This window comes from Megalopta genalis, chromosome 6 (genome assembly GCF_051020955.1).
Source record: "Megalopta genalis isolate 19385.01 chromosome 6, iyMegGena1_principal, whole genome shotgun sequence".
Lineage (NCBI taxonomy): Eukaryota > Metazoa > Arthropoda > Insecta > Hymenoptera > Halictidae > Megalopta > Megalopta genalis.
The window spans coordinates 16,563,580-16,700,438 of record NC_135018.1 but is presented as its reverse complement, the minus strand read 5'-3'; the positions used below and the strand labels follow the sequence as shown (position 1 = coordinate 16,700,438).

The following is a 136,859-nucleotide window of genomic DNA, read 5'->3' as shown; positions in this document are numbered from 1 at the left end:
TCTCTGACAACTTGAAAATTCCACGCTCGTAGAAAGTCTGATCCTTTTCGGCCAAAAACGCTCAGATTGTGCAGAAAAATGGACAATTTGGGAACAGGAGATACGATTATTCCGACTTTGCACCATGTTTTTATAATCGTTGACAATCGGTAACTATTGGGTTGGCAACTAAGTAATTGCCGATTTGTTCAATGAAATAAAAAATTCTTTTTACTTGGAATGAAGTTTAATCTGTGATGTATTTTCCATTTTGTTCGATGACCTTTTGCCATCTCTCTGGCAACTTGAAAATTCCACGCTCGTAGAAAGTCTGATCCTTTTCGGCCAAAAACGCTCAGATTGTGCAGAAAAATGGACAATTTGGGAACAGGAGATACGATTATTCCGACTTTGCACTATGTTTTTATAATCGTTGACAATCGGTAACTATTGGGTTGGCAACTAAGTAATTGCCGATTTGTTCAATGAAATAAAAAATTCTTTTTACTTGGAATGAAGTTTAATCTGTAATGTATTTTCCATTTTGTTCGATGACCTTTTGCCATCTCTCTGGCAACTTGAAAATTCCACGCTCGTAGAAAGTCTGACCCTTTTCGGCCAAAAACGCTCAGATTGTGCAGAAAAATGGACAATTTGGGAACAGGAGATACGATTATTCCGACTTTGCACCATGTTTTTATAATCGTTGACAATCGGTAACTATTGGGTTGGCAACTAAGTAATTGCCGATTTGTTCAATGAATTAAAAAATTGTTTTTTACTTGGAATAAAGTTTAATCTGTAATGTAGTTTCCATTTTGTTCGATGACCTTTTGCCATCTCTCTGGCAACTTGAAAATTCCACGCTCGTAGAAAGTCTGATCCTTTTCGGCCAAAAACTGAGTTAAGTGAGATTTTACAGCGTCATCATCGTTAAAAGTTTTACCACGAAGGGAGTTGTCCAGGGATCGAAATAAGTGGTGATCCGATGGCGCGAGATCAGGACTATATGGTGGGTGTAACATCAATTCACAACCGATATCCATCAATTTTTGCCGAGTGGACAAATACGTGTGCGGCCTAGCATTGTCCTGCTGGAAAATGACACTTTTACGATTGATCAATTCTGGTCGCTTTTCCTTGACCGCTGCATTCAATTTGTCCAGTTGCTAATATTCACGGATAATAAAAAATAACATAATAATAATAATAATAATAATTTTATAATATAACATTTACGGATATCGTAAAAATGGGAGTGAGAGACATCTATAACTGAAATCGGCAATTACTTAGTTGCCAACCCAATATTTACTCAGATTTGAAAATTGATTTTTCCTCGAATTTGTTACCAGACCGTGCATCTTTGCGCGAAATAAAATGTTTCATCATTTTTTACATCGAACAGTTTATCGCATTAGAGAAAAATGTGTTTCTTCTTTTGTCAACGATGTTAACGCAGCGAAAGTGATGCAGTATTTTTGTGTTCTCCTTTTGTCGTCACTGTTCTCTGTTTCGTTTATTCCATTTTTGCTATAAATGTACAACATTCGCAGTCTGTTCATTGTAATTTCGCAATTTCATTCGGAATTTTATGGAAAACGTAAGAATTTTGAGAAAGGAATCGATGTCACGTATCTTTCTTTACTTTGTAATTTTAATTGAATCGAGCAAATTTGTATTTTAATCTGTTGATGATTTTGAGCGCCGGCCGAAGTGTTAATCGTTTGCACTCTAATGGCGATTCTCAGACACCAATTTAATGAATTACCAAATTTGTTTCTATTCGATATTCAATTAAAACTTGAACTGTGACAAGTGTGCGACATTCTTTCTCGATTCTTTCCATTCTTTTTCGACGTTGACTTCTTCGATGATGATTTTAATAAATATTAACATATAAATTACATATAAATTACATATAAATTATCAGAAGCCAGGATGTTTGGTTTTCGTTTGTTTTCAGTTGTATTGTACATAGTAATCATATTGTTTTTATTTCCATTTCTATTATTGTTTTATTATCGTTATTACCATTATAATAATTATTATATAGGACTCCTAAAGAAAATTAAGAAGGCGTTTGGCTCGCTGATGCTAAATAAATAAACAAATAAATAAATTTTATTATCATCGAAAAATGTAAACGAAAGCATATATACGTGGATGACCATTCGCGAGCATAGTCTGTGGAATCTCCAAGCGGAGTGTAACGAAATTGATAATGCGAATAGAAGGCATACTTAGCATACCGAGGTTGACTATATTTTAAGCGATCATTATTTTAGATCGTCGTTTAATATGCAAAAGCGTCTCTCGAAGCGGGCAATTGATAGCCGTCAACTTTTGTTTCGTGTTCGTGCAGCGAGCCCGATAGATCAGGCCACTCATTAAACTTTATTAAGTGTTTTTCCGGGACAATTTTATTCAATTATGTGGGGGAACACACGATACGGTAATTAACTTATCTCATTTCTAGAACCGGTGCACCTGGGGTTTTCACAAATTGTCGTAAATCACGGACTTCCTTTCAATCCTGTTCTCCCTTCGAAAAGGATCGGCCGGCGAATACAAGATTTCTCGTTGCTCACGGTGTTTTTTCGTTGCGAGTAGACGTTCCGGGATCGCCCCGAGGGATCGACCATAAACCCCGCCATAAAATCCCGAAGGAATTTTATGAAAGCGTTCTCGTTAGACCGCGGCTGTGTTCTGGGCGTTTTCCGAATAGCGGTGATGACTGCTGTTGAAATCGTTCCCGGCTTCCTGTCGCAGAAACTGACTTCTTTGTAACTCTCTCTCTCTTCCTCTCTCGATTCTCCGCGCGGCAATATTTATAACTTTATTCGGTGGCAGCCAGTTTACAGCGCAACAGGTTTGCCAACGGCGCGCCGAAAGGAAATCGCGATTTTTGTTCTGTCAGAATCGCTGATCGTCTCGTGATCCTGTAAATTGCAGCGATCTCTCTAATAATCTTTCCGAGCGGAGGAAGTAATCGTTGCTAGATTAACTCGATATTACCCTGAATCGTCTGTTAAAATTTCAAACGCTGCGATATTCCCTTTCCAATTATTTTAAATCGCATCGGCGGATTTTATGCATTTGCGACGAACAAACCAAATGCGAAACTGTAAGAACGTTAGAAGAATTTTTAAAGACATTGTTACGTTATCTTCATCTCACTATCATTGTTAAAAGAAGAAGGAGATTCTTAGACAATTTCTATTTTGCTTAAAGATTAGCAATCGTCGGCAACCATTTAACAGTCGTTAAACTCACGAAGGACTAGGAATATTTAATTCAAACGTTGGAATCTGGAAAGTACAATTGGTTTCATATATTTTTGGAATCATTATTTTCAATGCTATTTCTGCGATCATCGTGTGAAACGACTCGAATCTTTAGCAAGAAAAGAAGAAACTAAATTAAAAGATCTTAAATTTTTAATTTAAGAAGATTTTTACATTTTCCTTTTTGTTCCTCGTTTTATGTCTTTTTAAGTCTAATTCTTAGAACGTAACTGCATAAAAAATCAAACTAGCCCGCGACTTTGTAACGAAGAATAAAAAAGTCGCAGGCTGTCAGAGAACTTTGGAGTTACAGCTTGCTGTTTAATAAGTCGGAAGTAATTGAAGAATAAATGGGAATGCTACGGTGTTCTCTTTTACGTTCGAAGACGTTTCTTGACGGCTCGCCTTTCGGGTAATTTATATACTTACGACTTTATGATGCCTCATAAATCCCGAATCGTCGAAGCTTAGCTTTATGTGGCTTCACGAGCCTACCAAGGTAACAAACTCCTATAATGTAGTTCCAATTAAAAGATTGTAAAACGTGCGCCGAGGAACGACGCTCGAAAAGTTTTGGATCATCTTCGACCGTGTGTGCTGGCACCGCGCAGCTGTTTAATCGTTCGAAAGCTGGATACGATTCCAGTTCGTCGCCATTCTTTAATAGCTAACAGCCCGTTGAAATAGCAACTTTGAACCAGTTTATAATCTCGTGAATTTCGACCCCCGGATTACTGTGATCTCGTGTCATTTCTAACACGCATCGATATTTTAACCCTTTGTGCTCGAGTGGTGACTCCGAGGCACCACTAAAAAATTGGTTATATCACGTTTCAAGATAATTTTTATATTAACAAAATTTCGATTTAAAAGATTGCTAAGATTTTTTTAATTTTGTCACGTATAATCGAAATACTATAAGTTAGAAAGATGATTTTATATTTACAGTTAAAATAGCTTCGAGTGCAAAGGGCTAATCTCTTGCGTTGTAACGAGTTGGACTCGTGATGAAGATTTCATTTTGTTCTTATTCGTTTCTTCGAAATCGAAATAAAATTTTATTTCTGCGTTATTGAAGTTTAGAGAAATTGTATCATCACGTTGTGTTAGAGAAATTGTTATGGGCAAAGAAGTGGTAATCAATGTAATTGTAAAAAAAATCGTAGTTTATTATATTATAATAATTTATTATTATTATATTATTAATTATTCATTTTATTATAAATTAGTCTATAAATTGCAGGGATGATTACAGATATTTATTTGTTATTATTATCATTTATTTTATCAAATATGTTTAATAAATTTGAAGTCGTAGAATATGCGGGATTTCTGTTTAGTTATTTATTATCGGGATGAAAATATTATAAATGCAGGTAGTTTAACAATTTTAAGTAATCGTGTTGGGGGTGTGGGTATTTTTTTATATTGATCGGGATTATATTCGATTAATGGTTCTCGGCATTTACTATTCCATAATGTAAGCTTAATGTTTATAATTATATTAATTTCAGGCTATAGTTACAAAAATAACTCTTAATTACCTTTCTCTTCGTGGTTATCCGCTGCAATAACTGCTCCAACCTTTTTAAAACGGTTATTTCTTCGGTCCCGAAAGGACGAATCACCGGTGACTACGTAGGGTTCATTAATTTTCCTGGCTCGACGAAGGTCTAAAAATGAAACTGATTAATAATAGCAAAAATAACCAACAAGACATTCGCCCGAGTGAATTAATTGCGTATAAAAGATGAAGACCCCTTTAGGGAATGAATGCACATAAACGAATTTATTGTGAATCCGAAACCGATCCACTCCCAAATCGACTCATCACGGGGAATTAAAAAGAGGAACGGGTTAATGCTAATTCATGGTCGGTGTTCGTGGATTAAGAAATAATTATGAAGAATTGAACGTTAACGAGGGGTGCCGCGCACAAAATGAGTATGCGGACGATTGTAATGATCCGAACGTATGTTTAACATCGATTATCGCGATTACTATCACACGGTAAGCCAATCGAATGTTATGCGAGAATTTCAAACTTGAGCAGTCTTAATCCCAAAATTCTATAATTAAAATCTCTCTTAACTGGACAGAAGCATTTTTATAAACAGGATCGTTTCGACCGCGTAATCCTCTTTTCTCCAAGGTTATTTTTGCGGCTGTAAGGAAAAACGCCGCGGGTCGCAATTTCGAAAAGTTTAAATTGACGGGTTAATTAAACCGTAGCTATAAAATATCTATTTCATTTAGAAAAATAATTGGGTGAAACGTTTATAGTTGAAACAATTTAAATGCCTCCTCGAATTAGATAGAATTGAATATATGTGCTTAATGAACACGGATTAATTTAATAAAGTCTATTATAAAATTCTACAGGCTGTTCACTTTTTCTTTACTTCCAATTCAGATTATTTTCTTAATATCTAAACGGTTCGGTTTAGTTCTTTCATTAGTCGTACGCATATAACACGTAGCACTATTTATTCATAGATTTATCGCATCCTCTATGTTTATTAGATTCGCCGTCCTTTGCAAACGTTTACGGAACGACGTCCACATTTTCATTAATTAGTCGATTCGCATAAAATGTAGGCGCGGGTTAGGATCACAGTCGACTTTCATTCGACCGAACAGTGATCCGCGGACGGAAGGAGATGCACGCAAAGAACAGTTACGCTCTTCGCCGATCAAAGGCGTGTTCGCGAAAAGTCACGAATCACTGTGAAAAATCACCGTGGTCGGCAACGAACGTGATCGAATCGCCAGTGATTCGAAGGTAACGGTTCTAGCCATCGCTACTATCGACACATACCCCGAATTTGCTAGTAAGAATAAACGGACTAGATAATAGGAGACGGCCAAAGATATGTTTAGATTAATATTTAATTTAGATTAATAAATAATTAATGGCACTCGACAACTCGCCTGACGATGATGTTAGAAGCAACTGTGGTTTACTTGCCTGAGAAGAACTCTGTCTGCGAGCTGGATTTCTGGGAGATAACGGAGACTTCTCCAATTCAGAACATAATCCGCAAGAAAGAAGAAATACTAAAGGCGGCTGTAAAACTCCAGTTTCGTCGGGACAGAAAGAAAGCGAGCGATAGGGGAAGGGAGGGAGGGAGAGCGAGAGGGAGAGAGAATGAGAGACAGAGACAGAGAATGTGAGAGAGATAATGAGAGAGAGAATGAGAGACAGAGACAGATAATGTGAGAGAGAGAATGAGAGAGAAAATGAGAAAGAGGGGGGAGAGAGAAGAGAGAGAAAGAATAAGAGAGAGGATGAGAGAGAGGGAGAAAAGAGATAAAGAATAAAAGAGGCAATGAGAGAGAGGAGAGAGAGAGAGAATGAGAAAGAAGGGGGAGAGAGAAGAGAGAGAAAGAATAAGAGAGAGGATGAGAGAGAGGGAGAAAAGAGAGAAAGAATAAAAGAGGCAATGAGAGAGAGGAGAGAGAGAGAGAGAGAATGAGAAAGAGGGAGAAGAGAGAGGAAGAATGAGAGAGTCCTAAATTTCATGTATAGCGATACAAATTTCTAAAAGATAACGACAACAACAAATGTGAGGAATGCCCCAAATTTTCTCGTCCATTAGCGATTATTAGCGAAGAAAATAATTCTATGTCGAGAGCATTTTATCGGTGCCCGTCCTATTTACGAGAGCGACAGAAAAGAGTTCATTCTAAATACAGTAATGTCTCCCTTACTGACGCTCGGATTGTCCACAAAAATGGATAATTTGGGAAGAGGAGATACGGTTATTCGAGCCTTGCGGCTCGTTTTTGTAATTGTGGACAATTTATAACTATAAAAATAAACCGTGAGGCTCGAATAATCGTACCTCCTCTTCCAAAATTGTTCATTTTTCTGGTCAACCTGGGCGTCAATTAGAGAGACATTACCGTAATTCGATTCAATTTGTATTATCTTACTACACACGATACAGACCATATTAAAAGAATCTTTTATTTTGTTGTAAACAGCCATAAGACGCGGTCCTTTATACTTACAGAACAAAGTTTTACAGAAAACTAAGCGTTAGTTACAAACTTAGGTTAAGACGTAAACATAAGAATACACTCTGACACCAGTAATACACCCTAACCCACTCCTATACTTTTAAGCGGTCGATCAATTATAAACTAGCTGTATCTACTATTATAACAGCCATGAATATCTTGGCAAATTGTTACAGGCCGATGCCTGGTGAACAATTAAATAAATAATAACAACGATAATAATGCTATCGACACATCCGGCGCGCTGTCCCGGCAATTCGTCGTGCGGTTCAGCGGGGGCGTAGCCCATTTCATAGTAAATTTGTCAGCGGGTCGATCATTAAAACGAATTCGCCGGGTCGTCCCATTAGCGGCAGCAGAATCGGGGCGCTGACATTGACTTCGTTCGTCCCTGGGCCGACTGTCTACCGTGCTAGTGGTGGCTCACGCACCGTGCACACCGGGTCCAACACAACCGTTCAGTTGGTTCGTTGGTTCGTTCGGGTTGCACCCTGAAATAAGGTAGCCCCGGCGACGACGAACGGAGGAGCCGACGTGGGTGGTCCGAGAGAGATTTGCCTTCCGCTAAATATCGCCTTTGCGCCCTCGACGTGGGTGGCCTCCTCTCTGGCTGCTCTGCCGAGGGGAATCGTCCATCCTCCTTGGTGTGGCTGGCTCGCCTTCCATCGTCCTCCGACCAGGAGCTGTTGTCTCCTGTCCTCCTTCTCCTGGCTCCGATTCCTCTATGCGCGGGAAAACCGCTAAACACGAGCCGCATAATCACCAATCGATTTCACGTTATTCATTGCACACGGGACCTCTGGCCCGACCAAACTGTGGAAGTCGCGTTTCGGCCGAACTAGCCTTGACACGGGTTAAATACAGGGCCCTAGTAAATTAAATTCGAGTAATTTATTAAGCAAGCCGAAATCCTGAAGGTAATACTCTAATGATAATAATAATATTAATAATAATAATAATAATAATAATAATAATAATAATAATAATAATAATAATAATACTTTATTCGTGTATACGAATTTATTATATTAAGCAAACCGAAATCCTAAAGGTAATACTCTAATGATAATAATAATATTAATAATAATAATAATAATAATAATAATAATAATAATAATACTTTATTCGTGTATACGAATTTATTATATTAAGCAAACCGAAATCCTGAAAGTAATAATCTAATGATAAAAATAATATTAATAATAATAATAATAATAATAATATAATAATAATAATAATAATACTTTATTCGTGTATACGAATTTATTATATTAAGCAAAGCGAAATCCTGAAGGTAATACTCTAATGATAATAATAATATTAATAATAATAATAATAATAATAATAATAATAATAATAATAATAATAATTTATTCGTGTATACAGAAGAAGAAATATAAAGAAAGAGATTTTGTATAGCCGTCGCACCAGTAGAATAAAGATCTGAGAAAAAGAGAAAATAAATAAAAATATATACAGGGTGTCCCATTTAAGGTGAGATTGTAAAAGATCTCGTGGACACGTGATTTAAACAAGAAGACTGACATATGTCCTTTAGTATTTCGAGCGGAGAATCCAATGGCACTACTAGTTTTTTTTTTAAATGCGTAGACGTTTTCAAGGTTATTTCAAGATTATCTTGTTTTTTTTCTCATCATAAACCTATATTTTTTTTCACTTTCGGAATCGTAACATTTTTTTAAATGGAATCATATATTTTTTTGTTATACTAGTCGATTTCGCTTTGTTATACTAGTCGACCAAGGCATTTATTGCGAAAAAACATAGCTTCAGAAGATATTTTAATCTTAATAACGTTGACCTTCAAAAATACGATCTTCAACCTGAACGCAAAGATTTACTCTTGTCTCTAAAATTCTCGATAATTCGATAAAAAAATGTCTCGAAAATTCGAATATCGTCCAAACCAATGATTTTTCGTAATAAATGCTTTGGTATTTTTAATGAAGAGACTGTCGAGCCGAGTTGACCAGTTGACAATATAAAATATATGATGCCATTAAAAAAACGAAAATACAGTTGTCCTTCGTACATCCTCGACGTTCGTTCACCTAGAAAAATCTAATTAATATCAGATCACGTGTCCCCTTAAAACCATTCAAATTTCGTTCGAAACATATGTTTCAGTATCCTCGACGGTTTCGAAGATATTCGACTGGATCGATTTAAATGGGTCACCCTCTAAATAATAAGCGTTCTAAACAGAGCGTTCTGCTTAAATAGAGCACTTCCATGGAACCTCCAGCACGAAATTTTTCCGGGAACCGAAAATTTCGTGAGTGATTACGATACCTGTTACTTTCCCCTATGTCCGAGGGGAGGGTCCTCCTTTGGGATCTCTTTCTCTCTTACTCTTTTTCTCTCGCTTGCCTCTCTCTCTCTCTCTCTCTCTCCGGTGTTCCGAGGCCCTGCTTCAGGATGAATGGGTGTTATTATAGGTAAAGGTAATGAAAGATATGGTTACGCTGTAATAAATAGTATGCGGAATCCGAGGCCCGGCCACGGGTTGCTTTGAAACGTTACCGCGTTGCGAGCACTAACCGTGGACCGAGACGGTAATGATCGGTGTTTCGAGCCATTCCTTTCGCTTTATTGGCCCGGCGAGGTGAACCGTTCCAGGGCAGACTTAGCGTTTCACGGGAAAATTAAGGGCAACGGGGTGGGACAGGTTTAGAGACGTTTACGGGGACGCTGCAATTATTACGGGGTGGTTAATTGCCGCGCGGCCGCTGTTGAATCTATTTTCGTACTTTCCCGGTAATGTCGATCGTCTCCCTCGGATTGACTCGTCGAGCGTTTTAAGCAACGTGCAATTTTTCATCTCGAGAGGCTTGATCGGATTTAACGGGTGTACTTTTCGGATGACTTGTTTATTAACGGCGAATTTATGCTGCTGGGGAGTTGATTGGGCCACGTGGCCGGTATATGCGGAACATTTGATGTCAGAGTTGCTAATTGGGGCCGAGGCCGAGGCTTCTCGCCTGACTTTTCTTCAACGACATTTAATCATTTATTTCTTAGCATATTTCGTGAATTTTTTGGCGTCGACTTCTCGCGTCAGAGATTTTATTATTCGATTCGGAGAAGAAACGAATAGACGATGATAGATCTAGAAGAATGAATATTTACACGAATGCGAGAGAGAGGTATATACAGGGTGTCCCACAATTATTTTAACAGCCGAAAATGAGGGGTAGCTGAGGTCATTTGAAGTAACTTTTTCCTTTGCGAAAATGCAATCCGCGGCTTTGTTTACGAGTTATTAACGAAAAACACTGGCCAATGAGAGGTGACGGTGCGAGAGAGAGGGTCCGCGAGAGAGTCCGCAGCACAAGGCTTTGACAGAAGGTCGGGACGGACTCGAGCCGCGATCGAAGTATTGAACAAGTCATAAGGCGAGAACTTTACGGATTTTTTTTACTACATAACAGTGATATTTTTAAGAAAAACGCTGTTCACCTTTACTTTAGAACGTCTGAAGAATATTTACTAATTTTTCGGACCCGAAATAATATGAAGTTTAACCGTGACAGCTGTTTTAATTTTCTGGTGTGCATGACACCTCGTGTGTACCATATGAAATTTTTATGCAAGGTGTACAGTGAAGATTAACGAATGATTTGCAAAGCTGATTTAATAATAAATAAGGGACGTAAAGGATTTGTTTATTAGAGAGATATGAAAAATATTATCAGTAAGAAACTCACCCATTTAGTTGAGGATGCATTTGCTGGCTGAAATTCATGATGTCGAAGGGCACTGACCTTGTACAACGTACAGCTGATCTTTCACTGCACTGTCACTAAACACTGATCACTTAATTAATCACTGATAATCCGAATCACTTGTGGATATTTAAGAAAGATCACTGAGACTCGTTCGCGGATAATCGTTTATTCGACGCGTTCGTTCGGAAGTCGACGTTTCACTGCCAAAAAATCGAGGCCTCGACCGTGGGCCCTTGTCGTTCGTCTTTCGGCCGTCCGAGGAAATAACACCCGATACTATTTTCTTCGAAGCGCAGGGTACCGCCAAATGAAATAAACAAGATATGCCGAGACGTAAACTGTGTCCGACCCGCTGTCACCCTGCGCTCTTAGAACGTAATTAATGGCCGTGCGAAGAAAATGGTATCGAGTGTCATTTCCTCGGACGGCCGAACGAAGAACAACAAGGACCCACAGTCAAGGCCTGAATTTTTCGGCAGTGAAACGTCGACTTCCGAACGAACGCGTCGAATAAACGATTATCCGCGAACGACTCTCAGTGATCTTTCTTAAATATCCACAAGTGATTCGGATTATCAGTGATTAAATAACTGATCAGTGTTTGGTGACAGTGCAGTGTAAGTGAACTTCGCAAATAACCATACCAGAGGTTCCACCGACAGTATCCCTCGAATGTTGCGGTCATCGACCTGGGATCAGCTGTTCGTTGTACGAGGTCAGTACGTACGAGTCAGCAAATGCATCCTCAACTAAATGGGTAAGTTTCTTATCGATAATATTTTTCATATTTCTCTAAAAAACAAATCCTTTACGTACCTTAACGCGATTATTTATTATTAAATCAGCTTTGCGAATCATTCGTTGAATTCTGTTCGTACACGGAATTATTTAAATTAAAATATCGTTTACGAACTTTGTTAATCTTCACTGTACACCTCGCATAAAAATTTCATATGGTACACACGAGGTGTCATGCACACCAGAAAATTAAAACGACTGTCACGGTTAAACTACATATTATTTCGAGTCCGAAAAATTAGTGAATATTCTTCAGACGTTCTAAAGTAAAGGTGAACAGCGTTTTTCTTAAAAATATCACTGTTATGTAGTAAAAAGAATCCGTAAAGTTCTCGCCTTGTGACTTGTTCAATACTTCGATCGCGGCTCGAGTCCGTCCCGACCTTCTGTCAAAGCCTCGTGCTGCGGACTCTCTCGCGGACCCTCTCTCTCGCACCGTCACCTCTCATTGGCCAGTGTTTTTCGTTAATAACTCGTAAACAAAGCCGTGGATTGCATTTTCGCAAAGGAAAAAGTTACTTCAAATGACCTCAGCTACCCCTCATTTTCGGCTGTTAAAATAATTGTGGGACACCCTGTATATAGCGCATCCCGAAAAATAGAATTCCATCGAATCCGATCGTCGATTTAGATTGTCCTCCGAATCCATACAGCGGGCCCGGAGCTATCGGCGGGTCGCATAACGCAAAGAAGGGAAGAGCATTTTCGTGCACGCGAGACGGTCCTCGTTGCCTACGATAGGAGTTAGACAGCGGCAGCAACGGTCTCGGGTCCCTGCCGCCGCCTGCAGGGTGAAAAATACTTGTGCGCCCGAGCGTGCCACGTACTCGATTGGTCTCGACCGAGAAGGCATCGATCTCGCCATTGATCGATCGATCCGGAGGTCTCGGATAAGATGCTGTCGTCGTCCTGGTCTCGTCCTGCTCGTCGTCCAGCACGGGGTAGACCACACGCGTTGTGTCGCCTCTCTTTCCTCCTCCCTCTGCCTCTCTTCGCTCCTTTCTATCCGCTCCCTCTCTCTCTCTCTCTCGCTCTCTCTCGCTCTCACTCTTTCTCTGTCTCTTTGTCCCTCCTTCCCCCTGATCCTCTTCCTCCCACCTGTCCCTCGGCCTCTTTGGCCCTCTCGTTTGCTCGCTAGCCCACTCTCACTCGGCTGCTCTCATCCTTTTTGCTTTCTTTCCTCCCTTTCTCTCGGTCCAGCTACCACGACCTATCATGAATCCTTTTCCCTTGCTTCAACGACCCTGTCGCTGGCGAACCAGGCGAACGTGGAAAGTAAAAGGGTGAACGAAACCAGTCGCCAAGGGGAGGCTAAATAAAATCCCAGATATTATTGCCCCTCTTCTTCTTCTTCTTCTTCTTCTTCTTCTCTTCTTCTACCTCTTCGATTCACTTTAGTCTCGTTCCCGTCTTCTTTTTCCGTTCGCCTCGCCTCAGGAACGAACGTCGCGTCGCCTCGTTCGTGAGTTATGCGTTTGCGTTCACCGATTTTCTCTGGCCACGCGTAAAATTGGTCCGCGTTCCTACGCGCCGCGTTATTTATACCAGCCGCGCTTTCGCTTGTTTGTTCTTCCGCACGCTCCACCCCCGCTCCTGGCCGCCGTGTGCTTCCCCGTCTCGTTTTTACCGGGATTCACGAGCCAGAAGTGGCAAGTGTTTCGACCAACATTCCTCCGCGTAGAGCCCTTCCATGGTGCTAATTGATTCCGCAAACCGCACGCTTCGGCGTTCTCCAACCCCCTTTTTCCACCGACACCGTCGACGCGCCTCAAAGGGTTATGTTATATACAGTGTTCTTCGATCGTCGATGTCGATACACGCTTCGAAATAACGCGGTAGTGAAATCATATACGAATCGATGCAGATTTTGTCAGAGCAACCTGAAAATTTCGGTACGTCGTTTCCAAGAACGTCGATTTGCTTGCATTCGTCGTTGTCGTCTCGCCGATTATCAGCGACTTCAATATTCCACGCAACTCTCCCCTGACTGTGATTTAGTTGGAAGAATTTTTGGTTCTTCTTCGCACGTAAACACGCGGTTCACGAACAATATTCTGGGTTTTCGAGAACGGCGCGTGGAAATGAAATCGATCCTGCGCGTTTGCTTTAACCCTTTGCACTCGAGTGGTGACTCTGAGACACCGCTAAAATTTGTTATATCACGTTCGAAGGTAATTTTTATATTAACAAAGTTTAGATTTTAAAAAATCGTTAAAAGTGTAACTGTTGTGCGATTCACAAGACTCAATTTCATATGCATAAAATGCACCTTGTCATATAAAATGAAAATACTATAAGTCAGAAAAATTAGTTTAGATTTACTGTTAAAATAGCTTCGAGTGCAAAGGGTTAACCTGTAGAGTATATAGAGTATATATATATATATATATATATATATATATAGAGAGAGAGAGAGAGAGAGAGAGAGAGTATAGTATATATATAGTAGTATAGTACCGAGGTAGTGTGGTAGTAGTATAGTATATATATAGTATTTATATATATAGAGTATATAATCAGTAGATAATAGTATATAATAGATATAATATAATAGATAGTATATAATAGAGTATATAATCAGTACATTTATTCTAAAATTTATTACGTGCATACGAACTGCATCGATTTCTTTCACGGTCTTACCGTCGTAAATCGAGCCAATATATTGGCTTTCCGGTCCTCTGAAGGTTAAACATTTTTTGATTTCTAGTAGCGAATGTTTGTGGTCGTTAGGTATGTGTGAAACAATTAGGAAGTCGTACTGCAACATGATTCTCAATTTATTGAGATCGGTGGGTCGATTACAAAGTTTTGTCGTTCCCCTTTTCCGTACAGATGATTCAATTGTGGATCTTTATGCGCAATAGTATCAGCAACTTTCGGTGCTCGACACGTTTACTGCTAAGATTGCGAGAGAGATAATTAATGATTCGGATAATTAATGGAACTTTCACCTTACGTTTATGTATTTCCCGTTGCGAAACGAATAAGTACATGAAACACGAAACAACAAAAACATCGGAAGAGTATTAGAACATCGTCGTGTCGTTCTTGAAGATATGAAATTATTAATTTTATATATAGAAATAGAAAAAATAGTTAATTCTATCTATAAAAACGAATGAAATAATTAATTTTATCTATAAGAACGAATTAAACAATTTTATCTATATAAATGGATGAAATAATTAATTTCATCTATATAGATGAATGAAACAATTAATTTTATCTATAAAAACGAATGAAACAATTTTATCTATATAAATGGATGAAATAATTAATTGTATCTATATAAGTAAATAAAATAATCAATTGTATCTATATAAATAGAAGAAATAATTAATTTTATCTATATAAATGAATGAAATTATTAATTTTATCTATATAAATGAATGAAACAATTAATTTTATCTATAAAAACGAATGAAACAATTTTATCTATATAAATGGATGAAATAATTAATTGTATCTATATAAATGAATAGAATAATCAATTGTATCTATATAAATAGAAGAAATAATTAATTTTATCTGTATAAATGAATGAAATTATTAATTTTATCTATATAAATGAATGAAACAATTAATTTTATCTATAAAAACGAATGAAATAATTTTATCTATATAAATGGATGAAATAATTAATTGTATCTATATAAGTAAATAAAATAATCAATTGTATCTATATAAATAGAAGAAATAATTAATTTTATCCATATATAAATGAATGAAAAATTATTAATTCTACGTATTATTATTTCGTACGAAGATCTCCAGTCATTTGTCATGGACACGTTTGACACAGGTACTTGAGAATGCGCACCGAAAACTTCACAGATCTTTATCGAATTTGAGGATTTTAGTCCGCGTTTAGACGACAGGGGCCCGCCATAGGACGCTTCTCTATCGAAATCGCTGTCAAGTTAGCCGGAGTTTACCCATCCTAATCCTACGCGCGTACACGCCTCTAGAGCCGCCCGTCCGGTTTCAAGCGGGACCTATCGGGGCCGAATAATCGCGATCGGTGTTTGATCGAATCAACCGTACTCGGCCGCGTGTAGAACGGTAAGTACGCGACCGGCTCGTACACGCTTACGCTTATAGGTATTACGCACGATTCGCCTGGTGCTCCTTCCCCCTAACGGGGAGCACAGGCTATCGTGGTTATTAAGGAAACAGACGAAGGAACGAAACGAAGGAACAAGCGCGTTGGGTGGTCCCGCCCCGCTGTTTATGGGGCACTGCATCTGCTGGCCCCGTATAACCCTCCGCGTTCGACCTGTGTGGTCCCACCTTACGTCCGACTTTACATTCGATTCACTACTTGCTAATGGTAGTTGCATTAGCATTAGGTGGCCGACCGGCTGTCTCCCGCGGTATTATGCGCCGTGGAGGCTGCCTCCGCTGTTACGCGATTTTTCGACGCCGATATTAATCCGACCGTGGCGCGCCGCTTTTTCTGAGTTTTTCAGACCGATCGGCATTTTTCGGACCGATCGGTTGTCCATCGACGCGCGACGCGACGCCACGGCGACTCGATTCATGCAATTATACCGGCGGACAAGATTTTAAGACAATTACGATAGATCGAAAAGCAGTCTCTAGGGGACAGTCGAGACCGTCGTCCTTTGCGATCGACATGTTATCGACCACGTCGGAATATCGTCGATCGCGTTCATCTCGAATAATATCGTATGCGAGCCGACCGGGCTCGTAAAGTGACGCCATGCGCCGCTTTATGGGGTTCGCGTGTTACCACGCGGTTTCATTGAATTGGAGCACCGATACCCAGCCTCTCCTTGCCGCAGTCTCGAGCAGGGCTCGTCCCTGCACGCTTCTAACTAATAAGTAGACTGCGCGTCCTCGTAAATTCAGACATCTCTTCATTAACTCACAGAAATTTCAATTAACGAGTGAGTTATCTCGCGCGTCGAGAATTCCAACAAGTGGAAAGTAAAATCGCGAACCTTATTATACCTTACGTTCAGAGGTACTTTGAGCAAAGGTACAGTAATGTCTTCCTAATTGGCGCTCAAAATGGACAATTCGGGAAGAGGAGATACGATTAATTTGAGTCTTGCGCCTCGTTTTCATAATTATCGATTCTAAGCAACTATAAAAACGAGCTGCAAGGCTCGAATAATCGTATCTCCTCCTCCCGAATTGTCCATTTTTCTGGACAACGTGAGCGTCAATTAGGGAGACATTACTGTACCTTTGCTTAACGCACATCTAAATGCAAGGAAATGAAGGAAATTATTAGTCAATGTTACTAGAGACGACTTACTGGAATAGCGTTGATAAACAATTTATTGAGCAGTTTCTAACTGTAAATTATAGACCATCGGGAATTATAAAATGATAGTATTGGATTATTTTCTCTCTTTTGAATACTCAGAAGTTTTTCCTTCTAGCATATAAGTTACAAAAACGAATCGACGCCGATAGTCTCGCCAGAGTACCATTAGATAAACAATGATTTCATATGTATATAGAACAGAGTGCTCTTTGTCTTTAGGTGACGTTTTTGGTTTCGTCTTTGTGAATAGTCTTCAGTCTCCTGGAGCAATCAGGAGAGTAAAGACGGTCCTTCCTCGTACATCAAATTAATAAAATAAAAGGGATAAGTTTAATTCACTGCGTTTTACTTTTATTTATCTACCCATTTCCAATAGATAGTAACAAGTTCCAATCGCAATAACAAGTCGATCTCTAAATCAAATAATCTAAAATACATGCTCGGCCCTAGTTTATTATGTAAGATTCGTTGAAATAAAACAATTTAGAACAAACCGAAACGTGGGGAGAATTTATTCTTTACGATATCTACATCAAATTGTTTGTATAATTTTGTGCAAAATGGAAATTGATTGACGGTGTACAGTAAATTCTTTCTAATTGACCCTCAGCTTGAAAACGAAAATGGACAATTTGGGAAAAGGAGATACGATTAATTTGAGTCTTGCGCCTCGTTTTTATAATTATCGATTCTAAGCAACTATAAAAACGAGCTGCAAGGCTCGAATAATCGTATCTCCTCCTCCCGAATTGTCCATTTTTCTGGACAACGTGAGCGTCAATTAGGGAGACATTACTATACCTTTGCTTAACGCACATCTAAATGCAAGGAAATGAAGGAAATTATTAGTCAATGTTACTAGAGACGACTTACTGGAATAGCGTTGATAAACAATTTATTGAGCAGTTTCTAACTGTAAATTATAGACCATCGGGAATTATAAAATGATAGTAACAAATTCTAATCGCAATAACAAGTCGATCTCTAAATCAAATAATCTAAAATACATGCTCGGCCCTAGTTTATTATGTAAGATTCTTTGAAATAAAATAATTTAGAACAAACCGAAACGTGGGGAGAATTTATTCTTTACGATATCTACATCAAATTGTTTGTATAATTTTGTGCAAAATGAAAATTGATTGACGGTGTACAGTAAATTCTTTCTAATTGACCCTCAGCTTGAAAACGAAAATGGACAATTTGGGAAAAAGGAGATACGATTAATTTGAGTCTTGCGCCTCGTTTTTATAATTATCGATTCTAAGCAACTATAAAAACGAGCTGCAAGGCTCGAATAATCGTATCTCCTCTTCCCGAGTTGTCCATTTTTGTGGACAATCTGAGCGTCAATTAGAGAGACATTACTGTATTTCTTCTCTGTTTTATAACAATTGATACGGGCGAGAAACTTCTTTGCGTTCGAATCTCCGAAAAGCGAGAATCAAAATATAAATATTGAATTTCCAACAAGCTAGTCTTTCATTCTACGTTTCCCACCCTTTTTTCCTTGCCTTCCTTCTCTATGCTTCCTAATTATCAATATTCATTATTAAAGATTTTTGCAAATTTTCTTTGATTATGTCACAACATTCACCTTGATTGCCCGGTAAGCCGGTAACTTCTGGCAGGCACGGGCCTCCCCTCCTCAATACGCATAAAAAAAGCTAGTCTTTCATTGTACGTCAGGGGTGTCAAACTCAAAAGCTAACTTGGGCCAAATAAACAATGCTTAACTTTAGGTGGGCCGCAAAAAAAAAAATCAATGTTCATAGAAACAAATATTTTTATTTTGACTAGTACATTGTAATAAACATATATAAAGTTAAATTATTGTTTACGTTCTGATACTTGACATCAAAAATGTTCATCTCGGGCCGCGAGTTTGACACCCCTGTTGTACGTATTCTGTATACTCGGGGAAACACGGTAAAACCTGAAAACTGAAACTTAACGAAGCTGTCGAGTGTTTGCAAGAAATGGAACAAACCTTCGTCGAAAAAAAAACTCGGTCAGAAAAATATTCATTCCGTAGGATTCCCATTGGACGAGCGCGTAGGCCGGAAGCAACGAACGAAATATTTTTCGTAGGGCGCTGAGATAAGACGATCGTTTAGCGTTATGCTGGTCGTGCGGAGCGAGACGTATTAATCACGGACAGGGGCCAGCCCGTGTGTGGGAAAATTCGAAACGGACTACCTGTGTTCAGCCGGGCCACGTGTGCGCACTTTCACGCAGGCCAGCACCGCTTCGTCTAATGCCGCGTCAGATCGACTTTCGAGAAGAGATACGTAACGACAGTCGGAGCTACTTTAATAGAGTAACGATGCCTGTCCTTCGGCTATCGGATTCAGCGACGGCCAGGTTCTACGTTCGAAGCTACCGGGTCTCGGCTTTATCATCGTAAAATGGGACCGGGGCCCCATCAAACGGATAACGCCGATCAAACCGACGGCATTTTTGCATATTAATACCATTAATAGATTATCCTTTACCGGGCGAACGGTAGCCCGATCGTAGATACAAATTAGCTGCCACGTTGGATATCGTTGACCGGGAGCACGGTTTTTCGTTCGTCGTTTCTATGCTGACGGCTTCTTCAAGCTTTCGTACGAAAATTTTCAATGAAAGAGAAACCGGACTCGAATGAAGATTGATCGTATTTTTATTTGATTTTCTCCATGAAACATTTTCTAGTCAAATCTTATCATTTTGTGATTTTCAGATTTTGTAATGTAATGTAATGTAATGTAATGTAATGTAATGTAATGTAATGTAATGTAATGTAATGTAATGTAATGTAATGTAATGTAATGTAATGTAATGTAATGTAATGTAATGTAATGTAATGTAATGTAATGTAATGTAATGTAATGTAATGTAATGTAATGTAATGTAATGTAATGTAATGTAATGTAATGTAATGTAATGTAATGTAATGTAATGTAATGTAATGTAATGTAATGTAATGTAATGTAATGTAATGTAATGTAATGTAATGTAATGTAATGTAATGTAATGTAATGTAATGTAATGTAATGTAATGTAATGTAATGTAATGTAATGTAATGTAATGTAATGTAATGTAATGTAATGTAATGTAATGTAATGTAATGTAATGTAATGTAATGTAATGTAATGTAATGTAATGTAATGTAATGTAATGTAATGTAATGTAATGTAATGTAATGTAATGTAATGTAATGTAATGTAATGTAATGTAATGTAATGTAATGTAATGTAATGTAATGTAATGTAATGTAATGTAATGTAATGTAATGTAATGTAATGTAATGTAATGTAATGTAATGTAATGTAATGTAATGTAATGTAATGTAATGTAATGTAATGTAATGTAATGTAATGTAATGTAATGTAATGTAATGTAATGTAATGTAATGTAATGTAATGTAATGTAATGTAATGTAATGTAATGTAATGTAATGTAATGTAATGTAATGTAATGTAATGTAATGTAATGTAATGTAATGTAATGTAATGTAATGTAATGTAATGTAATGTAATGTAATGTAATGTAATGTAATGTAATGTAATGTAATGTAATGTAATGTAATGTAATGTAATGTAATGTAATGTAATGTAATGTAATGTAATGTAATGTAATGTAATGTAATGTAATGTAATGTAATGTAATGTAATGTAATGTAATGTAATGTAATGTAATGTAATGTAATGTAATGTAATGTAATGTAATGTAATGTAATGTAATGTAATGTAATGTAATGTAATGTAATGTAATGTAATGTAATGTAATGTAATGTAATGTAATGTAATGTAATGTAATGTAATGTAATGTAATGTAATGTAATGTAATGTAATGTAATGTAATGTAATGTAATGTAATGTAATGTAATGTAATGTAATGTAATGTAATGTAATGTAATGTAATGTAATGTAATGTAATGTAATGTAATGTAATGTAATGTAATGTAATGTAATGTAATGTAATGTAATGTAATGTAATGTAATGTAATGTAATGTAATGTAATGTAATGTAATGTAATGTAATGTAATGTAATGTAATGTAATGTAATGTAATGTAATGTAATGTAATGTAATGTAATGTAATGTAATGTAATGTAATGTAATGTAATGTAATGTAATGTAATGTAATGTAATGTAATGTAATGTAATGTAATGTAATGTAATGTTATTATAACAAATTCGTCGATGACCAAACTGTAAATCTTTATACGCGAATATAGATTTCCGTGAACAAATTCGTGGAAATGGCAATCAAAAACAAAATATTTCCGCGTTGCTGAAAGTTGCATCAGAACCTAACGAGAATAAAAATCTCGCTGATCTCGTTTTTCGAAGATCTTCTTGTGCTCCCTACGATTTGTAATTTATCGTATCGATTTCTTTTGAATTTTAACTAACCAAATTCGTCAAATTCGCTGGTTGTTCGTTTTTTAATCGATCATTCTTTTCTTTGAAATATTGAATTACTTTGTCTAGTGAATATTTCTTTTTTTTAATAGCTTTAAGTACAACATTAAGTATAACTTTAAGTATATCTTTAAGTATATCTTTAAGTACATCTAATTATGCTTTAAGTCGGTAAGAACGTTCGAAACATTTCGAACGCGCTAATTGAGATTAATTAGACTACCGCGAGCTAAGAGAGTCGTGACTGTGGACCAAGAGAGTCGACTGTAATTAAAAGGCTTTTGTTCTTCTTCCCTTATTTAGTTTCCGACTTTCGCCCATTCATCTCGCGAGAGGATATTGAAAGCATCTTTGACCGAGAATATTAGTTGTCCCGAAATCTTCGTTAATATATTCCCGCGAGATGCTTGTTCGTTTTATTTCAGTTCCTTTGCCTGATATATGGTCCTTTTCTCGGAACGCTGACGTGAAAATTACTTTTTTTCTCGTACGAGTTTCGGAGCATCTCTGGTCCGATTCTTTTTTTTTTTCCTTTTCGAATAACAGGCAAGCCTTTCCGACGTGCTGGTCCTTTCGACCGCCTCTGCAGAATTCTTACATAATTTACGGCCCGATACGAAAACTAGCTGTCGATTAACAAAATTTTCTTTATAACAAAAATAACATTTACGAGCAACCGAGAGGAAAGGTATATGTATATTTTATTTTTTGCATCTCGTAATAACAACAATAATTTTTTACAGAATAATATGGTCACTAATTTTTTCAATTTTTATCAAGCAGAATTAGCTACGTTTCCGTTGATAATTTAATAATAATTTTTATAATAACAAAAATAACATTTACGAGCAACCGAGAGGAAAAGTATATGTATATTTTATTTTTTGCATCTCGTAATAAAAACAATAATTTTTTACAGAATAATATAGTCACTAATTTTTTCAATTTTTATCAAGCAGAATTAGCTACGTTTCCGTTGATAATTTAATAATAATTTTTATAATAACAAAAATAACATTTACGAGAGCAACCGAGAGGAAAAGTATATGTATATTTTATTTTTTGCATCTCGTAATAACAACAATAATTTTTTACAGAATAATATGGTCACTTATTTTTTCAATTTTTATCAAGCAGAATTAGTTACGTTTCCGTTGATAATTTAATAATAATTTAATAATAACGAAAATAACATTTACGAGCAACCGAGAGGAAAGGTATATGTATATTTTATTTTTTGCATCTCGTAATAACAATAATTTTTTACAGAATAATATGGTCACTAATTTTTTCAATTTTTATCAAGCAGAATTAGCAACGTTTCCGTTGGTAATTTTTATTACAGTGACACTCCAGCAGCTTCCGCGACGATATCGAAATATTATTACGAAGCGTAATCTATTGACAAGAAAAGGTAGCTGCATCGGGGTTATCGGTAAGGAAGAATATGCAACGAGAAATCGACTGCTGGAATCGACTGCATAATGCGCACGATCGATCGGAAACAAATTTGACGTTACTTAAAACATCTTCGACATAAGTATGCAATTTTCTTAAAATTTCGAGACATCGAAAATTTTAGATTTTAACGTTCAATAAAACATGCGTATAAGTAGTATTTCGATTTTGTTAGGTTTTATTCGTAAAGAAGAGATTCCGGCGTATCTATTTAACACTAAACCAACCGACCTGTAACGATGATTAGCGTGCATTGACTCATAAGAAAAGATAGAATTCACTTGGTTTTTGTAAAGTTTTAATTATGAGACTTGTTTCAATAATATAATTTATTCAATCATTCTCCACGAAGAAGTCTCCAAAGTTTGTGGTATCGTAAAATAAAAAATCGTGGAAATAAAAAATTTTGACCGCGGTAGGTTTAGTGTTAAACAATTGTATGGTAATCCAGTATGTCGTAAAACGCGTTGCAACGGACTTCGACGGCGAACTAATCTATCGCTTTTTCCTTGGCTTGAGAGTCGAGATAACGTTGCCTGTAAGCCCCGGTCGGATCGAACTTTGCTTCGAGGAGACTCCAGTCTTCGGATCTGTGATCGATTAAATAATGAGAAACCTTATCAGCAACTTCCTTCTGTTTCTCGCTGCAAGACGAGCAATCGTGTTCCAAAGCGTCCGGCAAATTCTCTGCAATGTATAATTTGAATATTAGCTCGCGTTCGATGACACAAAATAAATGTACTTAACGTTTTATTATCGTTCTACAGGGTATCCCATAATTACGTTGACGCTCGAAATAACTTTTTAACATTTGAAGTAACTGTTTCCTTAGCGAAAATGCAATCCGCGGCTTTGTTTACGAGTTATTAACAAAAAAACACCGACCACCTAGCGCTAGGCGGCCGAGCTTAGTTTTTTTTTTCATTAATAAAAAGATAAAGTTACTTCGAATGACTTCAGGAATCACTCCTTTCCGAGTGTTAACATAATTATGGGACACCCTGTGTACTAAGAGGAATTTAAAGAATCTGTTTTGACGTGATAATCCCAAAGGAAATTATTAGTCAATGTTACTAGAGACGACTTACTTGAATAGCGTTGATGAACAATTTATTGGGCAGTTTCTAACTGTAAATTATAGACCATCGTGAATTACAAAATGATAGTAACAAGCTCAAATCGCAATAACAAGTCGATCTCTAAATCAAATAATCTAAAATACATGCTCGGCCCTAGTTTATTATGTAAGATTCTTTGAAATAAAACAATTTAGAACAAACCGAAACGTGGGGAGAATTTATTCTTTACAATATCTACATCAAATTGTTTGTATAATTTTGTGCAAAATGGAAATTGATTGACAGAGTACAGTAAATTCTTCCTAATTGACCTTCAGCTTGAAAACGAAAATGGACAATTTGGGAAAAGGAGATACGATTAATTTGAGTCTTGCGCCTCGTTTTTATAATTACCGATTCTAAGCAACTATAAAAACGAGCTGCAAGGCTCGAATAATCGTATCTCCTCCTCCCGAATTGTCCATTTTTCTGGACAACGTAAGCGTCAATTAGGGAGACATTACTGTACCTTTGCTTAACGCACATCTAAATGTAAGGAAATGAAGGAAATTATTAGTCAATGTTACTAGAGACGACTTACTGGAATAGCGTTGATAAACAATTTATTGAGCAGTTTCTAACTGTAAATTATAGACCATCGGGAATTACAAAATGATAGTAACAAGTTCCAATCGCAATAACAAGTCGATCTCTAAATCACATAATCTAAAATACATGCTCGGCCCTAGTTTATTATGTAAGATTCTTTGAAATAAAACAATTTAGAACAAACCGAAACGTGGGGAGAATTTATTCTTTACAATATCTACATCAAATTGTTTGTATAATTTTGTGCAAAATGGAAATTGATTGACAGAGTACAGTAAATTCTTTCTAATTGACCCTCAGCTTGAAAACGAAAATGGACATTTTGGGAATAGAAGGCTCGAATAATCGCATCTCCTCTTCCAAAATTGTCCACTTTTACGTGCAAGCTGAGAGTCAATTAGGGAGAATTTACTCTACCACGTATATCCGTCATGGCATGTAAATCATGCATTGAAATCACTGAAATAATTTCAGATGCCGCAGAATCTTGTACCGTAAAAAATGAACATCAACATTTTTCCACGCAAATGAATCCTTAATGCTCCGTTTTACACGATAATCGGCGGAGTATCGAAAAATTCTCAATAAATACTGTAATTTGCGCGATCATTAAATCGAAAGGCATCGAAGTCTCCCGGTACTTCCTTTTTCTGGATGAACGAATATCTGCGGGCCGAGTATATGTATAATTTCGCGAGAAAGGTATTGATATCTACATCGGCGATTACGTCGGGTAATTCGTGGGATCATTACGGGGATGAAAAGGTTAGATTGAAAAAAAGTCCCATAACTCGTAACTGCTCGTAACAAGTACGCGCTGGCATTAAAGACAAAATGCGGACAGTGTAGGTTCGCGGGCGCAATAACCACGGTTTCCGAACAAAATATCCTTCGAGCCCAGCACGTACTAAAGAAAGACATTCTCCGGTCGGGTAATTATATCACGCGGTATTTTTTTTGCCAGATGGCAAAGGACGCGTAACTGATTTAATGCGCGACCTTGTCCCCCGGGAATAGTAACGACGCTCATAAAATTGCGGTCGACCGTAAAACGACGACGTCCCGCGTAAGAACAGCTGTGCTATATGCATACGAGCGCATACAAGTGCACGCGGGGTGCCCACGTGTGCGTTTTATACCGGGTCATTATAACGAGCGGCTCGAGTTTTCCGAGCACCGCCAAATGAAGCTGCACACCGTGTCACGTTATTATTTTCATCCGCCTTATAAATCGACGCAGAAGTTGACAGCTTCATTCGGTTGAAACGTTTCGTATGTTTATCAAATTTAACCGGAGTGTACGCGATCTTGTTTGACGAACTTCGGTAACTTCTGAATTAGTGTTTTTATCGTAAATAAGATTTACGTTGGCCGCGCGGAATCGCGCAAAGAGTGAAATGATATTTGAATAACGATCGCCGGCTTTTTAAACTTACAAACTGACTATGGAGTTTTTACATTTGTATTAGGTGTACCGGAAAGTTCTGTCCGATAGTGTCACTTCAAGTTTCAATCCATGTGCACATGTTGATTTGAGACATATATGACTACCTCTCTTTATCATTGCATTTACACACATGTACTCTCCTAAATAAACTGAAACAGATGGTAGAGAAAATATTTCGGAAGCAATTTTTCGAAAAATACGAACCAGTTCTTGTTATCCCGAAATAACTAAAATATTCATCGGTGCGAAGAGAAATTGCATTTCTAAACTAACTTTTGGGTTATTCGTTTGTTGAGGACAACGTTTCATTCTCGCAAATATTTTATTTTATTCTTTTTTATAAAATAAATTGCTTTTACATATTTTTTGACTCTAGCATCGATATTGCAGAGAATCGAATTCTTTACGTATGTTTATTCTACCGGTCAAATATCGCCAACAAAGGGCTAGCTTTTCGTTTCTATTTCAAAGAAATAAATCGCTTTTGTATTTAGTAAATTCTATATAAAATCGCGATAACGAAATTCACACGATTTTATGGCGTAAGATGTTCATGAAACCGGGCAATAATCGAAGAATTCGAGTCACTTAAAAAACGTGTACGTTACACTTGTATTCTTCTGCTCGTCTTGTATAGTTGGTTCGATAAATTTGAAAATTGTTCGCTCGGCATTTGTATATGTATATTAGGTCTACCGGAAAGTTCTGTCCGATAGTGTCACTTCAAGTTCCAATCTATATGCACATGTTGATTTGAGACATATATGACTATCTCTCTCTATCATTGCATTTACGCACACGTATTCTCCTAAATAAACTGAAACAAAGATGTCTCATGTCATTATTAAGTGAGACGCGATCGTGAAAACATGGCTACCGATGATAATGCCAGACCACATGCTGCTTTGGCGACTCGTCAGAAAATCGCAGAGCTAGGCTGGGAAATTCTGTCGCATCCACCATACTCCCCAGACCTAGCATCCTTCGATTATCACTTGTTTCTCTCTTTGCAAAACTTTTTACAGGAAAAAAATTCAAAACTAAAGCTGATGTCAACCAAGCACTAGTCGAGTTCTTCGCCTCTAAAAATAAATCATTTTTCAAAAATGGCATTTACAAGTTGCCATCACGCTGGCAAGAAGTCATAAGTAACGATGGAAAGTATATTCTACAATAAATATTATTAAATGTATGAAAATTGTGTTATATTTCAATTCAAAAACGGACAGAACCTAATAATTACCTAATAATTTAGTAGACCTAATAATTTCAATGTCCTGCGAAATGTATGCTAAATAATTTACGAACGGTTAATTTTCTTGCGAAAAGATCTTTTATTCCTATTCAATATTGTCTCTCACAGTTGATTATAGATTCTGTGCACGGTCTAGACAATTATAGAATAGATGATATAATTCCTGGATCGTTAATTGTCTCGTAGAAGAAATTAGGCAGACGAAAAGTAAAGCAACGTTTAGCTTCTCCGTATCGATTGTGAATTTCGTGCACCAATATAAATTTAATATAAAAGAAAATAATATAAAATAATATAAAAAAATTCAATATAATATAAAAGATCATTAATACAGATTGAATATTGATGAAAGTCTCTAAATTTAGATTCTCGATGAGTTAATATAAATTCTAGTTGCTTTTTGTTTCGTAACTGTCGCTCGCGTGTCGATTTTATAATCACCAAAGTACATACATATAAATTTGCAAATTTTACACTCGAACGAAGAGATTTGCAGCGACGCTCGAGCACTCACTTTTAAGTTCAGTTGCGTCAGGAGTGCAAGGACCGCGATCCAGAAGACAATTCACGTATCCATTCAGAAGTCTCTCGCTTTTCAGCACCGAATCGATATCGACGTCGTCGTATTTGGTAGTGTACTTGTCTTCGGCAGCTGCCGACAGCAGAAGACAGCCCGAAAATGCGAGAACAACGATGACGTTCTTCATTTTTGAGTGGTAGCTCGTAGGATCTCGAAGCTGGTTTCTTCTCTCACTGATCATCAAACTCGTTAGTAGACGCGTTTTATATACTTCGTGCGAGGCTCGTTTGTTGCACGAGATCGCGCGGCAAATTGCTCGTAGTACGCGGAGAAAATTGTGGCTCGTGCATGATTTCGTTGGAAAAAAAAAATGAGTGCAACTCATTTTCTTGTATGATAACATGTCGTTAGGCGGACGGAGAATCTCTTTAGAGGTGGACGCGGTTCCCAGAACAGGAAAGTAGTATACGACGTGCGGTTGCACAAACATTATTTAGTTTGTAACAAACGCAAGTTTAATTCCATAATATGATGTTTCTGTCTCTTGGAAGGAATTGGTTTGTTTCCGTATTCATTTCTTTATTTATTGATATACATATAAACGGAAAAGCCTCTTTGTTATAAAAAAGTTAAAGAAGATTTATATATATATATATATATATATATATATATATATATACATATATATATAAGATTTATATATATATATAGATTGAATAATACATAATAAAGAAATGAATACGGAAACAAACCAATTCCTTCCAAGAGACAGAAACATCATATTATGGAATTAAACTTGCGTTTGCTATAAACTAAATATATATATTATATAATATATTATATATTATTATATATTATATTATATATGTGTATAATGTAAAGAGAAATAAAAAAGAAATATTTTAGTTACTAAAGGGTGCTAAGTCTAACAACGTTATTTTTACGTCTGTTTTCTAAGATATAATAAATAAATAGATAAATAAATTTAAACTATTTTAAATGAAAAATGCTTAATGCAATAATTACTACTCTGCCGATTTGAAAGATTAACGAAATGTGAAACAAGAAGAACGTGAGAAAACATTGAGAATACTATTTTATTTTCCTCTTTTGCAAATTGTTTGGCTTCTGTTTCTTGCAGTCGTTTCGCAGAATGTTGATTTTGCACGAAGACCAAGTCTAAAAATGGCTATACAAAATATTTCTAGTCGGTAAGGATATAGATAACGATACGATCGTAGTCGACAGAGCGCTTAGAAAAGTTTGCTCGTGTAAAGCAAGCATAGGATCGCGGTTTCTCATCGGCAGGAAAATATTCGCAACAAAATTGGCCGGCAATTGCGAAGATCCTTGCCGCTGTCAACCGTTCCCGGTAATGGCCGATGACATAAACGGCGATCCGAGCGAATCCAATTGTCCGATACTACCTCGACACAGTGTCATCTTCGCATCTTCGAAGACGTTGCGCGGCCGCGATGGGACGCGACGCGTCGACTCGCGGGGGATCCGTAGAGTCGATAAGACATTGTAATGCCATAAATGATCCTACCTCCGCATTATTTCGTATTCCGTTCAGGCGTTCCCAGTCTTCGTAAATTCAACGTGGCAAGTACGCGTTTTAAGTTCTCGTTCCTTCCTCGTGAAATCTGAGACTTCTTGTCGACTTTACTACGTGAGATTTATACGTAGAGGTGGTCTCGCCGTCTCCGATTATATCGTTCCATCCCGAAAAATCCTCCTAGACTCCAGTTTCCTCCACGACCGGTGTCATCAAACCGTCAAAACCCAACACCGGTGCTGCGATAATTATATTCCGTACCTATAAAGCTTCGAATGACACCGGTGAAACCGTAGGAACATCTCCTCGACCATAAACGACGCGGATTTCAACTTCCACGGAATCAAATTTCCTGCGCTTCGAGATTACTTTTCCTGTCGCGTTTGCGCGTCGAACCGCGTTGTTTATTCGGCTAAGAACGCGGACTGGCAGTGATTCATTGTGCTCTTCGGTTTTGTTATTTATCCTCGGCTTTTTGAGTCTCGAGATAAGATTCAGGAATGCTGCGTTGGATCCACGATGGAGGACAAAAGCGTTCGAACAGTTCTTGTAAAAAAAAAGCTTTTACAACACTTTTCAAACTAGAGTAAACGACTTTCGAGGGGCTAGTTTATTGTACGATGACTTAAATACCTTTTTAAAATTTGCTATTACTTGACATGACAAAAAGATATATGTTTCTAAACTTTTTATCCGAGCTTATTACGACACTGTGACATTGTTATGAATCGTTAACAATTAATCCCTGATCTTTGACAGAATTCTCGAGATTTTGACGTCTTGCAATGCCTGTAGCTTGATCACGCGTCATTTGATTTGGATGACATGTTACAGAAAATTTCATTGTTTTTTTTAACGAATGAGATCAGAGACCAATCGACGCAAGTCTCTGCCAAAGAAATTAGAAGAACGTATTTATACCAGATAACATCACCGTTTGAATATTTCGACAACTTTTGGCTTATGCTAATTGGTTTCCGAGTGCTGCATACCTGTGTCCCAAAAATGTCTCGCAATCCGGAAATGACGGGTTCCTCAGATCATTTGAAGCAGCTTCTTTCTTTACAAAAACGTTCTCCGAGGCACCGTTAACGAGTTATTAACGAAAAACAGTGACCAATAAGAATCGAGTACGGCTGACGCGAGGCGGCCCAGTCAACCAGCGCGCAAAGCCCAATTCCGCTCATTGGCTCGGTCGCCTCGCGCCAGCCGAGCTCGCCTCTCATTAGTCACTGTTTTTCGTTAATAACTCGTTAACGGTGCCTCGGAGAAAATTTTTGTAAAGGAAAAAGTTGCTTCAAATGACCCGAGGAAACCGCCACTTTCGGATTGCGAGACATTTTTGGGACAGCCTGTATAAAACGCGTGTGAAACTATTTAAATATCCTTGAAAAGCCAGAAATCATTTCGTCACGGACATGCACAGTTTGCAAGTATGTGTTTTCTTTATTATAAATGCTATAATTATACAATAATATTCTACAGACGGAGAACATTTTACGAGTCTTGCAAATCTGACGGATGAATTGACCAGTTGCATGAACCTCGATATGTTGCATGCACATCGTTAGTCTCATCCTGGCGCAACTATGAAAATAGTACGTACTATAACTACACGGAAAATCCAGTTCGAAGAAGCAACGCGATAAAGAACGAGAACGTTATTCCTTCCACAAGAAGTTCCTTCGATTTCAACACCTTCGAGGTTCGTTGTTAAATGCACTTTGTGTGCACTACGCCGACCGTTTTTACCATTAAATCTAAAAATACTGTGTATCGTATTCGTCGGAGTCGGAATCCGGCAACTCGGCGCAAGCATAGCAAATCTTCCCGACATCCCTCCAGCATTCAGGGCAATGTACAAAGGGACAGCCGGGCGTCGTGCACTTTCTATGCTCCGGCCCTTTTCTGGGCTCCACCTCGTCGCAAATTAAGCACCTCTCCCTGGCGCAGGCAAAAAACCGGAGCCAGCCGAACTGAGCCGGCCATTTCTGTCTCATGGTCATCCAGAAATCGACTTCGTACTCCAAACGACGCGTCCTGACCAGCCTCTTCACCCTCGCCTTCATGAATCTCGCGAAACCGATCCGCCTTCGCAGGCTCTCGTTGTACAGATACAGCGTCCTCCTCTTTTCCCGTTTCCGGTAAAAGAACGAGCAGATACCACGACGCGTCCTCTGCGTGTAAATCGATCCAACGTTCAGCAGACAAATAGCGAAGAACGTCCCGTAGATCTTGAAGAGCACGTGGCCATCCAGTTTCGTTGGTTTCGGCAGACAGGCGCTGTTCGTGGTCACGGTTTTTATGTGCTTCTTCACATTGAAGCCGCGGACGGCGCTTCTGATCAGGGTTGCTATCACTCCCGTGCCTCTGATCTCCAGGGACAAGTCGTGGTGACCTGCCTGATACGAAGATTGTCTCTAATTACGAGTACAGTAATTTCTTTCTAACTGACGCTCAGATTGTGCACAAAAATGGACAATTTGAGAAAAGGAGATTATTCGAGATTATTCGAGTCTTGCAGCACGTTTTTATAGTTGTTGACAATCGATAACTATAAAAAAAATCGTACCCCCTCTTTCCAAATTGTCTATTTTTATGCACAATATGAGCGTCAATTAGGCAGAATTTACTGTTTACAGAGTATCCTAAAATTATGGTATTTCTGGAAAATCAGGGGTTCCTCATGTCATTTGAAGCAACTTTCTCCTTTGCGAAAATTTTCTCCGAGGCTTCGTTTACGCGAGTTATTAACGAAAAACACTGACCAATAAGAGGCGAGCTCGGCTGGCGTGCGGCGGCCCAGCCAACGAGTGCGCGGAGCACAGTTCCGCTCATTGGCTCGGCCGTCTCGCGCCAAATGATCTCGCCTCTGATTGGTCATTGTTTTTCGTTAATAACTTGTAATTGAAGCCGCGGATTGCATTTTCGCTGAGGAAAAAGTTGCTTCGAATGTCGTTAAGAATCCCTTATTTCCCGATTGCGAGTGACTTTTGGGACCTCTGTATAATTTTTTAAGTTTTCTATAGAAAATCCCTGACACACTTTACCTGTGTGTACTCTATAAGAGCGTGTCTCCTAATCATATCCAGCACTTCATAGAACAAGCTATCGAGGACGATAAAAATACTAGCAGTAATTATCTCGAGCAACAGCTTCACCATCTGGCCAGTCAAATTAAATCCCTCCGCTTTGCCGGGTTTCCAGCTATAAGGATCGATGAATTTCTTCCTCTCGATCTTCTTCAGTGGCAGAAGCGCGAGGCTTCCGCGAGCTTTCCTTCTCGCGTCGATTCGCCGAAAATATGGCGTCACGTAAACGTTGTCGTACTCGATGTCGTCCATGTATTTGTCGTGGTAACGCTGAGAACTGAGAATAATTTTCAGGAATACAAAGGACAAGCATCTTTTCACGATGACCATCACGGATTCGAAGAGCTTGGCTCTCGTTGCGAATTGGTGGGCGACTGCTTTAGCCGCGTAGACGGAGTCCTGGAGATCTAGGATCACAGGAGGTTTCTTTATTTTGTACTGCAGCTTGGCGTCCTTCAGGCTTCTGGTGAACTCGTTCCTCGCACCTGTCGACAGAGATCGAAGTGAACTTTAGCACACGAGGAACTTTAGCACGCTGCGTTTCGTAAGCGGTAATTAACCAAGCGATACGTTGTTGTTGTCATTGTAACTGCGTGGGTGTAATTGTTATACGATTTGTCGACAAACACTTTAACGTGACTCGAAAGACTTGGAATGTTTGTATTTCGCAGGTGATAAATTCAACGACGTCGATAAACTATTTATCTATTTATCATTTATCGCTCAATTGAACAAATGATTTTCGTTCTTTCTCTTCCGAAGCAAGCGGGAAGGTACAAAATGGACGAAAACTTTCCATAATTTGCCACAAATTGTTAACTAGAATTGTGTCGAAATTCAGTTAAGATAGAAAACAATTTTACGAATTTTAAGTTATTAGCTTCCGAAGTAGTACAGAAATACATGAAATGTACCTCTGGGTTTATAATTGATTGGTTACATAGAAAGAGTGACACGAACTCATTTATTTGACGGTCATCGATTCTATTAAACGTTCCAAATATGTAATTTTTAAAAACCATAGAAATTATTCGAAAATTTTCAAATGGAACGATCTTGCGCACGACACACGATGAATTGAGCGTTACTTGAAATGTAATTAGTTTATGGTTCTACATATATGTACAATTAATACGCGATACGTACTTTTCAAGGCAGCATAGCCTTCGCCAATGCCACTGTCGACCTTGCCCTCGGGGTCGCAGATGCTGGAACCACCCAGAGCCTGGACCAGGTTGCAAACGAAAGTGAGCTTCATTGGCCAGCAGAGAAGCCAAGCAACGAACATGGTTACTTTGTCGTAACACTTGTCATAAGCGTCGCTGAACATATCCCTGAAATGAATCGAACGAACAATGAACTGGCATACAGTAGTGTAGTTCTAAGTATATACTAGTATACTTCAAATAATTATGGCCTCAAAGTGACTTTTAATTTTTATCGTGAGATTTCAACAAAAGCTTCAACATATTTGTACATTTCTATATCAGAAATAATAGAAAAGAGAAATGCACAAATACGATGTTTCGTTAAGTTTTCGTTTAGGTACCAGTAACAATGTGCACACCACTGTATACAGGGTGTCCCAAAAATGCCTCGTAATCCGGAAATGGCGGGTTCCTCGGATCATTTGAAGCAACTTCTTCCTTTACAAAAATGTTCTCCGAGGCACCGTTAACGAGTTATTAACGAGAAACAGTGACCAATGAGAGGCGAGCTCGGCCGAGCCAACGGCGTCAGCGGTCGAGGCGGTCGAATCCCAGCTCAGCTGGCGCGAGGCGACCGAGCCAATGAGCAGAACTAGGCTTCGTGCGCTGGTTGACTGGGCCGTCTCGCGTCAGGCGTGCTCGATTCTTATTGGTCACTGTTTTTCGTCAATAACGGCGCCTCGGAGAACATTTTTGTAAAGGAAGAAGTTGCTTCAAATGACCCGAGGAACCCGCCACTTTCGGGTTGCGAGACTTTTTTGGGACACCCTGTAGTCCTCGCGCAACAAGAAGGCACCTTTGTGTTTACATTCCCCCCTCTCACTAGCTGCCCCGTTGCCGCAGCTAGTAAGGGGTGGGGGAATGCAAACACAAAGCTGCCTTCTTGTCGCGTGAAGACTGTACATTGAACCACAGCAAAGTAAATGCACGAACAAATATATTCAGCTCTACGAAGCGTACCTACATCTGTCCGAGCCCCGGCTGAGCTGTTCCTCGCACCTAGCTTCGATCTTCTTCTTATACTTCGCTTCGTACACGTCGGCAGCCGATTTGGCTTCATCGATTTTCTTCTCGTAGTTCTCTTCAATGTCCTTGCTCCTCTTCGTATCACCTTGCAATTCGTCCAGGTAATCGTTTTCCTCGTTTAATCGCCGCATTTCCTCCTCACCCTCGATCTCCTCGACGATGGGACTCATTAGATCCCTCACAGATGATAGAGTATCCTTTATCTCCTCCCCGTCGGATTTCATTGCGAGAACGGCCTGATTGCGTACGAATCTTAATCAGTTTCTTGCAATTTGTCTGTTCTAGGAGAGACTCGCGCGGTTAACATTTTAGATCCCGTATATAAATGTTGTTATTGGACTATTTAGTTTCTGACAATTAATTAAATAATTAATTAATTTAATTTATTTTGTGAACAGAAAAAGACTTACGCTCAACGAATATGTCGAGAAAGATTACCAAATAAAATTATAAATAACTCTAAGCATCTCTGTTATATGTATATTGTGAAAAAGATTCGCCGTTCGGGTCTTCAAATAATTTTTAAGCATAATTATTGCGCCGTGCATCTGCAATAACGTCGGGCAAAAAAGGGTGGACGTATTATCGACAATTTTCTTGCATTTTTAGAAAATATAAAATTGTTTAGAGTTGTAAATGCGAACTTTTAAATATTACGAACGTAATTAAACGCGATTCAGTTAACACGTTCCGTGCCGAGCTTTTTTTACTCGAATCTTCACACTTTGATATTTTACTAAAACTTGATGTATTACGTGCAATTATTAATTCTCGTACACATAACAACGTAACAAAAACTTATCAACGCCCATTCTTGCGGTGGAAATTGATTCTTCGGTTCTAAATTTCTTGTAAACAATTTGTTCAGTTCACTAAGTAAACATGCAAGCGTGTACCATCGATGGTACACGTGGCACGGAACGTGTTAATGAAACTGAAAGGGAACAATTATGTGCATAAATTTGTTGTATCGTAATAAAGACTCGTTTCTATTGAAATAAATATATGATATATGCAAACTCGGCAAAGTAAAATCTCGTCGATCGTAGGCATCACCTGTTGAAATGGCTTGAACATCAAGTCGAACCTGGTTTTCGTGAGATTGTACGTCAACTGGGATGTGCAGGCGAACGATCTCACCACCTCTTTTGCATTATATACCATGTTAAAGAGCGGTCCGGCTATTATGTAACCGAAAACCAATGCTCTTAGCACACTGCGGCCCGATCGTCCGAAGAAACCAGGTATCGTCAGAACGCAAATACATCTCACCTGTTGCATTAAAAATAATAAGATCTAGTTGCCATTAATCTTCTCGCACGTAGCAGAAATCGTTTCTCGAAGCAGTCTCTAATTTAGAATATCAAAATGCAGACAATTGTGCAGTTACGCGAACTTATAAAATGCAACGGATCTACTTTAGTTGCACAATTGTGGAATCGTCCGACCAGCGAAATATTTTGATATTGTTCCCGAAAAAATTACACGAGCTGAAAATTTGCATGAAAATGTACAATTGTGACGTTAATAATCTAAAGATAAAAGAGTAATGAATAGTAACGAAGAGAAACAGTAGTAAAAGTGAGGAAAGTTTACGTTACAAAGAAAATTTGATCTCTTCATTTTTTTAATTTGTAAACGTTGCTTGTTCGGGGAAATATCAGGTACCTGAATGGACGCGGCGCAGCCAATAGACATCATCGTGACGAGGGCGACGGCAAGACCGAAACTGGTATATTTGTCGAAACGTAAATCAACGATAATGAATCTGTACAAAACGATAGCCATTGTGAAACCGAAAAGGAGCCCCGCGAAGGCGCGTGCTTTTCGATGCGTGCCGATCGGATCGTAGCAAACGTGGAACAGGGTTGGAAAGTGGCGGAGATAATATTTGAAGAAGGTCTTTTTAAATATCTCCACTCGACGACCAATGTTAGTTTGGCTCTCCATCGTTTTTCTCTCGAGCAACGTTCGCCGTAATTACCGAGTCACGCTGTGATCGTGTACATTCGGTTTCGTGGTTAGAAAGAAACGATCGATGTTTGTGCTCGATCCTGCGATCTGCTCCTTGTTATCCAATATCGCACTAAATTGTAACATCGTTTATAGAACGTTCTCTGGCCACGATGTATTGCAAGTTCTCGGTGACAACTATTTTATAATACGAAGAATTCGACGTCGACGACATTCGACGCAGCAATTTTCTCAATATTTGACACCACCTCGACCGTCTAACGAATGACGTCTCTTCGAATCATTGTGGTTACGTTTAACTTTTTAGGCACGACGCGCCACTATAGTGGCTTTCGCGGATGTCATCTTTCAGAACGACGCGCCACTATAGTAGCTTTCGCGGATGTCATCTCTCTGGACGACGCGCCACTATAGTGGCTTGCTCTAGTAGTAATCGTCTTCATATGCATTGTTTCACACTTCTTTTGTCCTCACATCGATTTACAAGAACTACAGAGTGTCCCAATAATATCCAGCTGAGCTCGCCTCTCATTGGTCACTGTTTTTCGTTAATAACTCGTTAACGGTGCCTCGGAGAAAGTTTTTGTAAAGGAAAAAGTTGCTTCAAATGGCCTAAGGAACCCGCCACTTTCGGATTGCGAGACATTTTTGGGACACCCTGTATATACAGTATCAGACTCTGCAGTCCAGAGAAATAGCCTCGCGCAGAATTCAGCCGTACCTAAAAGGTTAAACAAGCAAGCCAAGCGGCGTTTTCCAATACTGTAATCACGATATAAAATATATTTCCAATAAAAAAATATATTTCCAATACTCCAAGCACGATATAAACAATGCTTAATTTAGAATTGTTCTAAAAGCTTCGGATATTCTTCCTGATCGCTTGTTTATACCGGAATCGAGGTAATATTTTTGCAGGTGCTTTCGACGAACAACTACAACGGGAAAATTGTTTGTTAATTAGCGGATGTCACCGGGTAACCATCGGTGAATGTGTTAAAAGAACACGTGGACCGCTTTCGTCGGCGGTGTTACGTCACTGTTCCGCCGAAAATGACACGGTGACCTCTTGAAGCACGTCCAACGAATACCAAACGCTCGTGTCTCCGACGATTCGTGTGCTAGGCCACGTGTCCATTTGCAATGCAGAAACGAAAGTAAAAGGATAAGTACGAATGCGGAATATTACGAAGACAATGTGTTTAGCGATACTTTATTTGATAGACACGCGATGTCGAGTTGATTCTTCGAAGGACATTGTCCACTGTTCGCAGACGTAATACTATTCTGTTCGCCTTATGCGCGCTCGTACGCGTGTGCGTCACGACCGATCATTAATTGTCAAGCGACTTCGACTTTAACTATGCGTTGATTACAGGCGATAATTTACACCGGGAAATTATTTGTATTCGAGGCCGCGCCAAGGACCGAAGATCCCCAAGCATTCTTGTCGCGTTTCCGGTGATCATCAGACTTTGATGCCGTGCTTGCCAGCTTCCTTCTCGTACTTGTTCTTGTACACACCGTCGGGATCGTATTTCTTCGACAGTTTCTTCCACATCTCCGGCTTGTTATCCACCAGGAACTTCACGACCTTCTCGGTCACTTCTCTTTGCTTCTCTGTGCACTTGCTGCACTCGGTGGCCAAAGCGTCGGGCAGAACTCCTGAGGAACGAAAACAAAACGATTGAGCGAGGGATTGTGTGCACGTTCTACTTGACGCGAAGGAAATGATAGAAATCTGCAGGTCGCAGATTCTGATGTTATAAAAGTAGAATCGGGAATAATTGAAGAAGAAGAGACAATAATTGCATCGAGAAGATCGATACGAACTAAATGTTGCTAACTCGCTCGTCTTGATTCCAAAAATTTAAGAGAATGTATTCGAGAACGAGAGATACGCAGTAATTGTATAAACTGTTTTGGAATTGTTCTATTTAATCTCTTCGAGACAAGAATTGTTTTTCCGAATTAAATAGCGATGAATTTTAAGAAAATAATAATTATTATCGATATATAAGAAGTGCAGTAAATTCTTTCTAATCGACGCTCAGATTGTAAATGGACAATTTGGGAAGAACAGGTACGATTATTCGAGCGTTGCGGCTCGTTTTTATAGTTACCGATTGTCAACAACTATAAAAACGAGCAGCAAGGCTCGATTAATCGTACCAACTCTTCCCAAATTCTTCATTTTTGTTTTCAAGCTCAGCGTCAATTAGGGAGAATTTACTGTATAGTTCTCACGCGACAGGAAGGCATCTTTGCGTTTACATTCCCCCTCTTACTAACCGCCCCACTCCCGCAGCTAGTAAGAGGGGGCATGTAAACACAAAGGTGCTTGTCGCGTGAGAACTATACATTAAATACTATATATAGCGAAGGACGTTTTACTTCTATACAACAAAATAATATGTATATTTATATATTTATAATACTAACAAAATATTAATAATAGCCTGTATCGTTTAAACTGGGTCGAGTAACTCGAAATAGTAAGCAGAGAGCATCGATAACAATAGTCTCTTAATTAAATAAAAAGTAATAAATTGAACATTAGCTAGTCTTTAAAATGAATGAAAGATCAACATTGAAATATAAAAATAAAAGAAAATAGATGCGCCGTGCTGGAGACGATCTAATTGAACAGTGAGATCGTGCGAAATCATCTTTGCTCTGGTGATTTCAATGCTTGGTCGGACAAGCGCGAACGCGTCGCGTGCATTCAAATCCCATTTGTAACAACGATAAACGTACGATTATTCTACGATCATTGAGATTACAAAGATGTTTTTACTGAAAATTCTCGTACAAGCTTATTTAATCGAGCACGCGTTATCATGCAAATTGCGAATAGTCTCGATAAATTGAATCTTGTAGTTTTGATGATGCAATACGTATTTGGTGGCCGAGACGTTCAGCGTGGAACGATTTTCAAGCGACACCGGAGTACGAGGAAAACGAATTAAACAATTTTTCAGGGAGGTGACGCCGTTTTACTCACGTTTCAGTTCGGTGCCCTCGGGAGTGCACCTTCCCTCGTCCATCAAACATTTGTAATAGTTGCTCAGCAGACGATCACTTTTCAGAATTTGATCGATATCGATGTTGTCGAATTTGTTCGTGTATTTAGTTGCTGGTTTGTCTTCTTCAGGCCGCGCGGACACGCAGGTGACCGCCACCAGGGCGAGCAAACAGAGCACTCCGTATTTCATGGCTGTGGTAATAAAAAGAGCGGAATTAAGACTTCAATTTCAGCGTCTGTTTAAATTCTGTATGAAATCTATAATTTTCTGCTGTTAGGTATTTATCAATTTTAGGATGACTGGTACTTTTGAATATTATAATTTTAGGATGACTGGGAATGACTGTGAATTTTTACGAAAAAAGGAATTCTAAATTTTGCAAATTCCGATTCCAAGGTTAATTCTGTGCGTCACGCACAATCATTTATTGCCTTCGCAACAAATGCGTACATTACTTCTAATCATTAGCTTGTCAATGCCAAAGTTTCCACTTTACGCTGTAACCTACTGAATGGCAATATGAGAAGCGTTTGTTCGCACTGATCTTGTCGCGAATACTTTCAAGTAGTAGTTAAAACGTTACAAATATTTACACGTTCCTATCACTGATTTCGATCGAACGTTGCGCAATTGAGTTCGATAAAAGGATCAATACATCTGGCTAAAGCAGCATTAAAAGCACGTTTAAAGAATTGAGCAACAGTTATCTAAATGTTATCCAAATATTAAAGCCTGATCGCTCGCTGAATAATTCAACAATCAAAAATCGTCAAACTTGCGATTCTCCGTGACTTCTGATCGATAACGATTTCCGGGATATTTTCAGCGTGGGTATAATTTATCGCGAGTCGACTCTTATAAAAAAAGAGCTAAATAACATAGTATAGAAACTTTTTGTTGTCGTGCCAAGCAATTGCAAATGTTGCAAAAAATTGTTTAGTGAACTAGTCCCTCTAACATCTCAAGAAAATTCAACTAGTTCGGTGCCATTTTAAAACAGTTATTACGCTTTAAAAAGCGTCCGAATATTTTAACGAGTGACTATATGAGCCGTTTATTTTGAAAGTGGCATAAGTCACTTTACCGTAATGAAAAGTGGTGATGTTTTAATGTTTAAACGAAATTATTTATACCGAGAAAAATATCAGTATCCCGAGATAACAAATACAAGTAAATCTTCTCGAAAGTTAGCATCCATATTTTGAAACGTGTTAAAACGCAAACCCTTAAATGTATCGACTTATATGCAACCATCGGAACTTTATCCCTTCCGAATATTAAATACGAAAGCAATACCGAAAGAAAGAAGAACTGGATCGCGTCAATCACGATATACAGCCAAATTATAATAAATTTAGATCGGAAATATATTAAAGTCACTGTTCGAACGAGATTATTGCGTCTTTTCCGACAATGCAACGTTCACCGACACCCAGTAATTCACACAGGCGCGAGCCAGATACTTCAGGATGCGTGACACTCACTCACCTGAACGTTATTAGCTGCGATCAGATGCAATTGTAAAGTTGTCCTGGCCCGTGACACTTATATATGTCCAATCGGTGGTGAGGCCCAAGGCGGACGAAGGTGGAAAGGTGGGACTCCTACGGCTGTACCCCACCTGAACGCCGTCCCCGTCTCTGTGTTTAACTCGGGCTTCTTGAAAAATATTCCTGTTTGTATGATCCAGCTATTGACGTGCATTTTAATGGATTTTTTATCGTTTATCTGCGGCACGAACGCACGATGCATCAGCTTCCGCGATGATCCGCACGATACAAATCCGATAAAGAATCGGAATTGATGCCAGTGACCGTGTTTCGATGTCGTAATGGAATTTCTTTCACATTCGGTGGCAATGTATACACCAGGTATCAATGAAATCTCATATTGATTTCGCTTATGTACAAACTTTTGCGTAGGTTTAGCAATTATTCCATGCCGGTTTCTAACAATCTTCGCGGTTTTAGAGAACGAAGTGATCTGGCAATACTGTTGTTAATCTATCTAAATAATTCGGGAAATATTTATCGATATAGCTCCGGTTATGTCAAGGTTATTTTTTATCGTCAGGTATCAATGAAATTTCATATTGATTTTGCTTATGTACAAACTTTCGCGTAGGTTTAACAATTATTCCATGTCGATTTCTAACAATCTTCGCCATTTTGGAAAACGAAGTGATCTGGCAAAGCTATTATTAATTTATCTAAATAATTCGGGAAATATTTATTGATCGCATTGAGCTGAAATTGTATAGTCAATCTGTTTAACAAATTAATGGAATTTTCAACGATCGTGCTACGCAATCTTTTACCACGATGATAATCTTAAACGATATCATCAGATAATATTACAAATTTGTTAAGACATTTTTAACTGTAAATTATAGACTAGGAAAATAGAGTTTTATAGGATATAGCAACGAAGAAGAAGGCCGATCCGTCTTGAATCTCAACTGTAACACAATTTAAAGGTATATATATATATATATATATATATATATATATATATATATAAATCTTCTTTAACTTTTTTAAACTTTAGATGAAAGCAGATCGAAGTATTTGAGACCGATGGAGATTTCGATTTCCCACTGCTGCTGTCCTTTCTTCTGTCATCTTCTTTGTGCGTGTGTGTCGGATCATATGCAGCAGGAACAGGTTATTGCCTAAAAACATTGCCTAATACCGTTGGAAAGTTCTGTCCTTTTAGTGTATACCCCATTCGTTTCGAACAATATCTGTCCCGCAACTTGAACAGAGCGTCATTCGACGATAAATATTTATTACACAGACAAGCACGTTTGAAGAAAAGACGTCTGGCATCTTGCTGTATAATTTTCAATCAGAACCGGATAATTAGACACGAAGTGTGCGAACTATGACATCAGAAACCTCTTTCTCGTGAAAAACATACAAGAAAAAATAAATGCTTCTCTTTCCCTCTCTCTCTACATGCGTCTAGTTTAAGCATTCGTTATTCATAGTTATTTTTTAGCACTCAGGTTTCACTGGAATCGGCGTACATCAATGTCGCGTTAACGTTTCGTATAGCTTCAATTTCCATTTAATTACGTGCTTAAACATGTTTTTGTAGCAGTTCAACTGTAATACGTATTAGTCATGTGATTTCATTTAAATGTTCGTGAATTAATCTTGTTCTTCGTAATGACTTTTACGTTGTTCTTTAAATGCGATCCTGCCATTCGATCGACGGTGTTTAGTAAAAATACATTTTTTTTTTTTTCGTTAAGACACGCGTTCATTTCATACTTTCTTCTCGTGCAGGGAGTTATGTCACATTTCGGTTACATCATAGCACCAATTTGGGAGAGGAGACAACATTAGCAGAATAAACACGTTAAAGGCGAGTGAATTTTCGCCGGTGGGTGTAAAAAAATTTGTGGATTCGCAGGAACCGAGAAGGATTGGAATAATTTGTGTCAATACGGTCGTCCCCTGTCGCCTCGAGGTTTATTGAAATGCACCGATCCCTGACATTAATAAGTTACTCAAGTTTTTAAATCGGCGGATCTTGCATGTCCTTGCGCAACCGAACTGTTTGCACTTCCAGAGAAAACAATTTAACACATGTATTAGCCATACTCGTTATTCATCGAATTCCGTTTCTTATCACGGCTTAGTCAAACGAACGAACTGTATTCTCTATTCGAAAAGAAACATCATAACATTCAACAAAAAACGACGGCGAAGTCGTGTAAATACACATTTTCATCTATTGAATGCAATCTTTGTGCAATTACGTTCGCGGAGACGTGATTACAAATTGTATAATCAACAAAATGGGTATACATACCGGGAATAACGTTTGAAAAACAATAATGACACTATACGTAGTTGCGTGTCTGTAAAAGTAAAACTCTATTTTGATTCCATCTCAACACAAGATGTAATTTTTTTTAAATATTTCATACAAGCTTCTAGGCAGTATAAAAAAGGCGAGTAACGTAAATTGGATTTCCACCGCGAGTTATCGAAAAATAGTTTGAGAAATGTACGAAGAGAACTTTCATTAGTATTTTCATCCTCAAGAATCAAATCATGATAAAGAAGATCGCAAGGTAACTTGCATACAGTATATAAATATGTACATTGAAATTATGATAGATGTTTTATTTATTTATTTATGTACTTTATTTATTTATTTCAATTATATATGTTATCTTTCCAAGAAAAGATCGAATAAATTTTCGAATTCAAGCGGACGTTCTAATAAAGATAGCAAGATGCCTAGATCAATTCAGACTTGTAACTTTTACAAAGCGGCACTCATGTCGTACATCTTTAACGTTCGTTAGGTTAAGTGTTAACAATTAAAAACTGGACGACCAGCTTTTTTTACAACTGTAACAAAAATATTCTTGCCGCACAAAAAGCTACGAAAAATTGCTCGAAGGACTTGATCCCGTTTATCTTCCCCCAAGGATCGTCGGTGACGTGCGAATAACGTTGAATAAAAAGTCACGAAAAGATCGTTCAAGGATCCAAGAGTACCCGAGTTACGGAAGGACGTTCGGTCAATGGGGGGACAATATCGCAAATATTTTTCCGCGACAGGGACGACGGGAGTTTTGCGGGCGCGTGCGTGGCAATCAAAGTGGCGTATTTTTGCGGAATTGTGTTTCTAATAAGAAGATTGAAAAATGGTACGCGACGTGCACTCTCGAGTACACGGCGAAGGACGTCGTGTCTGGATGAGGAAAAGAGTGAAATCGCGGAGACGTCGCGGGAGGCCTCGGATCCGAGAAACGTCGTGTCGTCGGTCCACGATACGTGACGCATCGCTCTCGATCATGCGGCATTGTCGCAATCGCGGGCACCGTATACGCGGGTAATTTCGCAGGTAAACTGTACCGATCATCCTGTCAAGGTCCCGGCCGTCGTCGTCACGCCTTGAAAATTGATTACGACGACGAAGATTTGTCTTCGCGGCACCAAGATGGCGGCCGGCCGCTGAATCACGGCTGCGATCGAGTTCCCGATAAGATTGCGCCGCGGACAAATGAAACGATTGTTATCGACGCGAACGAACAAGCCGGTTAACGTTAAAGCCTTTTAACGTAACGTTTTCACTCGTAATGGGATACACGCGTCGAGGTTGCGCATCGCGGATTAGAGAACACGATGACCATGCGCCGCAAAGAGATTGCGAGAATTTTATTCGAACGGGTAATTATTGACGGGAGGATGCGGCGCGATGAATTTATCGATAAAGAACGAGGGAACGGTTCGCTTTCGCAGCCAGTACGCGCATACATTGATTTAATGGGAACGGTGCGCGCGGTGCTGCTAATTGCGGCGCGAACGATCGGTTTAAATGCCCTATTACATTAATCGTTACCTGCCGCGTTCATTATTAAATCGCGGCGGCGGGACGGTAATTAGGGGGCAATCGTGGAAACGAATAATTAATTAATTTCACGGCGGTGCGAGCGTCGGGACGGGAAAAATAGTTTCGGAGTTAGGCTTGGGGAAAGACTATCAACGGAAGAAAGAAACTGCGCTTCGGTTGGTATCTTTTAACGGAAAATTATTCGATCGCGGTTGATTGAACGGATTAGAATCATAGTGGCGCGAGTCACATTTTTGAAAATTTTTTACTTGCGTCTTGAAGCGTCGTGAATGAATGAAATTCAAGGATACATGTATATTTAGAAACGTTAACTACAATTTCGTTGTATTTCCAGCGGAAGCGCTTTTAGTTTGCAAAGTAAATTTCTGTTTGTCTTCTGCTCGTGTACACGGCACGATCTATACATACGTAGCAGAATCTACAGATGTTGGATACGGAAATATTAAACATTGTATAAGAACCGGTAATGCAATATTTCGCGAGTTTTTAAAGGGATTGGAGATCGCGTCTTATTCGCATGGTATTATGGATCGCCGGAAGTATTGAAATCAGTAGAACATAATACTTCCGTCTTCTTTTATAAATGGTATCATATATCTCATTCACATTGTTTCCCTTTATTTTGATTTACTTTTGTCTACTAACTTCTTATTCGGGGACATATTTTGTCATTTTTGTTAATTAACAGAAGGTATAAACAACATTGAAATAAATGCAAGTACTGGTCTTAAGGAAAGATATCTGTCGCGCGATTTGACCTAATTCTCAATTATTGAGTTACTCAAAGGTAGTTTATCACTTTTACCAATTCGTAGAAGTTTGGAGGTATGAACAACGACGAAATAAATACAAACACTGTTTTTTTTTTAAGGGAAAATACCTATTGTACAGTTTATTTTATACATCAACGACTGTTTAAATCGCGTGTATAACGTTGAAAGCCTTTTCTTGTCATCGAAACAGTTTCGTATCGTTCCGAGAGCAACGAGGAGTAATCAACGCGTCGCGTATTACACAGATTCTTCGGTTTAACATCAAATCGATCTCAGACGACTGCGCGCATTTATTTTCTCTTTCTTCGCTAACTGAAACTCGTAACTTTCGAGCAGAACAAAAAAAAAATATTATTGCGAATGATTTACGAGGATCTATAAAATATTACACCGTAGTGTTCATTCGTGTATACTCACGGCTACGAATTTAAATCTTGTTTCCTGAATTCAATAAATTATTTAAATAATTCGAAGAAGAAGCGCGACGACGAATCCGTTCAGAATGGCGTCGTGCTTACGCACGGGTGTTCTGTAATATCGCCAGGTGATTACATACAATGCTAAACCGCATTCAAATTTGTATCTTAACGTAACCGTATGCGACGATAAAATTTTTTGGCATCGATCTGACTGAAAGCTTTTAATCAACTAGTTGCGAATTACAAGACACCCTGTACACATTCGATGAAACAGTCTATTCGTAACGGACCACCTCGTATAAATATTACAGTTAAACGACGGGTTAGTCGATCGGCGCGAGTTTCTTCAAAATAAAATAAAATAAAATAAAATGAAAAAAAAAAAGATAAAAATTGTTCATTTTCTTTATCACAATACGCAGACGACAAAACTAGCATCAGAAAACGGTGCAACCAACATCGTAAAACGATGAAAATATGTAATGTTAAAATCGAACTCGCATCGATCGACTACCGGTTAATAGAGGCAGCGGAAACAAAACAAAATAACGTGTATTAAAAGGCGTGGGTGAGCGTACACCCGCCGAAAGATCATTCACTGTCGTTGACAAAACGGTTCGCTCTGTTCGCAGGCAGATAGCATTACACCGAATAAAAGGGAATAGTCTTCTACTCTCCGTAAAAAATATGAGCAGCTATTTCCCCTATATATCTCATCACTTAGCCGTGTGTATCTCAAGCAAGTACGCTATAATAAGTATATTTTTTTTTTTTGTTCAACGGAAGATATTTCTGAATTTTTTTGTCTGTTTTATACATTAAGGTTTCACAACTACGAAACCGTAGTCTCCCAGTTTTCTTTCTCCTTTCGTTTAAGTATTTACATAGATATAATAGCTTTTTAAATCTTTTTTTTTTACATCCACACGACGATGCAAGCTAAACGATGACGATTCGTCGCTTGACCGCGCGTTTCGAAGCGTCTGTAATAACGAAGAGAATTCTGAGAGAGACACGAAATTACAATAAAAGCAAACGGTCAATCATTTTTTTTTCTTAGTTTTTTTTCTTCTTCTTCTTCTTTTGGTTAAGTTTGTTAAACGTACGAGAGAAATGGAGGATAGAGAAAAGTCGGCGACCAATTTACGCTAAATGAACGCTAGAAATGCTTCCGTACAATAGAAGCCGTAGAGAAGCGTACAACAATCTTTTCGCGAACGGCATAATTATATCTTTTCTTTCGTTCTGTCTGCGAGGAAATATCGTCGTGACACCGATCGATTCGCGAAAAATGAGAGGCAACGAGTGAGCGATGAAAGCCTTGCGAATTCGTAGGGTTCGCGGCGAGAAATCGTTTGTTCTACTACTATGAACTTGTGCGCGCGATTCGAGAATATTCGATGATTGGCATCTGAATGCAATTACCATATGAGTGTGCTAAAAACTGGAATGTTCGATGCGTGCCGATGTGTGCGAGTTTTGGTTCCTTAAGAGACAGATTGCGAAAATTAAACAGTGACAAATAGCTTAGCGAATACTGACAAGAAGTCCTACAATTTATAAGTAGATCCTACATTTCTTTCGTTTTTTTTCTTTTCCTACTCATTTTACTTTTAATTAGAAGCTGTAGTAGTTAATCGCTAACGTATCGCAAACAACGGACAAATAATCGCTTTATCTCAAGACAACGCGTCCCGAGCTCGTTATGTCTTTTTCTGCAGTTATCTGTTTGGCTCAGAACACCATCAGTATATCACACTATATGCTTCTCGCCTTCCAACACTTTTTCCTCTTCACATTACCACCATAATTTGTGCTTTTAGAAGTAGTATCACTAGAAAGGTACTAGTTTTCTCCGTTCTGTATGTACAAATATTACACAGGCAACAAATAAATTACCTAATAGTATATATATATAAACATATATATACATATACATCATGGTGATAACAAGTATCCCCCCCCCCGATCTGTTCTTTGTACCATTCCTTATCAATAAGGAACCTTTGCGGTGTTTAAAGAAACAGAGAAAAATGTTATAATATGTAGAAGTATGTCCGATTTAAAATCGAGGGTGTTGGATTCGAGGACTCCCTTTTAGAGCTTCATCACGTTCTTGATACTGTTAGGCCAATTTCCGTAAGTCGAACGCTTTTTCAGCTCGGTTTAAACTTAATATCGTAGTTTGAATTTTAATCACTAAAACCTCGTCGATGTCCCGGGTCTATCTTGACTCAGTTCTTCAAGGTTTTTGTCAAATTCTTCTCATATAAATTATCAATTACTTCTACTAGGTTCGATGAGAGGAGTTCCACTCACCTTCGAATGTTTGAAAATATATCTAGAAAAATTATTTTTTAGTCAGAATTCAATTATCACCCTAACCGGGAGTCAATGTCGACCGGAGCGATATCACTGCGCTCGTCCTTATTGTCAAGCATGGTAACAAATCACAATGAAAACAGATAGAAAGAAGTATGTGCAACTAGTAGCATGTACAAGAAAACGTTACAGTGGAAGAATTAATTGAGCAATACGTTCAATGGCTCTATGAAGGCAGTGTAAGAGATTTTCTTATACAGTGTTAAAACAAGTCTACTGTCCGGCTAAATGATAGAACGAAACCTAACACAACGATGCACATTTGAGTCAAACGCGACAAGTTCCTGGAATCGTTTTAACGGTGAATATTCGATACCTGAATTTTATTTTTCAAAAGCGATGGAAGAATAACGATAACTGGATAAATTGTTGCAGCCCGAATGGACTATAATTTTAGAATCTTGAATGCATCATTTTATTATTTCAAGCACTGAAATAATACATATGATGTAAAACTGAAGATCCAGTCCTTTGGTTGTAGCAATTTATCCGATCGCTGAAATTTTGTCTCTTCAAGAGTTCCATTAATAAATTATAGTAATGAACCAATCGTTTCTACGTATGTATACGTATACATATACACACATTCTTTCTCTATCTGCCCTATATACAATAATTAAATCAGACTCGGTTTTCAGTTATATCTAGGACTTAGTTTGCAAAATAGAGGGTGACTTAGAGTTGAAATGGTCATTAATCTTTTTTACACATGGTTAATTGGCCGCAATCCAGCCATTCGCAACCAGATAATGTAAAATCTTACTTTCTGGTTCCGATTGAGGAACAACGCCAGATCTCCTATTACCATTTAGATACTCCTGCAATCATATAGTTACCACGTAAAGGTGACCTATGTAAAATTATAAAAATACAGGGTGGTTTAGAACTAGCTAGACAGCTTTAAGAAATCGAAGAAAACATGTTAAGCAAAATATGATTTTAACCTCAAGATTTAAGGTGAAACTTCTTGTGGAAAAGGTCGTAATAATGTAATTGTTTACCTCATTAATAAATAAAATTTATATGCTAAAACAGATATTCTTTATAATTCTACCTAATAGTTTGTTACCAATAGTTGCTTGATATATTATAGGCTTAGCTTCTATGTAGCCAATACTTTCAAACCACCCTGCACAAACAAAACAAAGAAACTTACTTGCAACAACAACGTTTTTTGTGTTAAATACTGCGTTGGCTTCAGATCAAGCTGTAGACACAAAGATTTTTCTTGTTTCGTTAACAAATGCGCGGCAGCTTCCATTTCAATATCTCGCTCTTCTAAATCACCTATTGCTGAACACGATTTTCCGGAAGTTGTCGCAGTGTAGATTTTCTCTGTAGCAGAACTGGAGCTGGTAGAATGCTGGCTGGAAGAATTCAGATAGTTATCCGGCTCCGCCCACTGATTGGCTGGAGTCGTCGTCCGATTGGGATTGGTTTGACTGAGCGAGGAGCTGCTGCTGGGCAAGTCTTTTGCAGTGTACTTTCGGTCGATGGAAGAGTAACCTTTTTCTTCTTCTCTAGAAAAAAAAAAACAAGAAACCATAACACTTTTATGAGTACCGATGAGACGGTGCTGTTTCTCTACGAATTGAAATTTACAGACACAGTTTCAGAATACTTTTGTACCTTTTTTTTGAGGTGTGGCGGTGTATTGGTGTGGACGGCCCACTGCTGCCCTAAGTGAAATGCAAACTGATACAATCTGTTCAGAAATGCCTGGCAACACGCACCACAAATAATGGAATTAGTTTAAAAGGAAGCAAAAGCTAGCGCATAAAGTGTAATTGAAGCTGTCTTTAAGGAACCAGATTGTCCTTGGTTTCACTAACATTACTACTATCAATTTATTCCACGCCTGCTATACTCAAAACAAAAAGGTATCAAAATGTATATCGTTCATTGTATATTAAAATAAAATTACTACCTGCACCTGAATACTCAAAAACTTCATTAGGTATTATTTCTAATTTCAAAATGCAACATTTCGATTTTACCAAAAATGTTGCAAGACTCGGGAGCTCTACTAGCTTTTACGATTGCCTAATGATCTTTTTCCATTTGTGCAGATATACTCGTTACGGAGTACAATGAAAAACAAAGTATATCTTTCGAAAATAATTCCAACTGCACTCACAATGTGAGAAATGTTAATTCAACAAGAGGAAATGAATACTTACAGATTTTTTTTCGTTCCAGTGATCCGCGGCATCGTTTTGACCTTGAGTCTGCGCAATCACTTGCTCGAAATGAGCACACTCTTCGTGTCTCGTGATTCCGCTGTCCCGATAACGACACAACTCAGATAGACGCAAACGCAGCTCTCGTTCTCTCTCAAGATTGTTCAAGAATTGCTCGTACTCCTGCGCCGTGTAGAACTGAGCAAACGCTCGCATTCTGTCTCTGAATTCTCTGTAAATAGAGCAAGATCAGAATAGAATTATGTGAAGGTAGTAAATTATTTTTTTCCAAATAGTACCGATGCCGTACTTTTCTTCCTTAGATTGCTTCTTTCTCAGCGTTTTATCCTTCCTAGATGAAGCAAAGAAAGCGGATACAAGCTGATAATCGCGTACTACTCTTTTTCGTCTTGCTCTTTCTCTTAAATTGTTGGTGTACATGTCAACTTGGGCTAGTTTCAAAGCGATATCCAAGTCGTCATCTTCAGCTGGATTTAAGAATAACGAAGAAACAAGAGACTCTGCTTCGTGATTGTAATCCTAAAAAAATTTGATATTGTAGTGTGTATACATTTACGATAATACGTATAGGTTGTCTCAGTTAAATGAACTACACTTTGTTGTCCTAAGGCACTTTTACATACAACAATAAATGAGAGAAGTATTTGACTGAGATGCTCTGTGTTATGTTCTATACGAATTGTTTTTTGACTAACCCTTTCAAAATCATCTCTCTGTGGCATATAACCCAATTGTGCAGCCTCCTCTGGAGTAATGTCCAATGGTGGTAACCGAGATGTGAGATCAGGGGACAGAGGTCCATGATCCGACTTTGTTTGATCTGTGAGATTTGGTTTGTAGCTTTCTGTCGGTGGCCATGTGTGCTTGCCAATATTACCATCCAGGTACCTCGCAATATATTCTTCTTTTGCTTCTACAAGAGCAAAAGGAATACTGTGTATTATTAACATAAAAATCATCCTCATAAATTATTCCAAATGTAATTCTGAATATAGTAACGTTCATAATGTGAACACTGTACCTTCTGGTGTACGTGTTTCAATGTGTTTGCTGATATCTTCCCAGTTACCGAAACCAAATTGTTCAATAGCATCCAAAAGTCTAAGTTGTTCCCTGGCTGTCCAGTTCCCTCTACCATTAAATATACTAATGGTACCAGAATCCTATAAACGAAAATCTTGATCACGTGTGTCGTAAAATTTAAAAAAATATTGATTTCTATTCTTTTTCGTTGTCTGTACTCACCATAAATTGGTAAGAGTGATCATTTTTGTGAGGACCAATCTCAGCTCCGGCGGAAAAACACTGTCAATGTATAAAAACATTATTTTTCCTCTATCAAAACAATTGATTGCATCGGGTGAGCACACGTGCTCTTCGATCGACAGCAGTTTCATTCACCTCTCGCGAAGGCAAGTAGAACACATAATTACGGACTAACTTGTGAACAAATAAAAAAGCGCAAGAGTGGGGAACAAAAAAGGAATCGCAATACGCAAAATCCGACAAAGCCAGAAGGATAGACGAGGACACAAAGAAAATGGAAGAAGATCGTACGGGAGGGTGGGGAGGCAAGCATGAACACGTGACCGAGAAACAGGCGTTCACTCGACTCACCTGCAAGCAGAGGTCGAAATCTGGGCATTCTACACAACGAACGCGCAAACCTGTGATGTCCTCTTGACAATAGGTGCAGTTGTATTTTGCATACAAATCTGGAAGGAAATGATCTCAGCTGCATTACTATTCAGACGAATATAGGCCGCGACCGAGATCTATAATCTTGCCGACGACATAAATACATACCCGCCATTATTGTCCTGCAGGGTTCTTCCAGAATGATCCGGATGACGTCACCGCATGCCAGAAACCCATAAGTCCACGTATCACGTACACCGGGCCTGCGAATACGACCCCATTTTTCCGCGAAATCATATGAAAACGCGGAAAAACTGCAGTGCGCCTACCAGGACGCTCTATTTACCGTGCAAGCGTAAACTCGCGAGGAATCTAATTGGAAAAAATGTTGTTTACGACTGTTGCGTCGAGGAACGAGTACGCATGCGCACAGAGTATTCTTACAGATGCGAAACTCCGGCGTTTTTCGAGAACCTATTTTCGGCACGCATGCGTCCATAAGTGGTGGAAAGAAAGTTGCACCCACGGCGCATGTGTGCAATATTTGAATTTAACAATCACCAGTCTTATCTTACGGGAATGTTCGCATAAAATTCCATATGTTTGTATGTATGTGCGTAAAATAGTTATAAAATTCGTTTTCGGTATGTATAAAGATAGTAAAAGTATATTTTTTAATAGCATTTTATTCATGTAATTGTGTACATCTCTTAAAAGATTTTCTACTGTTTGGTATTTCGGATATTTCCACGTTTCGAATTTTCCGTATGAATTCTTTTCTTCCTTCTTCGTATAGTAAGGCAGAGAAATATTTTTAATGGAAATATAAATTAAAAGAAAACGGCAACGCTGTATGTATGTACATAGGCTATTAAAGACCAACCAATTACCGAATCTGGAGATCAAAGGTTCTGATTCGAGTTTCACTTCTAGTGTAGTAGCCTGCGCATGCGTCTCGTCGAATTATGGCTGTGCGCATGACAAAATTGTGTACATTCAAAAGAAGTTACATTTTAGCGGTATTCAATTTCTCTGTGCAAAAGTTGTTAATTTGTGAGTAAACCGAGATTTTTTGGGCAACATTACACGGCTGTTGCATCATGTTGGCTGTAAGTAAATGTTGATAATGTTATTTGTTAAAAATGATGCATGATAAAGTATAAATGAAAGGAAATCATATATACGTGTTATGCACGTAAATTATGTGTATGAGTTTTCGTTATTCATTTATTATGTTCTACGGGAGATTATGATTTTAATTGGGTTTTATGTGATGTAGATATACCTCGTAACTTTTCGAAATTAATAGGTTCACCAGTCAAGACTTTTTTATCAGAACACTGTTTTATTACGACAAACATTTTACACAGGATATGCGAAATTCATTTCGGATAAAGCATTTCAAAAGTTTAAACTACAACAAGCACAGATGCAGGTATACAAGACTCTGATGTTTAATTTCGTTGAAATGAATATCATCATGTAGTTTGTACTTAATTACTGTTTATTTGTATGATCAGTGTGATGATGGACGTCCATCATTTTTAAAACTTGGTTTACGCGATAAAATCTTATATTGGACAACTCTGGGATTAACAACATATGGTACGGTCAAAGGACTCCTAATACTTCGAGAGATTCACAAGGATTAGCATGTTTCTTTCATGTTACAGCAAAAGATACATCACAATTAGAAAGAGTTTGAACTACAGAAAACTGTATGTATTTCAATAAAATTTTCAGTTGCAATTTGGCACTTTTGATTATCTATTGCTTCAGCAATAATGTAAGAAGTAATATTTAGGTTTCAATATTTAAACATCTTATCGCAAAATATTATTACACAATATGTTACACGTATACATATATTCTTTGAATATGATTTATAATATATATGTACATAGAACATTGGAAGAAATTTCAAGGCACTTGAATGCTCTGCAAATACCAATATGGAATTCAATGCACTTCCTCTTTGTGATGAAGCATATCCTTCTTTTCCTAATGAAAATAGAAATGATGGAATAATCTTGAGCAATATGAGAAATATGAAAAACATGAAAAGCAAAATTTAAATGCAAAGTATTGAATAGGAAAAGATAAAACTATTACTAAATGTCTTATACATTTTTTTAGCAGTCGAGGGGAAATATTAAAATTGCATAGATTTTTTTTAAACATGCATTGATAAACATTACTTTTATATCAAACAATATATTGTTAAATATTTCAACATTTAAGTATATAAAAAAACAATTAGATCATTTTGAAGTACGAAAAATAATTGTTTACAAATTAATATTACATATAGCATACATACAGAATCATTTCTGGCACTTTTTCAGTACAATATGTTAGACAAATGCTTTACTATTTTATTTTAACATTCATTGGTATTTCAAGCAAGAAAACAAGGAGAGTAATCTTGTTTTTTCCGCGTTGGTAATGCATGAGCATCAATTATGAAATAGAATAGTTTCGTTATCACAGAATAACGTATTTACATTTCGCTATATCTACACAATTGCCCCATCAAAAAGCATAAAAACAGTCACTTAATTTTAACATTTAATCATTCGTGTTATTCTCAACATTCTGTTGTTTCAACTTTTCATCCTCTTCTTTGGAAGCATAATCCTGTCCTATATCATTCGACACGTTATCAACAAATCTTTGAGCATTTAAAGGGACGTTTCTGTTATTCGTATACATAGTAAAAGATTTTTCTTGAAAAAGTTTATCCGTTTCTGTACTTGAGCTGTCTTTTGTGTCAGTATTTTGAACGACAGTCCCTAATTTCTCCACATTTTGCAATTTTAAATTCTTTGTAGTTTCCGTTAGAACTTGAGTATCTTTTACTGCTACTTTTGGCAGAGATTGTGATCTCGGCACATCCTTTTTAATATCTAAATTCTCGGCAACAAATTGTTTCTCTTGTTTTCTTCGATGTATTAAATTCTTTAAGGACTCACTAAATTTCATCAATGTTTCAGAAATTGATCTGTCCATATAAGTTGCTTCAATTTCTTCAAACTCGCTGTTATCTTCAGAAACTAATTCACTCTTTATTTGTTTGAACTGATTTATGATATCCTTCAAACTTTCTTTGGCATCCTTGACTGTTTTATTGTCTTCCTCTTTTGTCGTGTCTGAAACATTTATAGATTCTTGAGACAGATTTGTGTCTGTCCCCTTCAATTCTTTAGCAACTTCTGTTTCTTTCTTCACATCTAAATCTTCATGTCCAAAGTCTTTTTCGAACTCTCTAAATTGATTTATTATATTCCTAATGCTTTCCTTAACATTAACTACTCGATGCAACTTAGTCTTCTCTTGTATAGTTGCAGGCATTTCTTTTGATTCCTGTTTTACTGTAACTTTCGATTTTTGTTGTAACTCTATTTTTGTTGGCATTATTTTTCTCGCAGTGATTTTTTCTGAACTTTCTGAAGGCTTCTTCTGATCTTCTATCTCTTTTTTGAGCTTAACTGCTTCTAATTTTCCTTGAATTAGCTTTCTAACAGTTTCTTTTAAAGTACTACCCTCTTGTTGAATTTTAGGTTTCTCTGTGATTATTTCTTTTTTAATTTCTTCACTTTTGGTGTCCGATTGTTTTTCATCACTAGTGGAAATATTTACAACAGCATGTTGTACACTTATGTTATTTTCAATATTGAGACTATTCTCTGTTTTTGAAATACTTGTTACTTTTTCTTTTTGAATTGGTATTGTTGCAGATAGTAAATTGCCTTCGGATAAGTTTGCAGCTTCTTGTGGCACATGTAATGGTTCAATATGTTCATCAGAAATATTTTGAGTTGTATTCAATATAGGTTTAATTTTCTGTGAAGTTATACCTAAATCACTTTCGCTGCTAATATTTAATGGTTTCTCAAATTCTTCTAATGACTCCATAATCTCGCCCAATATTGGTTCCATGTTCTTAGCAGTCTTATTTATTACATTTTCAATTTGCGTACGTTTTTCAGTATCGCTCTCGGCTGATCGCTTTGTAAGAGCATGTGCTTTTGCTTTCTTTGGATCGTATTTTATATTGGCTTTTCTTTTCATAATAAATATAATAGGCCTAGTTTTAATCCTTATAGGCGGTAGCATGTTATAGTTAAGTGCTATATGAGAGAAACCATCCACAGAATCCAGAATATCGTGAGTTTTAAGATAGGGTTTTATGTTTGGAGAGTATTTACTCTTAGCTTCCATTAGAAGGTGTGTAAACTGAAGGATTTCAGGATTATCAATGGTTAAATTTTCTTGTTTCGAATAACTGAAAAATTATTGAACTAGATTACTTGGATTCATATAATAAAATTAAGTATGTAACTTACATCCAAGAATCGTTTGTCTGTGTAAATCTCGAAACTCCTGTCTGAGCAGTGAGATCATCGATGTGCACATGCACTGGACCAATAGAGTCTTTTTCAAGTCTGTGTAATTTAGCAATAGCTAAACCACCAGGATAGTTAGTACCAGCAACGCATAAAAGAAACATGGAGAATAGAGCATTTAAAACTAGATGGCCTGAAATGATCATTGCCATGAATCCATGCCATGTACCTTTTGCTCTGTTCTCCCATCTATTTATGAAAAGATAATTGCGAATTTAATAAGATAAGAAATTCAAAAGAACCTACAGAACTGAATTAAGAAATAAAATACTTACATTCTATGGCAAACAGCTGCGGCACTAACATTCAGCAATGGAAATACATATATGATAAACCTCAATTCTTTATGTGGTAGAAATGAGAATAAAATAATAAATACAATACCAGGAACAGTTAATGTTCGAACTCGAGCATCCCAAAGCATACCCAAAGGTATTAGAAAATATGACAAAGCCAGCCCTCTTGGGAGTGCCGAATAAAAATACCATAAAAATGGTGATGTCTGTGTTTGTGTTAAGATTAGAAAAAAGTAGATAAAATTAAAAGTATATGAAAAATTCATTTTCAAGATATTTTATACTTAAAAAGCAGAACATATTAATTATACTTTAAGAAAGGATACACCCCAATCACTGCTTTTATTAAGAATAGTGTTGAAGTAAAAGACTTCTCCCTCAGGCCATAAAATACGTCTCCAAAATATGGAATCTATTGTAACCGTTAGTGTTAGAAAAAATATACCAGCTGGAACCGCAATTTTAAGTAGTCTAAAAATTATTACTATTATGAAATGATTATTCGCTAAAAAGACAAATGAATTTTAATGGATGAAACATTTCCCGTAATAAAATTCTTTCTTAATGATTTTTTCGTTTTAGTTTAAATAGTAAAGTCAAAATTTATTGCAGTGTATTAAATGAGGGATTTATGTTTGATTTGGTTATTGTTCTTTTTTTTTTTTTGAGAGAGAAGGGTTTCATTTGTGTTAATAAGTTTTATAAGCAAACGAAGCTTACAAATCAGTGCAGTTTTGCAGAATGTCCCTTGATGATTCTAATCACTTCTGTTTGCAATGTTACAGCCATACTAGGAATCAATGGTCCGCAATATAATGTGTAAATACCTTGGTATGGTCAGTTTCTTGTTGGCTATATCGTATAAAAGGAATAACCCCAGTAGCATAGCTAGTTCTGCTCTGAATATTATTATTGCTGCTGCAGACGACCAAATAAATATGATGTGACTTTGCTTTAACCACCCAAATAAAGCCAGTAGTACTAAAATAAATTAATAATGCAAATCCTATTTGTTTCATAGACGTAGAAACCTCAAATCAAAGAGAATATATGAATTACCTAGTGGCATTGCCATTATATTTGGCAAAGGACGGCTTAAATAATACATGAAATGATACTGTGTCACAGTTATCGCGACAAACCATTTTGTAAATTGTAAACCAAAGATACTTTGCAAAGCATCTCTATACAGCTTCAACATACTTATTACCAGCAAACCCAATATTGCTCTTACTGGAAAATAATACAGATTACTTCTTTATTCTTATTTGCTACTCAGAAAACTTTGCTGCATTCATTCATTCATATTAATGACAGACCAGGCAAGGATAAAAAATACTCCTTTTGTTTTATATTATGTTCTCTTTACATTTATCATAAATTTCATAGTCAATTTTTTGATAGCCGCAGAAATTTTAATTTTAAACAAACAAATTATTTTATAATAATGTCCAACCATTTAGAAGCTTACTAATAGATTTTTCTTACCAAAAGAATCACAGCCCTTTTAAGTGGAAAAAGTTCCTCAGTAATGTATACCATAATATAGGACAGAGGGAGCAATATAAATGCAGTTCGTTCAAAAGACAACTTACCAACATATTGAGCAAAGAATTTATTAAGTTGCAAATAATTAATGGTTGCTATTAGCGGCGTTGCCAAACCTGATATTATAATTGGTCCTACGAATGATCGTGGCACAACTCCAGGAAAATCATGATGATCATACTATCACAGAATAAGAATATGTAGCAAACAATTGACATGAAACTTCAATATATTTTACAAATACACAAACATAGCAAAAGCATATAACTGGAATGTGTGATTCGGGTGCTGCATTAAATAATTAATAGAAAAAATTTGAAAAAATATCCCACTACATGTTGTGCAAAATTCCGTTCCATAGACTGCATCGAAAATTGGGATTAACGTGTTATTAGAGAGTTAAGCGAACCGAAGCTGTATCAGCTGATCGTGAGTTTATAAATACATGCATCTGCTTCTAAATATAATATTTCAGTTTTTGCGTAATATCTGTTCGATTGCGTATCAGCTATTTATCAAAAAAGTCGCAGTTTTTTCGCGTTGTCTACCTACGTTGGTTTAATTCATAAAAGCTCAAATTTAGGCGACAGTTTTCCAAGAAATTCTATAATAATTACCTCGGTCAGGTTAAAGCCATGGTATAAGATGTCGTGCATAGCCTGCAGATTGAAACTTTCCTCCACTTTTGTGAATGGACAGTAGAGTAAATGTATCATGGAAACCAAGATTATCAAATGATCCATGTTTTCCCTCTATACATAGATTTGACTCAAAATCATCGTACTATTTTATCGTTCAAATAATGACAAGCTGACGAATAGAGACGACTTTTTAAATACTCCTCACACCGGGAATACCACGTCGTCTGCTGTGTTGGATCACGACCAAATCAGTGATATCAATAATGTTCGTAGCTCGAAAGTCCCTAGTACCGTTAATGTTTTGCACTGCGATATTTGATCACCAAACTAATACATTTATTGGTTTAGATTCATCAATTATCATTACTGTTTCTCTTAAATAGTTACGGATGTTAAAAAATTAATTAGTTATTGCTCTTTTTTAATAATAGATATTTAAAAATCAGATATCTAAAAGAAAAAGCTTTAAAGTAAAAGGCGAAAGATTTATGAAATCAATATGGGAAAACATAAGTTTTGGGAATTTTATTTTGATAATTCAGAATTATACGATATCTTTGTTTCTGGTTTTTTTTTACAAAACGATGGAGATTACAAAAGGTTTTACAGAAGGAATTAACAAAAGCTGGATTTCATTTAAATGATTTTTAGAAGTTCGTCGTTTAGTGAGACGGTTGTTGTTTTTAAACAAAAAGTTAGTTTATTAGCTCCCAATATTTAATCATAACAATAACTTTACCACACTTTCTCTCGTTAAGGGTACTAAGCGCTATAAAAATGTATACATACGTATGTGACGGATAATCTCGATGAAAACTTAGAGAATAAATCACGATACTCGTGATTCTGATCAAGCACCGTGTTATCAACGTTGATCCTTCGGGTCTAAGCAATTTTCACTACTCAAATACGATTGTAATGCGAAGGCAATACGTGTTTTTGGACGAATGATTGCAAAGTTCACTCTCGTGTAATAGTTCACTAACGCTACAGTATAAAAAGATATAAATACGTATACAAAGTAAGCGATACGAACTGTCTCTTACAGGTCATTACAAAATACAGTATCACAAAAATTTTGAGGCTCGTATACCCTTTTGATTCGTTTATTGTTGCTCAATTTATAAACATTAGTTTCGATATTAGATCAATGCGTATGAAAAATCTTATCGAAGCACATTATACATAGTGCTTCTAGAAAAACTCAACGTTTCATATGCGCCCATATAATAGATTAATTTATAACATTCGATAGACAAAGCATAACGTTCTTTTCTTTTTCACCGCCATTGTTCTGAAAAAGCATCGTATCAATTTATTAAATTTCTTTCACGGTACATATGTACAATACACAGACAAGGTTCCGTTCAAACTGCAACATGCTGTTCTGTTTAAACTGCAACATGCATCTCTGTTCGAATTAGAACTACAATTCCAGGTATCACTTTCGTTTCGCACACTTCTCACTGCGTTCAATGGGGATGTTGACGATGTTTCGGCATAGTAAATCGCGTATAAAATTGTATAAGTTTTTCGCAACCGGCAAATTATCTTCGTACAAAAATGGCGTCGATCGTGAACAAAAGAGGCACACACTCGTGCCGCAGAAAATCTCTTAACAATTAATTTACCACCAACTGTCTGGGATGCGAAAGATCCAACATTTTGTCCGTATGCTTTACAAACACAGATTTCTCTTTATCAATCTTTTTGTTCACACTTTTATTAATGTACGCAGTCTTTCACCAATATTAAAATCGTGTTTGAACGCATAAACTGAAATGGAATACCACAAATTTTAAAGAACCTTGAAGACAATGCTTATTTTCATTTTCATCGATACTTTCGATTCAAACTTTACCAGAAACCTGTTAACAGTAATTTTCGCGAGCGTGCTACACAATGAGACAGCATAAAAATCTTCTTTCAGATAATAGTACCCCAACAAAATAATTACTCTACGTACAAACGAATCGCTCGTTCGCCAGTGATATTGCAACTGGCAATGAATAATTTATTAAGAACTCTTTAAGTTAAGAATTATAAACTTTGCGAACCGCTGAGTAAAATTTCCATTTACGCGTGCGTTACTTCATAAAAATTTAAGAGTACAATAAGAATTTCTTTCGCAAAGTTGTAAATGCCTTCGAATATTATATTCACGTTCCTCGCACATATTTCTCGACTTTTCGTTCCCGAAAGAATATGGATTGCGCCAATTTTGTTTCCGATCGGCGAGCATAGAAAAGTAGTTAGGATCGTTCGCTGTCGCGTTAATTAGCGTCTCGGTTTCGGTGCCCGGGAGTGCACCGGTTTGTTGTGCAGCATGTGCTCGCATTTGGGAATGTGACGATCGGCGGCGGATTTGTTGAATTTCCTACCGCAATGGGGGCACTGGATGTAATCGCTGGTGTCGCTGGGCGGCGGCGGCGGCAGGTCGCTCAGCTTGCCCCCTGCGGCCAGGTGCGCCTGGACCTGTTTCGCCGAGCGTATGGCGTTAATGAAGTCCTCGTGTTTGCGCCGCCAGTTGCTCTTCGTCTCCGGAGGTTTCTGAAACAGTCGAGAGAAGACAATCGCCTCGTCCCTCCGGAGCGTTTCGCGCGTTCTGCCCGGGAGGATTGTGATCCGCAACGGGAGTTATTGCGCGATCAAGGTGCACGGGAAACCGCCGAGGAAAAGTCTCACGGCGCGGGAAAATCTCGCCGAGCAGCGCGAGATGCTCCCGTGACCTTGGACGCGAAGCGGGGAAGTTCTGCGCAGGGGGTACATATTTGGTGCACGAGGTGCGTAGAACGTTGTGCTTGACGGGGTCGTGGCGAGTTCGGGACTGAAGCAAGCGAGACAGCCGGCGAAGAGAGTGCGAACGACGAATTCAAGAAGCGGAATAAGGGGATACTGACCTCGGGTTGCTGCTTTTTGGCGCATCCTTTTTTCACGAATTTCTCTAGCTCGGTACCTTTTACTCGAAACATTACCGAATCGAATAGCTTTCTCTTCTTTTGACCCGTTTTTGTGCAGATTTGTTCGTGCAGGCCAACGCGTTCTTGGGCGAAAGAACGTCCGCATATTTTACAGGGAACCAGGAGGTCGCTGCGAGAATGTTCAGTTCGAGTTATGGCTTGCAATTACAACTTGGCGCAATCTAAACAAGCTGACTTTACGTTATCTATTGCAAATTTTAGCGTATTTCAACAAGCTTCCCGATACCGCGGGCAGATCTTTTTTCGAAAGGATTTGCTATATAGCTTCAAATTATTTCGAGATCATTTTTTTTCGATGCTCGTGGCTATACGATAAGGTGCAGGCTAGCTGTAACTATGTAAGTACGATAGAAGCGTTTGGTAAATCAGTGGCTCCAGATTCTTACGGGGTACAATTCGATCCGCTTTTCGAGGAAGCCGATGACCTGGACGAGGATGAGGCGACATTGGACGTCTTCGGCTTCAAAGTCATTTTAGACTTTGGGGTGGAACTGCTGGCCTGCATAAGGACGGAGGGTGTCTGTTTCTGGACAAAATATTCATCAACATTAGTCGCGTTTCAATTTTGAAATTTCATTCCGATTAACGGCCGACACCGGCGCTACTCCAGAGAACTGGAAACGTACCGTGCGCCTGTAAATACCTTTTTTTTTTTTAATTGGACAGCGGGAAACTCGGAATTTTTGCTCGCACGAAGATCGATTGTTTAAAGAGTGAACGAGGGATAATCCATGTGCAAATTACACTTGGAATATCTTGGTTAATCAATGCACGGAAACAGGAGACATTTTACTGCGAAAACACCCGTCGACTCGAGACGGTTCTCTACTTACTTCTCGCACTCTTAACTTCAAGTAGCTGTGAAACATTTACCTCGCGATTCTCGGCTGGTACAATTACGAAACATTAATTTGATCTACACCTAAGCGGTGGTAAATCTGAAACTGCGGAAGAGGCACATCGTAATCCTATTTTATTGCTGCGAGGTTAAATAACGATGACGATCAACCCTTTGCACTCGAAGCTACTTTAACTGTAAATATAAAGTCATTTTTTCTAACTTATAGTATTTCTATTTTATACGACAAAATGCATTTTACGCGTATGAAATTGACTCTTGGGACCCACGCAACAGTTACACTATTCACAATTTTTTTAATCCAAGCTTTGTTAACATAAAAATGATCTTGAAACGTGATGTAACAAATTTTAGTGGTGCCTCGGAGTCAAACCACTCGAGTGCAAAGGGTTAAAATTACAAACGCGCGACAAACCTGTGGCAATTAAACACGTTAAAAGCGATATGTTATTGTTAAATCGATTGATTCGTCCAATCACGTTCCTCCCTTAAAGATCTATCATTACTCACTTCGATGGACGGTCTTTTTAACAGCGGCTTCCTTGGAAATAGTCCGTTATTTTCCTTCGGCGGTTGCTCGTCGTCGTCGATAACAAATGTCTTCTTCGCTGTATGCAGGTCGTTATCGTACTTCGTTTCGACCGTTTGGTCCTGTAAATGCAGACCATTCTCGAGTACGGTATCACCGTCGACGACATCCGTCGATTTCCTCGTGGTCGTCGTAGTTGCGGTTGTCTTTCTATTTCCAATTGGCTCAGCATCTTTGGTAGGCGTTGTCCGTTTGGTCGGTTTCGCGTCCGAACCTTTCAATTCTGTGGAAGGGCGCTGGAACAAAGCGATCTGCCTTCAAAGTCGTCGAAAAATTATTATCACAGTCCACCGATCGTACGAGGCATAAACACGCGAACATCTGAAAATGATCACTGAAATATCTCGCACCGAAACGTTCGAAAACTTCTCGCAAGCTTCGAAAATGTAGTTTTCCGCGGATCGGTTTTTTTTTCTTTTCGTTATTTCACCGAAGTTATTTCGCCAAAGTTTAAAGAGTTCGCGAAAATACAGGTTCTGGCCGAATACTCGGCGAAATTTCCAATTCGATAATTGGATCGGTCTCTTAATTAATCGTTTGAGTGCCGTTGGTCGTTGCAAAAACCTGGTCGAAACGCGCGGACGGATGCGACGGCGATTCCGACGGTTTGCATCGGAATTTGCCAACGCTGCAGAATTGTAACCTTTCAATGATTTGTAAGTGCAGGTTTTGTAACATATGACTACATTGAATTGCAGTCATTCTGAATTTAAGAATTTAAGAATTTGAGAATTTAATAGCCGACTTTTTGGGGATCAGTACGGCGATGTTTGAATTTCTGGGACCGACATGGTGACAATTTGAGGCTCGCAGGTCAATATGGCGGCGGTTTAAACCCCGCAGATAAGTATGTTCGATAATTTGAACTTTAGAGACCAATATGGCGGCAATTTGCACTTCACGCTCCAGTATGGTGATCGTTTGGATCTCAAAGACCAATATGACGGTAGTTTGAGCCTCGCGGATCAGTATAATACAAGTTCAAGTATCGTAGCTTAATATGATGGCGGTTTAAACCTTACGGATCGATATGACAGCGGTTTAAACATTATACATCAACAGGGCGTCAATTTGCACTTCGCGGATTAATCTGGTGATAACCTCCTCATGAAATATGGACATTGTTTCTCTACCCTAGACCAATACGGCGCCAGTTTCGACCTCGCAGACTACAATGGCGTGACCTTGAACCGTGTTGATCAACGTGGTGATAATTTAGAACTTCGCGGATCGATACGATAGCACAGATTATACTTCATATACTAATAAAACAGTAATTTCAACTTCACCGAGCAAGAATGATTAAAACTGAAACCTAATGGAACAATATAGCGGCAGTTTAAACATGGACTGACACGACTTCGAACTTCGCGGACCAACATAGTAGCAGTTTAAACTTCATGGACGAACTTAGTGTTTATTTAAGCCTCATAGACCAATACCGGGACAGGTTGAATTTCGTTGATGAATATAATAGTAATTCAATTTACACGGACCAATCTCAGTACAGTTTCAACTTTGTGGACAGATATGGCGGTGCTTTGAACCTCACGGACAAATGTGCAAATAGTTTACAGTTTGAACCTCGTACATGGCAGCAATTCGAACTTCACGGACGAATAGTGGTTATCGAGCTTTCCAGGCCGATGCGATGATAGATTCCAGTTCCTGGACCAGTATGACGGTAATTCGGGATCCGAAGAGTTATATGGTAGGAATTTGAAGCTCATGGAGTACCATGAACTCTCATCGGTTACGAAGAGTTACCGCGGCGCGAGGTTCGAACGATTAACCGCTAGAAATCTTGTACCGATCAACTGCTTAAGAAGCGAACGCGGTTTGCGAACGTTTGCTAAAATTATGCTCACCCTCGTCGCCATGTCGGGACTCTTCGACGGCGGCGAAAGCACGCTCCTCCTCGCTCGGATGTTCGTCTCGGCCGGCTTCGTCGGCTCTAGACTGGGACTCTTCGCCACCCTGGAGAAACCGGTCGCGGACTTAACAAATCGTTCCGAATCTCGCGAAGCGCCAAGTCTCTCCGATCGTTTCGCCTGGGACACCTGTTTCCCGACTCTATCGCATGCAACGCTACTCGACACACGCGGCTTCCCCTCGCCTCTCGAAGCATTACTCGCGACCGCTGATCTCGACGCCCTCGCCTCCTCGCGATAGGAGGAGCTCGTGTCCTCGATGGATCGCCGAATGTCCTCGATCGATCTCAGGTGTTTCACCGACAGAGAACCATCCCCGTCCGACATACCTGTTGCCGATCCCGCTTTGTTTGCCCTTCTCGAGCCGGTCGACTCGCTCTTGCTCGACTTGCCGACCTTATCTCTGCGCGATCTCGCTCTCTCCACGGCCGAATCGACGTCTCGGAAGAGTTTGCGCCTGCATGCCAGGGCTCTGGTTCTCCCAGCGGTTTCGGCGGAGTCTCCACCCTTCGCGATTCTTTTCCGACGTCGATCCGACTCCTCCTCCCGCTTAGCGGCCTTGGCTCGGCAGGAAGGCTCGCTCGTCGAGGTCCTCTTCAAACGCGTTCCCGAAGGTTTGCTCCCGGTGCTCCGCGGGGAATGCGCGCTCCGCTCGAGCGCCTTTAGCGAAATCGTTCTCGAATCGTCCTCGAAGCTCTCGGCCCTCGATTCCTCCGTTTGTCTTTTCTCTGCTACCGATTCCCCGCTCCGCCGCCAAGTATCTGGAACCGGCTCGGCGCCGTTCTCTGCGTCAATAGAGTCGAACCGCCTGAGTGCCGACTCGACCGAGTCCGTCCGCTCATAATTCTTGCTCGATGATCCTCCGTCGTTCACCTCGGCCGTCCCAGATACGCTGGAATTACTTTGCCTTTGTATTCCGCCAGCCGCGGCCGGCTCGCCCTCGAGCTCCTGTGTTTTTAAAGTCTTAACGACGGCTCTTGGCCCGCCCCTCATGACCTTCCGCACGAGTTCTATGGAGCCCAAAGTTGGAGCCTGCCTCGACAGGCTGACTGTTTGCCTCCCGGATCCCGAACTTTCGCCGGGATCCTCTGGGCCGGGCATATCTTCCGTCGTACGGCGCTTCGTGCCGCGGAAAACCGATCCTCCCGGAGAAGGACTTCCGCGGAGGGTGTCCGCCTCTCCTCTATCCTTCCGCGATAAACAGAACATGTCGGAGTCTAACGAAGTTCTTTTGCTCTTGGTCGGCTCGCAATTAGTCGGCGACGTTCTCGATGACTTCGAGTAAGTGCCCCGCTTCGCGTATCCATCGGTCACGGCGATCTCCTCAGAGGTCCTCTCCACGGATGCGAAGCTTCTTGTCTCGGACTGCAAGGTAACAAGCTCGCGTTCTCGCGAGCAAACGTTTCCGGTCGGTCCGTCCTTCGATCCCTGTTTCAATCCCGATGCTCTCTCCACCCTCCCGGACAGAGTCGAGGCAGCGCAATCGCTCTCACGATTTCTTTGATGCTTTATGATATCGCGAATCAATCCCGTCGATCGCAGAACATTGCCGGACCCTCTGCGAATGGCTAGCCTGGCCTCTTTAGCCAACTGCTCGGGGCTTTTAGGCGATCTGCTTTTGGTCCGCAGCTCTGCGAACTTGGAGCTCTTCGAGTTACTCGGCCTAGGTCGCAAGCCGACCGTCGTGGCTGACTTTTCGCTCTCGTAGCAGAAGAAGTCTGGGCTCCTGCTTGCGACAGGTTTCGTATCTTTTGGCAATTCGAGGACGTTGGGATTTCTAGGCGATTTACCTTTAGAGTAGGTACCTGTGGATGGAGGAGTTTTGGTATGCCGGCGCAGTTGGTCCTTTGGGGATTTCGGTTTGGTGGACGATAGCGAGCTACGCAGCGGCTCTGTTGTGTATCGTGATAACAAAGGGCTACTGCTTCTGCTATCATCGATGTCCCTGGTGTCAGGACCGATCGACGATCCGCGCTTAGACCCGACAGGACTCTTAGGATAGACCTCTCCTGTGTCATTAGAGGGTCTGGGTTTCAAGCTGACGGTTGTAGCCATCTTTTCTGTTTCATAGCAGAAGAACTCTGGACTTCCGGATGACTTATCGTTGGAAAAGGTGTTTGCTGGTGGAGGGCTCTTCGAATGTTTGCGTGCAAGATCCTTCGAGGACAAGAGTCCCGGGGACGATCTTCTACTGTCTATTATATATTGTGCTAACACAGGACTGCTGCTCCTGCTAGTTTCGTTAACATTCTTGCCGGAAGTAGAGATATCCGGTCTGTTCGACAATCTGCTCTCAGACCTCGCAGGTTCGGGGCTCATAGAATAATCCCTCGAGGGTCTGGGCTTCAGGCTCACGGTTGTAGCCATTTTGTCTGTTTCGTAGCAAAAGAATTCCGGACTTGTTGATGGCGTATTTCTTCTGCTACCTGATTTTGTATCTCTATTTATGTTGTAGGCGTCAGAAGTTTTCGGTGATTTAGTTTTAGAGAAAGTCGTTGGTAGGGGACTCTTGGAATGTTTACGTGGAAGGCCCTTCGAGGGCTTGGAATGGCCATGCTTGGAAGGGAAAAGTGTTAAAATTCTTTTATCCCTGTCCGTCATGTACATAGGACTGCTGCTTCTGCTGTCGTTAACATTCTTAATCGAAGTTATGACATCGGGGCTCTTCGATAGCCTGCTCTCAGGCCGCGCAGGACTTATCGAGTCTTTAGAGGGCCTAGGCTTCAGGCTCACCGTTGTAGCCATCTTATCCGTTTCGTAACAAAAAAATTCCGGTGTTCCGCTTCTACTTCGATCCACGTTCGCCGCAACGAACCTCCCAGGCTCTTCCCGATGAAGTTGCGGACTCTTACTCATTGGACCGACCGCCTCCATGTGTTTCAACGAGACCGGAGGCGAGACTCGATACGAATCAGCATTTCTAGCAACTCTGTGCTTTTGGACGGTGTTTCTTGCACCAGCTTCTGCGTTTCTCGAAGCTCTCTCGCATTGCTCGAGAAAGTATCGCGACACCGAGCTTCGTATTCTCCGTTTGGATTTTTCGGCAACGTCTTCGGGGGAGTCTCTTCTGCTCGAGTCCACGAATCTGTTCGCGATATTACTGTTCATCTTGCCGATCGAGAAAGCGGGGCTCCGCGCTTTCTGTCCTGTCCTTGCGTAGCCTGTTCTCGTTTTCGTTATCGTTTCCGGGGTCACGAACATGATCGTGGCAGATCGCTCGGAGACAAATTGCGGACTCGCGTTTGACTTTCTTAAGCCCGTCCTTCGAAACTCCGGCGATTTTGTAGACGTGGTTCGAGCACTGGAAAATTCATATTTGTCGGACGAAACTTTTCTATGGTCGCGATGCTTTAAAAGGTTTCGAATCGTGTTTGGGGATTTCGATACGATCTCGCGTCCCTTGGCAGTCATTCCTGCCGTTGGAGAGAATTTTCTGGACTCGCGATGTAAAAATTGAGGACTGGCGCTTCGATCTATTGCAAGTCTCTCGAAAATATTTGGCGAACCAGCTCGACTTGGTTTCAGATCGACTTCAGCATCGATTTTCGTGTAACTTTTTACGCTTCCTGTCGGCGAAGGAGTTCTGATCTTATCAAGTTCGTGAGTCTTGATGAATCTGTCCACGGTGTCGTCCACCGTCACGGGTGATTTTGTAGAGATTCTTGTTACAAACTCGCTGTCGGGTTCTATCTTTACGACAGAACGATTCTTTGAAAGGTCCGAAGCCAATTTCTTCTTGCTTTTCGAATCGATCGCATAAGTTGTTGCCGATTTTTCCGATTCCTTGCAAAAGAACTTGGCGCTCCCGCTTCTGGATCTCCTGTCTTTTAAATAATCAGGCGATGATCTTGCAACAGCTTTGGAATCAATCGCATAAGTCGTCGCCGATTTTTCCGATTCCTTGCAAAAGAATTTCGGGCTTCCGCTACGAGATCTTCTGTCTTTTGAAAAATCAGGCGACGATATTCCAATGGTATTTGAATCTACACTTGTTTTTCTATCAATCGCATAAGTCGTTGCTGACTTTTCAGATTCTTTGCAAAAGAATTTGGGGCTTCCACTTCTGGATCTACTCTGCTCCGAAAAAACCGGCGAAGATCTTCCAATGATTTTTGCAGCTATTTTTGCTTTCGGATCAATCGCGTAAGTCGTCGCCGACCTTTCAGATTCCTTGCAAAAGAATTTCGGGCTTCCGCTACGAGATCTTCTGTCTTTTGAAAAATCAGGCGACGATCTTCCAATGGTATTTGAACCTGCTCCTGTTTTTCTATCAATCGCATAAGTCGTCGCCGATTTTTCCGATTCCTTGCAAAAGAATTTTGGGCTTCCACTTCTGGATCTACTCTGTTCTGAAAAAACCGGCGAAGATCTTCCAATGATTTTTGCAGCTATTTTTGTTTTCGGATCAATCGCGTAAGTCGTCGCCGACCTTTCAGATTCCTTGCGAAAGAAATTCGGGCTTGCACTCCGAGATCTGTCGCTTGAAAAATCTGGAGATAATCTTCGAATGGTTTTCGGATCAATCGCATAATTCGTTGCAGACTGTCCTGGTTCTTTGCAAAAGTATTTAGGGCTTTCACTCCGAGATCTACTGCCTTTCGAGAGCTGAGGAGATAATCTTCCAATAGGTTTCGCAACTATTCCTGCTTTAGAATCGATCGCATAAGTCGTTGCTGACTTTTCAGATTCTTTGCAAAAGAACTTGGGGCTTCCGCTTCTGGATCTCCTGTCCTTTAAGTAATCAGGCGATGATCTCGCAACAGCTTTAGAATCGATCGCATAAGTCGTCGCTGATTTTTCCGATTCCTTGCAAAAGAATTTCGGGCTTCCGCTACGAGATCTTCTGTCTTTTGAAAAATCAGGCGACGATCTTCCAATGGTATTTGAACCTGCACCTGCTTTTCTATCAATCGCATAAGTCGTTGCTGACTTTCCAGATTCTTTGCAAAAGAACTCGGGGCTCCCGCTCCTGGATCTCCTGTCCTTTAAGTAATCACGCGATGATCTCGCAACAGCTTTAGAATCGATCGCATAACTCGTTGCTGATCTCCCAGGTTCTCTGCAAAAGAATTTTGGACTTCCACCTTTGGATCTGTCGTTCAAGTAATTTAGCGATGATCTTGCAGCCGCCTTCGAATCAATCGCACGATCCGCGGCAGACTTCTCGGACTCGCTCCAAAAGAATTTCGGGCTTCCGCTCCTAGATCTGCCGTCCCTCGAAGATTCCGGCGATAATCTCGACAACCTAGCTTTGGAATCGCTCCCATAACTAGTCGCGGATCTCCGCGGCTGCTCGCGATAAAATTGCGAGCCGCGAATCCCCCGTTTCACGGTTCTCTCCGTATCCGAGAACGACAGCATCTCCTCGAATCGTTCAGAAGTCGACGCTTTTCTATCCTTGCTTCCGCTACGGAATCACAACGAAGACAGGCAAATTCAGAACAACCATAAACATTACTAGAACTGCGCTTCGATTAACTCCCACGCTCTCATCCTCTCCTCTATATCTCTACTCCGTTACTGGTCGCGCTGTGTTAATGCTGTCTTGGTAGCGTAGTTAGAGCACGTACAAACATAGGTGTGAATCAGCGTGAAACGTCTCGGCGCGATTGTTGCAGCAGGATAAAGCCGGCGTCGTGGTCGTCGTCGTCGTCGTCGTCTTGCTTCTTCGGCTCGAACAGCTTTTTAGTCGACTCGTTTATGGTTAAACAAATTACGGAAGCTCCGCGATTAAAGAAAGCCACTCGTCCCCCGGACTCGTGAAGCCAGAGAGAAAGAGCGAGAGGGAGTGAGAGAGATCGCGGCGTACGATGCCGCAACAATGACGATTAATGATTAATACCTCCGGATAGCCAGGCTGGAATCGACGGTTCACAGTCGGACGAGGGCGATTGTTAAACGTTGATCGAGTGTTTAATGTTCTTCGGCCGATTATCCTTCCTCCGATAGCAATTAGCCGAGCAGAAATTAGAGTGGTCATATGGACGTCTTCCTTGGTCGTGACAAACCGGAAACGGCTGCGCCCTCGAGTTTGCCGGAAACGCGTCGTTTAGTTGCTTTCTCGAAGGCAGATCGGTTCCAAGGAGCGTGTATTGTTAGGCTACTACGGTTGCGTGGGTTTAAACGAGCCGGTGTCTAGTCAGCGATTGCAATTATGCGACGAGGAATTAATCGAGGGGCTAGGGGGTGAAAGCAGCGACGGATTGTTAGCACTCATTGCCAATTAGCGGCCGGAGAATTCGCGTTCGCCAAGGCTCGATGCAATAATCGGGACAGATAATCCATTTGCGTTTTCTTCTTTTTTTTTTTTAAATGCGTCCAGCTCGTGTGGGGGCTGAGTAACGAGCTACGCGGGACGTTCATCCCCCTTGCGACGATTCCCCTAACGTTCTTCACATTCTTTTTCTATTAGTTCGCGTTAATAATCTTGATCGTCGCGCAAGAGAAACGAAATAATCGAGAGAAATATTTTTGCTAACATAAATCGCTTTTAGTTACTGTAATTATTATTGTACTGTGTTTGAGTTTTGCTCTTTTCGTTAGTTTAACACTAGATTCACGAAACTCGTCAAAATGTCGGGTCACTAATTTCTTAATTTACGATCGTTCGTATCGTAAAGATACGTTTGTGAGTTATTTATTCAATTTATATGTTACTTACGGCAAATTTTAGGATAACACTTGTTAAAAATCAGAATAAATGTCTCATCGTTCCTTTTATAAACTAATATAAAACAGCTGTTTTTTTGTGCTCCGTGAATCTAGTGTTAAATGCGTACAATGTAAGAAATAATATCAACAGTATCATAAAACATTCTTCCTACTCGGTTAGCTGTTTTCGACGAGTATACCCGTCATGAAAAAATGGCAATACGTTTTTTTGTTACGACGAGTATACTCGTCAGAAGCTCTTAAACAGATTAAACGTTGATTTCATTCGTTTTCTGCTACGGATAGCGTGAAATGTTTTATTTCTCTGTGACGGCGTTGTGATTTGATGAGAAACACAAGAAAATATTGAAACTAACAGACATTGGAGCATATTTTACTACATTTCCGTTGTGACAGATTTGAATCGCTTTTTCTCTTGCCTTATTTGCACCAACATCTGCAATCCATAATAATCGTGTACTTTCAAAATGTTTCATTTCGATTTTCTGCATTACGAGAATGAAATTTATCGAGCACATGAACATTACGACGAGATTCACAACGGAAGTTAGTGTTTTAAATCAAGCTGCAAAGCAATGACAGTGATCCGTTGTACGTTGCCAGAATTATGTGATTTTAAAGTCGCCCATATACCGAACTCGCTAATTACTCAGCCCCCAACTTTTCTATGCAACTCGAACGTGATTTTTATCTAGCAAATCGTTTGGAATGATGTTCCTACGAAACATCTCAAGAAGACTGCGCGGCTTAACTAATCGAATCTCCGAAAATGAGAATGAAGAAAGTCGAGAAAGCTACGAGGATCGAGGTATCTACATAATCATGTCGGATAGCGATCAAGCTGCTCAACAAGGTAAATAATTTACGGTGTTGGTAATGGTGTCAGTAGTGGATTAACAATTACGTAGAACTCGACAAACAGCAAAAAGATCCGACTCGTAAACGGAGAAAATCCGTAACAACGGTTAGACACGATTTTCACGATCGATCCAAAATTCGTGTTTGTCGACTTTCTTCGCTTTTATGCTCTCATTGTCGACTGGCAGTATAAAAATTGCTTCTGTACTTGTAATATTAATCGATCGGAGATTTATCATCTTCCTTCGACAGAGCACGTACCTGGGGGCAGCTTTTCCTGGCAAAATTGGATCGACCCTTTTCTTCGGGACGTGCGACGGACCGGTGTTTCTCGCGGTGTTGCTAATGCGCTTCGCATTAGCGTTTCTGAAACGCTCCAATCTCGCCTCCGCCTGGGATAGCTTCTTCGAAATACTTTGTTTCGGATGCTTGTCAGGAACATCCACCATGAAATCCTCCGGGAATTCCTCGCTCTCGAGGTCGTTTTTAATGCGGTGCTTCAGCGTCTCGTCGTACTCCATCAAGTGGAGCTTTGCCATCATGCGGTTTCTCTCTATTGTGTCCTGGTCCAGCACCTCTTCGATCTGTAGCTGATCGAATCGCGAACAAACGGTCAAACATAAATAATATCTCACAATTTTATTAGTCAATTTCTACATTTAACCCTTCCGTTCGATACACGGCTGCCGTGCTCGAAACAAGTTGAAATTAACATTTGGATGGCGCTAATTTAGTAGTTCGTGGATTCTTTAAATTGATCGAGCTTTCTGGATAAATTATCGAGCTGTTAGAAATTTTGATCGCGTTATTTGTAAAATCAATCAAATTGTCATGGTTATGAATGAATCATCGGATTAGGTAAGAAGAAATTAGAAGCGAAAGGAGTACTTCGTTCTTAAAAATGCTAATGCTTTGATTCCGATGAACTCTCTCTCTCTCTTCCCGGTAACAATGGTGTATACTTCGCAATTGATTTTAATTGCTATGGCGCAAAAATCGTTCCCACGAACGGCGATTATTTTCAGATCTTTTGTTAAATACGTTAAGAAAAAGCCAGCTGCGAAAGATCTCTCGTATTTCGTTCTTCAAAATGCTCTAATTCCGATGGACACACTATTTACGGTAACAACGGTACAATACTTCACAACTTATTGCAATTACTCCGGCGCAAAAATCGTTTCCACGAACGACGATTATCCTCGAACCTTTTATTAAATATTCTAAGAAAAAGTCGTGAACGAAAGATCCATGTATCCCGTTATTCGAAATGCTAATTCTGCTGTGCAATGTCTTCCCGGGAACAATGAGAAAATAATTAAAAATTCCGCCGATATCGAACAGATAATTGGTGCTTAAGGGCTAGTTAAAAGGAGCACGCGAGCATAACCGGGGGAATCGAGCCCAGCATCAGCGAAGATTAACAATGCGGCACTTGATTTCTTAAGCAGAAACAAATCTCGGGGCCGGTAACGATGCTGTTGCTCGGGCTGCCTCAATTAAGAAGTTCGAGATCTTGCAGGCGGCGCGCATCGCATTGGCCAGCCTGCTCGGTTTCCCCGTTGTCTCGAGGGGAGATCGCAACCGTTAATTAATTACCTCGTCTCGATGATTTCCATTTGCATACTGCGCAACGTGGTTCTCGTTCCCGAACTCGTCATCGTCTAGCTGCTGGCGCCCGGGCGAGCCGAACGATTCGCGAGCGATTTCCTCGTGATAGGAGACGATCGGCTTGCCGGCGTTTAGGTTGCTGTTCACGTCGGCCCGGACCACGCGTTTCAAGGACACCGATTGCCGGTTCACCGTCGAATTCCCGTTTCTGGGTGCCGCGTTTCCATTCGCCTGCTTTCGCGGTTTGTTCTCCAGCGGCTCCAACGGGTAGCTCCTGTCGATGCCTTTCACGGTCGTTTGTCGCCTCTCGTCGAACATCTGCCTCACCTAATTGTTCATTTTTTGCTTTTGTTACTTGTCGATGGTGATTGTACGTACCTACAGAGAAGCGACTTGGTTTCCGATTACTAGACTGCGGATCTTCATGCGACGCCAAATTTGTCGAAGCCGATTGTAAGGAATATAAGTGAAACAACAATGTGTTTCCTCTTGTAATAATTGCAGCAGGTTGAAAATAATGGAACGACGTCTTTTAATTTTTTTAAAATGTTTTTACGGTTTTGCGTTCGATCTGTTCATCTTTCTCACAAATAAATAAACACCCGCAGTCCAGTGATTAGTTATTCGATATGATGATGATTACAATTGAAGAGTTAGTTGATTGAAGTGGTAGATTAAATCTTTACTCTGACATGTAAAATGATTCGATGAAAGGAAGAGTGTCAGATATCAGAATCAGAGTACTATAAAGTATTATGCGATATCAGAAGTTCGCATAATCGAGATTCCACGCATAGCGGTGGAAAGTCAAAAACATTTAATACTTTCAAAGCTGATTTATACCACGAGGAAATTTAGAATTTCAGAAGCGGGATTCTTTCAAGTACAATAAGAAAAATTACAACAAATTAAATCTTTCAGTCTGTGAAAAAGATATTAATACCTCTGCCGCAGATAATGTGTTAACTTTCAGCCGTTCCTTTCGATCTAAAGTATTTTTAAAGCTCTGGAAGGCAAGAGGGATTGTTGTTAAATTATTTCTCTGAGGATTCACTGAAAGGGCACACGCATGATTCTACATTCTGCACGATAGTGGTGCAAAGAAGCAAAGTTTTATTACCGCAGGCTTTTACAGCCCGCAAAAAGGACAGCGACACTTGCAAAATGGTTCCCTTCGTTAGTCCGGCGTGTCAACAAACCATTGGCCGCAATCATTTGTACGCGTATTAATAAAAGCGAATTTTGCTAGCGTGTCCTCGTTTCACTTCGCGGTTCGTATCGCAGTTCTAATCGAATTTGTACTCCCGAATCAATGCTTCTCACTCGATGGAGATCAATTTGAATATGTCTGTATAGCAATTAGAAAGCGAATTTGCATTTAAATTGCGAATCGGGAACAAATGATACGAAACAAAAATTTGCCAAGCGTGTAAACGTCGTTCTTCTCTTTCTTAGTCTAAATCAAATTTTGTTCTTCGTCGGTCGACTCGTTTAAGAAACAATCGAAGAAGTCCGAACCGAAGTAACCACGAAGTTAGATCTCGCTGAAACGTTCGAAGCCATTTCGCGACGACCACGGTCCGCGACAACTTTTGACAATCGCCCGTCGCAGACGATAAATCATCCCGGCAGAAGAAGAATCCTCGAAACGTTTCCGTGTTATTCGACGAGACCACTCGATACAGCGGTGGTTCTAAACGCTTTCAATTACCATAAAGTGGTCGGTGCGCCGATGAACGAAGCGGAACGTATTCGCGTGGATAGCAAGCAGCCAGGACAAGCACTGGTGCTCGTGCTCGGCGCGCGGCGTCCGTGTAAGCAAGAGGAACGAGGTGTGCGAATGCGATCTGCCGTGATTCCCAACATCGAAACGCCGCCCATTACACCATTCAAGAAAGCGTGGCGTGAAACCACATTACGACAACGCGTTTCGCTTCTCTTCGCTTGACTCCGCGTCGCGTCGCGTCGAATCGCGCCGAGCCGAGTCGCGACGCGCCGCGTTTCCACGCGAAGAACCACTCACCTTTCCACCCTGCGAGGTCGAGGTTGTGTGGCTGTTGCTCGAGGTCTTTGTGACGGTGTGTTGGCTGACGGAGGAGCCATAACTCGAGCCGTTCGAGCCGGCGCTGCCACGTTGCACCACTTGATAAGCCCGTTGCTGTTGCTGGTCGTAAAGCTGCAGCAACTTCTGTTCCTTCTCCTGGAGCTGCTTCTGCTGGAACCGGGCCTGCGACAGCCGTATATTTCCCTTAGCTTTTATCATTCTTATTCCCTACAATCCCCCTTCAGAACTCTTTAATCCGTCCGCGACTCTAGCCGCAGGTGGAACCGCGCTTTCCCTTCGGTCGTCGATCTAATTTACTTTTGTTAATCCCAAGACCGACGGGAAGTCACCGTGTCGCTAAAATATTACGAATCGCACTTCGAATTTAATGTTTCTCCCTTAAAATACGATCCGGGATCTTTGATACTTGAACAGGGCTAACTGCAAATGCATCGTATTATCCCTCGAGACGTCAACGTAATTTAGTTTTGTTAATTCATACTTTTAGAGAATCGTCAAGTTCAGGGTTCATAGCGATTCAGACATGAAATAGAAAGAATCATTGCCGGAAATGGAGATCTTCTTCCCTACAATCCCTTCAAAACACTTTGATGCTTGAACAGATCAACGTTCGAGTGCGCTGTACTTTCCCTCGAGTCGCCGATTTCATTTATTTGGTAATCGAATGCCTTTAAACACCGAAGTTTAGAGAATCGCCGAGTGCATATTTGGCAATGATCCAATCACGGAATCTGGTGAATACTGGTCGATCACTCGTAACTTGTGTTCATTCTATTCATACATATTCCAACCCTTACGACTTTGAAATTTCCTACAAATTATTCACATTCTTAAGTCCGATTTTATTTTCTCGTTGCACCAACTCTTTCTAATTGTAGACAGTTGACAATTTTCTGTCCAGACGCGAGAAAGCTGATTTACGAAAGATTCGAATGGCGTTCGCAGCGATCAACGTTTCGAAGCATATTGCCTAGAATAATCCAGTGGCAACTTCCAAACTCTTAATACTTTTCTCCACGAACTTCCGTTCGCAACTATCCCTCTAACTCCTCGCGCCCGGCTTTGCTCGCTGGAACACTGTCGGCTATCGAATTCTTTAAATCGCCGCCGGTTTCAAATCACTCCAGTGCCGGAAGTTCGATATTTTGACAAGATCGTCTCATGAAGAACTCTCGGCGTTCATCCCACTCGACGGCTCAACCATCCACCATTGATTTTCCACCAAGTAGAGTCTAGATTCTTGCAAAAGGGAGCACCTCGACCGGAGTACCCTCGAAGAGCTCAGTACCATCGGCAGCTTCAAAGCAATCTTCGCAACAATGTGTCGAACGAGAGCAGCGGACTCTCGACTTTTCAACTCTGCGAGACGCGAACGTCCTCGAGCCGCGGCAGCTGGCACGATCGTCGGAACGAGTCTCCTTTTATTTTTATTTTTTCTTTTCGGAAACTCTCGGCGCCACTCGATTAACGCCTAATTGTTCGACGAGAAGAAGAACCGCGAGGTCGAGGAACACGGTCGTCGATAATCGAGGACCGCGGATCAACTAATTGCGCCCCGAGCCCGACCACCTTCGAATTCGATTCGATTCGACTCGATTCGATCGATCACCGAGAACCGGCGCTCGGCTCGCTGCTCGCTGCTCGTCGAAATAATTAAACGAAGTCGTGATTCACAACCAGAGTTAACGCCGGCCGGCCTGCGACTCCAGGTTAACCGCGGCTGGATGCGACCATAGCTGCACCCCCGGCGCACTATACCACCCCGGGTTGCGCTGCAACCGATACATACACGCGGCCCTAGCCCGTCCGCCGCTCTGCAATCTCATCGATTCCTTTTAACCTACATGCGAAGGGGTTAGTAAACTCGTTACCCCGGCTAAAGTGGATCGTTCCTCCCTTAATTTGACACGCCGCGCGGCCACGCCGATACGATTACGCGCGATGCTTTCTGCAGACGGTCTTTCCGACACGGAGCATAATGCGGCGCATGTACGAGCATCCCGGACATAAATCATAACTTCTGAGCTAATCAATTTTCGTCCAAGATGCCTTGATAATTTGTCGAAGAAAGTACGAAGATGCAACGACCTGCATACAATAATTATATTATTTCGTAAACAAATTCTTGCTCACTTTATATCGAATAATCAAATCTTACGTTTCTATAATCGAATGCCCGCGTACCGGCTGTGGCTGTATATTTTGTTGAACGACTCTGAACATTGCAAATATTCGCAAAAAAGTTTTCATAGTATCATTATATACGAATATGTTGGAACGAGAAACCCAGGATATTTGAGACGTTTTCTTTAAAAGCTTTTGCAAAGTGTTCGAAAATAAATCGAACTTAATTATTTCATTTCGTGTTAATTATTATATTGTGTGTAAGCATTACGAAATAGATTAATTACAGTCTCATATGTCCATTATTTTCTATCAAGATTACGTCGAAAAATGGCCTTCTGTTCATAAGGCAATGTGAACAAGCTGCGGTGTGAATTAAGGTGCTATTTATTTCTCCAAATATTTGCCCGGAAAACTCATTTGAAATTAATCTTCTGCTGAATTTTTTAATCATTCTGTTGCTAAATATAATTATTTTGACATTTTGACACGTTATGCACGTAGTTTTCGATAGATACGAAGCAGTGACTTTCCGAATTTTGGACATTAACGGACGCACCGTGCCGAGTGTCGAAACATTCGGAATCACCCTTGTTTCCCGGCCCATCACAGCGGCGACTTATCGATCCATGGCATTCTATCGGCGGAGACCATCTGTTTACAAAACAGTGCGATCGATGCGTGCTTAATGTCCGCGGTACTCGCGATAATTTGATTAGTGGCCAAGTGCACTCGTTGCATTCGCTGATTCGGAGCACGCGACAAATTACGTTTCCCGATTCTAATGGCAACTCTGGTTTTGCTGCGATTTTCGGTCGATGATGGAAATGCTCTTCTTGAACGCTTCGATGCTTTACCAGTACATATATCTGATGATGAAATTATTTCGACGAATTTGAAAATGAATTTTTACGATATCCCATTATATCTTCTTGATTTTATTAGCAACCGCGAAACGTAAGAATGTTGACAAAGTAGTTGATGTTATGTCAAGGTTAGATTTAACTTAATGAAATTTTTGGGGTTGCTGAGGTGGTAGCCAAAGTATTAACGCTTTGCACTCGACTGAAATTGTTAGTTCATGTTCCAAGATAATTGTTATATTAACGAAGTTTAAACGTAAAAAATCGTTAAAAGTGTAACTGTCATCACAAGTCATCGCAAGACTCAATTTCATATGCATAAAATGCACTTCGTCATATAAAATGGAAATACCATAAGTCAGAGAAATTATTTTAGATTTACGGTTAAATTGGCTACGAGTGCAAAGGGTTAAACTGCAATCTAATCGTGACTACGAGTTTTCACAAAAGATTGCTACATTATTTTTCAAATGAATTTCAGTTTATCTTATATTTAAACTGATTTCAACTGATATCTTATATTTCAAACTGATTTAAACTGATATTTTATATTTTAAAATAAAACAGTGAAACGCACTGTTTAAATTTTCATTCAAAGTTCGGGTGAAAAAAAATTAAAAATCGTCAGGAGTTTATTTTTCTATCGTACCAATTAATTGCAGTTTCCGAAAGAAAATTTTCAAACAATTGTCCAGTAAACTGGTCCCTCTATCATTCGAGTCTCATCCATTCGTAAATTAACATTCGGCTTAAAGTTTCCGGCTCGATCGAACACCTATCGAAGATTGCATTCTCGAAGAAAGAAAAAGTACAAATGATTTCGGAGAGAGAAACGATAACGGATTATGCTCGGCAAACTGGATCGTACAGGGACCGAAGACGATCACGTTGTTGGCAGACGTTTGCGTAACGGTAACCGAAGAGCGGCCGTCTTTAACCGCAAGATCAGACATTGTTTGATAATTAAGAGGAAACTGCTAATTGGGCCCCAGTCGAATCGGTGAATCGACAATCAGGCAGCTTGCTAATTGATTTATTCCTAATGAGCACGTACCGCCGGTCGCTTTGCTTTGTACACGTGTCCTGTATGCGTACGGATTCGAGACAAGACCAGTCGTGGGTGCGTAATTCGTAATGATAACGAGACGTTGATTGGACGCGTTAGCTTTCGAGGTTGTAACCGGGTCGTAAAACATTTTCCCGTCACAATTATCCGCGCGTTACCCGCTTCAATTGTCTCGGATCCCCTGATTGATCGCCGGGCTTGTTGTAATCTCGGGGGATAAACAATCATACCGGAGAATGATCCACAAGGGGCGAGTTCTTTCGCGTTCGAAGCCTCTGGCTGCAGATCGTTGTTGCTCGTTCGCGTGAACGAGCTGCCTCGGTGTGTAATTTATTAATCCCTTAACACCGGAACCCTCGGGGAACTTCGTTTCAGCTTCAAACGTTTTCGCTAGTGTCTATGATTTTCTGCACTGGTATTGCCAATCAGAGTTGGACCAAATTTTACTCGGTTGACGGATGAGAGTTAACATTTGTGTCTGGATAAAAATTTATCCGAATAAGAATTTGTTCGAATCAGATTTTATTCGAATAAGAATTTATTCGTACAGAAATTTGCACGGGAAATAATCGATCCGAATAAAAAAGATATAGGATATAAAGTGTTTTTTTTTCATAGTTTATTGATTTATTTCTTCCATATCACTCCCTATTATTTACTCCTTACTTGTTTCTCCTTGCTATTGCTCCTTACATTTCTTCCTTATTTTCTTAAACGTTGTAATCGGAGAGTTTGTTACTTTCGCGTAGATTGAGCGTTGACGAAGAAATAAACAATCTTTCTACGAGTGCAGAGAAATGCATCGGCAATTTAATAATTCTATAAGTAAATATAGTCCTCGCGCGACATGTGTTTACATTCCCCCTCTCACGATCTGCCCCATTGCCGCAGCTAGTAAGAGGGGGAACGTAAACACGAAGACGACCTTCTTGTCGTGTGATGACTATAGTTGAAATTGAACTGTTTCTGAATATATTCGCATAAATATATTCTTTGCAGTTATTCGTATAAATCTATTTTAAAATTACGTAAAAACATAGTATTACACGTATTATCATTCGAATAATTTGACAATCTCTATTCGATTAATTTATTCGAATAAAGGCGAATGCGAATGATTTATTCGAATAAAGGCGAATGCGAATAATTTATTCGAATAAAGACGAATGTGAATAATTTATTCGAACGAAGAATAATGCGAATAACTTATTCGAATAATTTGACAATTATATTCGATTAATTTATTCGAATAAAGGCGAATGCGAATAATTTATTTGAATAAAGATGAATGTGAATAATTTATTCGAACGAAGTATAATGCGAATAAATTATTCGAATAATTGATCGAATGAATTTCTTAATTCTGGCGTACACAGTAATAAAAGATGATGGAGCAGAGCCTAGGTAAATTCAGTGTTATCGTTCTTATAAAGCGAGACACGTCAGTCATTTTTAGCGCTCGGTAGATTTAGTGTTAAAACCGTACGTTCGTGATACTTAATTATACCAAAACATTTTGGAGGGGCCGGTTTCATGTCTAGAGGTCTTGGAGGATTTGTATAGATCGTGTGACCGACGTTCTCGTGACTACGTTAGTCTGCGATATCTGTTTCGCGTCCCGTAATTGTGAACCGTTTACAAATCGTTGGCTGTCTGCCTACGTAACGTTAACAATCGATCGAAATTAGAAGCACGCAACCTCTTCCCAGCGAATTCATGGAAAGAAACACGAATTATTCTTGGCCTGTAGCCTGGCCGAACAAACCATGCACAACTATGTAGGAGATTACGGTAAAATAATTCACCTTTACTTTTATTGAAATAAATATAATTGTGTAAGGAATCGTGCTCGAGCCAAGACAATTATTTATTCCATTGTAAAATTATGATACGTTCGGTAAACTTATCTATTTCGAATAGAATTTGTGATAGATTCGACGAAACTTAACGATTTCAATCAGAAATTCCGATCGATTCGATAAAATTTACTTCGATCGGAAATTATGATAGATTTAATAAACTTTTATTTAATTTAAAATTATTCACGTTTTAAATTGATAATCGACGATTGACAATATCAAGTTTAGGACTACATTCTGGATCGTATGTATCGTGCAACTGTAAACAGTAAGTTATGGTCACTGATCAATCCTTGTTATTAACCTTTTAGGCACGACGCGCCACTATAGTGGCTTCCGTGGATATCATCTTTTAGAACGACACGCCACTATAGTAGCTTTCGCGAATGTCATCTCTCTGGACGACACGCCACTATAGTGGCTTGCTCTAGTAGCTCATTCGCTCATCGTTTGAACCAAATAATAGTCTTCATATGCATTGTTTCACACTTCTTTTGACTTCACAACGATTTACAACAGTCTACAGGTGTCCCAAAATGTCTCGCAATCCGGAAATGGCGGGTTCCTCGGATCATTTGAAGCAACTTCTTCCTTTACAAAAATTTTCTCCGAGGCACCGTTAACGAATTATTAACGAAAAACAGTGACCAATAAGAATCGATTACGGCTGACACGAGGCGGCCCAGCCAACCAGCGCGCGAAGCCCAGTTCTGCTCATTGGCTCGGTCGCCTCGCGCCAGCTGAGCTGGGATTCGACCGCCTCGACCGCTGGCTCGGCCACCTCGCGCCAGCTGAGCTGGCATTCGACCGCTCGACCGCTGGCGCCGTTGGCTCGGCCGACTCACGCCAGCTGATCTCGCCTCTCATTGATCACTGTTTTTCGTTAATAACTCGTTAACGGTGCCTCGGAGAAAATTTTTGTAAAGCAAAAAGTTGCTTCAAATGGCCTGAGTAACCTGCCACTTTCGGATTGCGAGACATTTTTGGGACACCCTGTATATACAGACAGAATATATAATATCAGACTCTGTACAGTACACGTCAGACTCTGCCGTCCAGAGAAATAGCCTCGCGCAGAATTCAGCCGTACCTAAAAGGTTAAAAAAGTAAAGAGAATTCTCGAATGGACGATAAATATACTGCAAAGTTTGTTATTCCAGTTGACATGCGAATTTTTCCTCCGATTGTCAGCGTACTTCATCAGTTATTAAAGAATCCTAACCGTGTACTTTGACCGTAAAATAAGTCAAGGTCGAACAGCAATGCATACTATGGAAAGAATGATTTAACAGATACGCTTCTATGAACTGTGTTAAAAAAAGTCTTCACAATTGTAGGTAAATCTGGACCTCTCTGCTAAAGTATAGTAGGTCAAAATACTGATACTAAACATCGATTTACTCGATGTCCTGCGATCTAGCAAGAACGTTCTACTTTTTAGCACGGAAACTCTGACCGCGGGGAAAAAGTTCCCGCCTGTTGATATCAATAAGCTCTAGGACCTCTAAAGTTCGATCAACACGTTTTTCTAGAGAAGTTACTTTCGCGAGTATACAGAGATTCCGGGCTTTAGTCGGATTCCAGTAACACCGTGCTCAGTCGTTATAAACTGAACTCCCAACGGCAGATAATTTATTTCCCGCCTTTTCTTCTATTCTTAAGGGTGTACTATAGTTTACAACGTTCAAAAAATCGATCTCTTAAAATTTCGTTTTCTAAAAGCATATGCTTTCGAAGATGCTTCTACCGAGGGATATTATTGCGCTGTCCGATCGTTGTAGCAACAGAATACGACACAGTGCATACAAAGTGATCAAAACGCATCTTGATTCATGTGAATCGACCGAAGAAGAAGAATTTCAGGACATTTTTTGCTCGCAGATTAACTAATATTTTTATTTGAACAATACAGAGGAAACTTTAAACGCGTTCTTCTCGAAATTATGTTTCTTGAATTCACTGCAATGATAGCTCAAGATCTACTTCATCGATTTCGTTCACGTTTGGTGTGTACCTAAAGCAAAAAAAGAAAATCAACAAAAATCGATATTTCGATTTCAAAATGCTGCCATTGTCTTAATTAGCAAACTCTTTCGACAATATTTGCGAATTTATACAACGCAACGAATTTTTACTGTCAAAACAATGGCAGCATTTTGAAATCGAAATATCGATTCTCGTTGATTTTTTTGTTTTGAAAGTCGCCGATGCGACAAGTTACGCAGTTTCTTTATAAACAAAAGTAGCAAAAAGAAACGCGTTCTGGGCTAGAATATTGACCGAAGTGCAGACTCTATAAAAGGCGCTGCAATGTTATTGTCTGTAGCGCCATATTAGGCATACTCGGCAAGGTTGCGAGGCATCGTGACAAAACCGCAGCGAAACAAAGGCGCGGCAGGTTCGGCGGGGAACGAAAACAGATGTCAGAAAATTTTTATGCCCGAAAATAGCGGGTCGGCTCGAGCGTGGGTGCGACTGAGACTCGGACGCATAAGACGAGTACGTTCAACTTGCTCTTAAATAAGACCCTGGGATACGACGAGGTCAGAGAGACGAGAAGAGTCGCCGGACGAGGGAGGAGAAGGGACGAAAAAATTGATACGTTAAAGAAACAAGAAGCTGAGGAGGAAAGGAGGTCAACGCCGAATGTTGCGCAAGAAACCGCACGACGCTCTCCGTTCGAACGCTTATCGGGAATGATGTTCAATGAAGTTCGTGTAAACGTTGCTGATCAACGTGGAAAACTGTCAAGACGAGGGGACGCTGGTTGTCGATAGTGTACATGCTAGCATGAAACGTGTTACGGGGATTTTCTTTCTCACTAAACGAGCGCCGAAAGAATTTTTGCAAAAATTAAAATTGATTTAAATGGTAAAAATAATAATAAATAAAAGAATTCACATATCTTTTAAATGTCTTATTCGAGCGAATAATTAAACTTTGATCGTTGCTTCTCGGTAACTTACACGCGTGCTGACAATTTCCTCGCAAAAGGTTAACGTTAGCATGAGCTATGAACAATTAAAGATTGCGAAAATAGCAGATTTTCATCAAATGTCTAGATATTTTCGTGACCGACTTTATTTCCGTGTGATTTTCAATTTTTTTTTTATCGAGGACACATAAAAATTGATGACACTCGATGCCCTCGTATGCAGTTCCTTCTAAAAGAAGGTTGTCTCATGGCGACCGTGATTCGAGGCATTCTGCTTATCCCAAATAAAAATGCCATGAAGATTCTCAATCTGGGCGAGTTTAGCTATAATAGGAACAAAAATACAAGAGAAAAGTTGGTAATTAAAGGAATAGTAGCATTTCAAAGTTTAGTTATCGATTTTTTTCATGTTTTAACAACGTTCGAAGGTTTGGAGAAAATAGTTAGAAAAATCAGATTTAGAGATCATTCTAATTCGAGCTAGCTCGCTCTGAAGGTACGCATCGAATTGCAAGCCAATCGTTCGAGTAGATTTTGAAATATCATAAACTACTAAAGATTTGAGAAAAACGTGTTTAAAGCTTTTGTTTTGTCCGTACGTTCGGTTAGTCGCCTAACGTACATGCGCGACCGAACTATTGTACGCTCGATTCGCGCTTCCTACGGCAAATTAATGACGTGGAAGGGTCTCTAGTAGTCTTAGAGAACTTTATTTTTTGTGTTGTACTCTCTGCGAGCGCTGGTGGAAGAATGCTCTTCCAACGCTGGAAAGTCGTGGAAGAGCACCCGTGGATGGAGGTAGATTGTTTATTATTGGTCGAGGCACGAATCACCCCTTGGAGGGGGGTGTCTGCCTTGACCCTTGTTGGGGCCTGAGAGGGTTTCCCCAATGGTGGGACCTTTTTATGGCCCTTGTCTCTGGACGCAACAGCTTTAACAGCATAGTATCGCTGATAGTTACGTATGTACCTCGAACAGCCATAACGTATGTTTTTAAAATAATATTCTGTAAGGAAATGCAATAAAAAATCGATTTTTTAAAATGTTCACACTGGAACAACCCCTTTAATAATCAGCGTAGCTCGATGTTCGTTCAAGCTTATCGAATTGACAACTCCGGTAACTTTATCCATTGATTACAAAAGTGAATTGCAAACGATCAAAATTACAGAGGTTATTCTTTTTTAATTATTTTGGACCATTTCTGTTTTCCCGAAGGGAGAATTAATTTGCGAAAACTAATTTGCGAGAATCGTTCCTCGCGCAAACGAAGGAAGGTTTTCCTCCAACTTGTGAATCTTATCGAAACATTGTTGTTGAACTCGGGGTAGATTGACAGACGTGCATGCACTACGTAGAGGCAGTAATTTTTTGCAGCAGCGATCGATAGCAACCTTTTTGACGAGACACCTTGACTTATCGTTTGCGCAAACTTTACCCTTTGTAATCTGCGCGCTTTAACATTTTATTCCAGAGATTTCTCAGGAGCGTAAAGAAACTTTAATACGAAACCTGGGTAACAAAGAAAGCAAAGGTTGCGTTGTCTACAGTCTACCGTCGAAGTGTTCGTGTAAAGATTCGCAATTTGTTCAATTTAACTTTGTTTTACTCTCAAGCCGCGAAATTTCATTGTCCAATCGTACGATCTCGGACTGAACGCAGCGATACTGCAAACAGATAATTGAAAACATCAACGAAGTTGTATTGAATAAATTATGTTTTTCTTTAATTGCGTATCAAGTGCAATGTCATAACCAAAGTGTTGAGATAAATAAGAAAATAACAACTTTTCGTTCGCTTTTTTAACGAAGACATTGTACTCGTTACCAGTGTTTTATATTTAGATACCAATATCGTATTTGGCGCACTTTTAACATTTTTGTTTAAATTACTTCAACATCGAAAGTTGTTCGTAATGTTAGAAATTTAAAACTGTTTTAAACTGAAGCGTAAATTTCTTTTTCACTTTCCTCTAATGATAAAACACGACGGATTACTTAGCGACTGATTTTTACTCTACTCCCTCCCGACTCAAGCTTCATCGTGAAAATAACGAGTGGGGAAATTCTATGTGCCTTCTCCTCGAGAATCGTTGTAAATTGTAGACTCGGTACTTGTAGAATGCAGATGACTAATTTGCCTGACCTTCAAGGGCTTCATTAGCTCGAGTACGTAGACGCGAACAAACAAACGGGCTCGTCGGCTTTACAGAAACAATGCGTGACATTTCTTTATTCCCGAAAGGTATGCGCACAATTAAAAGTAATGGACAAAGTCAAGTAGAAGGGCAATATTTATTGTCTCAGCGGGAAGTAAGTAGAAACAGAGACGGGAACGCGTGAAGTACACAACGAACGAAATGCGCCCGTACCGGTTTGCCTGTCGCAAAGAGCTACTTTTATTAGAATTTGCGACGCGGCTGTGTACATTACTCGATGCGATGAGGGAGGAAATACTTCTTTCGACACGGAAAAAGCACCCGCCGTTCGAAAATAAACCACCGTTCGAAAATAAAGCATCATTTTCCCGCGATAGATACAACATTCGGTGGATGTGTTCGTTCAGATATTTCGCAACGGATTGCGCGCGAAGAATTTGATCTAATTCACCATAGAAATCAACGACAAACGATAATAACGCTCTTTCTCGAGAAACGCTTCAAATTTCATGCCGAATGGTCCACTGTTCTTTTTTCAATCGCGTCATTTATCTGCGAAAATCTTGTCTCGACGAAACGCTTTTTTTGAGGTTTAAGTCGGCTACGCTTCGCTAATTGATAATTTCGAAAGTATTACGAATTCTAACCGAATATACGTATTACGGAGACATTTCTGAAGAATTAAACTATAAGATTCTGCAGAGAAAAATCGATCTTACTCAGCACGATAAAAAAAAAACGAATTTCTCCCTTGAGAAAACCTCGAGACATTTTGCGCCAATAATAACAAGACCATACTACAACTATAACCGCAAAGGAACGGCGAGTCGTATCTTCGTGAAACATGACCAGATGATGGACGAGACTATCGGTTACAAATGTTAACAGGAGAGATAGCCGCAACGTTACCGGTATAACCGAATAAAAATCATTCCGCGGACTTTTGTGCGCACCGTGTACTGTCAAGGGACCCAGCTTTCCAGGGAAGACCTTAACTCGGTTTTAAAATTTTATTTATGTTGCACAGAAGATATTAAAACGAACTGAATGTCGCCAGGCTTTTTAGACTGTGACAGAATTAAACCAATAGTTCCTGCGACGAATTTTAACTTCATTGTTTCGGTTACATTAATGAAATCACTTTGATGTCGCGGTGTAATTGTTTTAGGGAAAACGAAGGACCGACGTATCGTCGAACAAAATACATAAACTCGTAACTATTGTTACGATAAAATATGTCCGCCTACGATGACGAAGCAGCGGTGGTGTCGGAGTTACGAATACAAATGTTGGGGTAGAAATCTATACCGCGAAAGTATTGGGTTGGCAACTAAGTAATTGCCGATTTGTTCAATGAAATAAAAAATTCTTTTTACTTGGAATGAAGTTTAATCTGTGATGTATTTTCCATTTTGTTCGATGACCTTTTGCCGTCTCTCTGACAACTTGAAAATTCCACGCTCGTAGAAAGTCTGATCCTTTTCGGCCAAAAACGCTCAGATTGTGCAGAAAAATGGACAATTTGGGAACAGGAGATACGATTATTCCGACTTTGCACCATGTTTTTATAATCGTTGACAATCGGTAACTATTGGGTTGGCAACTAAGTAATTGCCGATTTGTTCAATGAATTAAAAAATTGTTTTTTACTTGGAATAAAGTTTAATCTGTAATGTAGTTTCCATTTTGTTCGATGACCTTTTGCCATCTCTCTGACAACTTGAAAATTCCACGCTCGTAGAAAGTCTGATCCTTTTCGGCCAAAAACTGAGTTAAGTGAGATTTTACAGCGTCGTCGTCGTTAAAAGTTTTACCACGAAGGGAGTTGTCCAGGGATCGAAATAAGTGGTAATCCGATGGCGCGAGATCAGGGCTATATGGTGGGTGTAACATCAATTCCCAACCAATATCCATCAATTTTTGCCGAGTGGACAAAGACGTGTGCGGCCTAGCATTGTCCTGGTGGAAAATGACACCTTTACGATCGACCAATTCTGGTCGGTTTTCCTTGACCGCTGCATTCAATTTGTCCAGTTGCTAACATTCACGGATAATAAAAAATAACCTAATAATAATAATAATAATTTTATAATATAACATTTACGGATATCATAAAAATGGGAGTGTGAGACTTCTATAACTGAAATCGGCAATTACTTAGTTGCCAACCCAATAGTTCGTGGCTCACTAAGTCAGTGGCTTCGCTTGAAAAGGGGGAGGGGAGGATGGTTAAAACCTACTTTTTTTGATTCTTTCTAAAAAATAAGTTTATAAAAGTCTGTGTGCACTTCGAAAACATGCACTCCATCTCGAAGGAAAAATCGAGCGATACTTGTATTCTTCATTCTTCGTTTGAAAATATTCACACTTTATTCACTGGAAGTCTAAGGAAATATTGTCGTCTTGAACAATATTTTTATAAATTCTCGACAGTTGATACGTAACGTGTTCGTCGCTGTCTTTAGTATTCAATCGAGCATGTTAACAGAAATAGAGTAGACAAGTATTTTTCACATCTATAACTGAAATCGGTAATTACTTAGTTGCCCAACCCAATATTTGCGGGTTAAGCGCGAACGCCGATGAAAATAACAAATCATTTGGATTTTCCGCGATTACGGTACGTGCTCGAATAAAGATGGCTACCGAATCATTTCCGGCGAAAGCACGTCTGCAATTTCAATAATCGTGAAATAAAATATCTCGGTACGATGATTTGACTGGCGATGGCGCGGCGTTAAACGAAGGCGAGATAGCCAAAGGAATACGAATGGTGTCGTCATGGTGATGCTGTTGCGGGGAAAAAGGCGAGACAAGAATCCTGGCCCGTTCTTTCGAAAACACCGACCGGTGTCACGGATATCGTAGAACGGAAAAGGAGAGGTTTACCGCGACGAGAGCCGCGCGAGTGACATGCGAACGACACTCGAACAGCATACTGCAGAGCAAAAGGAACAGAGGGGAATGCGACTTCCTCTATACATGGTCATGTGTGTCAGTACCGCAATGCTGTGGCGTCTTCTATCCTCGGATCAAGTGCGAACCACGAACGATCAGCTGGTATCGCTCTTCCCACATCAAACAGAGAGAGTTTCTGCGCGTGGACAGAATTTTAATGCCGTTCCCCGTTTGCCAGAAGTCGCATTCGCGTTGCTTTACCGCCCGAGACCAGCCTAATAAGAAGTTTAGGGGATGGACGTTCGTGGAACCGTTTGTTTCAACGGTTATTCGCTGTAACGGATTGTTCGAAAGCTTGTTCCGTTGCACAGAACAATTTATTTTCGTGGAAACCTAGCAGTCGTACGAATTTGGCCTGCACAGAACTTCGATAATACTAAAACTTACTCGGCCTAGATCGCTAATATTCCTCGCTGTATAAGAATAGTAAGACTCAGTTCATTTAGATCTTTCGGCATTTTTATTATAACGCATCCCCGAGTTTAAAAAATCGATCATTTTCTATGAAAGAGTCTTTATAATTTCAATCATTTTGAAATGAAGAATGAGAAACCGGTGTTTTTGAAACCATATGGCAGACTTAGTGTGAAAATTATGCCAAATTATTCACAGATTATATCTGGCTTATATGGTGACAAAGTTTAAACAAGAGTTCCATAAAAGGGACGCACAATGTGGTAATTAACTTTTCGTTATTCTGCTTTTCTTTTTATCAAGACGCGAGTTTGTGTGTGTTCTTTGCGTTCGAGTTTGTTTGTACATGTTGATAAATCTTGTTTATTGTCAGGGTTCAAGACTTTTGAATTATCATTGGACGTCGTTGAAAATGATAAGTACGATGTCTGTGAAAGCTGGTGGCGATCGATGCGGCTCTAGTTGTTTATTAATACAGTTGGCGAAACTTCGGGGGGATTTTTGTGGGATTTAAACAGCAGCGACGATTTCAACTTAACCATAAATATTAATCTATTAGGAACAGAAATTATCCTCTAAATGTTTTAATTCGCGATGGTTTATGCAAGAGCCAAGAGCGAAACTATTAGCAACATAGAATTTTATAGTGCAAAGATTCTGTCCTACTTCTCAGTCCAATTATCTCATTCTGCATCTTTATTTCATCTCTATTAATGTTTTCTTTATAAACGACGAATTTAGTCATTATGAGACTGCGATATTGTTTGTAACTTATTAAAGTTATTGAGAGCAGAACGAATCTGCGCAGGTGTTATTTCGCGCAACGAGTGTGCATAATTTTTTTTTTCATAATGATCCTCAGCTCAGTCATTATATTTGCTTTTTTTTAGCAATGAAGATATTTTTGACCATTAATATCCGACGTCCAAACCGACCACATTCGAATAAACTATTGCATAAATACATGAATGAAGCTTTTTCTGTCAGTAATAACCCGATCGCGCATTTTTTATACAAAATGAAAATCGTGTGCATTAATTGCAAGATGCGAGAGATAAATACACATTCATTTGTTTCTTAAGCATTTTAATGAGTTGAAGGGAATATAACAGTATTTGTGAATTCTTGAAATGTGCTTACTGTTCCGCACGACCCATTCTTCGCATAAATGAATAAAATCCGCATAACAGACCGAAAATTGTATGCATATATGAGCCGTTTATTTTGAAAGTGGCATAAGTCACTTTGTTTTTAAGTCGATATATTTAAGGGTTTGCGTTTTAACACGTTTCAAAATATGGATGCTAACTTTCGAGAAGATTCACTTGTATTTGTTATCTCGGGATAATGATATTTTTCTCGGTATAAATAATTTCGTATAAACATTAAAAAAATCACCACTTTTCATTACGGTAAAGTGACTTATGCCACTTTCAAAATAAACGGCTCATATGATCAAAAGGAGTACATATAATTGAAAACACTAGAAAAATTCAAATAATTGAAGAATATCGATATGCTATCGTCAACTTGTTAAAACTATTAAAGAAAGAATAAGGTATATCTGTTTTGCTTCTATCTTTTGCAATCGATGCAGAACATTTTTATTCTGTGTGATAGATTTTGTATTTAGATTTTCCATCATTTTTATTAGAATGTATGCTCCCGTTAAGATATCGATTTAATCGTGTTCTGTGAAAGCGTCTACGCAACTTCGACAATTTTAGAACAAAGAATGTGGAAGCGGTGATTTAGAGACTGGCTCCGTAAGATTTAGCGTTAGCATAGAGGATCTCGTGCCAAAAAAAAAGACAAAATGAATCTACAGTAATCTCCGAAAGACAATGAATAGCTTTTGAAACGGTACCATTTCGTCCAGATTGGTGTAATTGGTTGTCAACTCTTGGGCAGTCCACGACGTCTTCATGTCCATGTGAACACCCCGAGTCTCGAACTCTTTCGACCGAAACCGTGGATTTTTGCCGTGTCTCTGTCGGTCTTTCCGTTTCATCCCGAAATCCGCGGCGCTATTGCATCGATAAATAATACGAATCCCGAGTTGCCGTGCATCCGGACCCTTTCTTCCCCGCCGCAAGAAGAGAGCACCTTATCATCCCCATGTCTTGGCTCCCGGGCTTCTCTATTCTTCGGCGACGTAATAAAAGATGCAGTATCCTATCCTTTCATATCACAGTCCATTGTTCAGCAGCGCAATAATACACCGTTACACTTTCTACGCGGGCATCATCAAACTTCGCCTCGTGTCGCGAGTTTGCATCCGCGCGCGCGGTCTGGCTGCACGGCGGGACTGCAATCGCGAAGTGCAATTCGCGGCGTTGCATCCCCCGGTCGAACCCGGCCTTGTCAGATGTCAAGTTCGCACCGTTTGTCTTGGGAAAGTTATCCGGGGAAATTTCGAGGTTGACAAAGCTCTCGTTACGCTGTTATCGGCGTTTCGCCCTTGAACACTGCTGTTACAGAACTTGTAGTTTGTTCGCCATGCAGACAATGATAGATGCGTCGCGAGGCATATATTTCACGAGGAAAATCAGACGAAACGAATAACGAGTGGAAGCGAAACATATTTCCGTTTATCGAGCGAGTATGGACATTGTTACTTGATAAAAGGAACAATAAACGTTCGATCGCTAAAGAAGGCAACAATGTATACGCGCAATGCAATTGTTTCCGATATTGCTACTTTCGGTTGTTTACTTGTACCGCTAATATTTACATAACGAATTAATTACCGCTAATTAGCAATTTTGCATCGATCTACGTCGAACATTGCCGCAAACTGTTTGGCCAATTTCATGATTGTGGTTCTACGCCGATTTAAAACCGCACGCGTGCACACGAACATTTACAAACGCGGAATAATTTATAACGACGCGGAACGCGTTCTACAACCTTGGGGGGACGAAGCTTAACGCATGGAAAGGTAATTCACGAACGGGAAATTGTAACTGACGTAGAAATACAGCGAGCAAGCGTGTAGAACGCGAAAGAGAAATTGTGAATAAGTTCGGTGAGAAGTTATGAATAAGTATGGAAGAAAGATCGCAGCTATATCGCGTGGAATTTATTGTAATATCTGCGTGGAAATTGTTCGACGGCGAGGAATCAAGGGTGAATGGCAAACTCACTCGAGAAAGATACAACAACGACAGTGCGAGGGTTACCATCATAACTGCGTTGTTACCGACCTCTGCTCGCCTATGCAGTGTGTGCAGTATTGACGCGCATGTGCGACTTTCCTACCCTTACATTGTTGATAGCCGTGGCGACTGTGACTGGTGACTATCGAGGGTAGAAAGCTACGCGAAGCTCGTCAGTCGTGGTACAGTTTCATTGCGCCAGTAAATTTTCAGCATTCACCGAGATGGGGTGGTCGTAACATCTTTGCGATGCTATTCATTTTTTAAGACAACACGACATCAGACCTGCGTACAAATATTTCAACGAAGAAATACAAATATTTGCAAATACTATTTCAAATACTATTACAAACCGAACAATTATAGCACAGTATGTACTCTCGCGTATTCAATATAATAGTAATGTAATATGATATAACTAATAATCAAAATAAACGTTCACACTCACACGATCATACATCGTTGGCCTCCAATGTATTTCTCTTCACAGTGTTACACATGATTCGTTTGAAATAGTAATTGATTTCTGTATGAAATGAAATACTGGTTGAAATACATCATTGATTTTACGAATATATATTAAATATTTAAAGTATATACATATGTTACGATATGAAACCGAAATTTACATAAATATTTTCTTTATTGGGCGTGAAATGAAACCCGCGAATATTATTTCTGCTGTTTCATTTCGAAGAAAGTAACGAGGTTCTTATATAGACAGCGGTTTAACAATATAAGATCATTGCAATATAAAATCTTTACGATGCCATTACTTTTTTAAGACAGTAACAGATGTTAATCGCAAACATTTCCACAGTTTTGGTAATCAGAGATGTGCTAAATCTCGAATAACATCGTGCTATTCGTTATTTTATTTATTGAACGGCGGATTTTCTGCGTTCGTAACTAGATCGTGCAGAATTTAACGTAGAAATATAGTATTCCCATCGTCTTCGAATTGATTTAACAGGTCAAATAAATGTTCTCCAAAATTAATTTTCTATAAATCAATCTCTTTTAAATATTTGCTAACAGCATTCCAATTAAATCCTTGGCAACGTTCGATGCGCTCCAGTAACGATTAATTCCACAGAATGTAGTAATCGATTAGTATACGGCGTTTATCGCGTCAGGGAATGTTTTAATAAAATAAATGAATCCCGATGGGTTCGGTGAGACTGGAGTTCAAGGCCAGTGTGTCAAGGTTCTCCAGAAATGACGGCAATATCCATGAAAACGTGACCCGTCGAAAATGTATTGGAATCGAGAGAAGTGCGACCATCTCGTCGCAAAACTGAACAATAAAGTAATTGACTGCTTGAGCGTGTTGCAAAATTGATGGCTCCGGATGGTAGATCTAATATTTGACGATACTTTCGTGCTCTTATCCGATATTAAAGTACCAGAGACAATGATCTGAACAGAATTATGAATTCCTCTACATCGTTTGTGTTACAAAAAATTGCTTCGTTGTAATAAATAATCCAATTGCTTCGTTAGATTTATCAATAGAAACCGCACAAGCCGTTATAACTGAAATGCTTCCCTAGCAAGACTAGAATTTATTTTAAGACTTGAACTATATTATTTGGCAATGCTCGGAGTGTAGGACCTCACGCGTAACTTCGCTGGAATTCCTTCTTAAATGCAATTATATGCAGCACGACTCGTGTGAATGCATTTTTAAGCAGACCAAACATTCCAGGGTTATAAATAATCTTCTCTCGTAATATTCGGCTATAATCTGATCGAAACATCTGTTTAAAAATAGTCCTAATCGCATAATATTGTCGCAAAGTCGCGCACGATTTACAGTGCAAAGCGCATTTCTTTGCACGACAATTCCATTGAGACTCGTGACATTAATTCGTCCGTGTTCCTTCGTTCGTTCCGCGAATTCCGAATGTCACGAACTCTTATTACCGCTGAATTTTTCATTCATTCCTCGAAACTGGTGCAACGCGCACAAGATTGTTCGAATCGCTGAATGTTGATGCATATTTCGCTCGGAAACACGTGCACGAGAAAATTCGAGGTACATACTCGCGTGTCTCGTTGACGCAAGCCGGATTATTTAGAATTTCCCCTGCCGCAGCATTGAAATTCAAAGTTCAAGGTTCCCGGGATGAGATTTGCATAAAACGTCCGCATAGCCCCCCTCCCCCTGTTTTGTTGAAATACCGCGAATTTCAATCGGACTATATTAATTAGGCCGTGGGAACGGCGCTCGTGTAAAAAATTTCTCCCGCGATAATGTTTTTCGCATAGCGCATTTAAAGAGTCGCGTAAAATCTTGTACAATCCAACCAACAACAATATAACGATAACAACATTCAATAATTAACGCAATTGTGCTTCTAAAATAGTTACATTTCTATATTATTTCTCAATTTTGAAATAGTAATTTATTTCCGTATTAAATGAAGTACTAATACAAATATATGATACATATTTAAAAAATATATTTTACAATATGATCCTAAAATACTTAACTGAAATAAATATCTTCTATACTGTGCGTGTAATCAATGAAATATTGCCGAACAAATTATTAGCATTTATTATTAGCTATTTATTATTAACATTTACGCTTGAGATATCATTTCAGATATTTACGTTATTAACAGCAACCAGATGTGAAACGTTCCAATTACATTCATTAATTAAAAAACATATAAGAAGAAGCTTGTTTCTCAAAACAATACGTGCTTTTCACTTTTTCTATAGGAAATAGAATTTCAAATAATTAATAAAAATCATGACACGCGAAATACTATTTCAAATAATTATATTCAATACATCTTAAGAAAATGCGCCCTCGATCAACAATTTGCTTTGTCGCAACGTAAAAAACTATATTAAATACACGTACTTGCCTCTACGACGTCAAACAAATCTTGAAGTATTATTTCATACAAACAAGAGTGATTTCATTAACTATTTCCAAGGACATTGTTCAAATATCTTTACCCAGGTGTGATCGCACGTTCTCGCTTTCGCAATAAATGCGTGAAATCCACACAGTCTAATAATTATCGGGCATGCGAGGTTATTTTATCCAGCGATTTTATCAAATCGTTTCTGCATGAAATCGATTAAACGTGTATTCGACGATTCGCGTACACCGCGATTCGTCCCATCGATTATTCAGCTTGTTGACGGAGCGATTTAGAAAATAACTTTGATATTGGCAAGTGGCTCGTTCCCATTGTTCCTGGCCACGGGAACGAAAATGCAGAAATCCGTGTGTACGGGCACACGTGGGTGCTGCGCTCGGAGGCAAGGCAGCGGCGGAGTCGTTACGATGGTCGACAGACCGAAAACCAATCATCTCGCACGAACGGCGATGCTCTCGAGGAACCTTGAACCTTGCACTCGACTAACAAAGTTGGAATTTCTACGTGCCGGGGACGAATGCCTCGAATTTCCCGTACAACCGCGAATCGATGTCGCGAGCAAAAAGGCGCTCCGCCGATACCGAACGGAACATGATATATCCCGTGAAACTAGAAAGCGGTTGGCTCTCCTTATATCGTGTCTCGACGAAAATCAGTCTAAACGGACGACCACGAACCAAGCCTTCCTTTCTTGGTCGCTAGATTTTCTTTCACGAAACGAGAGTAACACGATTTCTTATTCTCTTCTTCTCTTATATAGGGCGAGCCTCGAGTAAACCGTCGAAATAAGCACGATTTTCAGCAAATTTTTTAGAACGTGAAACATTGACTTTGCGTCAATTTTCGTCAACAAATTTTGTCGATATTTCGAGATACATGAATTTTATTTTCGTTAAATTAAATCGACGTTCACTGCAAATAATAAATCATGTTTCCTACAAACTTTCGGATGATGATCGGCCGACTTTCGCGTACAATTTTTATTGTAATTATTCGATCAATATAGCTTGAATAATTAGTATCACGACTCAAGCAGGTTCGTACGATGAAGAACTTAGTCATGTATACGTACGTGTATATGCTTTGAATTAGTTCGTAACATATTCAAAAATACATCGAGAAAGCAGGGAAGCTGAATTGAAGATGTTTAAAAGTTTCGATTGAAAAAGCGAGCTGCCTATTTTAAATATTCAGATCATCTTGGCGTCAGTATTTTCAGGTTAACAATATTGTTCGGAAAGTGTGCGCCACTTTGACGTCGTTTAATGATATATTTTCGCATCCTCGAGGACAAAGTGGTTACATAATGCTTAAGTAGATTATTTTAAGTGAGACACCCTGTACAGAGCGAGAGCCGATGTTACGAATTTATGTATTCGTGTGCCGTGCACCAAGAGCGACGACTACACGTGTCGTAAAGTAGGTCTCCATTTTCGCGAACAAAATTTGTTTTAGCCGGGCATCATAGCGAAACGATCGCAAGTGATTAATAGATTGAAATTTCTTCATTAAAATCGGAACGAATCGAATCAATATTAATTAACGTTCTCGCAAATCGAAATCCAGCTAACGCGCGAATCTCTGTTAAATTCTCTCCCGACTTACCCCGATTTGGCTTCCATCGGGCAATAAATTTCGAACCGGCACTTCCTCAAATCGTTCGAGTGATTCCGAATCGAGATTAATTAATGTTCTGTTAACGGGGCGACGCGTGTACTGCGCGATTCATGATCACGACCGCTGCACGCACGACACAGAAACCCTGCTGCATGAACATCGATAAAAGTTCATTAAACTGTTTCCACAATGCAACAGCCGGGCTGCTTCGATACACACAGTCGGCGATGAAAATATTCCGACAGAAATGTTTAATGTATCCCTGTGCGTTTATCGCATTTTCGGTGCTCTCTAAAATTTGGTAACGAAAAATATTTGCATCGTAAATCGCTTAACAGGATTTTCGTCGAGTGTTTTCAAATAAAATTTGACAAAGTTATACTTGCATAAAGAATCGCACTTTACACATTATACTTTCACGCTCATCCTTTCAGCTGGATCAAATCGACGCACATCGCACTCATGATTCTCAGACTGTGGATCTTCGTACATTTAGAATACTTTTGGAATTCTAAAGGTAACGAGATTTTGATCATATCTTGGAACACTGTAGAACTCGTTGTAGAATTGCGAATTATCCTTGACTCTGGAAATTAAATTTTGCAAAATTTTATTTGCATAACGATCTATAGTGTGTACATTTTACTTTTACGCACATCCTTTTGGTTGGATAAAATTGACACACCTTTTACCGATTCTTAGATCTTTATGCACTCACTACATTTGCACAGTTTTACGATACATGAAAATATTTACGAAAGTTATTGCTATCAGAATTGCCATGAGAAATGTTACCATTCTGATTTTCATCAAATAAACCATAAAATAAACGATTTAATAGAATATGTTCAGCAGATCATCGAATAATTCGATTTCAAACTTGTCCCTACGCTGCAAAGCTTTTATCCAAATTTGCATTGTCACACGCAAGTTCGCGGAACCTGAACGTACATAAAATTACATTTTCTTCATGGCTAATTTCAGCGTATTTCTCCATACATGGTAGTTTTATGCAATTCTCCATTCGACATTTACGAAGGCTATTCCAACACATTGATTGTTCACCATTGTGCCTCTTCGACACGGACAAAGGACGATGGAAGAATGGAAAATAAATGGAACCAGAATTAATCAAATCTGCACAGAACATATTTTTACGGAAAATCCGGTTGGAAAGTCTCCGGTCCAATTTTCGGTAGTTTTCTTTTTTTAAAGCAAAACACGTGTGCAAAAGTGTGATTTCCTTCGTCGGTTGCGGAACACCGTGTACATTCGTACACACGCTAGGGAATTTAGTTTCGTGGCCGACTGTCTAACCGGTAAATAGTCCGGAACTAACACAGTTTCCAGGAAGAAGAGCAGACAGGCGTCTTGATCAGGACTTTAATCTCTCGAGGCACATTCAGATTTCACGCGCGGATAAAAGCCTCGAACCGCGACCGCGCGGAGAGTGCGGCCAGGTAAATATAACCGTGGAAATTGTTACAACTAAAATCCATTCGAATGACACGTTAAAAGTCACGGCGCGTCGCTGTAGACCGGTTTCTTGACATTGTTTAATTAGGCTGCCGCGATGAAGTTACGAGCACGCTGATCCCAAGGAGCGCTTCAGCGACACGTGACCGACTCGTTTCCCGGAAATTCCGTTCTGCACCCTTCGCGACCGCGAAAGGTACCAATTACAGAAAACAGCAAATTAGTCGGAGTATATCGATGGAAATATTTTTAACCGGGAATTTCTTCTTTTTTGCCCAGATTTCGAGCATTTCTGTTGATACGTTCTGATTAGATTCGCGCGTTTGCAACAGTTATGCGCTCTTAAAATACTAGAGAGCACTTGCAGTAACAAAAATCAGTGTCATTCCTCCGTCTTTTTTCGCCACAGGGCATTTTTTAGACGGCAATGCGAATCTTTCTTTCGTTCTGATTTTTGTAAAATGAATTGCGGAGGAATTTTGCACGAATATCTAAAGTCTATCGATTAGATTTACTTGACCGATGAAAATGGAACATTTGCATCGACTAAAACGACATTCTTTTGCCGGGTTTTGTAAGATGATTTGCGAAGGAACTTTGCGTAATGATCTGCAGTCGATTGTTTATATTATGTCGACCGATCGAGACAGAATATTTGCATCGACTAAAATATTAGGGGGACCGGAAAGTAATGTCGTTTCTGCGCATGTTAGTATTCCTTTTTTTTTGCATACTAATTTTTGCATACTAAAAATTTGCATACTAAATGAAAATAGGTTGTTGATAATGAGGGTGATTACATCGTTGATTGAAAATAAAAACTAGTTAAAAATTTATCTGTTTGAATTTAATGTAAACAAACGACATAACTTTCTGGTCCCCCTAATATCTTTCCGTCTCTTTTGGTCATGAGCTATTTCTTGGTTTGGCAACATGAATTTTCCTTCGTTTTAGTTTTTGCAAAATAATTTGTGGAGGAATTCTATCACATCTGAATACAATTTTCGACTCGTCCGATTCGTCTAAAACACGATGACGTGCCAATCCGACATCGAGAACATGATTTTCACCGTGCGTACAAAGCGGGTCGACGGAGCGGGCAGCGAGCACGTACGCAGGGAAAACATAGAATCCAGGTGTTGCAACGTGGTCAGATGCAGTTTCACAATTGCGAGCTCGTAAATAAGGGGATCGATGATCGGAGGAACGTCCTTAACGGAGGTTCGGTACGCTTTCAGCATCGGCGTTCACTGGTACGTGAATACACATGTACGTGGAAGCCGGTAATGCCGCGTATACCGATGCAAAATAATTACATATACCGACAATGCTTGTACCGCACGCGAGCAAAGTGGTTCGCTCTTAGAAAGTTTCGTGACTCTTCATTGAAACCGAAACCCGGCGCGAGACGCAGGAAGTGCTCTATACCGTATCCGAGGTCGCGAGCTTAATACGTCACCGAGCAAATGGAACGCGGAGATTGATATTTTCATTCACGGCTCGGCTGCTTCTCGCTGGTCGCTCCTTGTATTATCGTTTGTTTCTACGAAATATTCGGATGCTCGCTCCGAGACACCTGTTCTCGTTCCGTTTTTTTCGTATGGAACGTTTTGTTCCATAGCGTTCCGTCGTGCAGACATCCGTGCGGATGTGTGCCCCACGCGGATTGGAGCCGACTTTCTTCGCTGGAACAGTTTCGTCGCGTTCCGAGGGAAACAAAAGCTTCATGTCATGTTGTTCAGTTTCCATTTCTTGGATTTTGTCGTTTTTAGAAACCGAATTATGCCGACCAACGGCTTCTGAATTCTCTCCAACGCGTATGCAGTTCAAAGTGATTCGATGGTGTTCAGAAGCCGATCAACGTATGTCCGTTGAAAATTCGTTACTCGGTGCAAACATATCTTTGTCATGGAATCTTTCGGTCGATAAATCAATATAGTCGATTTCTTCATAAATGTACAACAGATAACAGCTCTTACGTTGGCCACGTGGCGAACTGCAAGTATCAAAAACATAGTTGTTCCTTCGTAGTTAAGTTTTTCGTTTATCTGTTAATATTTAAGCTGGTTATTTATATTTATTTATATATATTATTATTATATTTATTATTATATTTATATATTATTATTATATTTATTATTATATTTATATATTATTATTATATTTATTATTATATTTATATATTATTATTATATTTATTATTATATTTATTATTATATTTATTTATAGTTAAATCTTATATATTTCATCGTTGTTGCTATTAGATTTTCGTGCTAATCTGCAAAATCCTTTCTCATCTCAATTTGAAGGTTCATGGACTTACACTGATTGGCTTCTCAGCCGTTAACAATACAATTTATTGTATAATGAATAATTATGTAAATTATTTATTGCATCTAAGTAAGTGTTCTATTATTCGAATACTCATCTCTTCGAAGTAGAAATTCTACCGTAGTTACGTACTCGAAACATATTCAATAACATTTCCTGTTATTTCAATGTCTGTGTAAACGTTCCACGTTTAACAAATTCAAAAATACACAGAAATTTGGTGCATTTTATCTACTCCCATTAACTTAACTTTCCAGTGCTGACAAAAATGCGAAAGTATATTAGAAGAAATATCTGCTTCTTATTTTATTTTTACGACTTCTCACATTAGATTCGCATCGTACGAATACCGTTCAGATCGTACTCTCTACTTACATTTACATTATATTCGCATTACAAATCATAGAAAAATCATGCTACCTTACATTTTTCACGAATACCACAAATTAAACAACGTGGCAGTTTGGTAACATTTGGTTCCCATTTCCGCATTTTCGAGGACACGAACCGCATCAACAGCGTTTTCATAAGCAACTTTATTTCACTAGCAAATCGACTGGATAAAAATTCAAGGCACCTTGCATTTGTTTAACGGTGCCTTTTTTAAACGATAATGATGCTTCGAGGCAACACGAAGCGGCAAGCGTACTCGAATCCTATGAAGCAATTGAAATTCGACACAGATGGGACTGAAGGGGCTATTACGTGATCCATTACAAAAGTAAGCTGAACGCTGGTTTTTCGCGTTCGTCATGATCACGAGCAGCAGGTGTTTCGTTTCTAGGAAGCCGGAATCTCATTCTGGCGTGGAACGGCGACATTAACGCGCAAAATTGCTTGACCATAAACACCGGTACGCTTACTTCTCGATGCCCACGCCTGACCTTGCCGTACTGGAAGGTGTGAAACAAGAAAAAGAAAAACCGACTCCAGTCTGCTCGTGTTGGTGCTCGCAACGCGTGCAGTGCGTTGACAGCTTAATTTCCATCGAATGGCTATCAGCCTGGTCTGCGGAGTGCAGTACGATGTGTTGCACAATTGTGCATTTCTTGCAGAACTGTATGCCCGACGCGTTGCATCCGACTTATTGAAACAGCCACCAAATTTCAGCGATTGGAAGAGCTGTGTGCGACCAAACCTCTCGACACATTTGAAATCAGATTATTGGAATATATTAAGTCTACCGGAAAGTTCTGTCTGATAATGTCATTGCAAATTTCGATAGGTATGCACATGTTCATTTGAGACATATATTTTTGAAAAATGTTGCTCACAAATTGCCATCACGCTGGCAAGAGGTCATAAGTAACGACGGAAATTATATTGTACAATAAATATTACTAAATTTATGAAAAATCTATTATTTCCTTTCATTTCTTAAACGGACAGAAGATATTATTTTATACAACATGTTATTCTATCTTATAATTGTTCGAGATAATTGCGAAATAATTCTTGGAAATTATATGGTGATTTAATTATATATCATCTTTGATAACGAGTCTACCTTACACTGACATTCTCAGTGACATTTTTCAAGATAAAAGGATCGACTTGACTTGGTCAAATTATCATCTAATAACGAGAAACGATTTTGTTGAGGAATAACGTCCCTCTTTCGTGTCCCGCGCCAGTTTTTCGCGACAATTTTTTCAGGACAAACTTTTCGAAGACAGAATCATTTGCGACTTTTATTATCGGACAGCATTTTCGCAACGATTCGGTCTCGATTTCAAAATAAGTAGAGGTGGATCTCGATCTCGCGGGCACCACGGAGTGTAAAATTGATATGGAAATGGATAGAAAACACAACGCACACCACCGGTCACGTCGCGGTGAGCGAATATTAAAACACTGGAGAGTTATGGCCGGTCTTTAGGGGGGCATCTTGCATGTACGCGGTTTACACTCCGCGGAATCAATTTGAATTGTAAAAACGCTACATACATTCTCCACTTTCAACAGGTGAACGAAAGGATAAAAACATTTACATACAATTCTGCACACCGAAAACACGACGGAATCTCCGACACAGATTAAACATACCACGTATATCGCTGGCGTCGATGTAATTACCGGCAACTATTCTCTTAAAATGTGAACCAGTTCACTATCCGATCTGAACTTTGCACTTGCGGAAAACAATGGCGCCTCGAAGTGTGTCAAGTCGACCGTGAGTGCATCTACAAAATCGATGAAACGAATACAACAATTTACTTTCTGATGAGAAGTTGGAATATTACTTTCTGGAATGTTATATTATCTATGTGTACATATATGAATTTATTTCTCCGATCCATATACGTAGAGGTTTCTCCATTTGCACAACTGTTCTTAATCTCAACATCGCCTACTTTACGTTTTCTGCGCACGATTGTGATAGTCACTTTGGCTCAGAAATTGAGATCAATCCTAATTTCTGCATCGACTATCCTCGCTGGATCCTCGATCGTATCTTCTGTTAATCTCGCTTGCTTCAATTAATTAATTAATTTAATTTACATTCCACTCTAGCGTCAGGCCCAAGTTGGAATGGCATTCGTACAATTTTATTGTAGTATTTGCTTTTTTAGTATATTGCACGATGTGTTGTAGATTCGTAAACAATCGCGGCGATACGGACTTATGTTTTTTGTTACAATGTCATATTAATAACTGCGAAATGGCACCTAGATCAAAATCATGTACAGAAAAATGCAACGGTACGAATAAACAATTCCCTTTTAACCCGATTATGGTAGCCGTCACGACCCCCTCGCAACTTTGAACAAGCCATCGTTAATGTTCGTTAATATAATTATTTAAAAATCAATGTAATTCTCTATGAATTCATCGAGTTTGCAACGTATTAACGTAAATTTACTTGCGCCTACTAATTTGGAAACAATATTTACCGAGACAATAACTGGCACTAATTGGCAGTCCGGTTATGAATTGCACAGTGTCGTTCCGTTAGTCTCAAAATGGCTCCCGAGTGAAAGAAAAGAGTATATTTTTAATACAAGTTTTATTCTGCGCATAGCGAACCGTGCGCCGCAAATCCATAAACAATAGTAAAATACGACCAGTTTCCTTCCAGGGACTGTTCAATGTCACTCGGCCGACTCCAAGATGGCGGCCAGATTAGTTACACCCATAGCACCGATCTCCCAATTACCCGTGACTTATTAACTGCTCATTCAGAGTCGCAACGATCCATATACAGAACGCCGGTGGCGTCGATCTAGTTCGGAATCGCTTTAAACGCGTTTCTCGCCGTCAATCACGGATGCATCTTGCCTACTTTGAAAACGTTCCCCAGATCATCTCGCCGACGCAACGACGAAGACGACGACGACAGGACGATGATTCATAATGATCTACGGTCTCCGGGGACAGGTGGGGGGGAGAGGGCAAAAAATGGCGTCGATGCGCGAAATCTGTTTTATCCGCGGTGAAACGCGGATAAATCTGAAATGTGGGTTTGGAGCAAGGAGGTCCTACGGCCGGCTGTAACGGTGATCCCGTATAAATAATTGATGAGAAGCCACACGTATACGCCGGAGGCTGGTGCTCCGATTTGTAATTGTAATTTCGCGGGATACTTGCCCGGTTAAGCAACGTAATTACGTCGCGGACTCGTTATCGAGCGGATTCTTGGCTGGCAAAGGGGATCCCGAGCCTCTGCGCACGCAAAATCTGATTTCCTTTTTATGGGGGTGGACGGCGAGGGGGGGCCGTGACATCGAATGGAAATCGTGACAACGATCCATCGCACCTGTCGGCTTCGGAAATTAGCTTTCCACGCTGGTCTTTCTACACGCTTCAAAAGACTCAATGGTAGATTAAACCGGAGGATTCGTCCGACTTCTTCTGAGTAGCTGTACTCCTATACTGTTCGACGAAAATATAAGCCGCACCAAGAATTATTCAATCCTCTGTTTTATTGGATCACGTAAATTAGATCTTCTTTCGAGCCTGGAACAGTGATGGCGAACCTTTTCGAGAAGTGGGACAAGTTTTGTTCATTATTCTTTTTTTTTTATATTATTGCGTTGGCAACTAAGTAATTGCCGATTTGTTCAATGAAATAAAAAATTCTTTTTACTTGGAATGAAGTTTAATCTGTGATGTGTATTTTCCATTTTGTTCGATGACCTTTTGCCGTCTCTCTGACAACTTGAAAATTCCGCGCTCGTAGAAAGTCTGATCCTTTTCGGCCAAAAACGCTCAGATTGTGCAGAAAAATGGACAATTTGGGAACAGGAGATACGATTATTCCGACTTTGCACCATGTTTTTATAATCGTTGACAATCGGTAACTATTGGGTTGGCAACTAAGTAATTGCCGATTTGTTCAATGAAATAGAAAATTCTTTTTACTTGGAATGAAGTTTAATCTGTAATGTATTTTCCATTTTGTTCGACGACCTTTTGCCGTCTCTCTGACAACTTGAAAATTCCACGCTCGTAGAAAGTCTGATCCTTTTCGGCCAAAAACTGAGTTAAGTGAGATTTTACAGCGTCATCATCGTTAAAAGTTTTACCACGAAGGGAGTTGTCCAGGGATCGAAATAAGTGGTAATCCGATGGCGCGAGATCAGGGCTATATGGTGGGTGTAACATCGATTCCCAACCAATATCCATCAATTTTTGCCGAGTGGACAAAGACGTGTGCGGCCTAGCATTGTCCTGCTGGAAAATGACACCTTTACGATTGACCAATTCTGGTCGCTTTTCCTTGACCGCTGCATTCAATTTGTCCAGTTGCTAACATTCACGGATAATAAAAAATAACATAATAATAATAATAAATAATTTTATAATATAACATTTATGGATATCATAAAAATGGGAGTGAGAGACATCTATAACTGAAATCAGCAATTACTTAGTTGCCAACCCAATAGTTCGTGGCTCGCTAAGTCAGTGGCTTCGCTTGGAAAGGGGTAGGGGAGAATGGTTAAAAACTACTTCTTTTGATTCTTTCTAAAAAATAAGTTTATAAAAGTCTGTGTGCACTTAGAGAACATGCACTCCATCTCGAAGGAAGAATCGAGTGATACTTGTATTCTTCATTCTCCGTTTGAAAATATTCACACTTTATTTACTGGAACTCTAACGAAATATTGTCGTCTTGAACAATATTTTTATAAATTCTCGACAGTTGATACGTAACGTGTTCGTCGCTGTTTTTAGTTTTCATTCGAGCATATTAACAGAAATAGAGTAGACGAGTATTTTTCACCTTTCGTTTGAAATCCCCGCGTATTTGCTAAAAACTGTTGTGAAACGAGGTGTTTACAACAACGCGATTATTTGTAAATAAGCTCATTACGTTCCCAGCTTTGTTTTCTCATAAAGCGATTAAAAGACTAAATATCCGACTGAATAGTAGAAACTGCTTCGAACAGAAGCCATTCGCGTTTTAAATGGCAACTACTTATTCTCGTCCGTAAATATATAAAATCCGCTTTAGCGATTAGAAACTTTATTTGTACACGAAACTGGGGCGCAGAATCATCGAACTGTCATGACGAGTAAATGATATCGTTTCTTTCTCAGCTGTACGCGATCGAACAAGTAACCAAGATTAATCGAGTTTTTGAAGGGAGAAATCGCGAACACGATTGAGAAATGGAGCCTCGTCGCGGCAGGAGGACGCGATTCGGATCACCGTCCTGTTTAATGGAATTGAATCCTGAAGGACGAGACTAACGAGTCCCGTTTAACCGTAGAAAATTAAGGCGTCCGTGAGAAAATGAGCCTCGGCAAGCCTTTGACGCTATCACGCAATGAACAATCAATATTGGATTCTGTAGTAAAGGGTTCCTAATTTTTATGGAACAGAAATGGATGAACTTCGACCCTAGAGAATTCCATATACAGTCACTTACTGAAATATTTTTAGCACTTTCTTGAACGGAACAAATTTTGAAAATTAGGCTAAAAGTAACTTGATTATTTTTTTCAAATGTTAGATTGACTCGTTTATTGAATGATCAGTAAACAAATTTTTACAAAAATTATAATCGATTGAAATGACGAGAGAAATAAGAGAAATAAGAAAATAATGTTTTTCAACTCTTTTATCTAAGCCGAAAACGAAAACTTAGTGCAGAGGTAAGGTATAAGTATCGAAAATCATAAAAATCAACAGATTTTGTACGGTTATCGGCCCAAAGGCTTGAAAAGCTGCGATTTTTCACGATCTTTAATTGCTTGTAGTTCATGACTAGTCTGCGAATTTTATGCATTTATGGGAAAACAAGTAAGAGAAATACGGAATAGTGAAATTATGAGAAGAATTTACAAAAATTGTTGCATTATTTTCAATTGACTGAATTCGTTAAAGCAATGAATACGTTTTCAATAATCTGTTGTTTTACACAATTAATGTAGGCAATTTTTATTTCGCATAAAGATCCGCTGTCTGTTCATGACAACGTTACGGAGGCTGGTTGTTCGAACTTTCATCCTAGGCTCAGGTGAGAAAGTTAGAGAACAAGGTTCTCTATTATTCTTGCCGTACCAATCAATTGCAAGTTTTACAAAAATTTGTTTAAACATTGTCCGGTGAACTCTCTAAGATCTCGAAAACGATTCGAGTCATTTGGTCCAATTTTTAAAAAGTTTTTTCTTCTCAAAAGGTGGCCGAATATTTCAGCGTGTGAGTGTAGAAGCAATAATCCTTGACTCGTTAAATCTTCGCCGTTGGCTAATTGTACGACAATGAATATTCATTCCGGATGGAGTTTCTATACTTTTGTCGACCGTAGTTAATAAGATTGATTTCGAGTCTATGAAAATCTGACAGAAGGTTGGTGACAAGGATCAAAGGATACGTGGAATGCGTCATGAAATTTAGGCCAACGTGGGTAGCTGAAAAACGGTAAGAAACGACCCACGCCGTGCCGCGCCGCGCCGCCGGCCTGTTCTCGATACGCAGACGTTTTGCTCGTTATTTACGTATCGAAAGAACGGAGAAAATCCTTTCCTCGTTACACACCTACGGAGCTCATTCAACAACATTTCTATGAATCCGTTCAAACTCTCCGCCATGTCGATAATTCAGGGCTGCAGCGGATAATATTGCGCGTAATCGATAGACACATTTCTAGCGTTCACAGTGGTTTTGAAACATTGTACTTCATCATTCTGCAATTTACTTCAAATAGCCGCTCGCTCGAAAACCGAATTCTAAAATTGCAATTACGCTGGAATCGGTAGCGAAGAAGCTAATTACAAAATTGGTGGATCACATTACACGAGCGATTCGTTATTAGACTGTGAATTTTCTGCGTTTCGGGTGAAACGCGCAATTGCAAAATCATTGGAATAATTTCGGAATATTGTTACATCATTTTCGACTTGTTAATAATATTTACATTTTTTTACCGCACGATTTTCTTTACTGCTACACTGTTTGTCTTTCGAGAATATCAGTTTGTGTTTTTTTATCGTATGTCTAAACTTTCCGTAACGATTAAATATCGATAACAAATAGTGAAGAATTTTATTTCGATTTGAAAGAAAGGAATAATACTCATAATCATGAAATTATGTTCCGAATCTTTATTCCGCGTCAATGACGAAGACATCGCCATTTCGCTTGTGTGACAGACTTGGGCATTATTTCGGATTGTTTCGAATAAATATTTATTCATGATAAATATTCGAATAATTCATTATTCGTCATAAATCATTCTGTCTATTTATTCGAAAAATTTTGTATTCGATTAATTCGAAAAAGTAATATGGAAGAAATAAATCGATAAACTATGAAATAAAAACACTTGATATTCTATCATTTTCATTCAAATTATTTTCCATATGAATCCCCTGCACGAATAAATTCTTATTCGAGTAAAATCTGATTTTCGAATGAATTTTTGTTCGAATACAATTTTGATTCGGACAAATATTTATCTGGATAAATTCTTATCGATTCAATACTTATTCGATAATGTCGATTAAAATTTGATTCGTTAGACTTCATCGTTTATCCGTCATCCGAATAAAATCTTCCCCAACTCCGATGTTTAACAATTGACTTTGGAAATGATTTCGCACAAAGATTCACCGTCTGTCCATTATTCGCAGCCTGTCGCATCTGTTTTCTTTAAAAAAATTTATTAATAATCCCCGACTATTAATCAGCGACTCTTAAAAGTATACACATTAGCTAACTCCTAGAATGAAGACCGCTGTAAGCAGCTTAACATTATTAATTATCGAATTGAACACAACCGCGACGTTCTGCTCCTTACAACTGATTTCAGAAAAATTCGATTTAGCGCAAAGATTCGCCAGTCGCTGTTATTCTTGATAAGAAGATTGATTGAAAAATTGTCGACTATTAAATGTCAATTAGGAGCCTCTAATACGAGGATCGCTCGAAGCAGCCTGGCTTCATTAATTATCGACTTAGGCACAGTTGGGTAGTTCCGTCCTCTACGATCGACTCTAGAAAAATTTGATTTCCGCACAGAGATTCGCGGATCGCTGTTATTTTCCTAAAAAGATCGATTGAGAAATCGTTGGCTGTTAAATCGTCGACTATTAAATGTCTGGCACGAAGATCGTTTGACGCGGCTTAGCTTCATTAATTATCGAATTAGGCACAGCCGCGTCGTTGCTTAGTGACCTGATACTTCCGTTTTAATGCGCCGCTACTTATACTTGTCGTTTAACCGCGCGTTTCCTTTCGTGCGACGACCGAAAGGGTTCGGAACAAAGCGATGATGACTATCTGCGGCCAGAAGAAGGTGCAGGGACCGGACCGTCCGTCGAATGACGCCCCGAAGACGAAGGAAGTGACGTCAGATTATTATACCTAGTTACGGGCCGTACATAGTAACCGGTCGCGGTTGACAAGCCAAGCGTCCACCGTGCTCTTTCGATCCCTTTTCGTGTTCTTTTCTCGGCTGTACCGCAATGTCCGGCTCCGTTCTTCCCTGAGCCGAGGGCCTGTCCTTCGGCTGCGAGATTTTACGCCCTACACGACATTCGAAACCGAAGATCCGGTCGTGGGACGCCTCGCAATCATCCTGAGAACTGTTTCTTCTTCGAAACGAACGACTATACACAGGGTGTCCCAAAAATGTCTCGCAATCCGGAAATGGTGGATTCCTTAGGTTATTTGAAGTAACTTTTTCCTTAGCGAAAATGCAAACCGCGGCTTTGTTTACGAGTTATTAATGAAGAACGCCGACCAATAAGAAGCGAGCTCTGCTGGCGCGAGACGGCCGAGCCAATGAGCGGAGCTGGGCTTCGCGCGCTCGTTGGCTCGGCCGCCTCGCGTCAGCAGAGCTGGGATTCGACCGCTCGACCGCTGGCGCCGTTGGCTCGACTGCCTCGCGGCAGCTGATCTCGTCTCTCATTGGTCACTGTTGTTTTGTTAATAACTCGTTAACGGTGCCACGGAGAAAATTTTTGTAAAGGAAAAAGTTGCTTCAAATGACCTGAGGAACCCGCCACTTTCGGATTGTGAGACATTTTTGAGACACCCTGCATGTTCACAGAATTGTTCTAGCTTGTTTAATTTACGAAATTATCCAGATGAATTTTACACCGTTCGAAAATCGACGATTCGTCCAAAATAAGTGGAGCATTTGGTAAAATTGTGTTCGTAAATTGTGAAATTACGAGAATATGGAATCGATTCGACATTATGAGCAATAATTTCTACGTTATAAATTGAACGGAGTGTAGAACAATTTGTACGTTATGAAATTCATAAATATGCAATAATTTCTGAATTGTGAAGTTAATGTAACATAGAATAATTTCAAAAATTACGAAATCAATAACGTATGGTATAACGACTGCATTACAAACGGAATAAAACATTGAATAATTTGTGAGCTCGTGAATCAATAAATTATGCGTTTATTATAATAATTTCTAATAGTGTGAAATGAAATATTAATTACAGCGAAGCCAATAAATATTCTACGCAATTGAAAATTGATGATCTAGATATAAGCAAGATAATAATGAAATTTGATCATAATTCGAGAAATCATATGTACGCTGTCACGTGACCGATGCAAAATATTTTAATCGTTTTATACGAAAAATTGTATAATTACATTTAAATTTACTGTGTAGGTAGCAATTACTTTTAAATAGTAACAATACGATGCTGAATATGTATCGTTAATTAAACTTTATTAATTGCATTCTAAATTATTCGGTTCGATTCTCGTATTGCAGAAACGTGGAGTCGCCTTTGTTTAATCACTTTTAAAAATTGACAACGCTGTACTTCATTGTCCGAATATGCTTTCGAACATATCGCGCGTGTATCGGAAGAGTTTTAAATTTTAAATGTGCTTACGTTTTTATGTCCTTCAGGTTTTTCGAATCGAATATAAAATATAAAAAACGCCGGGACGACGAATACGGTACATGTAACGTTTAAACACGGAGAGGGAATTTTTAACGAGATTTCATACAGAAAAATTTCACTTCAATGTATGCAGGTACTGTTGGCGACAGTTTTCCCCGCTGACAGTACCGTGCTGAATTTTCACTGCAAAATTGTGATGGATGTTTACTCAAACATTCACCGACCAGTTAAACATTCGTGTTTTTTAAATAGAATCGTACCAAATGTTCCTCGTCCCGCTTGACAATGCACTTGCGTCGTATAGGTGCAAGTTTTAACATTTGCAGCTTTTAAACATATTCCCCTATTATCTGGTTCTAATAACCGAACACTCGCGATTCCTCGATTCGTTCGAATGATAGTGGTTTTCTTTGGGGGGAAAATCCACTGCTTAAAATTAAAAATTAGTAGGATGATCGAAACAATTTAAGAAAAGCAAATATATAGTTGTTAGTGGTTATGACTAGTATTAATAGATTAATATAACAGTACATTTTTAAATCCGTTGTATAAATTATTGTATTTTATTTGAGTTTAATTTACTGTATTTTATTCTATTTTATCTTATTTTAAGATACTGTATTTTATTCTATTTTATCTTATTTTAAGATACTGTATTTTATTTTCTTGTTTTAATTTATATATCTTTTATTGTATGATGTGGGATGAATAAGGAAATGGACAAATGTAATCAGTAAGAAAGTCAATAAAGTTCGTGTATCTGACTGCCAATGTACGTATTACTTTCAATCCTTTACCATGATTATTTCTTCTATGGTGTTTCGGGTTTATATAACCCAGTCCATGTATTCAGTTCATATCACTTATTTAATATTAAAATGTGTTATTTTTTTGTGTCATTTTCAAAAAATATCAAATATTGGACATACTAATTACTATCTCTTATAGGAGACGTATTTATTGACTCCGCTTATTTTTAATCAATAAATATTTACTTCCCTTCTTATTTTCACAGTATAGTCATAACTACTATTTCACTATAATATCGTTTCGCACAACAATCTTAAAAAACATTATGTTACAGTGAAATTTACATTGATATACGCGCATTAACTCGGGTCTATACGAACGCCATCAGACTTTTATGAACACCATAGCGGGGTTAATTGCGCTATAAAGAAATTCTATTATATCTCAATGTCTTTCGATCGATGTAGAACATTTTCGTTTAGCATAAAGACCAGTCTGGCGTTTCGACGCATAGCGGAATGCGTTTGACGAGCCAGTGTCGCGAAGAGAGTGAACGATGCAAAATCGTACAGAGGCAGTAACACCTTGCCTGCACGAAACAATGGCGCATTCCGGCGAATATCGAGCGTCGTCCGGGGGTCTCCTAAACCGTAAAGACACCGTCTGACAAATCACCTGTGCGAGAGGTCGAAGACAAGCATGCCCACTCGCGAACATATGGACCGTACTCGTCGATTTTGGGTACATCTGTACGTGGGTTGTTAGCTGCGTGTACACGAGCCAAGAACAAGATGCCATATATGCGGCCAGCCAGCGATCGCAGATACGTGGGCCAAAGAAGAACGCGTTACAACCGAGCCTTAACCAGCTCGGGCATTTCAAGATTACGGGACTGGCAAGGACTCTCGCGACCGTAAACGCAGTTAGGTAATCGAAACCAGTGTCCAGGCCTCGGCTCTCTGCCCGCCGATTTTCCGCGACTTTCGCCACTTTTCTAGACCATGTTTTTCGAAACGGTCGCTTTTCCTTTCATTTCCCAGTTCACCACTTCGATTTCTCATCAGATGTAATTTAATAAAGAATATCAAACTATACATCCATCTTAACCAGGTGGCTGTTCTTGATGAGAATACTCGTCACGAAGAAATGGCAACATTCTGTGTTACGTCGAGTATACTCGTCACAAAGGAATTGCAACGATCGCTTTTCCTATCATTTCTCAGTTTACCACTTCGATTTTTCATCAGATGGCCGAGACGACTGCTTGCCGATTTTTGGAAATTGTTTCCTCAGTTGATATCACCGTTTAAAAGTAAGTTTTGGATATTTCCCACGCGTCTTCTCTTAAAATAATCACCAGCTTTGCTTTCCTTTTTATCAACTTATCGCTTCGATTTTTAAACGAATGTCCGATGCAATTGCTTTTCAATGTTTGAAAATTACTTCCTCAGCCTTCTTGAAATATTTCTGGATGTATTCCAGACGCGTTTTCAAGAAACAATCGTCGGTTTCGTTTCCCACTGTTTCAACGAATCGCTTCAATTTTTAACGCGTTGGCTGAGGCAGTTTTACTTGCCTATTCTTCGGAATTATCTCCCGATTTGATGCCAAGCAATTGAATAAATTCGTTAATTTTGTTCCAGCGACACACGATTCTTCACCACTTTCGTCCAGTTTCAAGTATTTTCATACACAGGCAATTCGTAATACTATATTTTATTTAGCTCCGTTTTTCGAACGACGTTATCTCACAGACGCACCGGGAAGTTTTCTTTGAAAACATTTTATATAAAGCACATCACATTTCTGCAATTATTTTCCATCGTTGTAGTTTCTGGTGCTTTCTTTTACGAAGATCAACAAACATACCGACTCTTCGCGTCAAAAATCGTCTGATTACAGTGACTTATGTTCCGTCTCGAATGATCATCCAGTTAGCCGTTGCTATCTCTTTAAATATTTACTTTTATAAAAAATTTTAATAAAGAATATCAAAGTATATAACCTCCTAAACTAGTTACCTGTTTTTGACGAGTATACTCGTCCTGAAGAAATGGCAACATTCTGTGTTATGACGAGTATACTCGTCACGAAGAAATGGCAACATTCTTTGTCATAACGAGTATACTCGTCACGAAGTAATGACAACATTCTATGTTATAACAAGTATACTTGTCACGAAGAAATGGCAACATTCTATGTTATGATGATTATACTCGTCACGAAGAAATGGCAACATTCTGTGTTATGATGATTATACTCGTCACGAAGAAAGGGCAACATTCTTTGTTATGACGAATATACTCGTCACGAAGTAATGGCAATGTTATGTCGTCTACTCTGATATTCTTTATTAAATTTTTTATAAAAGTAAATATTTATACAAAATGTGAAGAAAATCAAACAAATACGGTATAATCACAGTGACTTCCACTCTCGCCACGAAGAAATGGCAAGACTTTGTGCTATGACGAGTATACTCGTCGAAACTAGCTATGTAATTGGTTAACTCTCTTAGACAGTGCTAATGCAACTGAAACGTAATGAAACGAAGAAAGACGCAAACTAGGAAGTCAGTTGCAAAAAGACATATGGGACACATAAATTAAAGTATACAAGGAATGTGGTGTTGTTTTTCAGGAGACATACCTGCAACAACTCGAGACGAGAGGAGGCCTGTGGTGCTGCCATGGTTGATTAAACGCCGATCGTTCTGCGACCACTCGACGGGCAATGCTTCGTGTTTCTGAAACAAATTCGAAACACAGAAATGAAAACGCGGGGATAGGAGCCGTCGAAATGGTAGCATTTTCGAGCATCTCTTAGAGCAATTTTAGCTCTCCTTTTAGGTTTGTAAACGCCGAGATGTAGCCTCGCCGAGACTCGTGACTCATTTTAAACAGAATTTCCGACATGTTCGCCAAAGTACCGGTAGCTGAGCGTTATTACTTTGGATACAGTCTGGTGCGTCCCGGTGCACGCAAATCCGGATGCAGAACAGCATGCACCAAAACGTTCGTACGTTTCGGCGGTCGTCTTTGTAAAATATTTTATACGTACGTCCGCCGGTTTATTTACATCGTATTAATATCTATAACCTCGATTTTTGTGTATTCATGGCCTCGTGAAAGTTTTTAGCAGACTGTGAAACATGAAATTCGACAGAACTTTAATTCTATGTATACTTCCCCTTTGAAAGTTCTTCTTCAAAAAGAGCATTTTAATTTTACTGTGCATCACTGTGCAGTTTTAAGAGAGACGTCTTTTCGCTGCACAATTTTTTCGTACAGAGTTTTTAATAGACGTTTTTACTTTTCTTCATGACTATTATATAATCTATATTTTAATTAATAAGAACTATATCTTCTAATCCAGTGCACAAAATTTTGTTAAATTTAAAACACCAAAAGTATAAAATCCTTGTATAGTTATTTCTCGTACATCTCGTCATCGTCTTCAAATACTTGAATTTCTGCTAGTTTACTTTATCATGTTATATGTCACATTTACATTATTTGTTATAACATTTCTCTTTCTCTTTTTTCTTTTTTTCGTTTGCACTCTATGATTGTTATTGTATTTTTTGGATCGTACAACCAAGACTTCTACACGTTATTATTAGTCTTCTAAACATTATTATTATTATTATTATTATTATTATTATTATTATCATTGTCACAATGAAATTAATAACGTCATTTAATTAAATTGTCAGACTGATTGCTGAACTCCTAACATTGATTAAGTATGTGTTCTTGAAATCTTTCGATGAAGATTACTGTTCTGAATAGAAAGTCTTCTAGTACAGCCTAAAGACTCATTTTATTATTTACTTGCTATTTATTTTATTATTTATTTGCTGAAATACGTATTGCTCTTTCATGTTGAACAATTTTCCACTATCTTCTGCTTGACTCGATCAATTCATAAATATACTGGTGTCGCAAATGTCGTAATTAAAAACGAAAGCAAGTGAATTTTTTTGGTAATTCAACGCGACCTTTAAATATTTCGATCTCGCTCTGAAACATCGGGAGTACATTTAGATCGACAATTTGATTTTACGAAGTCTAAGCATGTCCCAGTATTTTTTTGTCAGCTTACGTGTATCTATCATTAGGATGCCATGTTACGAACGACCATAGTCGAGAAAGAGTAGGGAAACACGATCGGCACAAGGAAGCATAATTGTGTTAAAGTCGAATGCGCCCACGCATCACCTATCCACCCACCGTTGCAAACATTCGATCTTTACTCGGAATAAACGGTCGAAAGAGAAACAACAATTCGATTCCTGCGAACAGTTCGCCCACGCGGTGTTCTTTCTACGACCGCTGCATTCGTCAATTATGATATTTGGCAGCTGCCAGACACGGTCCACATATGAAATACAATCTTAGAATCGCCTACTCGAACCACGTTTTCTTTTACAGTCGCCAAAATATTCGATACTCTACACATTTGGGCGAAGACAATGGCACGAAATGGAAAACAGTATTTGAAGTAGAAATCGCAGTTTCAAATAAAAATTGTATCCTACATTAAAAACGAACAGTATCTTAAAAATGTTAAATTCTGCTAGCGTGATTTTTTAAATAGTTTCCGGGAATATTTGGAAAATTGTCCTTTGTTTTTCATAGAGTTTTTTTTTTAAATCTTGTGGAAATAAACTCTAAGCTCTTATTAGCTCTTGCACACGAAATCGAATGTGTTCAGTATTGGTCAATCAAATCGTGGATGCGGCTAACATGTTGTTGCAGGTTTTAATTGCATCGCGTCTCTAATCGAAACGTAAAACAATATCATTGAAATTCGGATGTCCGCCGCAATCGTCCTTGACGATGCTCCTTGCAGGAAATTATTAACTCGGCATCGTTAGTCGTCGCAATAGAGTTTTTAGGCCATCAGCTATCCGTGAGTCACGTTCCATGACGCAATCCTCGCGGTCTTTTATGGTTAAGAACCGAGCGACACGGCTATCTTCGCCGTCGGTTTTCAATATTTCCCGAACGATCTCGAGAACTAGTGTCATCAGACGTAGAATTGGACCTATTCAATTGAATTAGGAGACAACAGCCCACGTAACAGATGGATGAAACATTTTTCCAACTGTTAGCCCGTAGACAAAAAACCTTTTTAGAATTTAGAATTTAGGATTTAGAATTTAGAATTTAGAATTTAGAATTTAGAATTTAGAATTTAGAATTTAGAGTTTAGAGTTTAGAGTTTAGAGTTTAGCGTTTAGAATTTAGAATTTAGAATTTAGAATTTAGAATTTAAAACTTAGAACTTAGAACTTAGAATTTAGAATTTAGAATTTAGAACTTAGAACTTAGAATTTAGAACTTAGAACTTAGAACTTAGAACTTAGAACTTAGAATTTAGAATTTAGAATTTAGAATTTAGAATTTAGAATTTAGAATTTAGAATTTAGAATTTAGAATTTATTTACACGGATTTCAGACCCTTTAGTGTACCAAAAATATTAAAAATTATGCAACAATTATACAAATATTATACAAAAATTATACATTATACAACAGCGACGAAATATCCATCATAGGATTGTAATAATAGTATAGCGTTGCATTTAAATTCCGAAAGTGTACAGTATAGGTTCAAAGCTGTTCATAATTTAACTTTAACGATTTAATTTAATAAATTAAATTGTCCGCAAGCTCGTTAGATTATTCTTTCATTTTTTATTTAATCTTTTTGAGAATATAATTGCAGCGTGTGTTTGTCAAAGTGAGTGTTGTAATAATAAGTGTGCATGTGTAATCGCTGGGCGCAACTAACGAGAGAAAAACTGCGACGGTGCCGCAGCGCCGAAGGAAATGACTGATGTAGGATCGTTTGTCTTGAAATTACCGTGTAAAGTTCGAACAAACGTTGATTTGATGCAAACGATAAAGTAAACCCGAAGAAATTGAACGTTGCGCAGAGCCATCGCTTTTGGATCCAGCCGACTGAACTAGAACGTCTGCTGACCCAAGCATTCGACAGCGTTCGTGTCTTTTTATTGCCGAGATTATTTATAGTTTTACTAAAACTTCTCTAGGATCACCATACGCTACTCCCATGAATTTGGCTACATCAGGTACGCGGCTTCATTTCTATAATTAAACGTTGAATACGCGGTCATTTCCGATGGAAATTTGGCGCCTCTTCGAGCACCACTCACAGGTGTGCTCGGAATATTAATCCCTTATAGACGAACGTCGCGTAATAACTATGATCAGACCTCCTTTCGTCGCATAATAGCGGCTATCAAATAAGTAACCATTGCAAAAGATTACAACCGGGAACGTATCCCTTCATTCGTGCACCCCGTGCATAAAATTAGTCGATAATTTTAAGTGTCACTTCGTGATTAATCTTCGAAGGATTCTAGTGTGTTTTAATCCATTCCCATGGAATACGAATTAGCACGAATGTCCTTAGTACCGACCATCTTATTTACCGCGGTCATTATACATTTCCTGAGAAAGTGCACGCGCCTGTGTACGCACTCGTGCAGCATGTAACAGGATGCACCAGAAAACTTAATTCTATTTTTAACTCCTTTAGTGCCTTAATGAGAGTTCGAAAGAAATCCCGGTTCTCGGGAGAGGATTGATTAAAAATTCAATTCGAACACGTCGTCTAGTTTCGAAGGATTGCGATTTCCATGTTTAATTAATAAATTCTGGATTTTATTCATTTACGACAAAAACAAATTTGCGCAATTTAAAGCAGTATAAAGGTTCGAAGAATTTGAGAACGCCGATGTACCAAAATTTAGCATTATTCGAATATTTTACTCGAATAATTTATTATTCGTTATAAATTATTCTATCTATCTCTTCGAATTGGTCTTTATTCGAATGATTTTTTATTCAACTAATCCTTTATCCGAATAATTTTTTATTCGCATAATTCGAAAAATTCTTTATCCGAATTACTTTTTTATTCGAATAATTTGAAAAATTCTTTATTCGAATAATTTTTTATTGGGATAATTCGAAAAGTTCTTTATTGGAATAATTCGAAAAAAATAATATTGAAAAAATAAACCGACAAACTATAAAAAACCAACGAATTCTTGTTCGAATAAAATTTGATTCGATTGAACATGTATTCGATAGTTTCGAATAAATTAGATAACTAGATAAACTAAACTCGATAAATCTGGATAAATTTGTATTCGATAGCGTCGAATAAAATTTTGTTCGTTAGTCTTTATCTTTCATCCGGCATTCGAATAAAATGTTGCCCAATACTGCGTCGTTCAATTCCTAATTTATGAAGATTAATTAAAATAGAACTATTGTAAGCTGCAGTTAACTTTTTTCCATTGCCATCTATTAGCATTTTGGCACACAATTTCGTGGGACTGTCTACGAATTTTGGAGCAGCTGACAGGAGACGGTTCGCTGCGAATTGCGCGCAGAATGCAGATTCGAGCGCGGACTACCGAAACTGTGCACGTGTAAACAACGTAAACGCTTGTGCATCACGTGTGCAATTAACCACGCGTTCGCATGTGGTGCTCACGTGTTTGCCCAAAACGAGCAGAAAACAGCGGCGTCGTCGCCGCCGACGCGCGCCACAGTTAATCCCATTTTCTCGTCGTCGATTAATACATCGGGGTCCCATCGGGTTCTAATCTTTTCAAATTGCTTAATTCCATTAAACCCCACTCGTCGCTCTCGTAAATAACGAACCCCGGGCACTCCGGAAATTAATGGAAACTTGTCCGCAATAGACGCACCATCGAATCTAACTTAATCCGTTTTGCAGACCACATCCAAAAATAAATTGCCTTATTAGGTATAGTACTTTTCAGCGAAATCGATGCAGAAGCATAAGCTTGGATCAACCGCCGTTTATCAAGGAGAAAGTTAAGTGCGATTCTCTCTGCATAAAAAAAAACAAGAATTCGGACAAACGTCCTTAGTTTAATCGTCACTGCTGTCTCTACCGGGTGTGACATAAGTAGACTGCGGAGTTTATGCGTTCACGATCAAAACTGGTCGGTGCGGTTCGAAACAGAGAGAGTGTAGAAATTGATAGATTTAAAAAATGTCAATGCACTGAGATTATCCCTTTTCAGACGTCACTTTCGAACCAATTTTTACGATCGATACAATTATCCATTTGTGTGTGCGGCTATTTTATATCAGTTTTATATTGCTTTTCACTCTTCTCGTTCTTCAGATCATGCGTTCCAGATCATTTTCGTGTTGTACGATCGAAAATGTTAGTACGTTCGGTCTTCCCTTCGAAGATTGAATAAAATCCGGAACAAAAATTGAATAAAAATTTAATTATAAAACCGCAGAGAATTCCAAACCGTCTACGAATCATTCTTGAACGAACAATGAAAGTAAAACAAACGAATGAAAGCGAATAGAATCCATCGAACGGCGAATCGAATGGTTCGACGTGAAATTGTTTATCAGAAAAGTGTTCGAGTATCCTGCTGTCTAGGCGAACGACAAAAGCAGACTCGACGAGTAAATTAATATTAATACAGGACATTAGAAAGCGATTCGAGAGCTGCGTTACGCCACGGCACACAGACAAATCGAACAGCCTTAATCGCTTCGGAAGTGAATATAAGAACGTACACGGACACTCGCCTTAATACGTCGCCTCGGCGCAAAATTGTCGAAAAGACGAAAAAGATTCGCCGAGATTGCCATGCTCGGGCGCCGTTGCACCGATGATTTAACGGCCGGTTCTTATTCGCGTAACGGTGCAATTAGGTAGCCGCATCTCGAGATCGGGCCGGTCATTCGGAGCCAGGCTGGCCTATCTTTCATCTCGGCTCGCATAAGCCAGACATGTGGCAGACGCGATTCTCCCCGGTCCTTCGCGTTTCTCATTGTGAAGAGCTCGCGAACCGTGGTCCCGGTTCCCGCGTTTCGTTTCGAACCGGCGTTTTATTCTGCGCCCATTTGTCTGCCTTTCCACCTTTGCAACGTGCGTCGTCTTCGCCGCGATCTAAACTTTGCTCACTGTCGTATGTCACCACGATGGCCAGTTAACACTCTGTTTACCGATAGCATTAGCACTTTGTTACGGATAACATCGACGGTAAATGGCAACACTGAATTTAGTTGGACCTTTTCTCGTTTTTGCTGTAAAATTTGTCTTCGTTAATTGCAAGATGCAGAAACTACATGGACATTTATTTGTTCTCTTGATCATTTCGGCGAGTTGACGGTAACACAGTAATATTTTCGAATTGTGTCAGTCTTTTTACTATTTTAACCTTGATCTACTAATTTTTGTCAGAAATGCATAAAATTCGCAGTGTAATTATAATGTATACTGAGATTAAGAAATTTATTCAGCGATTTCCGATGGTAGAATCTGTACAATTTTAACAATTTTAAATTGAATAGCATAAAATCGATCATTCGATCCATTCGATCGATCATAGCATTAGCACTTTGTTACAGATAACATCGACGGTAAATGGAAACACTGAATTTAGTTGGATCTTTTCTCGTTTTTGCTGTAAAATTTGTCTTCGTTAATTGCAAGATGCAGAAACTACATAGACATTTATTTGTTCTCTTAATCATTTCGGCGAGTTGACGGTAACACAGTAATATTTTTGAATTGTGTCAGTCTTTTTACTATTTTAACCTTGATCTACTAATTTTTGTCAGAAATGCGTAAAATTCGCAGTGTAATTATAGCGTATGCTTAGATTAAGAAATTTATTCAGCAATTTCCGATGGCAGAATGAATCTTTACAATTTTAACAATTTTAAATTGAATAGTAAAAAGTCTTAAAAAGATATCAATCTTTTAGTATCTTTTATTTAAAAAAGGCCTAATGAATTAATTAGTCTGCATCTTTGCACATGTTCTTATTATACTTCCATTACAGACACACAAATTTTCCCTGTTTAAAAAATAACGACCTTTTGTTACTTTTTCGTAAAAACGGATCTATCGAATTAATTAGTCTGAAACATTGCACATGCATTTATTATACTTTCATGAAGTTTTACTGTTATCTCACGAGGTGAGTGGAAGAAGCTGATTTTTGCAGTCGTTTTTCTTCTTCTCCTTTGCGATGGAAGAGACGCGAAATGCTTCAAATACAATTTTATGCATTTAAGGTAAGAACGAGTAAGCGACAAACACTTCGAAAGAATTTATAAAAATTATAAAAATATTATAATCTTATCTTTGATGTACTGTGACACGATTAAACGAAGAAATACAATTTCATCCGATCTCCGTTCTACACTACTGACACAGAAACATTTTATTTTGCACAACGATCGGCAGTCTAATTACAACAAAATCAAAAATACTGCTAACTAGACCGCAGATCGTATGCACGCGTGAGAAAAGATATGGGCAGATGTTGAAAACAGCAACAACATGGAACGCGAACAACGACTTTCTAAAATGATCGCACGACCGAAAATGCAATCCGCGTAGACAGTTTTTATTTGTCTGAAAGATCCGCGCTCTATTCATCACTATTCTTAGATTTTTCGATGACTAATGGCAAGTGAGAAGGTAAGTGCATTGCACCGAATGAATGGCCGTGGAATGCAGATTGCGAAGTGCATTGTACCGGGGACGTGATTGTAGGATGTTGGAAATCGAACATGTTGCTCTTTGACGAGTCACTTTACCGTAATGAATTTTTGGTCAACTCCTTTTCTCCGGAGTTATCAAGGTCAGTTTTTTATAGGTCGATCTACAATTTTGTCGTAACCATGTTTTAGGAGATGTTGAGACGAATTCGGCAAGCAGCATAACATACAGTTTTCCCCTTGATAACTCCGGAAGAAAAGGATCGACGAAAAATTTGGTACGATCATCTTAAAGCTCTTCTTAAATCATGTTGTTTTAGCTGAAAAAAAATTCCAATCAAACCACAGAATAAATTAAACTGATCACATTCTGTAGCTAGTGCAGATTAGCATGTGGCGCAAAGTAAACCTAGTATATGAGCCGTTTATTTTGAAAGTGGCATAAGTCACTTTACCGTAATGAGAAGTGGTGATTTTTTAATGTTTATACGAAATTATTTATACTGAGAAAAATATCACTATCCTGAGATAACAAATACAAGTAAATCTTCTCGAAAGTTAGCATCCATATTTTTAAACCTGTTAAAACGCAAACCCTTAAATATTAGGGGGACCGGAAAGTTATGTCGTTTGTTTACATTAACTTCAAACAGATAAATATGCGCAGAAACGACATTACTTTCTGGTCCCCCTAATATATCGACTTAAAAACAAAGTGACTTGTGCCACTTTCAAAATAAACGGCTCACATGTAGCGACAAAACCCGAGTGTACAACTGTTATCGATACGAATAAACAAAGAAAGCTGTTCGTATATTCGTAGAAGACAGAATACGATTCGATCTCGTATGGACATTAGGATCGTAGGAGTCCTGCGGGATCTCCGGATCCGTCTGTAATTTTTAACCTTCGCTGGAACATGGGTCGCTGGCCTGTATATCGACTTCGGCAATTAATCGAGCCCGCGGACGCCCATCGTATGATATATCGCGTGTTTACAGGTATCCTCAAGAGGCACACGCGCGCAAACGATGCACTCGAGTACGTCCTCGTGGGCGCATATCTGCGCGATCGTATTTACGATGTGCGTTCGAGAAGATCGGACCAACTCGACCGTAGAACCCGACGCGATCTGCGTCTCGCGACGCGAGTCGAATTCTTTCGACTCTGGGAACAGGAATCGAGAAGGTGTTAATCTCGTATTATAACGAAACTTTCCGCCGATGAAACCTGTACTCGGCGGGGGTATCGATTCTCTGCCACGTTGCTTTCTTTGGCTGCTCTCTCTCGCAACAGAAAATCGATCTACAGTTAGTAAAGATAATAATCGGACACCTTTTAAATGGTTACAACTAGACCGCGGATAAATTCGTGTAAATTCTCATTTTCATGCGCCATTTTATGGCCATTTTATCTCCGTCGTCGACTGAAACATTGATCGTTGTACCGAGAAAACAAAAATGCATGTAGACCTTGTCGATTTATACGTTTCATTATTTATAAATGCATAAAAATACGCAGTCTTGTTAATATTTTTTTTTTCAAATTCGAACGAATGATTTGAATTTTAAGTAAGTTAATTTTTGCTTCGAACACTGAACAGAGAATTACTAAATGTTGTTTTTTCTGCGAGTCTACAACGAAAATGTTAACAATGCATTTTGTAGATTCGGATAACCTTCATGTATGCCGAAAATTTCATCGAAATAGGAGTTAACGTTGCCATGGGATAACGAAAGTCGCTACAAAGAAGGTCAGTCTAACATCTCGAAAAAAGTGCAATTCGTTTGATCGAATTTTAAAAATGTTGTGGCGTTTCAAAAGCCGTGCGAACATCGTTGTTACAACTTAGAGGTAAAATTATATTATTATGTTAATATCTCGTTAGAAAATGAGGCCAAATTTTGCCTACTTATTTTTTAATAAGATTTATTCTAGCAACAGTTCGTAAAACTGTTTTGTTCAAGAAAATTTGGCGAGGTTGCACAATTCAGAAATAAATTTACGATTCTATGATTAGAAAGCAGGCTTTAGTTTGTTGTGATTAATTATATTTCAGCAGTTAGTGGGTAATTAGTATCTAATTGCATTCTATTTTGACGCGAGGTTCAAGTTCAATATTCTCTTAATGGAATTTTTGCAAAAATAAATCGGGGTGCTCCAGCGGTTTTTAGAAGCAGAATTATTAATATCAGACAATTAGAACGTATTTTCAACTCGCTGAAACATGTCAGGTAATTCTTTCCTAATTAACGGAACACGTTTTCTATACGTAGTATCCACGGTTCTGTAAGACAAACTTTTATGCGAAGAATTTTCAATAAATAATTAGAATTCTTGTATTCGGTAAAACTTCAGAAATCTTCCTTCGGCGTGATCTATTTTTAACGAAGCAAGTAAAGTTTGTGGAAGATTATCAAAGGATTCAAAAGAATGGCTACTTGTTTTCTTTTAAATTATCTGTGGATTATATCCAGTGTTTTAAACGTGAATATGTTCGATGTTCACCAGGAACGATGTTTCAAAAATTAATTCATACTATCCAAGTACCAGCGAAATAATATTCGAATGTAATCCTAAAAGTAACTTATTTATTAAACATTACTGCAAATAATTCTCCATTCTTAATAATCTTGTTCTTTGTTCTAAAAACATCTTTCTACTAAGAATTTTTAAACGTAACTCTCGATTAAAAATCGCCAAAAATAACTTTCGATTAAAAATCGCTGAAAATAATTCTCGATTAAAAATCGTCAAAAATAACTCTCGGTTAAAAAATCGCCAAAAATAATTCTCGATTAAAAAATGCCGAAAATAATTCTCGATTAAAGGTCGCTAAAAATAATTCACAATTGAAAACGACCAAAAAGAATTCTCCATTAAAAAATCACTAGGATCAGCTGTCTACCTAGTACTCCGATAAACTTCCTAAACAATGTAAACACACTCGGCAAACACGCGCGCGAGATTCAAATTTTAAACTACATTCTGACGGTCCAAGTCGTAAGCTGGTATATTACGAAAGTTTGTTCAACGTTCGGACGGAAATTTGGGTCCGTCTGAATCCATCGCATAAATATTAGTAGACTATCTCATAGTTACGTCTACTACCAATATAATCTAAGTCCTGTTAGTTTCTGAAAATTAATCGAAACACACTTTTACTTGTTTCGTTAAGATCCATACGAAAAACCGACGTGTCCAGAAGTAATATCTCAAAGATACGACATAAAAATTGATCGAGCGAAGCTACAAGTAATCCCAAGTATCCACAATTTTATTTTTATTAAAAAGGTTCGAAAATCGAGTATTATCTACTGAGAGCCTATTAATCGAATTTTTCAAATTCCGAACAATTTTTCTCTACACGACGATCCCAAAGAAAACGATTCGATTCGAAAATGATTCGATCATCGTAGTTATTCTCGCTAAACAAGTTATTAAGATATTTCGACTTGTAAATGATATATTTCCGAAAATGATAAAATCATTATAACGTGCAGGTAACGTGCGAACCAAGAGAATCGTCGGCGTTCTCTGTCGAGCCGTCGACACGGCAAACAGACGTGTTGACGAACCGACAGCACGCTGCCACGTGGACGGGTTATCGGTCAGACCGGCACCACGGGCTATTAATCGTACGATATGGCTGCGAACGGCACTCACCTCGGTTCGAAAAGCTGTCCCGGCGATAAGTGATACGCAGGTGATCCCTTGTGGCTCGTCCTTACGTGAAGAGAACCGATGTAGCACTGACAGTTCCACCATCCCTCTCTCCTCGATCGCGCGAAATCCCACTCTGCTTAGCCCTACGACTCCCTCTCTCCGTCCTACTCCCACCAATTTGCCCGTGACTCGGTAGACAAGGATCGACGGACGACCGGGGTTGTTTATGCGTCAACAATCAAAATAGATCGACAGCGTCAGAGCGAACCCGCCGGGTCCCGATAACGGGGGCTGCGAAACCACCCTTGTCGGACCGAACAGCATTTACGCAAGCTCGTTCATTAACTTATCGTGCGGGAACTTTTTCCGCGAAGTTTTTAACCCTCGCTTTAGGGGGGCATTTGCTCGGCAAAGTCGGATTATTCGGCGAACTCGCTCGTGAAAATTCTGGAAAAAAATTCGACCGCTTTGAAGCTGCACGGGCACGTAGAATGAAATTTTTCCCCCGATTTTCTGGTCCAAAATTGCGGCTCTGCGAAATTAAACCCTTCTACTATAATCTGCTTCACGGCGAAAGCGATTGAAATTTATTCGACGTCTAGTTGCTTTTTAGAAGGTTTAGAACGTTCGGTATGTCTAGGTTTACTTTGACGCTGGAATATTGACGGCGAAGGCTAGAATTAAATCGTGTATTAAGAATTTTGTGTGTTTTATTCGAGAAAGATTTGTCGATAGAGACTGGAAAGTTTATTTGCAAGGATATTTGTAGATTCGAGGAGAGAAATAATTTATTGCATTATTGTGCACATTTGTGAATATGATTTTTATCATAAACAAGATACGTACTATCCTCTTAGCAACAATAACAATTATTGCATATTGTTGCAATAATTCATTGCAACAATATTGAGTGCAGCGAGTAGTTAATAATTTCTGAAAGAAGTAATTCGAACTTACAAAGTTGTATTTTCTACTATTATTCAGAATTTTATCGTTTATTAATAATTTTGTATATTTTATTCGAGAAAGATTTGTCGATAGAGACTGGAAAGTTTATTTACAAGGATATTTGTAGATACGAGGAGAGAGATAATTTATTGCATTATTGTGTACATTTGTGATTATAATTTTTATCATAAACAAGATACGTACTATCCTCTTAGCAATAATAACAATTATTGAATATTGTTGCAATAATTCATTACAACAATATTGAGTGCAGCGAGTAGTTAATAATTTCTGAAAGAAATAATTCGAACTTACAAAGTTGTATTTTCTACTATTATTCAGAATTTTATCGTTGATTAAGAATTTTGTGTATTTTATTCGAGAAAGATTTGTCGATAGAGACTGGAAAGTTTATTTACAAGGATATTTGTAGATACGAGGAGAGAAATAATTTATTGCATTATTGTGCACATTTGTGAATATGATTTTTATCATAAACAAGATACGTACTATCCTCTTAGCAATAATACCCGAATCTGCGGTCTAAATTTATTTAAAATTCATTGCAACAATATTGAGTGCAGCGAGTAGTTAATAATTTCTGAAAGAAATAATTCGAACTTACAAAGTTGTATTTTCTACTATTATTCACGTTTATAATAGTTTCGGAAATTGGCAGGCTTCGGATTTTGTACATTTATGAAAAAAATCGGTACATGTTTTATTACATTATCATAAATAGACTGCGGATTTTACGCGTTTATGGCAAAATTGGGTAGTTACAATTTAAAATAGCGTAAAAATTACATGCATTTTAGTATTATTTTTAACCTATTCAAATGATTCCAAGAAGAATGAAGTTGTTACTTGGTATCCACTTTTTTGCAATTAAGGCAGACAATTTTTATTTCGCATAAAAATCCGCAGCCTAATTACGAGTAGATGTTTACACAATTAGTTACAACAAATATTTATCTCCATTCCTGTCTGTTGCAACTGGTGCACGAAATTCTTTTATATTGCATAAAGATCCGCAGTCCAGCAATCAGAGTATAAATGATCGACTGTGTGGTACAAATTTCAATTGTAGTTTCAATAGTGTTTCAGTTGTATTTCGAATTGTATGGTCACTGTTTCCACGTGTGTACAGAGCGAAGTGTACGCGTCAAGAGTATCCGAGTGTGGGTGGTTTTTGCGTTGCTCGAATCGTTTTAATTGCGACGTTGTGATCCGCGAATTGATTGTAGTTGCTCGAACGGCTACGTGCTCGTGGATATCAGAAGATGTTGGACTGCGTAGTCCCGATTGCGGCTTTAGCCTGCACCAGGATTTACGACATAAGTCACACTTCTATCCCTATATGGCTTCGTCTACGAACTCAGGTGGAACAGACGGACAGGCTGCTCGTCGAAATGATCGATTGCGAAGCTGCGAAGGATCGTTGGTGTAATGAGCTCATATACAAGCTGTCTTCCTCCAATTTATAAGTGGTTTGCACTTTGGCACGGTTTTGTTTTTTTTTCTCGGGAATTCCACCCTGGCCGAGGAATGATTAAACTGCTTCTCGAACTGGCGTACCTTTCGACGGTACTTTAAATTCAAATAAATTAAAACGTGAATAAGAAACTGAGAAGTGAATGGAAAACCAAAGTGTGAGCATTTATTTAACACCGAACCTACCGATCGCTGAATCTGGCTGACTTTTGTCGATTTATAAGAACGACGTTACTGCATTTATTCGGATTTTTCGGCATTTTTCATTACAGCTTATGTTTGAATAAAACAAAATTATATTCACGATCGTAGCATTGGAAGCGACATATCGTAATTTCAGCAATTTTAAAAACAATAATACGCGAAACCGATCGTCTTGAACGATAGCTGTGAAAAACACAAAATCATTCCCAAGGTCGTATTTTTTCCGATTTCAAAATCATCGATATATTACGTAATAATTATAAAAATATATACTCTCGTTCAAGAAAACATCGAGGCAATTAGACTCGGGAAAACCATGACCATGAGAAGAACGTTTCATTTATCGCAACGTTTGCGCCTTCGAATTAAACAATGTTTTCTTTTCTGTATCTTTCGACTCGGTATTTAGTTCGCGATATGAAACGAAAGTTGCAGGGAAATGAAGTTTTGTGTATATAAAAATATTGATTTGTGTTGGAAAACCAAAGTGTGAGTATTTATTTAACACGGAACGATTTATTTAACACCGATCGCTGAATATGGCCGACCTGTGTGTCGATTTATAAAAACGACGTAACTGCATTTATTCGGATTTTTCGGCATTTTTTATTACAGTGTATGTTTGAGTAAAAAAGAATTATATTCACGATCGTAGCATTGGAAGCGACATATCCTAATTTCAGCAGTTTTAAAAGCAATAATACGTAACCGATCGTCTTGAACGATAGCTGTGAAAAACACAAAATCATTCCCAAAGTCGTATTTTTTCCGTTTTCAAAATCATCGATATATTACGTCATAATTATAAAAATATATACTCTCGTTCAAGAAAAAGAAAGTTTGCGCCTTCGAATTAAACAATGTTTTCTTTTCTATATCTTTCGACTCGGTATTTCGTTCGCGATATGAAACGAAAGATGCAGGGAAATGAAGTTTCGTCTATATAATTCTATAATTCTATAATTTCATTAATTTTCCGTCAGGAAAATATGAATGGACAATCACGATAGTAATTGATAGGAAGTGGCGGACCGATTCCAAGCAAAGGAGGCGCACAGCATACAATGGCAACGACGATTCTCCGTTTTAGTATTCAATTTTAACGTATTCATCGGGTGATTAAGCGAGCGAGTCATCGAGCAGTTTTCAATACTAATGCGCTATACAAACATCCACCTCCGCAACGTCTGAGTGTCAATGTCGCAGACAATCGGAGCTTTTAGTTGTTAATTATAGACGCACTGTCATTTCTTCTATCGAGGAGACGTTTTCACCTAAACTGGCATCGCGAGCAGGTTGTTAAACGACTCCCACCTTTAACCAGTTAGCTATGGCGCCTCCTTTTCAGAGCGCGCACCTATACGTGTCGCGAGAATCAAGCGATGACGAGTATACTCGTCAAACACAATGACACTGTTCAAATATTGGATCAAAAAGACAGTTTTTATTTTATAGAATTAAAAATTTCATTACTGATATTTATTTATTCATTTAGCATTAACATACATTGCATACATAATAAACGAAAAACGCCGGAAAAATCAAATACTTATAACAATTAAAAATTCAAATTGCTGCTGTAGACTGGTTTTCGGCAAAGCAAGGAACGATACATAATGGTACTTTGCACGTCGAACACCAATATCGTGATTCTTTCCTTTTTTTCATAACAATGTAAACACCTTCGTGTAGGATTGGCCTAAAAATATTCTAAACATCTTGATATTTGACTTACGCCACTATAATTCCAACCCATTCATTTGCATACGGTTCTGTGTGTTCTGTCTCGTGTTGCTTCATTTTATGTTTGCGTCTCATGAAATAGTATTAAAAAAAGACGCGATATTTTCAATAGTTTAACCGAATATCATCGTAGATTTAAGATAGATTTAGATAGTTATCTTAACTTCGAGACTAAGATATATGCATTACAAGCATATAAAATGTAGCTCTTATGCTTGTGCAATACTTTCGATAACGTTTTAAGTACAAATCAATTTAATAACGTAGAAGTTACTTTATCATTTTTTTTTCAAAAAATGATACAGCAATTTCTAGCGGTGCCTCGGACTCGCCATTCGAGTGCAAAGGTTTAATTGGGAAAAGGCTTAACTAAAGAAGATAATTCTCTTATAATCGTTGTACCACACACACACACACGTACACGCACATTGAAAGCGTCACTATCAAAGAATGGAGTTTAAGTCTCGTAAACCAAGGATTAACAAATCGGCGATACTAAATCCTAAATGTCAACGCGATAATGCAAAGAGCAACCTCCCCCAGCGAAAGAAGATTGTACTGGTTGATTAAAAAAGAGAACCGATACTCCCGACCCATTAATAGCGCGTGCTCGCAAGGACACGATAGTTTACAGTCCCCATAACAGGAACCAATTACGATTTTCTCCGGTAGGCTCGCGCGGAATCATTGCGATAGCCATAGGTGCGACGAGTTCAGTCGGGCGTAATTTTAATTAGCGCGGCGTAAGATGCTCGGGTAATAGCGCTCGGAGTGTATAGTGCTCGGGAGGAGCCTGTAACACGAGGCAGCCTATGAATCAGGAAACCGGAGGTTCCTGCCCAGGACGTGCTCAAGATTATCTTCCCCTGTCCTCCTCTCTTCCTTTCGGTAAAATAAGCCACTTTCCTCGCGCTTGTCCACCCACGCCGTTGAATGGGTTACGGTTACTTTAATCCGCCGAAGGTATCTGTTATTACCGACGTATAATAATTTCATAACGCTTCGCGGGACGCGTTGGGAAATTTACAAGCTGCACCGAGAAATATTTTCCGCGGGAACGGCCGCGTCGAATTTTCGGCCAAATTTTCGGTCAACCGATGCGACGCGTCGCCCACGATCGCAGATTTTCCCAAAATGGTTGACCGTATAAGTCATGATCTCGTGCGATTTTGATATGCTTATGTTTCCGATTCAGACGTTATTGGTGTAAACGTTGCTTTCAACTGATTTTTTTGCGAATATCAATAATCTTCCAATATATATATTTGGTTACAGTTACACAATTGTATATAGAGTTATGAATATCGATATTAAATGCACGATTATTTCTGGATTTAATGGGACGATCTCAATCTCGAGATATTTAACACGCGTTTAAAATTGTCCATTTACAATTATTGAAATTGTAAAGCTACATTTGCGAGGACTTAAAAAGTTACAGACTTAATAATAATAAAATTTGCTAGAAATATTTATAAATATATGTTTGTTATTTTCACGAAGCAATATTATGAAATAGCTGCTTTTAGTGTTTCGTTCCATGGACTTGTTGTTAACATTGTTCCCGGAAAGCATTGACGGGCCATTGAAAGCATTGAAAGCATTGCTTGTTACTTTAAACTTGAATTTTAATTAGTCTAGCTTGAATTTAGATCAGGGATTTCGATGAAATTTTCAGCATGCATACAAGTTGCCGGGATCTACAAAATGCAATGCAATAAAGTTCAATTGTTCGCACAAATAAAAAAGTTAAAAAATATGCCTCTTTCTCTTTATTGCTTTTTGCCGTTTCAATCAATTTTAATTTCTGCAAAAATTCTTTTAGCGACTGTGTATTGATTTCGACCCTCTAACATTTCCAAAAAATTCGTGCCATATTTGGTCCAATGTTTTAAAATTTGTTCCCATATTGAATGGTGTCCGAAATTGTGTGTGCGTGCTCGACAGCGTTAACAATGAGTGGCGAGACGATGACGACCTGTGATAATCTGCATGATAAAGTTCATAGGAAGCGTTAGGGAATTATTAAAGTCGCTGTTAATTTTGAAATTGTGTCCAATTTTTGTTTAGCGCCGATTTCGTTTGTGGATAGTATTGAGGATGAACGTCTCTTTTTTTTAGAAGAATTGTGATATTTGGGACAAGGACTTCGAACTAATTTACAAATCCATTTACTTTACGTACCTAATTAACTTTCGTAAATCATTTAGCATCATTTTACCTACTGAAAGTGTGTTAATGGTATCTTTAATGAACGCATTATATCGGGAAGAATCTTGATAATTCAGTTATAAGTTTTATGCGTTTATGACGAATATGGGCAAATGCAATTTAAAACAGTAGAAAAGTTGAAATATCGGCGAAACGTTTATTAACTATATTCAATTTGTTAATATTATTAAAGAAAGAATAGAATATCCATTCTTTTCAGTTACAACAGTTGTAATTAATGCAGAAGGTTTCCCTATTTTCATAAAAATTCAGAGTCTACCAATATCCTTTTATATTAAATAATATTACATATTTATATAATATAATAAAATATACATATAGTATAATATATTATTGTTATAGATAATATTATTATTTAACAATCCTGAAGAAATTATTGAATTAAGTTACCAATAGTGACATTGAAATTGTTATATTGCCACTGAAGAATTATACAAGAAATATATTCTCATAAACCGTGAACTAATCGTCAATGAATAATTCGTTAATTTAACACATTTTTATGTAATTTTCCTTTGCACACGTCTTAAGTGTATGCGCACTAGGTACACCACATGTACACAAAAATGAAAATCATTTTCCGCCACTCGGTGGCGACACTGAGATGCTACTAAAAATTGCTGTATCACGTTTCAAGATAATCACGACAGTATCAAATTTATTTACACCTGAAAACTTTTAAAAGTGCAAATCTAGTAAATCCCAGTTTTATCTGCATAAGTTGCGATGAAACTTGAAACACATTTCTATTTCGATTACAAATATCTTCGAAGGCAAACGCTTAATAGCAAAATGCTTGATAAGAGCAAGAATTTGTAGCTTCATTTCGAATCGAACAAACCCCGCAATTGTTGTGTCGTCGAAAAGCCGCGTCGCCCAATTTCCAGTCAGACGAAATATCCGACGAATATCCAGGACACGAACGAAAGTTCGTTTTCTTTGATCGAACTTCGCCTTTCCCGGGCGGACGAAAGAACGGTTCGAGCGAAACCAAACTGTCTACGTCGGCTACAGTGTTCCGAGCCGGAAACATCCCGGTGCCGAGAAGAAAAGGCTTTAATCCCTGCGGAGGGCCGTTAATTAAAGAGGATCGAATTAACACCGCCGCCGCCGTGGTAAGAGCTTACGGTGCTCGAAGCCACCACTTACCAGGGGTATCGAGATTCTACGGTGGCTTTTGGCTGCCTCAACTTCGCGAAGACGCGAGTACGCATAGATTCGGATAATGCGTGACATTAATCAGTCGAGCGCCTCTTTTCGGCCACAGTAGCGAGCACAGTTCTCCAACGATGTTGCGAATTACACGGAGACAATGTGGCGTTCGCCGGCTTCTCAGGATCATTTATCGTTCTCAAAGTGCAACGCATAGGAGGTGCAAGAATAGACCCTAACACCTTATGGGTTTTCGCCGCGGACGGCTGGTTTGCTGACCCGGGGACAGTATACTGCGAAACTTATGGAAAACTGCTAGCTTCTACCGACTGGTAGATCCAGCCGGGAGAATTACGATCGGGATCTAATAATAAAAGATGCTTGCACAGTTACGGGCCGCTGGATCGGCAACTAAAATGCTGGAAATTCATACCACTTCGCATACCTTGCGCTGATCCACTAAAGTGACACTTTCGGGCAAATTAGAGTGTCGAATATACGCGCGTCTTTTCACTAGTTGGTTGCTGCAGTTTTGTTGAAAAGCGTATAAGTTACTATAATTATATTGCTTATGCTTTGATTCTCTTCGTATTTTGTTTAAATGCATCAGTTTTGGAAAATATGTAATTTAATGAAGAATATCAAACTATATATCCATCTTAACCAGCGGCTGTTCTTGACGAGAATACTCGTCACGAAGAAATGGCAACATTCTGTGTTACGTCGAGTATACTCGTTACAAAGGAATTGCAACGATCGCTTTTCCTTTCATTTCTCAGTTTACCACTTCGATTTTTCATCAGATGGCCGAGACCACTGCTTGTCGATTTTTGGAAATTGTTTCCTCAGTTGATATCACCGTTTAAAAGTAAGTTTTGGATATTTCCCACGCGTCTTCTCTCAAAA

At 38.9% G+C, this 136,859-nt stretch overlaps 7 protein-coding genes across 13 annotated transcripts; 1 reads left to right on the top strand and 6 right to left on the bottom strand.

Moving 5' to 3' along the window:
* Positions 1–22,232: 22,232 nt before the first annotated feature.
* CSP4 (chemosensory protein 4) lies at positions 22,233–28,147 on the bottom strand. Its single transcript, XM_033483800.2, has 2 exons — positions 27,890–28,147; positions 22,233–23,693 (listed from the first exon to the last, which is right to left on the bottom strand). The coding sequence occupies exons 1-2, from the start codon at positions 28,134–28,136 to the stop codon at positions 23,497–23,499; spliced, it is 444 nt and encodes a 147-aa protein (XP_033339691.2). The 5' UTR covers positions 28,137–28,147; the 3' UTR covers positions 22,233–23,496.
* Positions 28,148–30,006: 1,859 nt separating this feature from the next.
* Positions 30,007–37,805, bottom strand: LOC117228142 (protein sneaky). The gene is made up of 6 exons (XM_033483846.2): positions 36,448–37,805; positions 35,836–36,051; positions 34,714–35,015; positions 33,692–33,879; positions 32,504–33,030; positions 30,007–31,855 (listed from the first exon to the last, which is right to left on the bottom strand). The coding sequence occupies exons 1-6, from the start codon at positions 36,727–36,729 to the stop codon at positions 31,214–31,216; spliced, it is 2,157 nt and encodes a 718-aa protein (XP_033339737.1). The 5' UTR covers positions 36,730–37,805; the 3' UTR covers positions 30,007–31,213.
* A 145-nt stretch (positions 37,806–37,950) lies between these two features.
* On the bottom strand, positions 37,951–41,425 carry CSP3 (chemosensory protein 3). The gene is made up of 3 exons (XM_033483843.2): positions 41,268–41,425; positions 39,758–39,970; positions 37,951–38,418 (listed from the first exon to the last, which is right to left on the bottom strand). Exons 2-3 carry the CDS (start codon positions 39,966–39,968, stop codon positions 38,222–38,224), a joined length of 408 nt encoding a protein of 135 aa, XP_033339734.1. The 5' UTR covers positions 39,969–39,970; positions 41,268–41,425; the 3' UTR covers positions 37,951–38,221.
* A 4,573-nt stretch (positions 41,426–45,998) lies between these two features.
* Positions 45,999–53,008, bottom strand: Ada2b (Transcriptional adapter 2B). 3 transcript variants are annotated; one of them, XM_033483841.2, is made up of 10 exons: positions 52,737–53,008; positions 52,548–52,645; positions 52,176–52,235; positions 51,952–52,093; positions 51,626–51,843; positions 51,220–51,449; positions 50,910–51,132; positions 50,359–50,408; positions 49,886–50,249; positions 45,999–49,547 (listed from the first exon to the last, which is right to left on the bottom strand). In XM_033483841.2, the coding sequence occupies exons 1-10, from the start codon at positions 52,741–52,743 to the stop codon at positions 49,443–49,445; spliced, it is 1,497 nt and encodes a 498-aa protein (XP_033339732.1). In that variant the 5' UTR covers positions 52,744–53,008; the 3' UTR covers positions 45,999–49,442. The 3 variants fall into 3 exon arrangements, with proteins under 3 accessions (XP_033339732.1, XP_033339731.1, XP_033339733.1); XM_033483840.2 differs by having other exon boundaries at positions 50,910–51,141; positions 52,737–53,006; XM_033483842.2 differs by lacking the exon at positions 45,999–49,547 and having other exon boundaries at positions 49,964–50,249; positions 50,359–50,448; positions 50,910–51,141; positions 52,737–53,007.
* Positions 53,009–53,278: 270 nt separating this feature from the next.
* LOC117228141 (uncharacterized) lies at positions 53,279–54,317 on the top strand. Its single transcript, XM_033483844.2, has 3 exons — positions 53,279–53,677; positions 53,878–54,003; positions 54,089–54,317. Exons 1-3 carry the CDS (start codon positions 53,669–53,671, stop codon positions 54,218–54,220), a joined length of 267 nt encoding a protein of 88 aa, XP_033339735.2. The 5' UTR covers positions 53,279–53,668; the 3' UTR covers positions 54,221–54,317.
* Positions 53,894–59,707, bottom strand: Alg12 (Alg12 alpha-1,6-mannosyltransferase). 2 transcript variants are annotated; one of them, XM_033483838.2, is made up of 8 exons: positions 59,436–59,707; positions 58,866–58,998; positions 58,330–58,503; positions 58,098–58,251; positions 57,597–57,741; positions 57,250–57,476; positions 56,915–57,163; positions 53,894–56,853 (listed from the first exon to the last, which is right to left on the bottom strand). In XM_033483838.2, the coding sequence occupies exons 1-8, from the start codon at positions 59,559–59,561 to the stop codon at positions 55,137–55,139; spliced, it is 2,925 nt and encodes a 974-aa protein (XP_033339729.2). In that variant the 5' UTR covers positions 59,562–59,707; the 3' UTR covers positions 53,894–55,136. The 2 variants fall into 2 exon arrangements, with proteins under 2 accessions (XP_033339729.2, XP_033339730.2); XM_033483839.2 differs by lacking the exon at positions 58,866–58,998 and having other exon boundaries at positions 59,436–59,569.
* A 262-nt stretch (positions 59,708–59,969) lies between these two features.
* LOC117228099 (uncharacterized) lies at positions 59,970–128,294 on the bottom strand. Of its 4 annotated transcripts, XM_076523300.1 has the most exons (10): positions 128,181–128,294; positions 116,614–116,710; positions 76,981–77,184; positions 74,946–75,284; positions 73,611–73,939; positions 65,757–71,226; positions 63,810–64,139; positions 62,827–62,966; positions 62,360–62,549; positions 59,970–62,009 (listed from the first exon to the last, which is right to left on the bottom strand). In XM_076523300.1, the coding sequence occupies exons 2-10, from the start codon at positions 116,653–116,655 to the stop codon at positions 61,737–61,739; spliced, it is 7,317 nt and encodes a 2,438-aa protein (XP_076379415.1). In that variant the 5' UTR covers positions 116,656–116,710; positions 128,181–128,294; the 3' UTR covers positions 59,970–61,736. The 4 variants fall into 4 exon arrangements, with proteins under 4 accessions (XP_076379415.1, XP_076379414.1, XP_033339666.2 ...); XM_076523299.1 differs by lacking the exons at positions 116,614–116,710; positions 128,181–128,294 and adding an exon at positions 93,267–94,600; XM_033483775.2 differs by lacking the exons at positions 116,614–116,710; positions 128,181–128,294 and adding an exon at positions 93,267–94,599 and having other exon boundaries at positions 63,810–64,124.
* Positions 128,295–136,859: the final 8,565 nt, after the last annotated feature.

Coding starts and splice junctions, on each gene's coding strand:
- CSP4 (XM_033483800.2), bottom strand. CDS start 28,136: ATGATCAGTGAGAGAAGAAACCAGCTTCGAGATCCTACGAGCTACCAC. Junction 23,694..27,889: donor TGACGCAACTGAACTTAAAA/GTGAGTGCTCGA, acceptor TATACATTGCAG/AGAATTTGCCGGACGCTTTG.
- LOC117228142 (XM_033483846.2), bottom strand. CDS start 36,729: ATGGAGAGCCAAACTAACATTGGTCGTCGAGTGGAGATATTTAAAAAG. Junction 36,052..36,447: donor GCTGCGCCGCGTCCATTCAG/GTACCTGATATT, acceptor TTAATGCAACAG/GTGAGATGTATTTGCGTTCT. Junction 35,016..35,835: donor TGTTCAAGCCATTTCAACAG/GTGATGCCTACG, acceptor GTACGCAATCAG/GCCGTTCTCGCAATGAAATC.
- CSP3 (XM_033483843.2), bottom strand. CDS start 39,968: ATGAAATACGGAGTGCTCTGTTTGCTCGCCCTGGTGGCGGTCACCTGC. Junction 38,419..39,757: donor CGAGGGCACCGAACTGAAAC/GTGAGTAAAACG, acceptor TTCGTTCCTCAG/GAGTTCTGCCCGACGCTTTG.
- Ada2b (XM_033483840.2), bottom strand. Junction 51,844..51,951: donor TGAAACACGTACACCAGAAG/GTACAGTGTTCA, acceptor TTGCTCTTGTAG/AAGCAAAAGAAGAATATATT. Junction 51,142..51,219: donor AAGCAATCTAAGGAAGAAAA/GTACGGCATCGG, acceptor CTCTATTTACAG/AGAATTCAGAGACAGAATGC.
- LOC117228141 (XM_033483844.2), top strand. Junction 54,004..54,088: donor TACAACAAGCACAGATGCAG/GTATACAAGACT, acceptor TTGTATGATCAG/TGTGATGATGGACGTCCATC.
- Alg12 (XM_033483838.2), bottom strand. CDS start 59,561: ATGGATCATTTGATAATCTTGGTTTCCATGATACATTTACTCTACTGT. Junction 58,999..59,435: donor ATGGCTTTAACCTGACCGAG/GTAATTATTATA, acceptor ATTCTGTGATAG/TATGATCATCATGATTTTCC. Junction 58,252..58,329: donor TATAATGGCAATGCCACTAG/GTAATTCATATA, acceptor AATTTATTTTAG/TACTACTGGCTTTATTTGGG.
- LOC117228099 (XM_076523299.1), bottom strand. CDS start 93,410: ATGAAACGGAAAGACCGACAGAGACACGGCAAAAATCCACGGTTTCGG. Junction 73,940..74,945: donor ATGGAAATCATCGAGACGAG/GTAATTAATTAA, acceptor CGATTCGATCAG/CTACAGATCGAAGAGGTGCT. Junction 62,550..62,826: donor AGCGGATCGAATTGTACCCC/GTAAGAATCTGG, acceptor ACATTCTCGCAG/CGACCTCCTGGTTCCCTGTA.